The sequence below is a fragment of the Meriones unguiculatus genome, chromosome 3 (assembly GCF_030254825.1).
Source record: "Meriones unguiculatus strain TT.TT164.6M chromosome 3, Bangor_MerUng_6.1, whole genome shotgun sequence".
Taxonomy (NCBI): Eukaryota; Metazoa; Chordata; class Mammalia; order Rodentia; family Muridae; genus Meriones; species Meriones unguiculatus.
The window spans coordinates 89015604-89159782 of record NC_083351.1 but is presented as its reverse complement, the minus strand read 5'-3'; the positions used below and the strand labels follow the sequence as shown (position 1 = coordinate 89159782).

Genomic DNA, 144179 nt, shown 5'->3' with positions numbered 1-144179 from the left:
GCATAGAACTTATATTACAAATTCAATTTTGAAAAAAAGTTCAGCTCATTTCTCTATTTTCAGTTTTGCAACTTAGTTTACAGTTTTATCTTGGAGAAGAAGAATAATTGAAATATAATTTTCATATGATAAAAGTCACCTTGAGTGTGTGATCAGAACCTCTTAGTACCTTCACAAAGTGTTTGGCATTCTCACTATCTGATTTTCACGTATTTCCACGTGAACAAAGTGCATACTCATCAGGAGTCACTCCATCCCTTCTGCTCTCTGTCCCTGGACACCGTGGATCTGCTTTCTGGTTCTGTGGGTTTATCTGTGCTCAACATTATGTGGAATCATATGCTCCTCTTTCTAGCGTTCATTTCTAGTGTTTCATTTCTAATGCTTAGAATATTGATTTAGTGTTGGGCAAACTTGCTGGACTTGCTCACTACTTCTAATTGTCTTTAATTGGTATATTCTTTAGAATTTTCTACAGAAAAAATTACATTATCTACAAACCTTGATAGTTTTACTTCTCCCTTTATCATCAAGTGGGCTGGAGCGATGGCTCAGTGGTTAAGAGCACTTGCTGCTCTTGCAGACCTCACTTTGGTTCTCAGAACACACATAGAGTGGCTCACAATAATAGCCTGTAATTCTTTCTAGAGATTCATAATTCAACCAAGGACCATGCATGGAGATAACCTAGAACCCCTGCACAGATGTAGCCCATGGCAGTTCAGTGTCCAAGTGGGTTCCATAGTAATGGGAAGAGGGACTGTCTCTGACATAATCTGATTGGCCTGCTCTTTGATCACTTCCCCCTGAGGGGAGAGCAGCCTTACCAGGCCACAGAAGAAGACAATGCAGCCACTCCTGATGAGATCTGATAGACTAAGATCAGAAGGAAGGAGAGGAGGACCTCCCCTATCAATGGACTTGGGGAGGGACTTGGGGAGGGGCATTCGTGAAGAAGGGGGAGGGAAGGTAGGATTAGGAGGGGAGGAGGATGGGGTTTATGGGGGGATACAAAATGAATAAAGTATAATTAGTTAAAAAAAAAGCCTGTAATTCCAGCTCCAGGGGATCAGATGCCCTCTTCTGGCTTCTGTGGGTACATACCCCACCAAACATAAATAAGTCTAGAAAAACAAAATCTGAACAAAGCTTTAAAGGCTGTGTGGTATTCTCTGTATAAATAAATCTTTAGGCTATTTTACATTTCTTTGTCTTTTACAATGAGTTTCCAAGGGCATCTTTGTTCTTAATGTATGATACTTTTTGGATTATTTGCTCAATGTCTTCATTTCTCTCATCTGCTTCTCTGTTTTGCTAACACTTATTTTGCCAGAGCATAAGAATGGGCACGCTATAAAGTTCCCCATTCAGGGCTCTCTGCTACTCAACAGTGATGATCAGATCCCATGGTGGAGAAGCCAGGAGGCACTGCTGTGCTGTCTGCTCCATCACAGCACATGGAACAGAGGTGTTAGTGAAGCAGGCCTGATGGTGGAGCCTGATAAGATCGAGGAGCAGAGTAATGCTCCAAAGCTTCTGCTGAGATTTCCCTTTGAGTTGCTTTGCTTATTGGTCTATTGCTTGTCAAACATAGCACTGGGTTTCATAAAAACAATTCCTTTCAAGCACATAAAGTCTTACATTAATTTACATGCAATAATTATATCATCATATTAAGTAATACTATAGTAATGCCTCTACCTTTCCCTTCTCTTTGTTTTCCTTTCTCTCCCCTCTTCCTAGTCTCCTTTCTTTTTTCACCTTCTTTCTGCCTTCAAGTCATGTGCGTTCATGCGTGCATTCATATGTATGTGTGCGTGTGTTATCTATATAAAGCCTTGGGTCCACATATTAAAGAAACACATAGTACTTGTCTTCTTGAGTCTGGCTTATTAAGCTGAATAAGATGCTCTCTAGTTGCATTCATTTTTCAGAAAATTACATAAATTTATTCTTATTTATGGATGAATAAAGCACCACTGTGTATATATACCACATTTTCTTTTTGCCCATTTATCTGTTGATGTTGACTCCTTTAGGGTTGTATAGCAGATCTGTTCTTAGTTTTGGGGGGAAATGCCCATACTTATTTCTACACTGACTGGATGGCATTATATTCCCATGTGTAGATATATTTCTGTCTTTTTTTAATAAATGAGGAAACTGAAGCCCAAACCCAGAGAGCTGGTTTCAAGAAAGTGTCGGGAAATGGGGATTCTATAGGAAGGAGGAAACTACTCAAAAGGTCCATGAAGCTGCATCCCTTCTCAGTCTGTTAGACCTGAAGAATATCAGATCTACCAATTCACCAACCTCCTGACAAGATCCCAGTGGATCTGTGTGAGTAATGAATTCTGAAGTCTGAGAACCTTTATTCTAAGATTTAAAATCCCCCACCCCATCCGAGCATGGGGGCGGGGCATGGGCATGCCATGGCGTGTGTGTATCAGTCAGAGGAACAGGTGAGTATAAGTCCCACATCATTTAATGAGCTCTGTCTTGTTTATTACTGCAAACGCTGGGCTAACTGACCAGAGGCATTCTGAGGACTCTCTATCTTCACTTTCTGTCTCTTTCTAGGACTGCTAGGATTAATGAGGCATATGCCACCTTGTCTGGACTTAGCATTCAGCATCTTTCTGCAAACTGCGTTCTGGGCATCCAAATTCAAGCTGTCAGGCTTGTACACCAAACTGAGCCAGCTCTCTGGTCCAGGATTTTTTTTTTTTTAAGAGGAAGAATTTTTTAGGATGTTTAAGCCCCGTGCAGCACCTGTAAGCAATGAAAGAGGTTGTTCAACTTAGTCATGTTCTCGAGAGTGGATTGTGAAAACTGGACAAGAGAATAACCATGTCATATTCTTGGAGAGCTAGATGTGGTATCAGAGACCCCAGAGCTTCTTTGTTACATCCCTGCTTCTAAGTGCATCCAGTTCCGATACATGCTGAAGTTCTAAGGAGGAATAAGCTGAGGTGAACAGGAATCCTGTAAGTTGAATATAGCCTCAACTCTATTTCTACTTTGGTGGAAAAACCCTCCTGAAAAAGCACAGTAACCACAAAGATCAAACAGTGGCACATTTGCAAGGTGCCTCTCATCATCCTTCCTGTGCTCCTTATAGGAATGCATATATACATGTTTTTTTTTTTTGTGATGAAGTTCTCAGAAAAGAACCCTCAGTGATGTGGGTGAATAAAAGATATTAGCAAGTGATGGAGCCACTCACTGGTCAGGCATAACTCTTCAGCCTCTAAGCCTTGTGCTGTCCCATGCCTCTGACATTATTATGGGTTGGCAGTCAGCATCCATTTCTCCCTCTAGCTAGATGTTTCATGCCCCTTCATCTGTCTCTTTTTCCACACTTTGCTAGTGTAGCTAGAATTCTGGATGTGATTTGTGTTCTGGTGAGTTGATGCAATCCTAGTGTTTGAAGGTGGGAGTCAGCACACAACAGCTTTCTGTTCGTCCTGCAAGCTAGGTTAAAAGGGTGGGCTTGATGTGGCTCATCTTAGGAGGGTGGTCAGAAGGCAAGAAAAGATGTGATTTTTTTTCTAGAACTGTTCTAGGATATGAGATGAGTTTCTGAGTGCACAGTCAAGGAACCCTGATTTACATGGGTCAGTTCTGGGTCAGTGTCTTAATTCTACATTTCCTCTATGCTTTAAAATAGCAACAGCGCCTCTATTTTCTGCTGCCAGCCCCCAGCTGTATGTGTGAGGTATAAAGTTACAATGAATGATGAGCCTGCAGCTGCTCTGTGAAGAGCCACCCCATCACTGGGATGCATGTTATGTGGGGCACAGGCATTCTGCACAATATGCTCTTCTCAGGCATTCTGCATAATATGCTCTTCTTAGGGATTTATATTATGCCATTACCTGAGCTTCCTGAAACTGTAGTATTATGAACATCAACATTGTCATACTGGGTTTCAGGGGAGAATGCCGGTTTCTCATTCAACTGGGAATGAAGGCATTTTCTGAAAGAGCAACTCCCGACTCAAATGGAAAGGACAAATTTAATTTTTCTTTTTCTTTTTAATATTTGTATGTAATGTCCCTCCTCTCTTTCTTCCTTCTTTTTCTTGTCTTTTGAGACAGGATCTCATGTGTTCTAGGCTGGCCTTGAACTACTTTGAACTCCTGATCTCCTGGCTCTACTTTCTGAGTGTTCAGATTACTATGTGTGCTACCACGCCTAGTTTTATGCAGAGATGGGGACTGAACCCAGGGCTTTGTGTGTACCAGACAAGCACTCTACCAACTGACCTACAACTCCAGCCTCCGTATGTAACGTTTCTAATGCTGATGGTATTCTGACATCACCAAGAAGTTACCTTGTATCTTTTGCCCAGCTCAGAGGGTGCATAGTGTGATTCATATTGATGCTTGCATTAGGGTTTAAAATGAACAACATTTAGAGAAAATTTACAAAAGTCTTGTGCATTCAACAACCATGAGAGTTACTAGCACCAGCTGCTGTTTACTGGGTGTTTTCTGAGCCATCATAACGATTCTAAATACATTATCTCACATGAGCCATTATATCAAGTCTTGGCAGGAAGGTAGGTTTCCATCCTGCAAATGATGAAACTGAAGTCTGGTGAAAAACATCTTGCCCTCTATCACACTGCTAGTAAGTGACAAAGTGTGCACTTGAACAGAGACATTTCTGGCTCTGAAGCTTATGTATATTTTTCCTTTGTTTCCCCAAATAGAACCTTCAGAATTTTGTGCAGCTTCAAGATATAAATTCTAGGATATCTGAAGGATTCTAAAGGGACGGCTCTGAAAAGTGACTTCATTTCTTTCCCTTGTGAAAATCCTGGAGTTATGTATGGAAGCATATTTCCTTAGTATGTTCAAGGTCCTAGGTTCAATTTTCAGTACTGGAAACAAGCACAATAAAGTCACAGAAAGTTCTAAGAAAAGAGACTGGTGGTGGTCCTTCTGCAAATGTGATTTGGCAAAAATAGGGCAGGGCATGGTCCTTAGAGCTTCTTCCTCTTGCTGTTGGACTGTTCTGGGTGTCCTCACTTTTGGTATAATGTAGGAGGAAGAACTTCCTGTTGAGTCTTACCCCCCACCCAGAGGAGATTCACTAGGAATCCTGGGGAAAAGTGTTGCTTTGCTTGCCTCCTGGTAGCTTATTTCTCTTGCTGGGTTAAAGCAGCAAAACAGAGCCTCTCTGTTTCTGCTCAGAGGTTTCTTCCTGTGTGCCATAAAGAGTGTGAGGAGGGGCAAACTCTCTGGACTTTAGAGTCTAGACCTTGGCAACTAAGGGCTGAACACCTTGGGGCTGTGCTTAATTTTCAGTGTTGCCCAAGTACCCAAGCTGGGTACAAACGTCATGGAGGTGTCAAGGGCCCCAGGTCACTTAAGGGTTGCATCAGCTGATATTTGCACGAATTTCTGACAGCAGCAGCTGTTTTCCCAAGTGCAGACTGGAGTCCCCAAAGGGAACAAGGGTTCCACATGCCTCACTTGGACATGAACCTTTGCTCCTAAGCAAACACAGTGTATTTCACAGGCAGAAATACATGGGCTCAGCTTGGTTTGCCTCATCTTAGTTGACCTTTCTCCTGTAACTTCTAAGCTTGTTTTTAATAAATGTTTAACTTCTTGATTAATGTCAGTTATTTCTGAGGGTAATTTTTCACAGCTCAGATAACGTCTTCTGAATGCTTGCTGATCTGTGGGTATCTGGAAACTGTAAACACTTCAGATTGCTCTATCTTCCTTATTGTGTGGAAATAAAATTCAGCCTTTCTTCTTTCTGCCATCTGCATAATTGCTAGTATTTGACGATGCTTGCTTCTCTCTTTCGTTGCCTTTGGGGAAAGAATCACTTGCTCAACCTTCTCAAAATTACTATTTTTCTGGTTTGTTATCTCTCATTTGCGGAAGACCGTCATATAATTAATGTTTGTATTTTGATGTTTATCATTGGATTGCCTTTTCTTTGGCAATTCACCTGCTTTCAATTTTCTTCCTTCCCATTTGCTTATCCCAGGGAGGAACTTCTTGCCTGCCTCTTTACTCCATTTGCTTTTAAAAACACTTTGTGGTTCTTTGGAAGGAGAAAATGTTATCTGATGCCACAAAATCAGAACCGTCTTCTTTGTCATTTTGCCTGAGCATCTTGGGTCCATTTCAACCATTCTCTCTTCTTGGGTATTGGACTTGGTGGCGCCATGTAATCCTGTAATGGAGCCACATTTAAGAGCCAGATGAATTCCTCAGAGAACTATTTCTCTCTAACAGTCCCATTACCAGTGTTTATCAACATGTGAGTGACACAGCAAAGCTACTGGAAGGTCATCTGTGAGCACAGAGGACATCAGGATGAGATGCTTCCCAGCATACTGACCTCCAGTGTTTCCTTCCCCACCTGCTGGACCACAAACTTCTTACTTCCTATCAGTTATTTATATCTGGCTCCTTCTTGCCAGATTGCCTGTTGTTATAACAGCAGATGTCATTATATGGCTTGTGACAGGACTCTGGTTATTAATACATATCATTTTGGAATCACAAATTGAAGAATGCTATGTATGCCACTGCACATCTTGATTTTTTTTTCCCTGTCGAGTCTTTAAATTCAAGATTATCTCAGTGTCCTTTTTTTTCTTTAATTTTTGAGACATGGTCTCTTTACATAGCCATGGCTGCCCTGGAACTCACTTTGTAGACCAGGCTGGTCTCAAATTCACAGAAATCTGCCTGCCTCTGGGTCCTAAGTGCTGAAATCAAAGGTGTGCGCCACCATGCCCATCCATCTTCATGTCTTTTAAAAGCTTTACTCCACAGAACCCAGTATGTTAGTATTTTCACTCAGTGATTGCATTTCCATGTATAGATTTCTATATGATTGTGATATTGTGTTGATGCTGTGTATATGATTGGAAGCCAGAGGACAGCCTCCAATATTGTTTTTCATGCTCTGTCTAGCTTTTGGGACTCAGGGTAACAGAGTGCTCCACTGGCCTGCTGTTCACCAGTTAGGTTAGGGTGGCTGGCCAGTGAACCCCAGGGATCGGCTCATTTCTGTTTCCCTAACACTGTCATCCTGCCCAGCATTGTTAGAGGGTTCTAGGCTCTAACTCATGCTTGTTTGATAAGCACTTTACAGAAAAAACATTTCTCCATTACTGAATCAATGTGGTTCTTTACGTTCGGTATGTGAGCCTAGCCTTTAAAGGCTGTGCCATCTCATCAGCCCTCAACATAATTTCTAAGATAAATGATTTCCTATCATAGGACCTGAGTCTGTGTCAGTTTCTGCCTTTGGTTTCCTACAGAATAACAGATGATACTTAGTGCTCAAGGATCTTCTAGTTACCTAGTATTGGTGGGTGTGACCTGAATGATCAGCTTGAGCAGCAGGTTTGCATTTAATGAGGTAGTTCTGAGCATACTACACACCACAGGTGGTTTTTGTTCTCTGTATCTCTCTCTCTCTTTTTTTTTTATTTTTGCTTGCTTGTTCTTGTATAATCTTTTTATGGAAATTGGAGTTGATTTCAAACCTTTCATCACAGTGTGGTTGGTGTTCTTGTCACACAGGAAGATGAGAACCAGTTTCAGGACAGCTTTGGTGTATAATCTGGGTTTTATCTCTCTTGTGAGTATAGGGTGGCCTCCTTGAGGTCGGTAGTGAGACTAGTCTTTATCATCAGACCTCACTAACCCCATACTTATAACACCATAGTAACATTTTAAAATGGCGATTTCATAGTACAAGATAACATTCTGAAGAGGGAGAGATGAATGGGAAGTTACCATGGCTGACTTCCCTGATTTTGCAGATTGACATTTCACAAGAAAGGAAAGAGCCTCCGTGGTATCACAGTATTCTAATACGTCAGAGACCATAACCTTTGGGGTGTCATTTACTTTGGATGCCTTTACTTCTCATTTATAATGCTCTGACATCATCTTGTAAATAGAACCTAATTGACGCCCCTGAGTGTGGCACATAGGGCTCTCTGCCAGACTCTGCTGAGCGTTGGAGGTGTTGGCTTCAGTTCTCTAGTGAAATTCACAAAGTGAAATTGCCCTTTCTTCACAAGTGGGTGGTGTTTGGCCACAGCATGTTTATCATGCTGTACAACTGACTTGAATTTTAGAACATAATTACCACAAAGAAACCCTGTGCCCACCAGAGGTTTATCCCCATCAGTCTGATCTCAATCTTTTGGTATTTAGTTGTTCTGGATTTCCACAGTGAATGTGGGGTCCACAATTCACTGCTGTGCCATTCTACAATCACTGCTTAGTATGCTTGCCAGAGCTCACAACTGGCTTTGGCTGTGTTACCTTGATCCAACTAATCATGGCCATGGTTGGAGGAGGTCAGAATTACGGGACCTTTCATGGGAGGTCTGTCACTATGTGATTCCCCTAGAAAGGAAAGCAAATATGATATTCGTGAAACACTAGAAAATAATGTGCTTGTGTGTTCATGTGTGTCTCTGTGTGCATGCCCATGGAGAAAGCAATATCAGTTGTCTGCCTACCTTAATCATCCTCCAACAATTTATTGGTTTTTGAGCCAGGGTTTCTCACTGAGTTTGGCTAGGCTGGCTGGCCAGGTTGTTGCAGATATCCTCCTGTCTCCATCACCCCAGGAGTGATTACATTTGTGTGCTGCCATGCTGGAGAGAAATCAGACATCTAGGAGCCCAAGAAATGAGAAAATAATGCAAACCCTGGGGAGGAGAGTTTTGCAGTTAAAGAATTTCCCAAATGACTGGGCTGAGTTGCCCAAACCTTCTGTCCAGTGATGTAAATGCATACATTAGATTTCCTGGTTTTGGATTCACTTCACTGCAAAAAGTGTGTGCTAGGAATCTATGCTTTTAGAATATACTTCTCTGATGATTTTCATGTGTACCAGAATTGAGAGATAAAAGAAAAACACCCTTTAGGAATTCTTGTAAGGGAAGAAAGAACTGAAGCAGTAGAGTAGATCCTTCCTCTTTTCTATTTAGGAAGTTTCTGCTGGCTTTCCAGGCTGCCAGAGGCAGTTAATATAGATGAGGAATTACATTCCCTCGAGATATTCTGTAATTGTGATGGTAGCCAGGTGTGGTCCTTAAATCCTAAGGGCTTTGGAAACAGAAGCAGGTGGATATCTGTGAGTTCTAGGCTGACCTGGTCTAAAAAGTGAATTCCAGGACAGCCAGAGCTACTTAGTGAGACCCTTTCTTGAAACAACCACCACCACCACCACCAAATAATAATAATAATAACAATAACAATAATAATAGTGATGGTGATAACAGTACCAGGAACCTAGTCTTAATATAATTAAAAGATAATTGGGTGCAAAGCAAAGGATAAAGTCATATTGGGGAAGGCACCCAAATTTTAATTAAGATTAAAGAAAAAAAATGATGTGATATTTATGTTTCCAGCCAGCATGGTCTGGATTCACCTTTCCACCTGAGATGCCGAAAGGAGGCTACAGAATAATGAGGAGGCTAGATACAAGACCAGTGTAGAGATATGTCTGGGTGTGGCCATGCACACCTATAATCTTAGTGCTCAGGAGGATAAGGCAGGAGGTTAGCTGTGGATTTGGGACTGGACTTAGGGAGTACCATCTTAGCCAAGGCTGCAAAGCAAGGGCCCATAGTTATTCTACCTATTGGCAATGAGTAATCAGAGACTAAAATTTATTTTGTTTGAGGAAGGGTCTCACTGTGTCGCTGAGGCCAGTTTGGATTTACTCTGTAGTTCAGCTGGCTTTAAATTCTTGATCCCTCTACCTTACTTAGCCCAGCAAATGATGGACTGAAAGTTTTAATACCATGCTCAACAGCAAAAAAAGTATGAAATACTGATGGATAAGCATGGGAAAGATGCATGCAATTAAAAACATAAAAACATTAATAGGAGAAACAAAGAAACACCTCAGTTAATTCAGACTTGACATTCCATTATTCACAGTCAGTCAAAATTCTTGCTGAATATTGTTGGAATTAACAGAATCTAAAATTGATACAAACAAAAGAACTTAATTAGTTTTCATATATATATATATATATATATATATATATATATATATATTTTTTTTTTTTTTTTTTTTTTTCCTGAGACAGAGTTCTCTGAATAACAATAGCCCTGACTGTCCTGGAACTCACTTTGTAGACCAGGTTGGCCTTGAACAGATCTGCCTGCCTCTGCCTTCTGAGCACTGGGATAAAGATGTGGGATACTACACATTTATTTTTTGTTACATGGATCATTATTCACCTGTTTTTTATTTAAAACTTTTATTAATTATACATTATTCACTTTGTATCCCCCCTGTAGCTCCCTCTCTCCTCCAAATCCTTCTCTTCCTCTTCCTTTACAACGCATGCCCCTCCCCAAGTTCACTTGGGGAGGTCCATAGGGGAGGTCTTCTTTTCCTTCCTTCTGGTCATAGTCTGTTAGGTCTCATCAGGAGTGGCTGCATTGTCTTCTGTGGCCTGGTAAGGCTGCTCCCACCTCAGGGGAAGGTGATTAAAGAGCAGGCCAATCAGTTCATGTCAGACACAGTCCCTGTTCCTATTACTAGTACACTTGGATACTGAACTGCCACGGGCTACCTCTGTGCAGGGGTCCTAGGTTATCTCCATGCATGGTACTTGATTGGAATATCAGTCTCAGGAAAGATCCTTGTGCTCAGATTTTTGGTTCTGTTGCTCTCCTTGTGGAGCTCCTGTCCTCTCCAGATATTACTGTTTTACACTTCTTTCATAAGATTCCCTGTACTATGCCCAAAGGTTGGCCATAAGTCTCAGCGTCTGCTTTGGTAGTCTGCAGGGTAGAGTCTTTCAGAGGCTCTCTGTGGCAGGCTCTTAACATGTTCCCTCTTTTTTCTTTCTTCTGATGTCCATCTCCTTACCTTTCCAGATGGGGATTGAGCATTTTAGCCAGAGTTCTCCCTCTTGATTAGTATCTTTAGGTGTACAGTTTTTAGTAGGTTTATCCTATATGTCTATATGAGTGAGTATATACCATGTGTGTCTTTCTGTTTCTGGGATAGCTCACTCAGGATGATCTTTTCCAGTTCCCACCATTTACCTGCAAATTTCATGATCTCCTTGTTTTTACTGCTGAGTAATATTCCATTGTTTAGATGTACCACAATTTCTGTATCCATTCCTCAGTTGAGGGGCATCTGCATTGTTTCCAGGTTCTGGCTATTACAAATAAGGCTGCTACAAACATGGTTGAGCAATTGTCCTTATTGTGTACTTGAGCCTCTTTTGGGTATATGCCTAGGAGTGGTATGGCTGGATCTTGAGGAAGCGCTATTCCTAGTTGTCTGAGAAAGGGCCAGATTGATTTCCAGAGTGGTTGTACAAGTTTACAATCCCACCAGTAGTGGAGGAGGGTTCTGCTTTCTCCACAACCTCTCCAGCTTGTGTTGTCACTTGAGTTTTTGATCTTGGACATTCTGATGGGTGTAAGGTGAAATCTCAGGGTTGTTTTGATTTGCATTTCCCTGATGGCTAATGACGTTGAGCATCTCTTTTTTTTTTTTTTGTCTTAAAGGGGGAACTGTAGAGAGCTGCGGAATGCTATGCCCTAAAGATGGAGCTGGTTTCCGCCTTCCACCTTCCTGATAGTGAGTGCTCTCTGTCACGAACAATTCCACATTTGGCTAAGGCTGAGGATCTGGCTTGCTTCCGTGTATGTGGACCTATCTGCATTGCCCACGTGGCACGCTGGGGTTGGCTACCCAGAGGCTATTTAAGCTGTGGGCTGGCTTTCCCCAGGGTCAGATGATTGTTCAAGGTTCCTGAATAAACTGCATTGAAAAAATAATAATAATAAAAATATTTATTATTTATACTTTATTCACTTTGTATACCCCCCCTGTGGTTCCCTCCCTCCTCCTGGCCCAATAACTCCCTTCCTCCCGCCTCTGCATGCATGCCCTTCCCCAAGTCCACTGATAGGGGAGGTCTTATTTTCCTTCCTTCTGATCCTAGTCAATTAGGTCTCATCAGGAGTGGCTGCATTGTCTTCTTCTGTGGCCCGGTAAGGCAGCTCCCACTTCAGGAGGAGGTGATTAAAGAGCAGGCCAATCAGTTCATGTCAGAGACAGTCCCTGTTCCCATTACTATGGAACCCACTTGGATACTGAACTGCCATGGACTACATCTGTGCAGAGGTCCTAGGTTATCTCCATGCATGGTCCTTGGTTGGAGTATCAGTCTCAGAAAAGACCCCTGTGCTCAGATTTTTGGTTCTGTTGCTCTCCTTGTGGAGTTCCTGTCCTCTCCAGATTTTACTGTTTCACACTTCTTTCATAAGATTCCCTGCACTCTGCCCAAAGGTTGCCCATAGGTCTCAGCATCTGCTTTGATAGTGTGCAGGGCAGAGCTTTTCAGAGGTCCTCTGTGTCAGGCTCCTGACTTGTTCCCTATTTTCTCCTTCTTCTGATGTCCATCCTCTTTGCCTTTCGGGATGGGGATTGAGCATTTTAGCCAGAGTTCTCCCTCTTGATTAGTATCTTTAGGTGTACAGATTTTAGTAGGTTTATCTTATATTATATGTCTATATGAGTGAGTATATATTGTGTGCACCTTTCTGTTTCTGGGATAGCTCACTCAGGATGATCTTTTCCAGATCCCACCATTTACCTGAAAATTTCATGATTTCCTTGTTTTTGATTGCTGAGTAATATTCCATTGTTTAGATGTACCACAATTTCTGTATCCATTCCTCTGTTGTGGGACATCTGGGTTGTTTCCAGGTTCTGGCTATTACAAATAAAGCTGCTACAAACATGGTTGAGCAAATGTCCTTATTGTGTACTTGAGCCTCTTTTGGGTATATGCCTAGGAATGGTATAGCTGGGTCTTGAGGAAGCGCTATTCCTAGTTGTCTGAGGAAGCACCAATTGATTTCCAAAGTGGTTGTACAAGTTTACATTCCCACCAGCAGTGGAGGAGGGTTCTACTTTCTCCACAACCTCTCCAGCATGTGTTGTCACTTGAGTTTTTAATCTTGGCCATTCTGATGGCTGTAAGGTGAAGTCTCAGGGTTGTTTTGATTTGCGTTTCCCTGATGGCTAATGACGCTGAGCATTTCTTTAAGTGTTTCTCTGCCATTTGATATTCCTCTATCGAGAATTCTCTGTTTAGCTCTGTTCCCCATTTTTTAATTGGACTACTTGATTTGTTGCTTTTTAACTTCTTTAGTTCTTTATATATACTGGATATTAGCCCTCTGTCAGATACAGGGTTCGTGAAGATCCTTTCCCAATCTGTAGGTAGTCATTTTATTCTGATGAGAGAGTGTCCTTTGCTTTACAGAAGCTTTTCAGTTTTATGAGGTCCCATTTATTGATTGTTGCTCTTAGAGCCTGTGCTATTGGTGTTCTGTTCAGGAAGTTGTCTCCTGTGCAAATGAGTTTCAGGCTTTTCCCCACTTTTTCTTCTAACAGGTTTAGTGTGTCTGGTTTTATATTGAGGTCTTTGATCTACTTGGACTTCAGTTTTGTGCAGGAGGATAAGTATGGATCTATTTGCATTTTTCTACATGTAGACATCCAGTTAGACCAGCTCCATTTCTTGAAGATGCTATCTCTTTTTCATTGTATGGTTTGAAAATCTTTGTCAAAGATCAGGTGTCCATAAGTGTGTGGGTTTATTTCAGGGTCTTCTATTTGGTTCATTTGATCCGCCCACCAGTCGGTTTCTATGCCAGTACCATGCAGTTTTTATAACTGTTGTTTTATTGTATAGCTTGAGATCAGGGAAGGCGAAACCTCCAGAAGATCTTTTATTGTAGAGGATTGTTTTGGCAATTGTGGGTTTCTTGTGATTTCATATGAAGTTGAGAATATTTCTTTCTATGTCTGTAAAGAATTGTGTTGGTGTTTTGATGGGAACTGCATTGAATCTGTAGATTGCTTTTGGTAAGATGGCCATTTTTACTATGTTAATCTTGCCAACCCATGGGCATGGGAGATATTTCCATCTTTTGATATCTTCTTCTACTTCTTTCTTCACAAACTTAAAATTTTTTTCATACAAGTCTTTGACTTGCTTGGTTAGGGTCACACCAAGGTATATTGTTTCATTTGTGGCTATTGTGAAGGGTGTTGTTTCCTTAATTTCTTTCTTAGCTCTTTTGTCTTTTGTATACAGGAAGGCTACTGATTTTTTTTAGTTAATTTTGTATTCAGCTTCTTTGCTGAAGGTGTTTATCAGCTGTAGGAGCTCTCTGCTAGAATTTTTGGGGTCATTCAGGTATACTATCATATCATCTGCAAATAGTGATACTTTGACTTCTTCCTTTCCAATTTTTATCCTCTTGATCTCCTTTAATTGTCTCATTGCTCTAGCTAGGACATCCAGAACTATGTTGAGGAGATATGGAGAGAGTGAGCAGCCTTGCCTTGTTCTTTATTAGAGTGGGATTAATTTAAGTTTCTCTCCGTTTAGTTTGATGTTGGCTATAGCCTTGCTATATATTGTCTTTACTTTGTTCAGGTATGTGCCTTGTATCCCTGATCTCTCCAATACTTTAAACATAAATGAATGTTGGATTTTGTCAAATGCTTTTTCAGCATCCAAGGAGATTGTCATGTGTTTTTTTTTTCTTTCAGTTTGTTTATATGGTGGATCACATTGATAGATTTATGTATATTGAACCACCCCCACATACCTGGGATGAAGCCTACTTGGTCATAATGGGTGATACTTTTGATGTGTTCTTTGATTCAGTTTGCAAGTATTTTATTGAATATTTTTGAATCAGTGTTCATAAGGGAGATTGGCTTGAAATTCTCTTTCTTTGTTGGGTCTTTGTCAGGTTTAGGTACCAAGGTGACTGTGGCTTCATAGAATGAATTTGGTAGGGGTTCCTTCTGTTTCTATTTTGTGGAATAGTTTTAGGAGTATTGGTATTAGCTCTTCTTTGACGGTCTGGTAGAATTCTGCATTGAAACCATCTGGCCCTGGGCTTTTTTTGCATGGGAAACTTTTAATAAGGACTATTTAATTGATCTACCTGGTCTTGATTCAGCTTTGGTAAGTGGAATTGATCAAGAAAATTGTCCATTTCATTTAGATTTTCAAATTTTGTAGCATATAGGCTTTTGAAGTAAGACCTAATGATTGTTTGGATTTCCTCAGTGTCTGTCGTTATATTCCCCTTTTCATTTCTGATTTTGTTGAATTGGATAGTGTCTATCTGCCTTTTTGTTAGTTTGGCTAAGGGTTTGTCGATCTTGTTGATTTTCTCAAAGAACCAGCTCTTGGTTTCATTGATTCTTTGAATTGTTTTATTTGTTTCTAATTTATTGATTTCAGCCCTGAGTTTGATTATTTCTGTCTGTCTACTCCATGTTGGTGTGTCTTCTTCTTTTTTTTTTCCCTAGGACTTTTAGGTGAGCCATTAAGTTGCTTGCATGAGATGTTTTGAATTTCTTCTTGCAAGCACTTAGTGCTATGAACTTTCCTCTTACCATTGCTTTCATCGTGTCCCATAAGTTTGGGTATGTTGTACCTTCATTTTCATTGAGTTCTAGGGAGACTTCAATTTCTTTATTTCTTCCCTGACCTAGCTCTCATTGAGTAAAATGTTGTTGAGTTTCCATGTTTGTGTAGGTTCTTTGTTATTTCTGTTGTCATTGAGCTCCAGCTTTAGTCCATGGTGGTCAGATAGGATACATCGGATTGTTTCAAACTTTTTGTATCTGTTGAGACTTGTTTTGTGACCAACCATATGGTCTGTTTTGGGGAAGGTTCCATGAGGTGCTGAGAAGAAGGTAAACTCTTTTGTATTTGGGTGAAAGGTTCTGTAGATGTCTGTTAGGTCCATTTGATTCATGACTTCTGTTAGAGTCATTGTTTCTCTGCTTAATTTCTGGTTTGTTGACCTGTCCTTTGTTGAGAGTGGGGTGTTGAAGTCTCACACTATTAATGTGTGGGGATCTATGTGTGGTTTCAGTTTTATTAATGTTTCTTTTACAAATGTGGGTGCTCTTGTATTTGGGGCATAGATGTGGTGTCTTCGTGGTGGAGTTTTCTTTGATGAGTATGAAATGCCCTTCCCCAACTCTTTTGATTAATTGTGGTTGAAAATCTATTTTATTAGATATTAGAATGGCTACTCCTGCTTGCTTCTTGGGTCCATTTGCTTAGAAAAGCATCTTCCAGCCCTTTACTCTCAGGTAATGTCTATCTTTGTGACTTAGGTGTGTTTCTTGTAAGCAACAGATTGTTGGGTCTTGTTTATGTACCCATTCTGTTTGTCTGTGACTTTTTATTGGAGAGTTGAGTTCATTGATGTTGAGAGAGATTAATGACCACTGGCAGTTAGATGCTTTGATTTTGCTGTTGGCTATGGTAGTATGGTTGTGTGCTTGGCTACTTTTGGTTTTGCTGTAATGATGTTATATGTTTCCTGAATATAGTTAGTTTTCCTGGGTTGTATTTTTCCTTCTAGTGTCTTCTGTAATGCTTGTTTTGTTTGTAGGTATTGTTTGAATTTTTTTTTTGTCATTGAATATCTTGCTTTCTCCATTTATGATGACTGAGAATTTTGCTGGATATATTAGCCTGGGCTGACATCTGTGTTCTCTTAGGGTCTGCATTATATCTGTCCAGGCCCTTTCATAGTCTCCTTGCTTTCATAGTCTCTGCTGAGAAGTCAGGTGTGTTTCTGATGGGTTTGCCATTATATGTTACTTGGGCCTTTTTCCCTTGCAGCTCTTAGTATTTTTTTCTTTGTTCTGTATTCTTACTGTTTTGATTATTATGTGACAGGAGGATTTATGTGACAGGAGGACAGGTCCAATTTATTAGGTGATCTGTAAACCTCTTGTATTCTAATAGGCCTCTCCTTTAAGTTGGGAAAATTTTCTTCTATGATTTTGTGGAAGATATTTTCTGGGCCTTGGAGCAGGGAATCTTCTTTTTCCTCTTTTCCTATTATTCTTAGGTTTTGTCTTTTCATATTGTCTTGGATTTCTTGGATGGTCTCTGTCAGGAATTTTTTAGATTTAACATTTTCTTTGAGGGATACATAGATTTCTTCCATTGTATCTTCTACACCTGAGATTCTTTCTTCCATCTCTTGTCGTCTATTGGTTATGCTTACCTCTGTAGTTGCTCTTTTCTTCCCTAAATTCTTCCTCTCCATGATTTCCTCCTTTTGTGTTTTCTTTAATTTTTCCAATTCTGTCTTCTGATCTTGAGTTGTTTTGTTTATTTCTTTCACCTGTCTGATTGTATTTTCTTGTTTTACTTTTAGTTACTTCAACAGTTTGTTTGAACATTCCTCTGTTTCTTTTATTTCTTTCAGTAATTTAATTATTTCTTCTCTGAAAGCCACAATCTGTTTGGCTACATCTTCCTGTATTTCTTCACAGATGGCCATAATCTCTTTGTTTCTATCTTCATGCATTTCTCTATGGATGGCCATAATCTGTTTGTCTTTAACTTCCTCCATTTCTTTAAGTATGGCCATAATCTGTTTAATTTTATCTTCCTCTAATTCTTTATGTATTTTGTTTCCTATATTATCCTCTTCATAAGCATAGATAATCTTCTTGAATTTCAATTATGCTGGGGTTTCCACGGCTGCTTGCCCCTGGGTGGCTGGGTCCTGGAGATGCTATATTGCTCTTTCTTATGTTGGTTGAGCTTTTATGCTGACCTCTACCCATTGGGCTATTTTAGGTGTTGGCTGTTAGTTTCTGGTGCTTCCTGGAATCTTGGGGTAGGGCGAATCTTGGCAGGAAGATGATTTTTCCTGAAGGAGGCCTCCTCCTCAGCTTTTTGGGTATGGTCACTGAATGGCCAGTGTTTCTCAGGAATTGCCACTGCTCATCTCAGGCATATGATGAGGGGGGCTTTTTTTCCTCTTACCCATAGGAGTCCTGCTGCTGGGTTTCTCAATCTGAATTTAGTGAGCTGCTGCTGTTGTTACACTGTTTTCAGGCACAGCCCTCTTGAAGAACCTGCTGATTCCCTAGCTGTGGGGTTTTCTCCCAACAGGGAAACTCAGTCCCTGGGGCCCACAATTCTCTCTGGGAAGGTGAGGGAAGTGCACAGCAAGTCTCTGGGCCAGAGGCTAAGTGCTCCACTCTGGGCCTGCATCTGAAGGCTCTGTTCTGGGCCGGAGACTGTGCATCCCAGTCTGGGATGATGGCTGGCGACCCCACTCTGGTCCAGAGGCTGTGCACTCCTCGCTAGGCAGGCAACTAAGGGCCCTGCTCTGGGTCGGAAGTTGAGCACCTCAGTCTGGGCCTGAGGTTGTGTGTCCCGATCTGGGATGGTTGCTGGGGGAGCAGCTCTGGGAGGGAGGCTATGTGCTCTGAAATAGGCCAGCAGCTGTGCACCCGCTGGTCCCCAGGACCTTTTCTAGGGATTGACTAGGTGACCTGAGGTCGGTCCCAATTGATTTCCACATGGTAGGATTTCCTCTCACCTGGCAATCACAAACACTGGTGTTTTAAGTCCCAGAGTTCAGTCTCTTGGTCACTGTGCCGACACTGCTGTTGTCCTGCTCCTCAGACATAGTGTTCTCCTGGTGCCACCATCTTGAATCTCTCCCTAATAACTTTTTAAAAGAACAACATTTTAAGACCAAAAATACCTGATATCAAGGTTTATTTTAAAGCTGCAATAATCAAAACACATAGTGTTGATATAAAGACAGATACACAGGTCAATTGAATAGAGTAGAAAATCCAGAAACAGATCCACAATATTAGAAAAGTGATTCTGAAAAGGGTGCAAGGGTGATTCAATCACTAAAGGATGGTGTTGCAGCAACTTCATACGCATATGCAAAGAGATGCCCTGTGTCCATGTGTTGATATCCCGTATCCAATGCCAGGTGAATAACAGACCAAAACCTTTTAAGAAAGGTGAGTTAAAACTTGGTGGTCTTGGGTTAAATGAGGAAGGTTTTTTTGTTTGTTTGCTTGCTTTTTTTCTTTTCTTTTTCTTTTTCTTTTTTTTCTTTTTTTGGTCTAATGCCAAAATATAGTCTGTAAAAGAAAAAAAATGATAAATCAGATCTTGTTAAAAATTGAGAAAAGAGTAGAAAGACAAATCAAGAAGAAACATATAGTTAATTACAATGTGATATACATGCTCTGTACATAGTTGTATTGCTTATCTATACATGCAAGTACATGCAGTGTTTCTCTTGAATATTTCTAATCCACGGTTGGTTAGATTCATAGCTGTAGAGCCCACAGATACAGAAGGCAGTGGTGTTTGATACATTTGTATGCAGAATATGTTTTTTTAAACTTAATAATGAAACAGCCACTCTAATTAAAAATAATAAATAAAATACTGGGATGGATGCTTATTGAGAAAGACACGTGTCTGGCCAATTAGCACATGAAAATGTGCTCAACATCACTAGCATTATTGGAAATGCAAATTAAGATCACAATGAGATACCAGTACATTTCCATTACAAGGACAGTTAAGAGCACTTAATGCTCTTGCAGAAGACCTGAGTTCAATTCCCAGCACCTAGAATGGGGGCTCACAGTCACCTATAATTCCAGTTCCAGGGAATATGATGTCTTTGGGCTCTACATTACCAGCACACACACACACACACACACACACACACACACACACACACACACACACTTAAAATAAAATACATCTTAATACAAAGAGGATTTAAATTATTAAATACACTGTCCCTCCTGTTACTTCTGTAGCACCTGGGATAATAATTCTAGAGTAGAAAACCATGACAGAGAAGTCTTTGGAGCTGGTGGGCCACAGGCCCTCCACCAGGAATCCAGTCACCTCCAGTGCCTGCAGAGGCAACAGACATGCCAAAGGGTGGCTCTCTCTGAGTGTAGATCACAATTAAAGCTACAATAACCCCAAATGAACAAAGTCTCCCCAGCTAATACATGGCTGCTAATTTAATCTAATTAGCCTCTGAATGGGAGCCTCAGCCTGCCTCAGAGACAGAATGTGAGTGGAAATTGCTAAGTAATTGCAAACTGGGGTCTTTTTGCACAAATAATTGTTCTTGTTCTTTGATTATTTGCTCAACTGGATCATTGGCTCATTACTATTAAGGCCAATGGGACTTTGATGTGCTGCTCTTTGAAGCACATAAATAAAGCATCTTACAAGATAGTCAGGAATGGAATGACAGTCCCTCAATCCAATTTGTTTTTGGAAAGTTGTTGATGTTCTTGGCTTCTGAGAATCTTCAAGTGTATTTCATAAGCAAATAAACAGTGCTCTTTGCTAATTGAAAATACCTGCCTGTTTTCTACTGTTCTGTTTAGTTACAGCCATTTCAAATTACCTGCAGGATCTTGATTATGGCCTAGAAACCATTGTACTGAGCCAGCTGTGGTATGTTTAAATAGTTACGATTTTGAGAGATGAACCTGGTCTGTTTAAGCAGAGCTCTGGTGTGTGCAGTGTGCACTCCAATTTGCTTCTCATCATTGTGTGATATGGATTAGACTTCTCTGAGAGATGGGCAGAGATTTGGTGAGAAAACCAAGACTCTTCCTGCTGCTATGACTTTGGCTTCATTTATTCTTCTTGGGTTATAAGTGCTATCCCCAGATTCACTATGAGAACTGGAAATGATCACTGAGTGTAAACATTTCATAAAACATGTATCATTTGCTAATGCTTTTATTTCTCTATCTGTGATGCAAAGAAATTCAGCTAGGGGACGTGAGTATTTCCTGTCATCATTTCCTATAACCACAATGACGAAAAGCCCTACAGACCACCTACTTTAAAGTAAGACCAATGTGTTTGTTCAAGGTTTTGGAGACAAAGAGTGAAATCAAAGGATAGGCCAGTATTTTTTTTCCCCACTGATGGCTCCCAGGAAGAAATGTGTCTTGCCCCCTCCAGCTTCTGGTAGCTCCACATGGCTTATGCTTTCACTGTGGTAGAAACTCTTGTCTGTAATTGACTGTGTGGAGAAACATGTAGAAAACTGGCACAAGGCACTCCTGGATATGTCTGTGGGGTGGTTTCAGAGATGACTATCATATAGGTCAGCAGACTGAATGAACAAGGCATCTAAGAGGGCATGGTATTGTGCAGTAGTCTGAGGGGCCCCTTGGAAGGAACAAAAAGGTGAAGAAGGGAAGAGCTGGTACATAGACTCCTAAGTGGTCTTTAATAAATTGATTAAAAATGCAGTATTTTTATTAATTCATTGAGAATTTCACGAACACACAATATATTTTGATCCTATCCATCTACCTATTCTTACTCCTAACTCTTGTTCAATCTTCCCCCTTCCACCACTTCCTCTCAACTTTGTGTTCCTTTTTTTAAATTGTAATACACCAAGTCCATTTTGAGTTATCATGGTTGTGGAACCATCCATGGGAGCACTGTCAACCTACCAGGGACCACAACCTTAAAGAAAAGTAACTCTCCCTTTCCCCAAAGCCCTCAGCTGTCAGTAGTTTCTTGGCTAGGATGTTGACTGGCTTGATGGTGCACAGGCAACCATAACTGTTGTGAGTTCATCAGTCCTGTTAAGTCCAGAGGATACTGTTTTGCTGGGTTCCTATCCAACCTCTGGTGCTTACAATCTTCCCACCCTTTCCTTGATGATTTCTAAACCTCTAGAGTCAGAAGTGTGATAGAGATGTTCCATTTATGGTTGAATACTCCGTAGATACTTATTCTCTGTATTTTGACCAGTTGTGTCTGTCTGCTTTAACTGCTACCTACTGCACAAAATACAATTGAAGGAAAAATAGAGTATATCAAGTTGTTTTCTACAGTCAGAGACCCTGAGTTAAGGGCCTTTGGATTTTCCGTTCAACTGGCAGATGTCTATTATTTAAAAAAAAAACAAAAAACAAAAAACAAAGCAAAATACAGTTGAGAATACAAAGAGGAAGATGTTAGAAACCATGCCAACTACAGACAATAACAGCTCCTTATACTTCCAGGGAACTTTCCATTGAGATCAGTGGTGCTCTGTAACAGTCACTCAAACCATGTCAGCCTGGGGATGTTTTTAGAGACTGTGCCAATGAGGAAGTATAAGGATGTGGTGTGTCATTGGAAAAGGGCCTGGGGCAGATATTGCAGGGTCATCAGAGCCATGTTCATCAGATTTAATCCAGGATGAAATGGGCATCAGGTGATCTTGTCTGTTTTCATGTGATCTCTTTCATAATATAGGACTTTATCTATAGTATGGGTCATTAAAGTGACTGATTCCATATGAGCTCTATGTTAACTCTAGGTTGTGGACTAGTGGGTGAGACAACATCTCATTTCTCCCTTCTGCTGATGGGTGATGGTTGGCTGGGTGATGTCCCTGACAGGGCTTCTCTGTATTTCCATAGATCACTTCTGCTGTTGTTTTTGCTCCAGCAAGAGAGACTCAGAACATACATTCTGAGCATGTGAATAGGAAAGGAATCTTAACTGCACAGATTTATGTTCCCGGTCTTCCTGATATGTGGACAGTGAGCTGAAACTTTTGGAGGACTGTGAAGGGAACAGCCTAGACTTTGGTCACTGTGGCGTTCAGGAATATGCTCTTGGAACTGGTGCTCATTGTCTTTATTTGCACTTCCAAGTATATTCCCCACCTCTTCTCCATATGCTGTAGGCCTGGGATTTGATATTTAGGATAGTGTCAAGGGTTCTCTTGATCTCAGGATATCAGTTGGGTTTGTTTGTTGTACAACCTCAGAGAAATGAGGAGTTGGGGGATGGGCACATTTTTCTGGTACTTCAGGATTACAGGAGCTAGCAGATTCCCTCTGCCTACTTTTCTGCTGCTGCCAGGAGCACTTTTGACCTTGGCTTCTTTGTGTATGGATTCTGGTGAAATTTAGGCCTACAGTAGCAATGACATTGTGCACAGGTGTGATAGCACTGGGGTAAGATAATATACACCATGTTTCTACCTATCCATAGCTTTGTTAAAGGTTTTTTTTGTTGAATTCTCCTGAAACCATCTTAAATTCAGTATGCTTGTTCTTTTTCATGTAGACTCTGACTCATGAATTCTTGAATGTACAAAAATTAAAAAACAATGCTATCACATGGGTTATTCAGAATGTAGCAGAGTAATGATGGCAGCTATATGGTAGTAGCTCAAGATGTATCTTTTTTTCCCCCTATCTTTTAACCAGGTTTTTTTTTTTTAATTTCAGTATATTTACTTTACATCCCAAGGGTGCTCCCCCTCCTCTCCTCCCAGTCCTCTCCTTTTCCTCCTTCTCTCTTCCTCTCTCCCTTTTCCCCCAGAAAAGGGGAGCCCTCCCCTTTCCCCTCTTCATATCAACCTGCCCCAGCATACAAAGTCACATCAGGACTGAGCATATCCTCATTCCCTGAGGCCAGAGAGGCAGCCATGCAGGGGGAAGTGACACAAAAGTGGGCAATGGAGTTCATGTTAGAAACAGCTACACACTTCCCCTCTCCACTTGCCAGGTGCCCCATATGAAGACCAAGCCGCCCGTCGGCCACATATATGCAGGGGCCTAGGTGCATGCTTTTTGGTTGATGTCTCAGTCTCTGTAAGCTCTAATAAGTCTGGGTTAGTTGTATCTTTTGGTCTTCTTGTGAGGTTCCTGTCCCTTCCAGTTCTTTCCATGTTTCCCCCAACACTTCCACAGGACCCCTGGAGCTCTGCCCCATGCTTGGCTGCCAAGTCCCAGCATCTGTCTAGAGCCACTGCTTGCTGGAGCCTCCCAGACGACTGTCAAGTTAGGCTCCTGTTGGCAAGCATAGCAGAGCATCATTAATAGTGTTAGGGGCTGGCTGTCTACCATGGGGTGGGTCTCAGGTTAGGCCAATTATTGGTTGGACATTCCCTCAATCTTTGTTCTCTCTTTATCCCTGCACTTCTTGTAGAGAGGATAATTTTTGGATCAAAGGTTTTGTCCATGGGTTGTTGTTTCCCTTCTTCCACTAATCCTGCCTGGCTAGGAGATGGTCACTTCAGTCTGCATGTTATCCCCCCACCCCCCATTAGGAGTCTCATCTAGAGTCACACCCATATCCTCCCAGAAGCCTATCCTGTTGCAAGTCTCCATCTTGACAAAGATATGTTCTCCCTCAGTTTCACTTCTTGTTCCCAGCCCTCTCACCTCCCACCCCCATTCTCCCTACATCTGATCCCACTCTTGTTTGCCTCCCCATTCCAACTCCTGTCCAGTTCCCTCTCTTCATTCACTTCTACTGTCTATTCTATTTCCCCTTCTGAATGACATCGGGCACCCTCATTTGGGCCCTCCTTGTTACTTAGCTTCTTTGGGTCTGTGGATTGTAGTATGGTTATCCTGTACTGTAGGTCTAATATTGCTTATATTATGAATACATAAAACGTGCATCTTTTCTAGTTCCATCTATTCAAGTGGTGCTTGATTCAATACAATTTAATCCTTCCAATATATGCCAATCTGCACTGTTTATAAGGTTTAGAGCCAGCCAGGTGAAAAAGATGTTCTAGTGCCTTGAACATGGTCCATAGTACCCACAACAACAGCTTAATTTCTCTTTTTTTCTTACAGTCAAACATCACTTGACAAATATTTATTAGGGCTTACTAAATTTTGGGTGACAAGCTACTATTACTTGGGGATGAAACACTGAACAAAATATATATGCCCCTGATTTTGAAGTATAAGCAGGCTCCTGGGAAGGGGAGATGTTAGTGATATTCTTTCATACTCATCTTAGAGTGTGCTCAACAAACCAAAGGAAGGGTTTCAGGTGAACATTTGTTTCCACAGGACACAATACTTGCCCTGGACCAGGGTCAGGAGCTACTCTGGTGAGAAGGTAATGCTAGATGAAATAGAAGGAGGAGTAAGGATGAGCCAGACAGAGACTCATGCACCAAGTCCATATGACAAAGCCCTCTAGAAGGAAGTGGCTGGAGTAGAGAGAGGCGGCACATGAAGGTCATTTGGCAACCACACTGAGCCATATGGCAAAGGCTCGCAGCCAGGGATGACATTTTGATCTGAACTTAAACCAAGGCTAATCTTGATGGCGCCCATTTGTAATCATAGAATTTGGGGTGGGGGTTGATGCTTGATGTTTGGTATTTGAGTCCAGACTGAGTGCCACAGTGAACTCTGTACAAACAAACAACAAATAAACAAACAATACATTAAATAAATCTATCAGGAGGATACTTCATGGTGGTTTTAAGGATTGAAGGTACCACTAGATGGTAACAAAGAATGGGTTGGAGGATGAGGGGGTGTATATGTAAATACCATAGGCTTTGGCCTTAATCTGGGTGAAAGAAGACAGCCTGAGATGAACTGGTACCAGAGAACATGAGGAGACCTGGAACAATATGAAGGACACTAATAAACAGAATGAACAGGAACAATGGGAGTTGATTGGATGTGGAGGATGAAGGATTGAAGTATTTTACAAGGTCCTATGCTGTTGGTTATTGATGAGAGCATCAGGCTAGAAGTGAGGTATCCAGTGATGGTTTAGTTTGGTGTGCAGTGGGTGAAGAAGATCAAATACAAGTTTTAGTTGAATGTGCCCTGTGAGACATCTAGATCTAACATATCAAGAAGCAATTAGATCTGGGGCTCTGTAGCTCTGAGGATAGGGTTGAGATGATGGTGGGAAGAATTAGCAGAAAACGCTTTGTCATTAATGTTCTAAGCCAGGCCTGATAGGCTGACTGTGGAGAGAGTCTGTGAAGAATTCTGGGGGTGGGCGGTGCAAGGCAAACTAGGAGGGTGGGTGGCAAAGATACCAAGAGAATGTTGCAAGTGAAGGAAGCAGTCAACAATGTCTAGAGTTCTTGAGAAGCCAAGAAGAGAACTGAAAAATAACTGCTCGATTTAGCAACATGGAAGTCCTCAGTGACCCTGGCAGGAGAAACTTCAATGATACATGGTAACCAGAGTTAACTTGGAGTCATGCTAGAGAGAGAAAACAATGAATTTATCTTTGTTGATATCACTTTCTTAGTGGATTTGATGATAAATGACAGCTGAGGAAGAGGAAAGAGGCAGAGGGATGGATGCATTGTTGGGCACCCCTCTTTTGTTTTTCTAAGATTGATTTTTATTATTTTCAATTGTACTCACATGTGTGTGTTTGTTTTTGTGTGTGTGTGTGTGTGTGTGTGTGTGTGCGCGCGATAAGTTCACATGAGTCTAGGTATAGGAGGAGGCCAGAATTGGGTATTGGATTTCTTGGAGCTGGAGTTTACAGGCAGTTGTGAGTCACCTGATGTGGGCACTGGGAACTGAACTCCAGTCCTCTGCAAGAGCAGTGCATGTTCTTAACTGCTGAGACCCTCTTTTCTTTTTCATTTTCTTTTTTCCTGAACAGGGTTTCAAGTAGCCCAGGCTGTCCTAAAAATCATTTTGTACCTGAGGATAACCTGGAACATTCTGGTCTTCCTGCCTCTGTCTCCTGTGTGTTGGAATTCCACAATGCTGCCTAAGGGATGGAGCCTAGTGCTTCATGCAGATTAGGCACTCCACCAACTGAGCTGCATCCCAACTCTGGTTTTTCTAAAATGTGAGGTATTTAAACATATTTGACTGTTTATGAAACAAAACCAGCTGAGAAGAAGTAGCTCAGTATCCCAGGAGGAGTCTGGTTAGACACCACAACGGATTTCAGGGAGGAAGCAAGCAACCTCCTTCTTTCTTTCTTTCTTTCTTTCTTTCTTAGATGAAAAGCATATAGAATTTATGCTTTATAGTATATTATGTATACTATAGTATATATGCTTTATAGTAAATTATAGTATATAATTTAATAACATAAATTATATACAATGAAATTGTAAATAAAATTTAATTTAAAAATGGATAGGCATTAAGAAGATTGGTCAAATAGAAAGGGAAAATTGTAAAAATACCATAACATGGAAGATGGTGGTGGCTAGTGTGCAGCTTAGCTAAAAGGCAGAGGACCTGCAATGAAGAAATTGGTGAGTGAAGGGGCTGATCAACCTAGAACAGTTATCTAGACTTCCAAGGAGAAAGAGACTAACCGTGAACTGAGTCCATCATAGAATCAGGTCACAGCAGAGCAGACTCCTCCGGGAGGAGACACCCCGGGAGGTGATCCCCAGGCACTTCCCCACACCCAACACCCTACTCCCTCTTTGGAGGAGGCAGGAGGCGTCCAGCAGAATCTGCCACAGACCACACTGTTTTTACTCCAGCCCCAGAGATAGCTGCAGCTTCCACTAAACAAACAAACAAACAAACAAACAAAAAACAAAACAAAACAAAACAACAACAAAACCCCGAGATTCAGGGCTGAGAAAACTCAATCCTTTCGGGCACTTCCCTGAGAACGAGAATGCCACCATAACCCTGCCCCAGTGGAGCGGAAGGATAGAGAGGTGCACAGTGGCTTCATAGCGCCCGGACCCCAGTGCTGCCAGCTGTTCCTGGCAAACAAACTTCAGCTCAGGATCTGGGATTGTGGTCATTCAACATGTCCCGAGACTCTCCCGGGTCCAGCACAATAAGGTCTAGCACCAAGTCCTAGCACCTGCAGCCCCCAGCCCCTGGCAGAGAAACCCCAGCTCAGGACTGGGACTGAGAAGTCCCAACCCCTCCTGGCACTCCCCTGAGAGCGCCACCATAAGCTTGCCCTAGCAGAGGGGAAGGTCAGAGGGGAAGGACAGAGAGGTGGCCTGCCACAGGTCACAGCACCCCTCTCCAGCTCACCCAGCAGCCCCTGGCAGAGAAACCCGAGTGCTGGATCTGAGAACACTCAACCCTACCTGGTACTCTCCCGGAACCGGCCAACATAGCAGCTAGTGCCAGGCTGCTTCTGGCAGAGAGATCTGGGCCCGGGATCTGGAATTGAGGACACTCAACCCAACTCTTTCTCACCCTACCCCAAGACCAGCCAACATAACCTTTCCCTGGTGGAGGGGAAGGTCAGGGATGCTGCACACAGGGCAGGTGGACACAGAGTCCTGCTGCCACAGTGCCACAGAGCTGACTGTTAGCCTACCCACGCATTTGCCCCAGCAAGACCAAATCGGAGAGTAGAGAGCAAGGGGAACCCCTGTGCATTCCAACTGGTCCTGAAAGGGAGTGAGTGAGCCTTCTAGGGAGAGTTTGCCCCAGACCCAGGGCCTCTCTAAGCAAGCAACCAGACTAGATCCCTGCCACCCACACTCCTAGTGTGGGCATCATAGGGATTCTTGGGATAGCGACCCCAACGCTGAAGCCTCTGCCTTGTGGGTCCACCAGTATAATCCAGGCAAACAATCCCTGGATCCCAGACAGAGCTGCATACTAGTTTGGCCTGTAGGCCACTGCAATAGTCAGAGAATCTGCGCATGCCCACTAAAAGCTCATGCGAATAGCGCCAGAGTCACATTCTTTACTTAGGTAAAACTGAAACCACAACGCACACTCCCAAACCAGTGAACCTCTCTCATCTTCCTGAAAAAACAGTCCAGAAAACAGAAAGAGATGATCTTAGCCTGAACTACAAACTCTAGGAGCAAACAGTGAGTAAATAACAAGATGGTTAGAGGCAGATGTAAGAACACACCCAACAAAAATCAGGACATAATGACCTCACCAGCATCCCCACAAACCAATGGACACTTCAATTCACTAGATACACAAGAAAACGACTTCAAAGCTATGTTTTTCAGCTATTAGAGGCCCATAAAGATGAAATGAACAAAGCCCTCAGAGAAATAGCCAAAGAAATCGAGATGAACAAAGAGGAAATAAATAAAGAGCTCAGAGAAATGACCATGAAAATTGAGGCAAACAAAGAGGAAATGAACAAAGCTCTCAAAGAAATGTCCACACAAATGAAGGCAAATAAAGAAGAAATAAACAAAGCTCTCATAGAAATACAGGCAAATACAGCCAAAGAAGTAGAGGCACAATTAGTGATATATAGAGAGGAAACAGACAAAAAAAATAGAAGCCATCATTGAAAAGCAGGACTCCACATTCAAACAGATGAAGGAAATGGTGCAAGACATGAAAACAGAATTAGAACCAATAAAGAACACACAAATAGAGAAAAACCTGGAGCTGGAGAACATAGAGAAAAGATCAGGAACTACAAAGGTAAGCATCACCAACAGAATACAAGAGATGGAAAAAAGAATCTCAGGAGCTGAAGATACACTTGCAGAAATTGACACATCTCTCAAAGAAAAAATAAAATCAGAAAAGTTCCAAACACAAAACATCCAAGAAATCAAGGACACCATGAAAAGACAAAATCTAAGAATAATAGGAGTAGAAGAAAAAGAAGACATCAGGCTCAAAGATCCGGAAAATATTTTCAAGAAAATTATGGAAGGAAATTTTCCTAACTTAAAGAAAGAGATGTCCATAAACATACAAGAGGCCTACAGAACACCAAATAGACTAGACCAGAAAAGAAATTCTTCATATCACATCATAGTCAAAACACTGAACATGCAGAACAAAGAAAAAAAAATTAAAAGCAGCAAGGGAAAAAGGCCAAGTAACATATGAAGATAGACTTATCAGAATCACACCAGATTTCTCAACAGAAACTATGAAAGCCAGAAGGGCCTGGACAGAAATCATGCAGTCCTTAAGGGACCACAGATGCCACCCAGACTACTATACCCGGTAAAACTTTCAATCAACATAGACGGAGAATTCAAAATATTCCATGACAAAACCAAATTTAAACAATATCTACATAGTAACCCAGCTCTACAGAAGTTACTAGAAGGGAAACTCCAACCAAAAGAAAACAACTATATCTAAGGAAACACAGGAAATAGATAACTACACAACAAAAAACCCAAAAGAATACAAGCAATGAAACTCAGCAACACCACCAACCCCACATCAAAAGAAAGTAACAATTGTTGGTCACTAGTATCAATCAACATCAATGGACTCAACTCCCCAATAAAAAGATACAGACTAACAGAATGGTTGGGAAACAGGATCCAACATTTGTTGCATCCAAGAAACACACCTATGTAACAAAGATAAACACTACCTCAGAGTAAAGGGCTGGAAAAATGTTTTTCAAGCAAATGGTTCCAGAAAACAAGCTGGAGTAGCCATCCTGATATCTAATAAAATAGACTTTCAACCAAAGTTAATCAAAAAAGATAAGGAGGGCCACTATATTCTCATCAAAGGAAAAATCCACCAAGAGGACATCACACCAAATACAAGAGCACCTACATTCGTAAATGAAACATTATTAAAGCTTAAATCACACATTGATCCTAATACCTTAATAGTGGGAGACATCAACACCCCACTCTCAGCAAGGGACAGATCAACTAGACAGAAAACAAATAGGGAAATAAAAGCACTTACAGAGTGCCTAAATCAAATGGGCCTAATAGACATCTACAGATCTTTTCACCCAAACTCAAAAGAGTACACATTCTTTTCAGCACTGCATGGAATCTTCTCCAAAATAGACAATATAGTTGGTCACAAAGCAAGCCTCAACAGATACAAAAAGACTGAAATAATCCCTTGTATTCTATCTGACCACCATGGACTAAAGCTGGACCTCAACAACGATGGAAATAACAAAAAGCCCACACGCACATGGAAACTGAATAACTGCTACTCAATGACAACTGGGTTAAGAAAGAAAGAAATTAAAGACTTCCTAGAATTCAATGAAAATGAAGGCACCACATACCCAAATTTATGGGACACTGTCATAATTGGTTATTAATATTTACTATTGGTTTATCTTCTAGTAAATCTTGCTGTTAATCTTAAACAGCTGTATAACCAAATCATCACATAGAGACTAGGTTTTTAGTTAACCTAGAACACAATGCTGGGCAATATTTACTCCCTCCTAAACTTCCAAGCCCTCAGTTTCTTAACATTTAGATTTTCCACATTATACTTGCTTTTTGTGAAATCTTAGGTCTGGTTCATGCTCCATGTCCTCCAAGATCTCTCCTCCAGCTCTGCTCTCCTAGCTCTCCTCTTGCCCCTTCTCCTCCTTCTCCTCCCACTCCTCTCCTGCCTTCTGGCTCCTCCCCTCTTTCCTGTCCTCTGGCTCCTCCCAGCTCAACATTGTGTCCAGTTGCTTTATTTTGTTCCTGTTTACACAAGAGTTGAGACAGGATGCTTAGAATGAGTATCACAATGCAATATCCGGATTGAAATCAGAGAGTTGGGGGGTGGGGTGGGGGAGAAATCAGTATTTGAATGAACAAGGGTAAGGGTGTATACATTAAAAAAAAAACCCATTTTACCAAAAGGACACATTGAAAGCAGTGCTCAGAGGAAAATTTATAGCACTAAGTGCCTTTAAGAAGAAATTTGTAACATCACATACAAGCACCTTAATGCCCCAACTGAAAACACTAGAAAAAAAAAGCAGATATACCCAAGAGGAGCAGAAGGCTGGAAATAATCAAACTTAGGGCTGAAATCAATCAATTAGAAACAAATAAAACTAGTCAAAGAATCAATGAAACAAAATGCTGGTTCTTTGAGAAAATCAACAAGATAGACAAACCCTAGCCAAACTAACTAAAAAGCAGAGAGAATCTATCCAAATCAGCAAAATCAGAAACGAAAAGGGTGACATAACTACAGACACTGAGGAAATCCAAACAATCATTAGGTCATACTACAAAAGCCTATATGCCACAAAATTTGAAAATCTAAATGAAATGGACAATTTTCTTGTTAGAGTCCATCTTCCAACATTAAGTCAAGATCAGGTAGAAAGACTGAATAGCCCTATATCCCCCAAAGAAATTGAAGCAGTCATTAACAGTCTCCTCTCCAAAAAAAGCCCTGGGCCACATGGTTTCAGCGCAGAATTCTACAAGACCTTCAAAGAAGTGCTAACACCAATTCTCCTCAAACTATTCCACAAAATAGAAACAGAAAGGACATTACCAAACTCATTCTCATTACTCAACAGTCACCCTGATACCTAAACCACACAAAGACCCAACAAAAAAGAGAACTTCAGACCTATCTCTCTTATGAACATTGACGCAAAAATACTCAATAAAATACTTGCAAACTGAATCCAAGAACACATCAAAGATATCATCCACCATGACCAAGTAGGCTTCATCCCAGACATGCCAGGGTGGTTCAACATACGGAAATCCATCAATGTAATCCACCACATAAACAAACTGAAGGAGAAAAACCACATGATCATCTCCTTAGATGCCGAAAAAGCATTTGACAAAGTCCAACACCCATTCATGTTTAAAGTCTTGGAGAGATCAGGGAAACAAGGCACATACTTAAACACAGTAAAGTCAATATGCAGTAAGCCTATAGCCAACATCAAACTCAATGGAGAGAACAACTTAAATCAATCCCACTGAAATCAGGGACAAGACAAGGCTGCCCACTCTCTCCATATCTCTTCAACATAGTACTTGAAGTGCTAGCCAGAGCAATAATACAACTAAAGGAGATCAAGGGGATACAAATCGAAAAGGAAGAGATCAAAGTGTCACTATTCGCAGATGGTATGATAGTATACATGAGCGACCCCAAAAATTCAACCAGAGAACTCCTTCAGCTGATAAACACCTTCAGCAAAGTGGCAGGATACAAAACCAACTCAAAAAAAAATCAGAAGCCCTCCTGTATACCAAACACAAAAGGGTTGAGAAAGAAATTAGGGAAACAACATCCTTCACAATAGCCATTAATCACATAAAGTACCTTGGGGTGACACTAACCAAGCAAGTGAAAGACCTGTTTGAGAAAAACTTCAAGTCTCTGAAGAAATTGAGGAAGATATCAGAAGATGGAAAGATCTCCCATGCTCATGGATTGGCAGGATTAACATTGTGAAAATAGCCATCCTGCCAAAAGCAATCTACAGATTCAATGAAATTCCCATCAAAATACTAACTGAATTCTTTACAGACCTTGAAAAAAAGATCCCCAGCTTCATATGGAGAAACAAAAAACCCAGAATCTCCAAAACAATCCTGTACAACAACAGATCATCTGGAGGTATCTCCATCCCCGATCTCAAGCTGTACTACAGAGCAATAGTAATAAAAACTGCATGGTATTGGCACAGAAACAGAAAGGAGGATCAGTGGAACCAAATAGAAGACCCAGAAATAAACCCACACACCTATGAATACTTGATTTTTGACAAAGAAGCCAAAAACCTACAATGGAAAAAAGACAGCATCTTCAACAAATGGTGCTGGACCAACTAGATGTCTACATGCAGAAAAATGATCTATTTGATCCATATTTATCACTCTGCACAAAACTAAAGTCCAAGTGGATCAAAGACCTCAGCATAAAACCAGATACTCTAAATCTGTTAGAAGAAAAAGTGGGGAACAGCCTAGAACTCATTGGCACAGGAGACAACTTCCTGAACAGAACTCCAACAGCACAGGCTCTAAGAGCAACAATCAATAAATGAGACCTCACGAAACTGAAAAGCTTCTGTAGAGCAAAGGACACTCTCATCAGAACAAAACGACTACCTACAGATTGGGAAAGGATCTTCACCAACCCTGTATCTGACAGAGGGCTAATATCCAGTATATATAAAGAACTAAAGAAGTTAAAAAGCAACAAATCAAGTAATCCAATTAAAAAATGGGGAACAGAGCTAAACAGAGAATTCTCTGCAGAGGAATATCAAATGGCAGAGAAACACTTAAAGAAATGCTCATTAGCCATCAGGGAAATGCAAATCAAAATGACCCTGAGATTTCACCTTACACCCATCAGAATGGCTAAGATAAAAAACTCAAGAGACAACACATGCTGGAGAGGTTGTGGAGAAAGGGGAACCCTCCTCCATTGCTGGTGGGAATGTAAACTGGTACAACCACCTTGGAAGTCTATCTGGCACTTTCTCAGACAATTACGACTAGTGCTTCCTCAAGACCCAGCTATACCACTGCTAGGTATATACCCAAAATTTGCTCAAGTACACAACAAGGACATTTCCTCAACCATATTTATAGTAGCTTTATTTGTAATAGCCAGAACCTGGAAACAACCCAGATGTCCATCAACGAAGGAATGGATACAGAAATTGTGGTATTTTTACACAATGGAATACTACTCAACAATCAAAAAGAGGAAATCATGAAATTTGCAGGCAAATGGCGGGATTGAGAAAAGATCATTCTGAGTGAAGTATCCCAGAAGGATAAAGACAAACATGGTATATACTAGCTTATACAGACCTATAAGATATGATAAACATAATGACATCTATACACCTAAAACAGATAATCAAGAAAGCTGACACGGGGTAAGATGATCATTCCTCATTTAGAAAGACAAATGGGATGTGCATTGAACGTATGACAGGAGTCTACCACAGAAGGCATCTGAGAGACTCTACCTAGCAGTGTTTCAAAGCAGATACTAAGACTCATAACCAAACCTTTGGCAGAGTACAGGGAATCATATGAAAGAAGGGGAGTTAGTAAGATGTGAAAAGGGTAGGAGCTCCACAAGGACCAAATATATCTGGGCACAGGGTCTTTTCTGAGACTGACACTAAACCAAGGACCATGTATGGATATAACCTATAACCTCTGCTTGGATGTAGCCTGTGGTAGCTCAGTATCCAATTTGTTTCCCATAGTAAGGGGAATAAGGATTATTTCTAACAGGAACTCAATGACAGGCTCTTTGACCTCCCCATCCCCCAAGGGAGGAGCAGTCCTGTTAGGCCACAGAGGAGGACTTTGCAGCCAGTCCTGAAGACACCTGAGAAAAGAGGGTCAGATGAAAGGGAAGGAGATCCTCCCCTATCAGTGGACTTGGAAAGGGGCAGGGAGGAGATGAGGGAGGAAGGGTGGGATTGGGAGGGAATGAGGGAGCGGGATACAGCTGGGATACAGAGTTAACAAAATGTAACTGATAAGAAAAATAAAAAAAAATTTAAAAAGTTTGCAATTTACGAAGACAATAAAAAAAAGATTTGTAAATACTTCAAAGAAATGTGAACTTTAATATTCTTACTGTTGCATGCTATTGATTGCATTATAGTTGGAATATTGATGTTTGAAATAACCATTGATATATTTTTGGGAAATCAATAAAATTTATCTCTAGAAAAAAAATACCATAACATAAATGAAAGGAGTCTTTTATATAAACATACAGAAAGTTTTTCATATGAAAGTATGATTGAAATAACTTTACATCCAGAAATGGCTCAGCTTTTAAAGCCTAGGCTCACAATCAAAAATATAAGCAGACTGTTTCTCCAGCTCAGAGGCTGGAGAGACAGAGAGCGCCAAAGACATATATGCAGACAAAACACTCATCCACACAAAAAAATAAATGAAACAAAAAACCTCAGAGGTAGAGGATAGCAAAAAAGGAAGGAAAGGGTTGGACAGAGGCAATGGAGTTAGACATAAGGAGAAAGTCATCCAAGGAAAACGTGGGAAGTTCCTATCTGAGATTCTTGGTGTGTGTGTGTGTGTGTGTGTGTGTGTGTGTGTGTGTGTGTGTGTGTGATTGAGGATATGAGTGGGTATAAGGGGTCAACATCTGGTGTCTCCAATACTCCCCACCATAGTTTTGAGGCAGATTCTCTGATTCTCTTATGTGGGTCTCATGAGTTCGCCTGTCAGATGAAATAAACCCTCTCATTTCCAAGCTGCTTCTGGTCAGTGTTTTATACTGCAACAGGGGAGCAAACCAGGATAGTTGTCCAAAACTCAAACCCACAGAGCCACACACAAATGTGTAGGTAACAGCAAGCTATATCTCAGTATGAAGAGGCTCCTGAAATTACTTCTGGGTGGTTCAGAATGCCCAGGCTTCTTCCTTTGGTTGTTGTTCTTTGTTTCTCTTACTTTAAAGAATTAAAAAAAATTAGTTTCACAGTGGTTATATTAATTAGAAACAACAACATGGAACTTGGGCAGAACAGAAGAAGTCCTTACATGTCTGAAACTCTGGTTTGAAAAAGTCCCATTGTCTACTAGTGAAGAGGAAGGGGACATGGGAAATTAGAGGAGACAGTGGAGGTGAATTGATCAAAGGTGTCTGCATATATGACAATGTCACCTTGAAGCCCATTATGCTGTGCAATTAAAATGTACTATATAAAAAGTTCCATTGTTTGCTGGTCACAAGAGCCTCTAGTGAGACCCGTGTGGGTGAGTTGCATCCTGTTCTGAGAACCAGCTGAGATGAGCTGTAGGATACCCAACAGGCCCTTCTTTCCTTGGAACTTACACCTTGAGAAGAGGACAGAAAAGTCTTGGAAACATCCAGAGTCTGAGGCAGCAGTAGTCTCCAGAAGTGGAGAGGTAGGCCTCCTGAGACTTGCCAGGGTTTCTCCCAGCACTGGGGAAGGCCAAGGTAGAGGAATCTGGACTCTGAGATCCTGGAGGCCAGACAGACAAAGCACATGCCCTCAAGTCAGCACGTCTGAGTGTCAACGTCTACCCCTCTTAGCTGGGAGAGCAAGAGAAAGCTACTGAATTTCTCTAAGCCACAGGTTCCTTATTTGTGGAAGGGAAATAAATTCTGATTGCATTTAATCACAGGGCCAGGGTAGGACAGAATGGGAGGATTAGTCTGGGAGAGCCCTAGCTGGACATAGTAAGCACTCAAGAAATATGAACAATGATTACATAACTCCTTATTTTAAAGACTGCAGAACTCGGCCCAAAGAAATGAACTGTATCCCTAAGGTGGTCCGGTTCGTAGGAGAGCCAGGCCTGGGCCTGCACGCTGTTTCCCTTTCCCGTTGATGATAAAGAAGCAATGTGTTAGTGACAGAAAACAAAACCAAATTCTGGGCTCTAGTCCCAACTTTCCCACTGTCTGATGCTAAACATAAGAGGAAATCTATTTATTCATGTGTTCATTTAGTGAGATAGGACTGAATCTACAGTTGCATGAATGCATGCATGCTACATAAGCACTCTACCACTTATCCTTGCACCCCTGGCCAGAGACACCTGTTTAAACTTCAGATTTCTGTATTGTGTTATGGGAAAACTCAGGTTTTTACAGGATCTGAGATGAAAGGCTGTGAGGCTGCGTGTGTGAACCTAGCAAGTGACATTTCTCTGCTGCCTGCTTTCTAAATTTCCTTGTGCCTTCTAAGTCAGACTTTCAGAGCCATCATGTGGAAAAAGGCCACAGACAATCCTTCAGCCCTTTAGTGAAGTGCTCATGGCCTAAAAAGATGGCTCAGTGTGAAAAGAAGCCTCCCATCAGCCTGACAACTTGAGCTGATCCCTGGATACTTTAAGGTTGAAGGAGAGAACTGACTCCCAAAATTGTCTGCTGACCTCCACATATATGTCATGGCACATATATCAGTTTACATAATAAGTAAACTAAACTAAAAAAAAATAACCATGATACTCTGTACTAACCTTTGGTTCAAGGTCTTGGGAGAGTTGGGAAAACTCAACAGGTACAGGCTCATAGTCCTAGAGAATATAAGAGGTGCATGTGGAACCCTGAGTGGAGTAGCTGGAGCCTGGGAGAGATTGGAAATTTAGGCTGATATGTGTAGAGGGTTCCAGCTGGGATCAAGGAGAAGCTAAGTTGCTGAAGCAGTCTGGCAGTGCCTGTGGCTGTACCTGCTACTTCATGGGAAGAGAATAGCTGAGAGTATGAAGAGCAGAGGACAGCCACAAGATACAGGTTGCCAGGCTTCTCTGTTGGTGATGACAGTGGGTACTGCAGGTACCACCTGGTTATTCAAGGGAAACAACATCTTCTTCCATAGCTTCTGGGACTGCTGGGATAGACAGTGCTGGGAGGTAGATGGCAGAGACTGTCACCCCTCCCAGGGCAGCCTACAGAGGATGACAGGTGACCCTGGTGTGTAGTCTCTTGACCTCTCACTGAAGCCACCATAGAGGGGTCATCTTAGCCTCAGGGATCTCTGAAGTCTTTGTTGAACTCAGTATTGCTAGTGTAATGTGACTCAGCATCCTCCATGCCATCCTGCTGTGACCGTCAGACTGTTCAATATTGTCTCCAGGGATGAGAGGGTAATTTCTTAGGAAAAGGAGTCATTGGATCACAGAGTGTGGTGTGTGGGGGAAGAAGAAGAATTGGAGAAAAAGAAGATGGTACTAGAGGGCATACCAAGAGACACTGGGTCCAGAGAGCATGATGTTGGAGGGGGTGCCAAGAGACAGTGGGTCCAGGGCAGGGCAGGGAGCTTCAAGCTCTCACCAGATGAAGATTAGTTAAGATTGACAAGTAGTTTGATAACAATCTTTGTACATTGAACAGAGGACTCAAATAGGCTAGATGAAAGGAATACTGGTAGGTCTCCCAGCTTCAGCTCTTGACCTTCTCGGACTGTTCCCACATCGGTTAGAATAAAGCAAATCATGTCACTTTGTAGCTTTAAATCCTCCAAAGATTAGAGCCCACAAGTATCTTGCTGTGCCGCATGAGATCTGTCATAGATTTCTCCCTTCTCTCCCTTTTTTCTCCCCTGGTGTATGTGTGCCTGTTTGGGTACACATGTGAGATCATAGGTCAACCTTGGGTGTTGTTCCTTGGGCATTGGCCACCTCATTTTGAGAGATGGCCTCTGATAAGCTTGGTGCTGGCTCATTGCACTAGCCTGGCTGGTTAACCAGTCCCACAGCTCTGTCTTCACTGGCTCCTCCCCCACATCCTTCAGCTTTTGCTTTTCCAGTGAGCTTTTCCCTGACCCCTCAGTTTACTCTTCCTAGTATTCTCTATTTGTCTTTCTTTTTTTATGTTCCACTATGCCAAAGTAGCTCCTGTAGCATACTGGTCCACCGTTTCTTTTTGTTATCTGTTAAACTCTACACTCAAGGAGTTTGTCTTCTGCAGGCTCTGGCCTCAAAGAAAACAGGTATTCAGGTGCACAAGTACCTACTCAGTAATTGTTCTATGAATCAGCCTCTGTATGGGCTTGTAACAGAGGAGAAATGGGTCAGAATGCTGGCGTGGAGGTGCCTGATCTCAGGAGAATAGTTTTTGTGTCTGCAGTAGTTTTCTCGGCAGAACAGACTTGTTGGAAACTGTTCTCAACAGTTCTCCAACTCTAGAAACTTCAAGGAGGCAACAATTAAGAATTCAGAGTGGATGAGGATGGAAGGAGAATCCACTTCCAGGGAGGTGTGTCAGAAGAGACAGCTGACAGGGTGGAGGGAGGTGATGGGGGAGCAGTGGGTAGGAACTGAAACCTTGGGCTCCATGGTGGCTTTCCTTGACCAGCTGTGTGGCACTGAACTAGTTGCTCAACCTCCCTGAATTTGCTTTGCATTTTAAGGAAGGAAAAGTCCACCACGCCTTCCGCTCTGGCAAGTTGTTGCAGGGACGGAAGGAGACCGTCCTTCAGGTAGCCCAGAGGCAAGCTGCACAGAGCAGCAGAAGAGGAAGTGGCGGAGACAGCGTGGCATGTAGGGGAGAGTGCATGGAATGGAGGGAGGGAGAGGCTAGGAGGATCTCTGGCTCGCGGGCAGAAGGGTTGGCCCTGGCGGTTGGGTGGAGGAAGGGAGCAAGGAGGTATTTCCTGGGACAGGGGGCGGAGACTAGACGATCAGAGGCACCCCCAGTACTCAAGTTCTTTGAGCTTCTGCAGACACTCGGCAGCCTTCAGTCCTCCTGCTGTGATCACCACCTGCGTTCCCCACCTGCCTTCACCTGCAGCCAGCACCTGCGCCCAGCAATGACGGAGAAGGCGCCCTTCGACACGGATATCGTCACCCTGACCCGCTTCGTCCTGGAGGAGGGCAGGAAGGCTAAGGGCACTGGCGAGATGACCCAGCTGCTGAACTCGCTCTGCACCGCGGTCAAAGCCATCTCGTCCGCGGTGCGCAAGGCGGGCATCGCACAGCTGTGAGTTAGGCTTCAGGCCAGTGTCCTGTCTCTTAGAATGCCTTGGGGGCTACCTCTCTGGAACCCTGCTGGTAGCCTTCAGTCTGACACCTGAGAGTGCAGTCTCTTGCCCTGGTGCACACAAACTCTCATTCCCCTTTCTCCTGGTGATGGAACTGTCCCCCTCGGCGGGCTGTCTCCCAGGTGCACAACTGCCCTGGTCTCTTCTCAAGAACTCTGCTTGTCGCTCTCCCAGCTTCATGGTAAAAGTAGATGACTTACCAGCTGCCCACCTGGGCCTCAGAGAGAAAGTGCTAACACCCACACCTTCCTCCCCATTTCTCTTTTAACCTCCATTATTCTCTTTGGAATTGCAGTCCCAAGTTCAGTTTCTAATCCAGTATCATCTTTAACTAGGCAGGTCTGGCTAAGACTATCTCAGTCTGGGAGCAAGCAGGTTTCCAGGGAAGCAGGCTGGGCACACAGTACCGTGGGTGGTCCCTCTTTCTGGGGCTAGCTGCAGATTCACCATGTGAGAATCAAAACCTATTTGCATTAATGCCGCAAGTAGATCTTGCCCAATTGGTGAAGAGCTCAAAAACAGGGCAGAAGTTGTAGACTGCTTTTAATAGAACCATGGAGATATATCTCCTTCCCCGGAACCATCTGGGGGTCTTGTTAGGCAGACCCTTCTTTGGGGACAATAAAGAGTCTGAGACCCTGCCTTTCCAGTTCTCTTGTGGCAGATGATGATGGTGATGCTGTTTATTATTTAGTTTTTGAGATGGGGTCTCACTGTCTTGGAACTCACTATGTGTAGGCCAGGCTAACCTTGAACTCATAGAAATACAGACACCACCAAACCTAGCCTGGTATGTGATTTTAATGCTCTGATCTTCAGTTTGTACTATAGGTTGGAGAAAATGAAGAAATATGGAGTCTCAGAGCACCTTGTTTTTGTAAACTACACCCCCCCCTTTTTTTACTTTGTTCTGGTCTGAGCACATGTTTGCTATCTAACTGGTCTCCACACAGCTTTCTTAATATTTCTCATACTTAGGAACAATGTGGAAATGATATGCGAGGCTTGTAGCTAATTTGAACATAAAGTCCTTTGATATGCAGTTTTAAGTACTCTTCCAACAATGTGGCCTGGTTTATTTATCTGTTGTGATGCATTTATTTCTGGAAACTCTGATCCTACTGTGTGGCTTGGTTGACATGATTCTTAAGAATGCAGCATTTGCTTTCGGATGCCAAGTAATGCCAGGCCTTGCTAGAGTAATAGGAAAAGGTATGTTAGAGGCAGCGACTCCTTCACAGTTCTGTTCTTGATGCTAAGGAAACTTTCAGCCAAAAAAAAAACAAAAAAACCAAAAAAAAACCAAAAAAAAAAAAAAAACAAAAAACAAACAAACAAAACAAGGTAAAGTCTCACTTAAAATTAAATTTACAGCTTACCGATTTAATTCTCTGAGGACCTGGAGGCTTTGTGAGAGAAAGCAATTGGCATTTCTTTTAAAAGTTGTCATTTTTTTAAAATGCACCTGTACTTGTCACAACCCTAGAGGGACTTAGAAACCCCAAATCTGCCTTGAGATGTCAACCTTCTTAACTAACCTCAGATAATGGAAGTTAAGTGGAAGGTGCTAATTCAGAAGAGAATGTGTATAATAGACTAGATGGTCAGGGCACCAGTTTTAAAAATGTTATCACATATTCATTAAGGAGCTGCACCCATTGATAAACACCAAGACATTCAAAAGATAGGAAGGAAAAGGAGACCCCTGCCCTACATTCATGCAAAATCCCTGGAGTACCCACTGCTAATTTTTCTTGGTTATTTTCTCAGACACTTTTTATGCTCGTGTAAATGTCCATATGAACATACATTTATATATTCCTATGTAACTAGCAAATAAAATGGGACTAAATGTATGTTTTTCTCCAGTTCTATAATGAACAGTCTCTGACCAGTGACATCTACTGCCTTCTTTTAACCTGTGGCATGGTGTTTCCCTGAGCAGATACCTCATGAGTGATGGAATCCTTCTGTAGTTTTGGGGCATGTAAGTCCTTACTATGGTCATTACAGTAGTAGAATAGGTGTTGATGCTGGCTATGTGCATAACTGAGGGAAAGAAGTTGGATTCTTGTGGGACAGGAAGCATGTGATGACTATTTACATAGTACATGCAGTCATACCACTAGCAGCCAGATATGATCTCCAGACAGCACTTTAAATTATGCTCCTTTGGGCTTTGATGTGTTTGATGAAGACGAACCAGTGTACCTGTAAAGAGCTTATTAAGGCTCTTGGCCCTGCCACTTGGCCCTGGAAGAGCATTCACCCAGAGGAATGAGATGGTTGCAAATCTGCAAGAACCCCACCAAAACAGGTTTCATCCTGATGTCTCACAAGGAATCAGCAGAGATGTAATTATGGCTCATGCTGGTCCTCTGTCTCAGTCAACCTCTATGCTGCTACTGTAGCCATTTTTATTGCTCCTAATGATATGATATGATAGGTTATGATAGGATATGCTGTCTTGAGGCATCAGCTCATATAGCCCAGATCAGGTTCTGGGGAAGGGAAGGCTAGAAGTGTGGGATTGGAATAGAAGGCATAGAAAATGGGTGGAAAAGATGGAGTAAGCAGAGCTATAGTAGCAGAGAGGACAGGGGAAGGCCCTGGTAAATGTGAAATGTGGATTGGATTCTAAAGGCAATGAGGGGTATCCTCAAAGAGCTTGTTCTAACAGATGAGAGTAGGATCATGCTGCCAAAAACCAAAGCAACACAAAACTCCAAATGGAATTCCAATGAGAAGTAGACTTGAAGCTGAAGAATAGTTTGGGGCGGGCGTGGGGTGGGTGGATGAGTGTGTGTGTGTGTGACATTTTGGAAGCTTTGGCTTAGGCTGTTGTAGAAACACAGAGTTATAGTCTGGGAGCATCTAGGCCACTGAAATTGGCACATTTGCATTGAGGCAGAGAGGAAGAGGAAGAGAACATTAGGTCTGGGTTTAGAAAAGCAGGCGCATGTCGAACCCAAGAGCCCATTTCAGAGAGAAAAAGCTTGGCTTAAATTTCTGGGGCTGTCATTTAAATTAGGTGGTGGTATGGGTGGATGGGTGATGAAACACCTTTGAGAGCCTCGGTTTCCTCTCTTATAAGAGGAAAGTTCTTCAACCTCAGAGGGTTGGGTGAAGATGGAGGGACTTACTAATCACATACAAATGCCATCTTTGCTTTCCTGGAGACTTTTGTTTATTTCTTTTGCAAACTGTTTTCTTTGTGCTTTGCTTTCATTCTGTTTTGCTTTGATTCTGTTATATCAGCTAAAATACAGTCCAGGCTATAACATCTAGAAAAGGTGTATGTATGTGTGGGGGTAGGGCCAAACCTTTGCTGTTGTTTCTCAGAGGTTGTCTGTCTGCCTTGTTTGTTGAGACAGGGTTCACTTACTGGTTAGGCTAGGCAAGCTGCCCAGTGAGCCCCTGGGATCTGCCTGTCTCTGCCTCCCCTGTATTGAGATTACAATTGTGTCCTAACATGATCTGCTTTTTAAAACATGGGTTTTAGGGACTGACTTCAGAAACTTTGCTCATGTGGCTCTCTAGTTCCCCAGAAACATTCTGTTTATTTATTTATTGAAACATTTCTTTTTTATAGATGAAATCTTCTTCATCGTTTGACACAAGAAAACAATAAAGAAATTCAGTCTGAAGTTTGGAATGGTGGGTCAGCTAATGTGTCCTTATGCTTGTCTTCACATTTGCAGAAATTATTGCACAAAACTGCTGAGAACAATAGCAGATTCCCATGTTGTTTCTTGGTTTATCTGCACTATATGACATGAGTGCACTGCAAATCTCATTCCAGGGCAAAGTCAGAGCTGGCCCTATACCCTGACATCTGTCCATCTCCAACCTGTGTGAGCAAAAGCCAGGGTTAGGTTTGTGTCCCTGGAAGAGGTTGGTTGGCACCTCTTCCGTGTGTTCCTGAAGTAATCGTTGGATTTTTCCCAATGAGTAAATGGTTGGTGATTTGACACTGGATCAATCACTAGGAGGGTGGAGGTGGGGTTACCTAGGACTTTAGTGATAAGGCTCAAACTATAATCTTCCTTCCTTTGTACATGGTGGGGTGTTCTGGAAACCAGAGTGGGCCTCTTGCATACTGCCAAAGATGCTGCCATTCATGGCTCTGGTGTGGATGCTGGAAGGAGGGAAACAGCCTACCTATCAGAAAGTCAAGGATGTCATACAGGGCTTCTCCATCCTGTGGCAGTCCTGGTTCCAGTCCTGAGGATCAGAAGTTCAAGGTCACTCTGGGATACTTAGCAAGCCTAGGCTACATAAGACACACTCCCCCAATTTCACCTGGGCTTCTCTCAGCCATGGTCAAAGAAGCTTCTTTTGGCAGCAGTTGGTGGAGAGATGCATAACTGGGCAAACTGCTGAGAGGAAGAGCATCTGTATTCTCCTACCACCCAGGCTTGGGGTAAAAGCCAGAAGATGGGGAGGGGTGCTGTGTAGAGCTATCTCCTGGACATGACTTAGCTATTGAAACAATGAACCCACAGCTGCTATGGTTCCCTCCACAAGACTCACACAGGATCCATCAAAATTCCAGCACAGATCTCTTCCCCTGCCCCTTACAGAGGAGTTTTTGGCCATGGATATCTGTTAGAGAAGAGAGACTTGTTATATTTGGAGAATGTAGGACTGTAGAATTCCCCTGACCTAGTGGATGCCCCACACTCATGGCCATGTGGGCACAGCACTAACAACTAGACTAGAGGATAATAATAAAAAAAAGACATGAAGTCAGAAGGAGTGTGTGGGGACTGTCGAAGAGCTGATGGGCGTAAATATAGCCATATTTTGTTGTATACATGCAAGAGAACCTCAAAAAGTAAAGAAAAAAATCAAAAATCAAAGTGGTTAAAGGCTTTCCTTCTCCTGTGAACATCTTAAATCTGCCTATAAAATGCCAGAGGCTTCATACCCAAGGAGCAGCTCCTGGCATGCTAGAAATCACATGGAAACTTTTCATAAAGTACTTAATACTTCAAATTTCCAAATATTTAAACATATTGAGAAAATTAACTGACACTCTAAGGAATTACGTTTTTATTAATTAAAGTAGTTTTTATATCTTTAAGATTTTCAGTAAAATTTTGAGTTGACAATAAAAATAAAAGATGAGATATACAAAGCAATTCTCAGTGCTAGTTTTAGTGTGTGGATTCCAGAAGGAGCACGTTGTGTTTCAGGAAGTCTAACAGCAGAAGGTCAAGGGCTCAACTCTTGACCACACACTTTCTTCACTCTAACTTCCTGAGCTGAAAGCCAGCTAATTTAAATAGAATGGAAGTGAAGTCACAGTACCTCAAAGGAGCTATTTTTTTTCTTCGTGCCATTTACTTGTGCTGACAGTCCTGTGTTTAACATCTTAGAAATGGCAACAAACACCTGCTTAGTGAATGCTCTGGGGATCTGTTTACAACAACCTTGGCTTCCATTTAAGGGAGTCAGACATGCCAAGGTACATATCTGTAGACCAGTAGTGTCACACTCCCAGTTTCTGGCTGTTTGTAAGGATGAGCTTAGCCAGAGAATGTGGACTAATGGACAGGGATCACATACTTGGTAGGAGGAACATAGACACTCTGAACCCAGGTTTTCCTGCTGCTGACTTCTTTCTAAGGACCCATCTTGCCTTTTAGCATGGATGTGCTAATGTTGACAAAACTAGGGGTGGGGTAGAATGGTAATACTTTTGAAATGTCTGTCTATACATGGGCATTACTTAGAGCTTTTGACCCTTATCAACTCAATGTCTGCTCTCCCTATTCACCATGAAGCTGATTGTCTGAATTCCCATGTTATAGTTGTAGAACAAGAGGCCAGAGGAGTCAAGTGACTTGCACAGGGCTCCTAAGCATGTAGTGGAGCTGGGATTTGAAATCTTGGTTGTCTAGAGTTCCAGCTGGTGGCTTTGGCTGTCACTTTCTGTGTTCTTCTGACAATCTGGTGGGAGGAAAAAGCCACTGTCCTTACCTGCACAAGTTTGTGCGAAAGGTACTCTTTTTACCATCTTATTTATTGTGTCTGTGTCTGTGTGTGAATGCGTGCTCACTGATCCATCTCCCCTGCCCAGGAGGCACACTTTGATTGTGGGGTATGCTCATGTATAGTAGCTTTGTAGTGGATGAGGGTCAGATGGCAGAGTTAGGAAGGGAAGTATTACTTATACCCCCGAGTTTAGAGTTCTTGGAACCCTGTATCCCTTTCTGAATTCATTCATTCAAAATGTGTTTATTGAGCACTTGCTGCACATTGGTTTTTCTCCTGCAGTTAAGGATCTGAGTCGAAAGAAATACTCTTTTGTTTAGGAGCAAGCACTGTATATTCTCATGTGTGCCCCTTCTGTGTAAGGTCAGTTCCTTTAGCAAGTACCCTCAGTTTCCTTGTACCTCTGAACTCCAGCTCTAGCATCAGACCTCACCATAAACAAAGGAGGCTGCCACGTTCCCAGGAAGAGGCCTGGGTAGAGAGAGTGATTCTCAGGCTGGCCCAGCCAATCAAGACACAACACAGAGATTTCGAAATAGATAAGTCACTGTGTCATATTGGTCATTTTTCTAGTTTTGGGAGTCTTAACTCTGACTGAGATGTGTGCAAATGTTCTGGTTCTTGAACTCAGAGGCTTCTGTATGCTAAAGCTCTCTACATCTGAGCACAACCCCAGGCCTTGTCTAAATGCCAGCTATAATCCACACAGGTCTGAGAGCACTATAATGAGCTTGGCACCCCTGGCTCAGGGTTCCAGGTCCTAGTTTGCAGGCAGGTTGGCTGTAGCTGGGTTGGGCATTCAAGTTCTACTGCCCACATTAGTGGCCAGTGGTGCTCAGGCCTGGACAGGCACCCCTCTCCTCTGCTTTTTGCCCACTGCTCCCCAAGGGGGCCCTCAAACCATTTCCCCTTTCATACCTACCATGTTTACAGTTCTCCTTTGAGATCCAACAAAAGAGAGCTGGGGTGCAGCTTGAGATGTTGCCTTTCTTTCCTGAAGTAACACCCATTAGGACAAGCTTCCTGGGGAGCAGAGCCTAGGTCCCATAGAAGCAACTGCTACTCACTTCAGTTCCACTGGGGGCCGCAGAAAGGGCTGACCCTAGACAAATGTGCCTTGCTGGGGTCTCTGTGCTCCTGTGTCTCTCATTGGTAGCAGGGTCCAGCTGGCCCCAGGCAAAGTTTCTGTGGTCAGGAAAACTCCATTTCCACCTTGTTCTGGTCCCAGAGAACCAAAAGCGAGCCAGGTGGTGTGTGAGGGGCTTCATTCCTCCAATGGCAATTGAAGCCATCCCCCCTGCTCACAAATGCTGCTGTGGAAGCTCCCCCTGCGAGTCCTCCTGAAGTCTGCCTGAAGCTTTGGTTAAGAGAACACAGCCAATCCCTTCTCCAAGTCCTGGTTCAGTGGGTCCAACAGAGGCTCACGAGCCATGCATGTTGTTGCTTCCATTGGCAGGCTTCACCACTTTCCACAGGATATGGAGTGGAGAACCCTGCCACTCCATCCTTTCAGGTTTTAAGGAAGAATGGCCTGCAGCCTGTAAAGGTGGGTGGTTTCTAGAGAATAGGATGAAAGTGTGTAGATCTGGAGTTGTGTAGAGAATATGCACTCCATGTGTGTGATGGCTAATTTTCATTTTCAGCCCAACTGGATCTAGAATTGTAGGTTACTGGTGAGGCACATTTCAGAGTGTGTGGGTTACCTGGGGTGGGATATAGTTGGCTCTATCCTGTGGGCCAGGGCCTGAGTGGACTAAAAAGAAAGCCAGCTAAGTGCTCTCCTGCTCTCTGCTACCTTGACCTGAAGTGCAGAGCCACACGCTCCACACTGCTCAGTCCTGTGGAGTGTTATTTGGACTGCAAGACTCTCATCACAGGCTGGCAGCAAGCCTCCATGACCCTTGGCTTCCTGCATGCTGACTTCTCTGTGACCCCAGGGTAAAACCCTCTTAAGATCTTGGAGCCAGTGTAAACTATGAGCTTGACCTATCATGCCACTCTACTGTCAACACTGTAACATTTCATAGCCCAGGGCAAGATGTAGGTCTCATGTTATTTACATTTGGTCAAACGTTGAGGCTGAAAGCTCAGGAAAATCAGCTGAATGCATCTTTACTGCATCTCATGAACCAAGTACTTCCTGGATCCTGGATCATGGGAAAAAGAACTCAAAAGTTTTACAGATGTTTACATAGCACATAGCTCTTTTCTTCTGGAGAAGCAGAAAACCAGATTATCTCCTTGCAGCTGCTTATGTACCTTTGCTTCGCAGTCATTGTGGACCTGTTCAGGCTTCTTTAGGGATTTTGGGTATCTTCTCATTCTTAAAACAAAAAGAAAAACAAAAACAAAAACAAACAATAATAACAACTCCCTCCCAAACAATGAAGAAATCAACTACTCTAAGTTTCATGCAGTTTGAAGACTGGCATTGAGTGCTTTCCTAACCCTGTAGATTAATTACCCACTCTGCTACTAGACATCAGTCCCTCTCTCACAACTGCACTTATTTGGTAATAGCCATTTTCTTGTTTGGCTCTCCTCACTGCAATATTAAGCTCCCCAAGGCCTGGGGCCTGGTCTGCCTTGTTCAGCAATGTTACCCTAGCATAGTAGGTCCCCATGGAATTATCTGTAGGTTTTAGGAAGGCTTAGACTTTTACATAAAAGGCACTGGGGTAAACAGGTAGGACTAAGGCCCATGGGAAGGAGGTCCATCCTTCCCACAAACTCCCCTTGCTGTGGAGTAAGCTTCAAGGGAGCATGAGCCCTGCCAGGAGCCTAGTTCCAGATGCTGGTTGTGTTGAGAAGTGCTGAGACTTTTAAGGGTTGGGGCCCAGTAAGAGGTGGCAAGCCGCCCCCTCCCCTTCACACTGGCTTCTTTGGTCTCACCTGTGATTTCTTCCTCTTCCAGGGACTCTAGCCATGGGTGTCATCCATGAATAAGATAGACAAAAGGGTTCTTGTCAAAACTGGCACTGTGTTTATAACCTTCCATCTCTGTCATTGGGAGCTCAGTACTGCTTCAGGTTCTTCACATGGTTGTGTTGTGACAAACAATGGTGCCTGTCTGGAATACCCCAATACTCTGCCTGGGGCTCTCTGCTCCCACTTCTCAGGTTTCCCAGAACTGTTCTCATTAACCTGTATCCCTGAGGTACCAAGGACTGTGAGGAGCACCACCTCTTCCCCCCCCTCTCGTGTGTGTGTGTGTGTGTGTGTGTGTGTGTGAGTGTGAGTGAGTGTGCGCGCGTGTGTGCGTGTGTTCTCATGGCAGCCTCATATGGGTGATGCCATTCCCTCTGTGCACATGCAAGAAGAGAGGGACTCACAGAGCTGAGGTTTGCACAGGGGCCTATGGTTGGTGTCTTTCCTGCTTCTGCTTGAAGGTACTGTTTCCCATCTGAATCAACAGTGGCCATGAGGGTGGCAACCTCAAGCTAGAGGGAGAAAAACTGTCACTGTGGGGCCAGCGAAGACTAAGTGCTAGGGGTGGTAATTTCCAGCATGTGTCTAAACACTCCCTTTCACCAGTGTGAGCTTCACAGTTGAGTTCAGAAAGATAGTGTAGGAAGAGGCCCAAAGCCAGAGACAGGCTGCCAGTATATGGGCTGCTTGGGCTTAGCAAAGCAGGAGTGGCAAGGCAGACGAGAACAGCTGGAGGGGCTAGACGCTGTTTTCTAGTCTAGAAGGGAGAGACAGCGACTGTGGTTGACGATGACAAATGGACCAACCAGGCATTTTGTTGGTCATTTCTAGAGTGGCCTGTGCTTTGCCCAGACATACAGAAGCAATTTAGGTTTGGGGGAAGAGGATATGTTTTCAACAGTTGAAGCAAGGGGCTGGGGCAGTAGCATAGTTGGGTGAGTGCTTGTGTATCATGTACAAAGTCCTGGATTTTTTATAGTTTGGGTGTGGAGATAGAAGCAGGAGGATCAGAAGTTCAAGACTATGTTCTGTTATATGGGGAGTTCAAGGCCACTTGGCCTACAAAAGACCTTGTCTAAAAGAGAAAACAAAAACAAAAACACAACAGGTGAATCAATCAGACATGGAAGCAATGACAACCAGTTTCTAGGAAACACAATAGAAATCTCAAGGTACCCTGTGCCCCTACACTTCCAACTCTGTGGCTGAACCTTCACATCTACTCTGTGTTCTGTGCCTCCTTCCTGTATCTCCAGCCTGTATGGTCCACACCTTGCCTCCCACCCCCACCAATTCAAACAAGCCAGGCTGCATTTTGGATGAAGTTCTTAGGGTTCTGGGAATTCTGCAATGATTGACATGCAGATAGCACACAAAGAAAGAACTGAAGCTTCTCAGTCTTTCCACACTGGGGGACTGACTCTACCCAGAGACTGAAGATCATTAAGAGAAGTTGGGAGTTAGAGGGGACAGCTCACTGCCAACCACTCTGCCCATCTGTGTGAAGTCCACCGGCATTGGCATCTGATCTTCGCCTCTGTAAATATGAACTGTGAGGCCAGTTACTGGTCTTTTTTTTTTTTTTTCAGGATCATTTCTGTTATGAAGCCCCAGTGTTCTCTGGGTTACCTCCTACACCGGCTCACTCCAACTCAAGCATTCTTGTTTGTTTTCAACTGATGCATTAAACTTCCACATGTGGGGACAAACTTTGGTTTGTGCACAGAATAACATAAAAATCCTATCTCGTTCGTATAAAGCACAGACATAGTACTAAACACATACTGTGGAAACAGGGCAGTGCTCTGTTGATGTTATTAATATGTGCATTTCATGGCAGAGTGAGGAAGATTGTTTAAAAAGGCTTAGTAGGGACGATATAATGGAAAAAAATTGGGAAACATGAATCTGACCAGCAGCATATGTGTGCTCAGGACTGGAACTGAGTCTTCCGATCAGTGTCCCTGCTCCCCCCTGACAGCCCCTCCAGGCAAGGCCACCTTTCCTGCTTTGTCTTTCTGGAATCAGGCATACCTGGCATGTCTGCTTTCCTTCCTTCCAGGTCCATTTGTGGTGGTGAAGTTCAGGTAGCCTTCGGTTATTTTCTGTGGCTTTCTTCCCTCTAGCTATGGCATCGCTGGTTCAACCAATGTGACTGGAGATCAAGTGAAGAAGCTCGACATCCTGTCCAATGACCTGGTTATCAATATGCTGAAGTCGTCCTATTCTACCTGTGTTCTTGTGTCTGAAGAAGACACCAATGCCATTATAGTAGAGCCTGAGAAGAGGGTAGGTCTATCTTTACATTGCTAAAGGCTAGCATATAGCCATTTTTCTTTGTGGCTAGATTTCCAAGCTAGATTCCTAGGGATTACCAAGATCCCTTCTGTTCTGCCTTCCTACCATGACAAATCTCTCCTCTGAACTTGGTTCCAGAGGCTCTGTGGATCCTGCTCTTCCCATCTCTCCAGGCTATGTCTCCATTCCTAAGTGGTTGCTGCTGTGTTTAGGTGTGTCAAAGCCTGCCTTTTGCTCATTGGCTCTTCATTATGACTAGTCTCTAGCCTTCATGTTAGACCCACTGCCAAGCACCTGCCTCCACTTTCCATCCCTGGGTTCTCTGAAGATCTGATTACTTTGTGAGGGCAGAGAACAGGTGTGGTCACCAGCATCCAGCGCCACACCAGCATGCTGGAGGGCTCAATGACAAACTGCTGGGGAAAAGTTTAGCCCCGCAGGGAGGCCCAGGAATTTGGAGCATGGCATGTTACCAAACAGAGTTTATTTGGCTCCTGTAAGACAATGGCAACTAGTAAAACAAATCTGAGATTAGAAGCAGTTATACTTATTTTCTTTCCCTGATCAAGGTGAATTGGGAGCATAGAAGAGTAGAACTGGGGAAGAAAATCAGATTAAAGATTCTGGTTATGTTGACTTTAGTAAGGGGTAGGAGCCAGCCCAGAGTGACCTGTTCTACAGCCCTTCTAAGACACCACTACATGCCACAGGATCTTCTCTGCAGCATTGGCCAGTTCTCCAGCATGCCCCACCCCTGCTGTGACACACTCTCACAGTGGCTGCTGTCTCATTTTTCAGTCTGCAGTTTCATGCATCCATGGAGATGAACTGTTGAGAACAGACAGTCAGGGAGTCCCCTGAATGTGGGGAGAACATTAAACACCTGCTCCATATCTAAAGAAGCCAAATTGAAGATGGAAAATTTCCAGTAATGAGTTTGTAGACTGGCTCCTCTGAAAAACTTCTCCAATTTGTTGAACTTACAAAACTTAATGGTGCAAATGTTAAAAGTGTGGCCTTGCACATTCTCATCGTAGCGTCACTGACAGAGCTTGGAAAAACTTGTTCAATGTGCTCTGAAGATATGGAGCTTTGCTTCTACCACACAGAGGACCATTTCTTTTAAGAGTGGTATCAGGGATATTGTTGAGAAATTTGTGTACAACAAAATTGTGCACAATTTTGAGTGGCCTCTATCAAAGGTGGGTGACAAACATCTTACAGATCTAAGTGATAGGAATGTCTTCCCATCCTCTGGGGCATTATTTCTTTGCCTTTAAGATAAAAAGAAACAAATGATTAATTTTGTTTCTCTTTTTTTCTTTGGCTGCCAGGACACTCTGAAACCAAATATGATTCGGTTATTTCAGTGATGTAGAAAAGTAATGATTTAATTAGCTGTTTTCTACTACTTCTCTATGTCTATTCTAAATGATATTTTCTCTGCCTAGTGATTTACTTGTCTGTCTATTCCTCCATTTCTCATACCTCCCAATAGAGTGTAAATAAATAAGACTGTATTAAATTTTGTTTTCTTTGCCTAGGGCAAATATATTGTCTGTTTTGATCCCCTTGATGGCTCATCCAACATCGATTGCCTTGTTTCCATCGGAACAATTTTTGGCATATACAAAAAGGTAAAGCAGAGTGTACAAGGTCCCTGGTTTTGACCAGAAAGTAATGTGGAGTGTAAAGCTGTGGGGCTCGAAGAGATTCATTGTAAGGTGTCATGGCCCTGCATCTACTGTGCAAAAAAGGCCTGCAAACCCGCTAAGATATGAAATAAGTAGTGAAACGCTGGTAGAAAGAGAGGCCATTTCACCCTTTCAACCATATCCCACTCTTACAAAGAAGCTGAGATTTTAAAAGATGACAAAGCAAATATAGTCATACCTTTCCCAAACCAGCCCAACCTGCCTCACTGTTTTCTTCTTTAACTCAAAAGCTTTTAAAGAAGTTCTTTTTAATCAATATTGGAAACAGAACCAAACAAATCTCACATAAGAGATTCACCTCTCTCTAGTCTGGTAACTGGCAGCATCTGAAAAGATTATCTGGTTCCTATAACTACAAATGGAACTTTAAAAGGAATGGTTACTTGCTCTTGTAAGGAAAAGGCCTTACAGAAACAAACTAACAAAACAAAACAATTTTTTTTTTCTTTTTCTCAACAACCCCAGCCTCTGGTATCCTCCATCCCCTCTTAGGTTCTGTGAAACCAGCTTTACAATGTCCTCTAACTCTGGGTTATGGGGGAAAATCTCAGCAGCATCTAGCCTGTCCCCTAATGACTTCAGAGAGATGCCGCAAACTGTATCTCTGAGAATTTCTTTGATGTGGGAATAACTGACTGCACTGCTCTGTGAGTGTGTTTCATTTGAGAGAAGCTCACAGAATTGATTTCCCCATGAGATGCTCGGCCCTGTAGCCCTGTGCTAATTTGAGATTAAATAGAGATGGAAAAGGCAGGTGAAAGACACTGGTGCCTATAATCAGGTTAATTAGTGGAGCTGTTGAGAAAGTGCATTGCTTTTTGGAAGTGATAATAGACACATGAGGGAATATCAAATTAGGAAGATGTTAAGGGCATGTTGATTGGAAAGAAAGAACCTGATGCAGGAAGCTGAGGGTCTTTCAGGAAAGCTACTGTTGTGTGGAAGAAAGCAATCCCCAGGAGGCCAGGTACTGGCGTTAGAACAGTGGTTCTCAACCTGTGGGTTGTGACCCCTTATGGGTCTCCTATCAGATATTTATATATGAATCATAATAGTACCAAAATTATGGTTATGAATAGCAGCAAAGGTAATTTTATAGTTGGGGGTCACTACAGCATGAGGAACTGTGTTAAAAGATCATGGCATTGGGAAGGTTGAGTACCATTGCATTAGAGGAATACCCTGCTGAACAGGATAAAAAGGACTGCAGAACAAAATGAAAACATGTTTTGTCTTCTCTTTTGCTTTAGAAAACTTCCAGTGAGCCTTCTGAGGCATATGCTCTGCAGCCAGGCCGGGACCTGGTGGCAGCTGGCTATGCACTCTATGGCAGTGCCACCATGTTGGTCCTTGCCATAGAGAGTGGTGTCAACTGCTTCATGCTGGATCCGGTGAGACATTAACTGGCAGCTTTAAGCTTGTACATGGTGTGTGTGTGTGTGTGTGTGTGTGTGCCATCCAACATGGGTTCTGAGAACTGATCCCAAGTCCTCTGGAAGACAAGCAAGTGCTGAACCATCTGTCCATGGATGGTTTTTTCCCTCCTTTTTCATTTTTCTTTAAAAACAAAACAAAATAAACAACAACAACAATAAAAAAAACCATACACACAAGGTACAAAACACACAATAGTATCTTCTGTGAGAGGTCAGTTCTCTCTTGGGAGATCTCTTGGGGGATGTGGCAAACTGCTGTAAGTCAGAACATGGCCTCCACCTTTGACCTGTGCATGCTTAACAAAACTGCACTTTCCCCTCTCTGGGAGCATGGGTACTTAGTTAATAAACAGACAGGAGAGGAGGGTGACAGCACAGGCAGAAATCTCTGCATGAGGCCCAGGAGAAAATAGGGCAGGCTGAGAGCAAAGTTTAATCTGAGAGAAGGGTACAGCTTCTGAAAACAGTGATTTTTGCCCACATGCCATCTGTTCAGATTGTCCAGTTCCCTGGATGAGCTCCTAGTTAGTACCCTCTCTTTTACTTCTGAGTTGACAGACATATAGGAAAAAAATTCAGTCTCTTGACTGCATGTAGATTTCAGGCTTGGGAAGGGTGGGCTTATGGGTACTGGGGAACCTCTTTCCCTCCTCCCTCCCCAGATCCAGATATTTCTGGATCAGCTCAGCAGCTGGAATGCTCCCTTGCTGACTGCCAGGGCTCCATTTAATTTAAACTCTTTTGCTTACTCCTTTTGGCCTGATGGAGGCAAGGTTACCCCTGGGAAAGGACACTTCCTTGTGTCTCCCTTGAAGGACAAGCTGATGGCTGAAACAAGCTGGTAGCTACAAGTGGGTAGGCTTCAGCTTTTTCTTTTCTTTTCTTTCTTTCTTTCTTTCTTTCTTTCTTTCTTTCTTTCTTTCTTTCTTTCTTTCTTTCTTTCTTTCTTTCCAGCCCTCATAATGGGATTTTTTTAATTAATTACATTTTATTCACTTTGTAGCCCCTCACAAGGCCTTCCATCCTCCCCTCCTGATCCCACCCTCCCTTCCCCTTCACGCATACCCTTTCCGAAGTCCACTGATAGGGAGGTCCTCCTCTCCTTCCTTCTGATCTTAGTCTATCAGATCTCATCAGGAGTGGCTGCATTGTCATCTTCTGTGGCCTGGTAAGGCTGCTCCCCCCTCAGGGGGAGGTGATCAAAGAGCAGGCCAATCAGATTATGTCAGAGGCAGTCCCTGTTCCCATTACTATGGAACCCACTTGGACACTAAACTGCCATGGGCTATATCTGTTCAGGGGTTCTAGGTTATCTCCATGCATGGTACTTGGTTGGAGTATGAGTCTCTGGGAGGGATTCAGCTTTTAATGAACATTTATAGCTCCTGTCTCCATATGTGAGAGACACTGGGTGCTCAGACTGGGTACCAAGAGGGCTGCCTAGTGAGCATGGCTGCCTGAGCTCTGCAGGCAGCTCTAGTTGCCTGCTGTGAGATACTCTTTTCCAGATGTTTCAGGTGGAGATACTTATTTTGTCTTCCTGACTATACAAAAACATTCCTATAAGTTTATGGCCCCAGTTTTTAGAAATAGAAACCAAAAAGCACAAAAGTGAAAAAGAAACTAGAAACTCACTCCCAGTGATGCATCCTGGGGCTTTGGGCAATTCCTTCTTCTCCCCACCCCTGCCTAGCCTCACCATCCCTCTGTATCTTCAGGAAGGAGTCTTAGTCTCACATTTATTTAATTATTGTTAGCATTCTCTTGGTGTTCTATTTTACATACTTTATCCCTGTGTCTTAATGTTTTTTTTTTTTTTTTCATTTTTGACAACTTCACACATGTATATAATGGATTTTGGTCAGTTTCATCATCTAAGTTCTTTCTCTTTACTCTCTTCCATTGAAACTTTTCTTCCTAGCCAGTCCTCTATTACTTGCATATTTCCTTGTGTGTGTGTGTGTGTGTGTGTGTGTGTGTGTGTGTGTGTGTCTGAGACTGAGTTTAAATAGGCATGGGCAGGGACTGTTTATAGAGGCATGAGCAACCCATCAATGACCATGACAATAAAAAAAATGGCCTTCTTCTTAGGAACATTAACTGACAGTGGTCTTTCATGAAGGGTGGGGCCTCATGAGTCCATCTACCATCTATGATATTGGAGGCAGAGGCCCCGGTTGACTTAAGGTCCCAACTCTCTTGCCTCAACCTCTATAGTATTGGATTACAATTGTGCTCTCCCATATCTGGCCTTGTAAGTTTTATTTCTTGTTTTGTTTTGCACACTTAAACTCTGTATCACTCTGTTGACATTGGACTCTCTTACTCCTTCCATTCTTATTGCCACTGGACCTTTGTAATGATCGTGCACACAGATAAGGTGTGGTCACAGGCCATGCTTTGCTCATGCCTCAGGGAGCTTTCTGATCACCTGTCTACCTTTCTTCCTTATTTCAAAGGCCATTGGAGAATTCATCCTGGTGGACAGAGATGTGAAGATTAAGAAGAAAGGTAACATCTACAGCATTAATGAGGGCTATGCCAAGGACTTTGACCCTGCCATCACTGAGTATATCCAGAGGAAAAAGTTTCCTCCAGTGAGTGAGTAGGAGGTGGGACTGCTATGATGTTAGCTTTGGGCAGAGTGTTCTTGAGAGCAAAAGGGACACTTATCATTGAGAAGGGCCTAGACTTCATCTGGGACTCACTCTTGCTTTATGAGAAAAATCCACTGATGTGAATTATCCTGGAGATGAAAGGAGAGAGAGGTGAACCATTGAGCCTAGGGGCTAGGGGTGGGATGCTTTCACAGAGACATCAAAATCAATGTTATTCAGTTTTTATCTCCCAGAATAACAATATCTGGGCAATAAAGTCAAATAGCTTTACTTATTATCTCCTTTACAACAACAAAACATTCCTCTTTCTGGGCCTCCTGTCACCCAAGCACCTACTACTTGAGATCTGTTCTTTCAGGTCTATGCTTTGATGGATTTCTGTCTGTTGTATCAAGATGGTCAGTGTCAGGCGGGGGAGATGGCTCAGTGGGTAAACTGCTTGGTGCAAGTTTGGGGACAAGAGATTGGTCTGCCAGGATCAGCTTACAGGAGGCCTGCTGTAATATCAGTGTGGGAGGCAGAGATGGGATCTCCTGAGCAAGCAGTAAATGAAGTCCACCAAAACAGCAAGCTCTGGGGTTATGTGAAAACCCTGTCTCAGTCTCCAAGGTGGAGAGTGATGGAGGAAGACACCAGACATCAACCTTTGGCTTCCACATGCATACACATTCCCACAAACCCATGCACATGCAAACATGCATACATACCTGCATGCACACCACACACACACACACACACACACTGGACAGTGTCACTTTAGTATCTCACTGCAGAGGTTACTAGTTGGTGAATGTGAAGATGATGACTAGCTCATTGGCCAGAGGCTCCATAGGGGTGCCTGATTTTGCCTTATCATTGCTGTTTTTTTCTGAGGATGAATCCCACATGGCATCCAGGATCCTCAAAGCAGGCCTCAGGATTTCTCTGTAGCATAGTTTTCTCTCCTTTCCCAAGCAAAACCCCTGTACACACGCATGCCAGCAGGCCCTGTGGCAACAGCACTACTTCTATGCTGTTACACCCTTGCTTGTTCAAGGTATTTTTCCACAGAACAGATAACTGTACCTGCCCAGTTCTTTAGCTTGACAAAATTCTTGTCTATCTCCAGGTTAAAATTTCATATTGCCTATACCAACCCCACAGCTGGAACCAACCACACTCTCCTTGGGGCTATTGCCAGAATGTGACCTGCTGGGAGATATACAGAAGGCCATGTCCCCAAAGCTTTCCTTCTCTGGAATGGGATTTTCCTTTCATGTCTTAGCTTAGCTCTAAGCGAGCATTTTATAAGATACTTGGTAAATGACTGTGGAACAGAATAAGTATCTGGGACATCAAGAGAACACCTTTTATCTTCCACAACCCTAATTTTTTGCTGTTCTTAACATTGTAGGATAATTCAGCTCCCTATGGTGCCCGGTATGTGGGGTCCATGGTGGCTGATGTTCACCGCACTCTGGTATATGGAGGGATCTTTATATACCCTGCCAACAAAAGAAGCCCCAGTGGAAAGGTATGTAATACCCCCAAGGAAGTAGGTAAGAAGCAGTGGGCTTTATTTCCAGCCTGCAGGACTTGACTTCATTTAAAAGAAGGGTCACAGAGCTGATGAACTCTCCTGTGGTTGCTAAAAGTCGGTGACATAGTCTCTTGATTTGAGGCAAGGCTCAGACTGTATCAACTAAATGTGAAAACGTCCCACGGGGGCCCTTCTAAAGCTATGGCATAAGAGAATTAATGGAGCTCCAGCAGGAGACTAAAAGTGCTCAGAGTTTCCATGGGGCACCGGTTTGGGCTTAGACAGAATAGTTCCATTCATAGAGAAAAATGAAATAGTCCTATCTCATTACCAAGAGAGCAAATAAAATATGCATTGCTGAGAGAGGTCTGCTTTGATGGCTCCCAAAATGTGTAAAATAGATGTAGCTAATGAGGTTGGCATTTGTTACTTGGAAAGTGATATCTGACGAGGGACAAGGCTGTGGGGAAATCCAGAGCTTCCAGGTGGATTTTTTCTACTGACTGCTGGCTATATTATGGCCCAGTTCCCAGTAAGTCACAAGGCTGGTGTGACTTCTAGTGCTGGCTAGGGGAGATTCTTTGCTTCTTCATGCAAGGTGACAAAACACTTCCTTTTCAGATATTCTGTCCTCTTCCCCACCTTTGTGTGTGTGTGATAGTTTCACATGGCCCAGGAGAGTTTTGCACTTTCTACGTCACCAAGGGTGCCTTTGAACTCCTGATCCTCCTCCCTCCACCTCTCAAAGGCTGGGTGGTGTGAACCATCATGCTAGGTTTTACACAGTAATAAGGATCAAATTCAGGGCTTTGTGTTTGCCAGACAAGCACTCTTAGCAACTGACCTACACCTTCAGTACCTCTTGTTTATATGAAGGAGCAGTACCCTTAGAATGTCAGGGGTTGAGACTGATGGGTCTGTTCATGGCTCGTGGTGTCTGCTTCCCAGAAAGAATTTTTCTTTCTTCTTAGCATACCTGTCTTGCTGTTTCAGTACAGAAGAATACAGCCAGCTTGCTTTATTGTACTTTCTTCAAGTGACTCACTTCTTTTTCTTTGATAGAAATATGGAGGTGCCACCTCCTTTTTCAGGTTTTCAAGTCTGGCCCTGATTCCCAGGTGGAAACAGAGTTAGGAAACACTAGCACAGTCAGTCTGCTCCACAGGCAACTGCATGAAAATGTATGCAATAAAAAATTAATATTCAAATGCAAGCACCAAGATATATGGCAGACCCCCCCCCAGCTCTGAAGCCTTAGGAGCTTTTCCAGAGGAATGTACAGGGCTTTAGATAATAGCACACTGTTTGGAGTAGCCAGTCTGCCTTCCAGATGTCTGCAGCCAGACACCACCCTGGATTTTTAAAAATGCTTTTAGAACAGACTGAGCCAGTCCAGCACATATGGAATCACTCATTAAGTCCGGTCTTCGGCTGTAAAGGGTTGGGACCTGTTAGTGCTGCAAAAATGTCATTCTGTCCCAAAACCAGGTGGTCTGCCTCATGTTTGTGTCAGGTGCCTGGTTAGCTCTGGTTCCATGAATGGTTTTATTCAACCAAATAGCTAATGATTTTTGTCTCAGATGCATTCTGAGACACAAGGGAATGTTCCTAATTCAGAAGGAAAGAGGAGAGGGAGGGGGAGAAAGGGAAAAGGGAGGGAGGAGGGAGAGAGGATGAGTTACCATGGAAACTCTCAGTAGCTCTGCAGAGCTTTACAATAGAACAAACTCCCTAACCCCCAATGGTAACACCTTCTGCCTGAAGACCTTGGTCTCTGGTCTTGTTTTTTTTTTTTTTTTTTTTTTTCCAGCTAAGGCTGCTGTATGAGTGTAATCCCATGGCTTTTATCATGGAGAAGGCAGGCGGAGTTGCCACCACAGGGAAGGAAGCCATATTAGACATTATTCCCACTGACATCCACCAGAGGGCACCAGTCATCATGGGGTCCCCTGATGATGTGCAAGAGCTCCTGGAGATCTACAAGGAGCACGAAGGCAAATGAAGGCCGGCCTCACCTGTGGCTCAAAGTAGAGCCTTTCATCTGGACCTGTGACTCACGTGGCACTACTCTGTTCCTAGACAGCAAACCTAACAGTGTGGATAGTTTCACAGTTCGATGCTTTGCAATGCCCAAGACTGCTTTATCCACATGTTGTAACACCACTACAACAGGTACTACATCTGTTAAGCAGGTGAAGGAGAAATAAATGCCATCTTCCTTTATACATTTTTTTCAGTGCTTTGTATCACTACAGCATTAGACAACTCATTCCCTCTCCATAGAGCAGCATGATTGGAATGCTGTATGGAATGTTGGGTCTATCTTATCCATGATGAAATGGGGAACTAAGGGTTGATGAAAGCTGCTGGAGGTCTCCAGCCAGTGAGTGGCAGGTAGGGCTGTGAAATGAACTCCAGCATCCTGGTCACTTCTCAGGTCATAAATGAGTTCATGCCACTTCTCATATGTGCAGTCCCGTTCAGCTTTGTTAGCCAGCATCTGGCTCCTCAGCCTCCTGCAGGCATCTATAACAATCCAAGGCACAATGACAGTTTATGTTACTAGTCAATGGTGCTTTTTTATATAAAAAATGGCATCAAATAACAAAGCCATATCATCTCTAGGGAAGGTCTAGTTGTCATTATGAAAATGATTGACCATAAAAAACTATTTTTCTTTTTTTATTTCAATGTATTTACTTTACATCCCGAGGGTGACTCCTACTCCTCCATCCTCTCCTGTCTGCCCCCTTTCTTTCTCCATTTCCCCCAGAAAAGGTGAGGCCCTCCTCCCCTCATATCAACCTTCTCCAGCATATCAAGTCACATCAGGACTGAGCATATCCTCATCCCGTGAGGCCAGGCAAGGCATCTCTACCAGGGGGAAGTGATCCAAAAGCAGGCAATAGAGTCCATTAGAAACAGTGCCTCCTCCACTCAACAGGTACTGCATATGGAGACTGAGCTGCCCATCGGCTACATGTCTGCAGAGGGCTTAGGTCCAGGTCATGTATACTCCTTAGTTGATATTTAAGAACTAAATTTAAGGAAACATACTGTGTGCCCAGTGAGTACATTTTGAGTCAGGCAGTATCCCTAAGAGGACCTGCCACAGCTGGTCCTATGCAGAGAATGTAGTAAGAAGTATACCAGTTTGGCACACAGTTTATTCTGGAAACAGTTCACCCTTTTCTGGGTCAGAAGTTCAAGATCATGGTAAGTTATTGCAGGTGTTAGGAACCCTGTATCCTTGTGAGCTTCCTGTGTGTGTGTGTGTGTGTGTGTGTGTGTATTTAAAATGTTCTTTTTTTCACTTTTGAATGGAACACTTCCCTGGTTTCATGTTCTTTCAACAGGAAACTTGGTTCAGTCCCAAGCCTTGGATTTTGCTTTTGTTTGTTGACCAGACTGAAATCTTAGCATGTCTCTGATTTCAGTTATGGTTGGTCCTCTCAGGAAAAACCCTTACTCAAAAATTACCTTTCCTGTGTGTGTGTGTGTGTGTGTGTGTGTGTGTGTGTGTAATGTGCATGGGCACTCAGGTATGTGCACATGTGGAGAATGAAAAAAACAACTTTAGATGTTGTTTCTTGGGTGCCATCTACTTTTTAATTTTTTATTTCATGTTTTAATAATGGATTCTGGGGCTTGAGCTCAGGTTCCCTGCTTCCAAGGCAAGTGCTTGACTGACTGAGTCATCTCCTCATCCTCCATTTGTTTTTCAGCCTTCTTAGAGCACTGAAGGGGTGCAATGTCAGGAAACTTATATCCCAATGCTTTGACAAAACCAAGTGAAGCAACAATATTCCCTTTCTCTGTTTTGTCTGTGTGTCCTGTCCATTGTCTTTTGATTATTGAGATGTAGGTTCAGTTAGTGGAATGTTTTCAAGAACTCTTATTTGTATTCTCTGAGTACATCCAAGTTCTTCTCTGTATGTAGCCCTGAGCCAGGGACAGGATCCAGAGCAATAACAGCAAATAGCAGTTCTCCTCTGATCAGTCTTAGATTCATCCTTGGAGGTTTTTGGATGACTTCCTTGAACACACACTACCACTAAAAATGCACGGAGACTTAGTTTCTACCAAATGATCCTGCCCTGAAGCAGGCGACCCTTCTATTTTCAAACATAGCACCTCCTTTGCAAAGACCCTTTGAAACCTCCTCTTACACAGCAGGCTGCCAGGCCTCTTTGCCAACTTTTTCAGTATCAGTGGAAGTAGAAATTATCAAGAAGCTCTATTTTCCACCCCTCCATCTCGGGCTGCTTTTTGAGTTTTCATAGCTATGCCTCCCACTTTCCAACTTAAATCTCATAGCAAACCAGCATAAGGTGTATCCACTGTGTATGCAAGAGGACATCCTTCCCATGTGACTGGAAGCCATTCCTGCACTGGCTTTGCCAGCAAGGGCTGGTTACACATAGCATATAACACTGGACATTGGATGGAACAGGTCAGGCAGGATGGAGATTCTCAAAGCTCTTGGAGTAACTGCAGCCTGATCTTCAGCCTCAGGTTTGGGAACCATTTCAAGATGCCTGTAATTGGTTTTCATGGTATCCTTTCAAAGACATGTTCACATTCCAATCTCTGGGATCAGCCAATGTGATCCCTTACCTTATTTAGGTAAATAGTCACTGCAGGTGTGATGAAGATGAAGATTTTGAGATGAGCTTATCCTATACATCCTATACCCCATGGGAGGGCCCTAAATGTAGCAAGTGTTTTTATATTACATGGGAGAAGGACATGTACATTAGTCAGGGTTCTCAAAGGAGCGAAACTGACAGAATGGGCACACACACACACACACACACACACACACACACCCCACACACTCGAGGGATTTACTGGAGGGGCTTACAGGCTGCGGTCTGAGTAGTTCAACATTGGCTGTCTGTCTACAAGACTGGATGCCTTAGCAGTCTCCATCTGGTGCTGGAACCCCAGGGAGGTCTGAGAGGGCTGCCAGTCTGTGTTGGAATCCCTAAGAAGTATGTTCTAACACCAGAACACCAGCAAAGAAATGGCTCAGCAGGATTGATGAACCTGCCAATGAGAGTGAAAGCAAGCAGGCAAACAGCAAAATCTTTCCTTCTTCCATGTCCTTCTGGTTGCCACCAGAAGTGTGGTTCAGATACTGGGTGGGTCTTTTGACCACAGCTGATCTAGATTTAAGGTAGGCCTCCCACCTACGATCCAACCAAGAAAAAAATCTCTTGCAGATGTGCGCAGATGCTTGGGGTTTAGTTAACTCCAAATGTAGTCGACAAGTGTGATCAGCTACCTTATATGATAATATGACAGTGGAGGCAGAGACCAAAGTGATATCACAAGCCATGGCAGCCAAAGATTGCACCAGAAGTAATCTTTGTCGGAGCACTCCTCCTCCACACAGCCATCCTGTTGAGAGGGTGTCTCTTCATAGGGATGCCACTTTTAGTTTCCATGAAGTGTTGAAGTGAAGAAGGGTCCCTGTGACTCCACACATAGTGGTGGGAGAGTGGAGGTAGCTATGAACTGGAAGAAGAAGAAAAGGGGCATGTTAAAACAATGTGTCATGTCACCTGTTGTGGGACATGGCATGGATGTGGAGAAGCTATCACACACCTCATCTTCCCAGACATCCTTGAAGCTTCCTTTGACTGTAGGTGCGTGCCACCTGGCTCATAGATTAGCAGGTACCCCAAAGGCGCTACATGCAGGGGTGCTGGACTTTATGTGATGAAATTGTGTTGGCATCACATGACAGGATTAGGTAAAGCACCTTTGCCAACAGGAAGGGTCCTCAGACAACATTCCAGAACATTTCTAGATCTGGGTTTTCGGGTGGATCCAGGGTCCATTTGTACCTGATGCACTCAGGCTTGTCAGTATCTCTCACGGGACACAACTAGGTCACCAGTAGCCCTGTCACTAATGTGTCAGCAGTCCTGAAATACCTGTGAGGGGCAGCTGTCACTCATCCTCTGGACTGTCACCGTGTCCACTCTATCAGTCTCCACTCTGTTGTGCTTCCCCAAAGAACTTTGGCATTTGCAGAAAAGGTCAGCAGCTGCCATCTCAGGCCACTTTGGCAACTTGAACATCTACCCTTTAAATGCAGCTTTGTGGATAGGCCAGAACTTGACATTTAGCATTTTTGTTTTTTACACAGGGTCTCTCACTGAACCCAAGAACCCAAATCTTACTGATTTGACTTGACTGGCTGGCCAGCAAGGCTGCCACTTCTGTCTCTTCCCCAGAGCTGAAATCACAGATGGACTCCAGTATGTCTTGTTTTTAACGTGGGTACTGGGGAATCTAAACTCAGATCCCTGGCTTGTGTGGTGAGCACTTCACCAATTAATCCCTCCAGCCTATGAATGGGGGCTCTCAAACCTTTGACTACCTGAATGGATGTTACAGCCATGGCAAAACCATGGCTTTTTTTTTTTTTTTTTTTTTTTTAGAGAAAAACTAAAACAAATACATGTACAAATTGCTCTGAGGGTTTTTGTGTTTTTCTTTTTCTTTTGGTTTTTTAAGATAGGGTTTCTCTGTGTAACCTTGGCTGTCCTGGACTTGCTTTGCAGACCAGGCTGGCCTCAAATTCTGCCTCTGCCTCCTCAAGTGCTGGGATTACAGGTATGCACCACTGTGACCAGCTTCTCTGAGTTTTCTATGACTTGTAGCTAAAGAAATTTTGCTGATTGATTTATTTGATATAGAGTCTTGATATGTTGGCCAGAGTTGGCAGACTGCTGATTCAGCTCTCCAAATTGGTGGGGATATTTGAAATCATTTCTACGTACACTTACAATTCTAGGCACACTGAAGAGCTGGAAGAGTACAAGTTTCTAAGACACTGACCTTGATGCCAGGCCCATCTATGGATTTTTAATCCTTACAACCACCCCACCAGTAGTTATATGAATTTATGAAGAAACCAAGGCTTTAAGAGTTTAGTAATGCTCCCAAATTATCCACATAGCAGTAGCCATCTTGGGACCCAGAGCCTGGCCTGTCTGTAGTCAGAGAAAGTGATGTTATCACTGAATTGGAACATCACTAGCTCTAAGTGCAGTTAACTCTAGAACACTTTACGAAAAATGGTTTTAAAAAAATAATGTTTTTTTTCTTCACAAATTATTCATTATATATGCTGACTGAAGCTCCCTCTCTCAACTCTCCCCAGTCCCACCCTTCCTCCCCTTTTCCCTACCCCTTTCCCCTAGTCCACTGAAAGGGGGAGGTGTTCTAACCTGCCATCTGCCCATAGCTTGTTAAATTCATCAGGACTGCTTGGATCCTCTTTCTCCTTGGCTTGGCAAGGCTGCATCACCAGTGATGAAAGAACAGTCAACTGAGTTCATGATAGAGGCAGCCCCTGCTCTCCTCCCTCGGAGATCCACATGGAGACTGAGCTGCTAATTGGCCACATCTGAGCATGGGGTCTAGGTCCTCTCCATGCATGGTCCTTCATTGGTGCATCAGTCTCTGCAGGACCCTCTGGGCTCAGATCCTTTAGCTTTGTTGGTCTCCTTGTGGTGGTTTTTTATTAGATTATTTTGTGTGTATGATTGTTCTGCCTGCATGTATGAATGTACACTACTTACATGCTTGGTGCCCTTGGAGGTCAGAATAGGGCATTGGGTATTCTAGAACTGGAGTTACAGATGTTTGTGAGCCACCAAACTGGGTGCTGGGACCAAACCCCATATCCTCTGCGAGAGCAGCCAGTGCCTTTAACAACATAGGCATCTCTTCAGCCCTGTTGTTCTTATTCAAATAGAGAAATTTAAAAGAAAAGAAAAGAAAAGAATCCAGAGAAACCGATAAATCAACCCTGGGGTTTGACACTTTGCTAGGAATGTAATTAAACGTCCAGATTTGGGTACTTCCCAGGGACACTCCTCTAGTCACACACACATATCAGAAATAAGCCTGAAAGAACTACCACAGTTGTTCTGGGATTGTCATCAGTTAGCTCTGTGACCGATGCCCCAGATAAGGTACCTGCCAGTCTGCCATCTGAGAGTAGTACCATGCAGAATGAGGCTCAGTAGGAGCTACTGCAGAGAACCTTCTTGTGTCTAATAAAAGGATTTTGTGTGTCATTTTTATTAGCTGGTCTTTTCTCCTCTCACTCATGGCCAAGTGTGGCTTCTCAGGATCTTCAAAAATAAAATATAAAAATAAAACTTGGAGCTTAAGTAGAGAATGAGGCCAGCCCTTTTCTGCGGTGTCGTTCTATTTACAGCAACTGCCACCATCAGGGAAGTTTCCTTGAGGGCTTGTCCAGCTATCTGAGTCATGTGGGCTGGGGCCCTTTCCCTTTGTGCGCTGGCACAGTCAGTGCATGTATTTCTTCAGTGTGCAGGCTGTGAGGCTGCTGCCCAGAGAGGGCAAGGATTCCTGCAAGGAAAAAAGAAGGCTTTGAGGTCTCACCTGCCACAATGACAGACAGAAGCCCTTTTGAGACAGACATGCTCACATTGACTCGCTATGTTATGGAAAAGGGGCGACAGGCCAAAGGAACTGGGGAGCTCACACAGCTGCTCAACTCCATGCTGACTGCTATCAAAGCCATCTCCTCTGCTGTGCGCAAGGCCGGCCTGGCCAACCTGTGAGTCCTGGAGAGTGTGCGCAGGCACAGTTGCCTAGGGCCCAGGCCCAGTCCTGGTGTGGGTGTGGGGTGTGGTAGCCACAGGTGCTTGTGTAAAAACTGGGTCCAAATTAATTTGTTTTAATGCTGCATTTAAATTCCTCATGTCTGCTTTGAGATAGCAGCCTTTGGCATGTTGTGCCAGGAAAGGGGAAAAATGCTTAGCCACAAGCTGTAGAGGAAAAGAGTGATTACCCTTTATCACCCATTGTCATGGCAACACAGAAGTAGCCTGTTGCCTCAAAACCAATATTGAATTCTCATTACTTATGTTTGCACAGGCAGATTCTTCCCGGAACTTTTAAATGTGCTTTATTGCCCTTTTCCTGTACAAGTGTTCCTGTTCCCGATGGGCTGGGGCAGGTGGGGCAGAGCACTTTCGCTTGGTTCTCTTTTGCAGAATGAGGCCACATTCACGCTGGAGTTGCTGGTGACCACAGCCAGAACCCCGGTTTTAAGCCATGATGAAAAGAAATTACCTCATTTGGAATTCCACTTTGTAGTATTTCCAGTGAAGGCCATCTCAGAAGTTGAAGAGATATACATGTTTTTAAGGGTGGGGTGGGAAAAACCCCCAAAGAAGAGCCAACAAAGTCCACCTATTTAAATTGTTTATTCTTTAAAAAATTTTAATAATTTTTTTATTTATTACAGTTTATTCACTTTGTATCCTAACTGTAGACCCCACCCTCATCATCTCCCAATCCTTCCCTCTCTTCCTCCCTCCCTCCCTCTCCCTCCCTCCCTTCCTACCTCCCTCCCCCCCCAATCTTCTCCCATCCCCTCCCCCCAGTCTACTAATAGGGGAGGTCCTCCTCCCCTTCCATCTGACCCTAGCCTATCAGGTCTCATCAGAACTGTCTTTCATAGTCTTCCTCTGTGGCCCACCCCCACCCCCATCAGGGGGAGAAGATCAAAGAGCCAGCTTATGCTTAACAACATGGTGCCTTTGATCCCTGACTGCAGCAGCATTAATGTCATAAATGCAACCACACAGCCATGGCAGAGCTTATTGTATAAGTGTTTGAGAACTAGCAGTGGAATCCAAGTTAAAGGTGCTTGTCTATTTATCCTGCCTGTGGATTCCCTTAACTGCATTTATTACTTCATTTGTCAGGAACAGTCAAGTGCTGCCTTTAAGAACATGCTTCCAAAATGTGAGGTGACTGCATGTGTGACAATCACCCAGGGAACATTAGATATCATCTTTGCTCTCCTGTGTTGTGGTGCTGCTATAATTAGGGCCGGTTTCCTGTGACCACTCAGTTTTCGCCCACACTTTTACCCTCCTCTGCAAAGGCCTCTTGGCTCCACACCCATTGTCTTGGCAGGCCTCTTATATATCTGCTGCAATGTGCTTCCCAGTGGTTCAGCGTCTGACCAAGGAGTTTAGGGCTAAATAGTTAAATTTAACTGGCTTTTTTTTGACCTTGTGGCTGTGGACAATGGTTTGTTTATTCTTGCTCAGACCTCCATGTTTGTAAATAGGAGAGGTACTGATGGCTTTAACTCAAAGGGTTGCTGTAAGGTGTTAGTAAGTTTTTGTGATGACAGTTCTGATAGCCAGGCCCTGTGATAAATACTCAAGCAATGCCCCACTGTTAGCTACCGTGGGTCCAAGACTATACCAGGAGAAATTTAAAGGCTGGCCTAAGTGGTTATTGCCCACTTGGAGGCACACCTGGCCTTGGAAATGGTATCAGATTGGGTCCTAGGTCCCTGGCGTGCTCTTCACAGAGGAAAACTCCACTCCTACCCTTCACACAGAGAGCAACCAAGGCAGGTGAGACAAAGACTGCAGATGTTCCATGCAGCTATGTCTGGCCTTTTGGCATTGTGACAGGACACTGTGGTTTTCAGATAATTTGACCTGCATTCATAGCTATCCTGGGATGCACGGGGCTTGTAGGCTGCAGGCTAGATATGTCTGCCCAGCTCTTCATGTCCCAGCAGCAACTGCCTCAATACTCAATACTACATATGAGGCTATGACCCCAATGCAAAACAACCCAATTTTATTGTCCTTATTGTTGTTTGCTGTCATGCTGCTGCTTTGAACTAAGGGGAAAGAGCCATTGAGGTCATGCTGCTAGGGTTGTTTTCCAAAGCTCGTCATACCATACATCAAATTATGGATAGGGGTGAAGTGGGAGGGGAGGCTTTCATTTCAGGAGGAGAAGGAATGCTTTGCCATGGGTTTGGGTCCATCAGTTGCTCTCAGCTTGAGCCTCCTGTTCACATCACCCAAGGATTTTTTCAGAGAGAAGAGGGTAAATGGCTTTTTTTCCCCCATAGCACAGCAAACATTTATTGTGCAGTGACTATGGGTTGCAGATTGTAAGATGTGGCTCTGGTCCTCAGTGAGCAGCTGGTGCAAAAGGAAGCCTTGCACAAGCAGTCGGTGCACCACCATGAGGGCACCACAGGGTGTGGTACTGTAGAGAAGGGACATGGAGGGCTTGGGATACTTAAAAGGTGAGCAGTGAGCATCACACTTTGGGGATGGCAGGAGGAGAGGTAAGGAGAGAAACGGCTACCTGGGGGCCAGTCTATGCTAGGGGAGTTGGAGCAACCCTGGCAGAACTTGAATCCCACTGCAAGTGGACACCCTGAGGCTGATCTTAGGAGGAGGGTCTGAGATGCCACCATGCCTGACGCTCATGTAAGAACCTAGCTCTGGGTATGGCTTAGATCTTCTGTCGCTGCGATAAACACCATGATCAAAAGCAATTGGAGGAGGAAAGTGTTTACTTCGTCATATGCTATGCAGTCTGTCATGAAGGGAAGTCAGAGCAGGAACTCAAGGCAGGAACTGAAGCACAGGCTCCTGTAGAGATGTCTGAAGCTGAAGCTATGGCCCTTTTTTCTTTGTTGTCCTTGGATATCACAGTGCTTCTGACATTAGGGGGTCTCCCATCTTCTCTATCTGCCAATGCCAAGCAGGAATCTGCATTTTAGTGATGCTGAATCTGGGTCAACCTCCTTGGAAGGCCATGGAAATATGACAGTGTCCTCAAAGTGTAAGGAAGGAATGTTGAGGGCTTTGAGTCAGATCATACCCCCTAGACAGTTATAATTTGGAGATGGCAGAGGCATGGAAGAAAGGTAAGTGTACTGTTGGTTTGGGCTCTGAACTTTTTTTTTTTCCTGTAGTTAAGGCTTCTTCAGAGACTTAATCCACCCTGTCTTCTTAGGTATGGGATTGCGGGAAGCGTGAATGTGACAGGAGATGAGGTAAAGAAACTGGACGTGCTATCCAATTCCCTGGTCATCAACATGCTTCAGTCTTCCTACAGCACCTGTGTCCTAGTCTCTGAAGAGAATAAAGAGGCCATAATCACAGCCAAGGAGAGAAGGGTGCGTCCAGGGCGGGCAGTAGTGCTCCATATCACCAGTAGATGGTGATACTGGGCCGAGAGAATGGTTATCTTGCTTAGTCTTTTTCTGGGATTTTTGTTGTTGTTTTGTTTTCTACTTTGAGATGTTTGTAGGTGTTTTGTTTTCACTTTTGAAATAAAGGGTTTCTCAGCTCTTTAGTTGGAAATCTTATGTGGGCTTTATGTCCTTTGGGGTAGATATCACCTATTGCATCACTAAACAGGCAGTGGCATCATTTTTGATCTTGGACTTGTGAGACCAGAGAAAAGGAGGGTCTACTTGGCCAAGTCTTCTTTTTGACAAGAGCTGTACAATGCACTGTCTGATTAAGTTCCTCACTATTTCTTATCTATGGCTTTCACTACACGTGTCCAGAAGAGGGCTTCGATTTCTTGGAGGGGGTTGATTTTCCCAAATAGATTAGCCTAACAAATAGACTAATTCAAAGAACATAATCCTGTGCCCATGGCAGAGTTTCCTAGTGCATGAGAGGGTTTGCATTCCCCAAATTCACGACTATTTATTAAAGACTGAAGTTTGCTAGTGGCCCAAAACGCAGTCAATGTTCAGTCACAATATTGTCCTGGTTAATTTCTCTTGACCCAAACTAGAGTCTCCTGGGAAGTGGGAGTCACAATTAAGTACCTCCATCAGACTGGCCTGAAAGCAGGTCTGTGGGCATTTTCTTTTTCTTTTTTTAAATTTTTCTTTATTAATTACACTTTACTCACTTTGTATCCCCCCTGTGGTTCCCTCCCTCCTCCCATCCCAATCCCTCCCTTCCTCCACCCTCTGCATGCATGCCCCTCCCCAAGTCCACTGATGGGGAGGTCTTCTTTTCCTTCCTTCTGATCCCAGTCAATTAGGTGTCATCATGAGTGGCTGCATTGTCTTCTTCTGCGGCCTGGTAATGCTGCTTCCCTCCCCAGGGGGAAGTAATTAAAGAGCAGGCCAATCAGTTCATGTCAGAGACAGTCCCTGTTCCTATTACAATGGAACCCATTTGGATACTGAACTGCCATGGGCTACATCTGTGCAGGGGTCTTAGGTTATCTCCATGCATAGTGCTTGGTTGGAATATCAGTCTCAGGAAAGACCCCTGTGCTCAGGTTTTCTTGGTTCTGTTGCTCTCCTTATGGAGTTCCTGTCCTCTCCAGATCTTACTATTTCCCACTTCTTTCCTAAGATTCCCTGCACTCTGCCCAAAGGTTGTGTGGGCATTTTCTTAATGTGTGAATGATGTGAGAGGTCCAACCTACAGTGGTATGTGCCATGTCTGGGAAAGTGATCCTCGAGTGTATAAGAAAGCAGGCTGAGCAAGCCACGAGGACTGCAAACCAGTAAGGGGCAGGACTTCGAGCCTCTTCTTCAGTTCCTGCCTTGGGAATGGACTGTGATCTTGGAAGTGAAAGTTAAAATAAAATCTTTTCCATCAAAGCTGGTTTTGACCAGAGTGTTTTATCATAGCAAGAGAGAAATAAAAATAAAAACAAAAACAAACAAATAAAAAAGAAGAACAACAATGAAAACCAAGCATCATGATGCATGCTGAGCTACTGGTCCTTGTCACACACATTGGGAATCGGGGATGGAGGCTATTTCTTTGTAATTGGCAGAAAGACTGAAAAGATAAGTTAAAGCCCTTTATACCTCTCTGACGAAAACCCATGCCCTCTGCTAGGAAACTGAACTATCTGCCTGCCTAGCATTCTTCTGCCCAATTCTCTCTGTGCCTGCTTTTCTTAATCCAAGCCATGTGCATCATCAGATGTTAGCTTTGCTTGTTTTCTGTCCACTCCCCTGCTTAGTTATCCAGACCGCACTTGCCCATACCTTATGTGCATGTTTGCCTGTGTGTTGTGTTTCTGGGTTTGAATATTGGTCCCACAACCTGAGCCTTGCAACAAGTGATTCCTAATATATTTTCCAGCACATAACAGGTCATAACATGTACCTGTTGAGGTATGTTCATATGCAATGGCTTTAGGGGGGTGCAAAAATGGAAGGACAAAGAAAAAAAAAAGGACCATGAGTCTAAATCTCTCATTGGTACAGACATCAGTAACATGCATCTCACATAGAACAGTTGTGCCAATAGGTAGCTATGCTGACTTGGTGTTTGTCTCTCTGTGATGTAGGGGAAGTATGTGGTTTGCTTTGACCCACTGGACGGATCTTCAAACATTGACTGTCTGGCCTCTATTGGAACTATATTTGCTATCTACAGAAAGGTGAGTAGACAGGCAGGTATCTTTCCATACAGTTCCTAGACTGAAAGCTGAGCCTGAAGGCCTATCTTTTCTTCACTCCCTAGATAAAGCGCTATAAGCAACTCCAGAAAGACCTCTCCCTCCCCCTCTGCCTTGGGCTCTTCACTGGGATTCTCCATCTCCCTTCCTTCTACATTCCCTGGGAGAGTAAAATGGCAAGACTCCCTTGGGACCCTGTTCTCATTGCCTGGATGGAACACAGATATGAGGCGCTGCACATATTGAACATCCCTTCACCCAAAATGCTGAGGACCAAAAGTATTGTGATTTCTGATTTTGAAATATTTGCAAATACATAGTGAGTTGTCTTAGGGATGAACACAAAACCCCTCTGTGTTGCTTATACACCTTGTACTTGTCACCTTCTGCACATAACATTATGCAATATATGTTTTAGTGCACCTGCAGTTTGACTCTAGCCCACAACACATGGCCCTATATTGGTACTTTAAAAGTTTCAGATCTTAGAGGATTTTATTTATTTATCTTTTAATCAGGGTCTAGCTGGCCATGAACTTTCAATATTCCTGCCTTATGCTCTGGATGCTGGGGCTGCAGGCATGGCAACAGTAGAGATACTCAACTTGCAGTAGGCTCTAAGCATACATTCTCTACTTCCTAGGGAGACTTAACACTTACTGTTAGTTTTCTGTTGCTGATGTGTAATTTATCACCCTCTTAGAGGCGTAAAACACCCATTGATTATCTGTTCACTAAATCAGAGAAGGCTTGGAGCATCTATTGATTATTTGTTTACTAAATCAGAGGTGGCAGCTTTATTTGCTTAAGTCAAATAAACCAGCTAATCTAGTATCTAGAAGCTGGGGTGAGGAGTGGGGAGAATTTTCTCCTGGGTGAGCACAGTTAATTCAAGCATAGGACGATGGTAGAATTCAGTTCATTTTGTAGTAGGTTGGACGTATTTTTCTCTTTGTTAAAAGTCCTTTTCAATTTCTATAAGCTGCCTGTATTCTTTGGCTGTGACTTCTTCAGTTGTCAAGGTTCAGAAAGGTTCCATGGTTTTCTCTCAGACTCTCTGAGACATTCCCTCCTTGCCATTGCCTCATTCTCCTGATTCTAGCCATTGAAAACTAAATGAGTTTATAAGTTTTCATTTGATGAGACTGGACTAATATTATCAGGATAATCCAGGGTCATCTCCCTGTTTTAAATCCCCAACCCTACACAAAATTCTCTTTGCTTAGTAATACAATGTTCAGAATCTGGGGGATAATGTAACTTTGGGGCCATTCTGTCTGCTCTACAAACTTAACAAGAGGGGAAACCTTAAGGCTTTGTCTGGGACCATCCAGCATGATCATAAATTCAATACCAGGCTTCACAGTCCAGACACCATTTGTCTGTACTCAAGTAATGGACTCTCCACATGTGTCTTGCTGGTGTTCCTTCAAAATCACACACTCCCTAAGGGGCAGGAGACAACCACAGAAGACAAGATGAGAGTTGATAACATTTCAGTGTTGAGTGGCAGTGAGATGAAGAAGTGAAGGGGCTTTGTTTCTAAGAAAAAAGTTTGAGATACAGTTTGAAGAAAGGCACCCACTTGAATATTTATGTGGCTTTCCATATTGTTTTATTGGACATGGATCTTTTCTGCACCCCACTTCTGGTGCTTTTCTATTGCTGTGACAAAACACTGCCCAGATGCAACTAGAGAGAAAAGGGTTCATTTCATGTTACATTTTACAGTCCATCATTAAGGGAAGTAAGTAGGAACTCAAGGCAGGACCCTGGAGATAGGAAACAAAGTATAGAGCATATAGTTGCCCTGGCCTGCGGGGCTTCAACGGGGTTCCTAAGGTGGAGAGATTGGAAGAAATGGGGGGAAAAGGAACAAGAGATGCAAGAAATGAAAGCCAAGTCTGTTTATCTGATCAAGGCTTTCCTTTATTAGAAATTTTTATCCAACTTATATAGGGAGAAGGCAGGAAACGGGAAAGGTTAATCTACTGCTGCAGAAAATAGGAAGAGTGCTTCCATGGGTTAACTATTGTACCTGCAAGATACCATAAAGATGTTCTCTTAAGATACCTTACGGATGCTCTAACAAAAAATGTCCTCACAATCTATCATCCATGATTTAGGGTCTAGATAACTCTTTCACTACATAGCTTTAGGTCTCCACTAAATGACCTTTGCTCTCTGCTTGGCTTTGGCTTCAGTAACTACCTTTGTCTCCACTAGATAGCTTTGACTTTGGCTTCCGTAGATAGCCTTGGCTCACTAATTGACTTTGGCTTCTGTAGATACTTTTGTCTTCACTAGATAGCTTTGGCTTTGGCTTCCGTAGATAGCTTTGGCTCCCAGCATATAGTAATGCTGCTTATTGGCTTACTACCCTAGCTTGCTCTGCTATATTCCTTATACAACTCAAGCTCACCTGCCAAGCACAGTGGGCTGGGTCTTCCTCCAACAATTATGAGTCAAGAAAATACCCCATAGAATGCCGCCTACAAGCCAATGTGATGGAGGCACTTCTTTAACTAAGGTTCTTTCTTTCCAAATGTGTTGAATTGATAACCACTACATCTGGGCTACTCTTCACCTCACTCCCAGGAGGTGGACAGAGATGACACTGTAACCCTTTTACTGAGGAATAGTAGAAGAACAGAGAAAGAGTTAAATCAGCTTACCTCACTGAGTCAGTAATGACAGGATGGCAATTGAGATGGGTTCTTCGACTCCATCATTGCAGCTGTTAACATTTGATAGCCAACTGTGGTGGAAGCAAAGGTTTATTATTATCCATGGCATATAACCATCATGTTTGAATTTACATGGACGTGGACACAGGAATTTTGCCTTAAATTTTAAATAAAGCACAGGAACTGATAGCCAGTCCAAACAACCATAGGTCTTCTCTGGTAATATTTCTAAAGAAAATGTAGACTTCAAACACACTAATGAAGGTGTGCTAGGGCTGCAAAGAAGACATGTTTGATTATACCATCAGGTATCTGGAACACCAAACCATAAAGTCAGTATTCTGAGGCTGGGGCCAAAGTCAGTAAGTAAAGTGTGTTAGTTGTGAGCATGAAGACCTGAGTGTAACCCCATGAACCCACTTAAAAATGTTAGGTGTGGTGGGATGCACTTGAAATCCTACTGCTGGTGTGGTGGAGACAGGCAGATGCCTAAGGCTTGCTGGCCAATCAGTGTAGCCTAATTGGTGAACTCCAGGCCAATGAGAACTCCCTTGAGAGATTTCTCTCAAGGGAGGTGAACAGTGTTCCTGAGGATAAACCCGAGATTGTCCTCTGGCCTGTACACACACACACACACACACACACACACACACACACACTTCATTACCACTCATGCACATGCATACATGTGAACAAATGCTGAGGAAGAAATATTCATGGCTTCCGAGTTTCTATGAACCAAAATATTTCAGTTCCACATGATGTTGTGTGGGCTTTTTAGTTACTGAAGCTCCAGACTCTCCATTTGTAACATGGAGATAATAGTACTATCTACCTTCTAAGGCTGCTGAGTAGAGACCATTGCAGTGGGGTAGGGACATGGCCTGTAGCATTTACAAAGAGGGTGGCTTGAGCATCTTATAGTGCTCTTTACAGGATCCAAGAACAGATAGTCTCAGAGAGACACAAGAACAGTCTTTGCTCTGGCTCTCAGTCTGAGCTGTTCACGAGCCAGCAACTCATTTCCTATGCATGCATTTTCTGCAGCCCAGAATTGCCCAAGTCAGCCCCATTTTGTCCCCTGTGCAGTGACCTCAACCACTGACATGAAGAATTTTTCAAAATATCTAGTTTAATCATGAGATGGCTATGTTATTTTTTCATCATAATGACCAAATTCCTGATAGACCACTTCACAGGGAGGAAGGCTTTACGTTGGCTCCTGGTTTCAGAGGGTTCCATCCCTGGTTGCTTGGTTTCATGCACTTGAACAGACAACATCATGGTGGGAGTGTATGCTGGAGGAGATTCTTCATCTAACAGAGGGCAGAGAGGGGCACGATAAAGTCATCAAGATAACCCCAGTGAGCTTCTTTCTCTGTGCCTCTCTTCTGATAATGTTTATAAGGAAAACGTAGACTGCAAACACACTACTGAAGATGGGCTGTGGATTCAGGTCCTACATTGTAAGGTTTCCAGACTGTCCCCAAACAGTTCCATGAGCTGAGGACCAAGCCTTTACTTAACACATGAGCCTTTGGGGCTAAGGACACTTCATACCCAAATCATATGAGTATGTGGAGGTGGAAGAGGAAAATCTTAGTTTCCCTTTTCAGGACAAGGTTTGAATATGCTTACTGGCCGAGATGTATGAAAGCAGCTTTGATCAGGTGAAGCAGGGAAGGGCTACAGGCCTTTTGAAAATTCTCACTCAGAGGATGGGCCCCTTTCGGAACCTCTGAGGAGCAGCCTCTGGTGAAGAGCTCTTACAAGGCACAACACACAATGTATTTCTTCATATTTTCTACAGACCACAGAAGATGAGCCTTCTGAGAAGGATGCCCTGCAGCCTGGCAGTAATATTGTGGCTGCGGGTTATGCCCTCTATGGCAGTGCAACCCTGGTGGCCCTTTCTACGGGGCAAGGAGTGGATCTCTTCATGCTGGATCCAGTAAGTGCTGAATACATGACATTTGTTCATGGGGACTCCAGGGGCTTTTGTGTTTGAATTTTTTTCCCTAAGATAATTTCCTAGTCATTTTGAATACTTGTTTTTGGAGTTAGAGAACTGTATTATGAAAAATATAAAGGACTTCATGTAAGGTTTTGTATAAGTAAATTTATTTTAACAGACAAACAAAACCATAAAATTGTTCTTATCCAGTGGGTCTCCTGTACTGTCCTGGATGTTTACATCATGTTAAATATATTTTCCAGACATTTATTATGTCTTTTTGGTGAAAACATTCAACCTACTTTTGCATAGCTTCTGGAGAAGAGTTTTTTTTTTTTTTTTTTTTACTTTCAGTTTTGTGGTTTACAGTCTAATGAGAGGTGACAACCCCAGACCAATTTCCAGATGGGACCATAGATCCTTTGAGAAGCCCCATTCCTAAGCTTCTGTGAGATAATGGGCTCTGCATCCTGTCCACCCAGTGCACCTCTGTGATGACCAAACAGTCGAAGTATGGCCAGTATGAATGAAAAAAAAGGAGTTTTGCATTATTTAGAATATTAATTAAAATATTACCACATGACTAGTGGTTTTCCTTGTGGGTAGCAAGGGCCTGGTAAATTTTTCCTCGTGTGCAAGATGCAGTAGAGATAGTAATGGGTGGAAAATGGCTCCTTCCAGTAGTGTGTTATCCTTCACAGTGTTCATGGGGACAGGATGCCTGGCTATAGAAAAGAAAGAGGCATGGTCTCTGGACAGATGAAAGCTGTGACAGCATAGTCCTGACCAAAGGAAGAAACAGCTGGGTAAAAGAGGAGTTTTGAGAAGGCTAAGCTTTTGTGGGGTGTGCAGATTAAAAGAGAGAAAAATCAAAAGTATTTCCCAAATTATAGAATTTCTTCTTTAAATCCTGAGAGATTCACTTATCAGTTGCTTTGTTGAAGATGCTGAGCTCTCATAAAAATCCCAAATTATACGAAACTGAAAAGTTTCTGTAAAGCAAAGGACACTGTTGTCAGAACAAAACAACATCCTATGGATTGGAAAAGGATCTTCATCAGCCCTAAATCTGACAGAGAACTAATATCCAGAATATATAAAGAACTAAAGATATTAAAAAGCAACAAATCAAGCAACCCAATTAAAAAATGGGGTATAGAGCTAAACAGAGAATTCTTTGTAGAGGAATATCAAATGGCAGAAAAACACTTGAAATGCTTAATATCCTTACTCATCAGGGAAATGCGAATCAAAATGACCCTGAGACTTCACCTTATACCCATCAGAATGGCTAATATCAAAAACTCAAGTGACAACACATGCTGGAGAGGGTATATAGAAAGGGGAACTATCCTCCATTGTTGGTGGGAATGTAAACTTGTACAACCACTATGGAAATCAATCTGGTGCTTTCTCAGACAATTCAGAATAGTGCTACCTCAAGATCCAGCTATATCATCACTTCTAGGCATATATCCAAAAGTTGCTCAAGTATACAACAAGGACATTTGCTCAACCATGTTCTTAGCAGCCTTATTTGTAGTAGCTAGAACCTGGAAACCACCCAGAAACCACCATCAATGGAGGAATGGATACAGAAATTGTGGTACATTTACACAATGGAATACTACTCAGCAATTAAAAACAAGGAAATCATGAACTTTGGAGGCAAATGGTGGGAACTAGAAATATCATCCTGAGTGAGGTATCCCAGAAGAAGAAAGACACACATGGTATATACTCACTTATAAGTGGATATTAGACATAATATAGGATAATCATACTAAAATCTGTACACCTAAAGAAGCTAATCAAGAAGGAGGGCTCTTTGTCCTCAACTTCATTCAGAAATATAAATGGGATAGACATTGGAAGAAGGTGAAAATAAGGAACAAGATAAGAGCCTACCACAGAGGGCCTCTGAAAGACTTTACCCAGCAGGGTATTAAAGCAGATGCTGAGACTCATAGCCAAACTTTGGGTAGAGTGCAGGGAATCTTATGAAAGAAGGGGGAGATTGAAAGACCTGGAAGGGTCCAGAACGCCACAAAGAGAATAACAAAACCAAAAAAATTTGGGCCTAGGGGTCTTTTCTGAGACTGATACTCTAACCAAGGATCATTCATGGAGATGACCTGGACCCCCTGCAGATAGGTAGCCAGTGGCAGCTCAATCTCCAACTGGGCTCCCTAATAAGGGGAACAGGGGCTGTCTCTGACATGAACTCAGTGGCTGGCTCTTTGATCACCTCCTCCAAAGGGGTGAGCAGCCTAACTAGGCCACAGAGAAAGACAATGCAGACAGTCCTGATGAGACCTTTTAGGATAGGGTCAGATGGAAGGGGAGGAGGTCCTCAGCTATCAGTGGACTTGGGAATGGGCTTGGGAGGAGATGAGAGAGGAAGAAGGGTGGGATTGGGAGGGAACGAGGGTAGGGCTACAGCTGGGATACAAAATGAATAAATTGTAGTAACTAAAAATTATATTGAAAGTATTTATTAAATGTAGTAAGTAAATTTTATTGCTAGTGAAGACTACATGAAATGAGGATTGTCATTTCCAATTAGTACGTATCTCATAAAGACTATAGCTTCTTTGTAGAATGTTACTGGAATCTTTAGTAATCTAATTCTTTTGCTTACTTTAAAAACGTATGTGCTGAGAAAAAAGTTCTATAAATAAATAGATGTGACTTGAAAAAAAATCCCAAATTATGATCAAAGACTTCTTCAGAGACTCCAGTATTCACTTTACTGGTGAACAACACTTTATTTTAATTCAGGTTTGCAAATATTTATTGAACACCTTCAACACTTGAAAGAACAATTCTAGATAGCTGTGGTAAAGGCTCTCAGACGAAAATCCCAGAGCCAACCAACAGGGCAAGCTGTATGGTGTGGACATACAGTGACTTTTCAGATATAAATGCTCTTCATTATTAATCCTCCAGACCCAGCTCCCTTCTTGAATCAGTTTGCCAACATTCTGGTTTCTTCTTCTTTATGAAGAAAGTCCTGAGAAATTCTGTGGTTCACAAACATGAACTTTGGGTAAAATCCTTTTGAAAATTGTTCCATTACTCCAGACAACAGTTAGACAGCACCAGTTAAATGGTGGAGAGTCTCCCATTCTAAGCACTTTCCACCCACGCCTGTCAGAGCAGCCCTTTGAGGGACCCTCCATCATTTTTGTTTGTTCCAGTTTTCTGATGAGGCAGGCAAGGCACAATGATTGAATGGTTGACAGTAAGGAACTTGTTCCTGTTAGTGACAGGCTGGATCCTGAGCAGCCTGCCTGTCACTATTGACAGATGCCTTCTATAACAGCCAGAAGAGGTCTGGAGGCCACAGGGCACACAGAGGTAACTCCAGACCAGGCCCTGACAGCTGGGACGGAGGTCAGCGTGAGAGCTTGTCCCTGTGTCTAAAAGAGATATAGACCATAAAATAATCTACCTGGATCTTCTTTTGGGTGTCACACTGCTAGAAATAACATTTGCACAAAGAGAAGCTTTTGCACTGTTTTGGATGGGAACTTCACACTAAAGGAGACTTGGTGGGTCCTAAGGAGGAGTCCCCTGGAGAGTGACCAACAGCTTCTGCAGCAAAGCTTGCAGGAGAGTGTTCTCTGGTGTGTTGGCCAGATCTTGCTGGATACAAGGGTTTGCAGGCTTTACCTGATTACCTGATTTTGTTGGATCATATCTTTTGTTCAGGAACTATAGGTTAGTTAACAATGCTTGCTAACTAAAATCTCAACTGAGTGAACACACCCCAAACCTCAAAGCATTTATTTGTAAGTGGGAGATAAATCCATACAACTGTACACACACATGAATACATACATATATTAACAAACAGGTGCACACATAACATGAACACTCTTATACACAGGTTCACAAACATACACGTATGCACACACATATATGTGCACCCACACAAACATACAGGAACACACACATGCACAGAAGTGCTTACATAGGTATGCGTATACACACAGGTGTGTACACACTCATATAGAAAGACACACAGATGTGCACACCAAAATATACATACACTTGAATATACAGGTGTGCACACACATGAACAACCCTCACACACATACAAACACACACACAAACTCATGAATACATGAGGTATGCATACACATGAACACCCCTCACATATACCACACATACACAAACATGAACACACACACAAAGGAGTTGAATTAAACATCTGGCTGTCACAAAATAAAGATGCCCACAGTGACTGATTGATGTCAGTAGCCAAAGACTACTAGGGGCACACTTTATTTATAATAAAAAGAAATTGGGTTTCTTTGGCAAGGGGGTAGAATTGTGAAAGGGAGCTGGGTGGGCTTGTTAAAGTGCTTGGTGATTCTCTGAGAGATTTGAGGAAGAAGAGGTCATTTCTGGATGAGATGTTATCTAGATGTGGGTAAAAGCCAGGATTGGGTGTCTTCATCTAGCATCTTGAAGGCAGGAAGGTTAAGGAGCACACAGACTCACTGGGAAGCATCTTTCACTCTTCTTTGGCAGGAGAGAAGAGTGGGTAGATATTTCTGTAGTTGCTGAGTTTCCTAATCTCTGTCCTGCGTCAGGCATGATTGTCATAGCCTTGTCTATGTGTTTGGGGAGTAAAGCTGATATTCCTTGGGCAGCTTCTAAACTGGCCGCTGGCTTTGAGCCCTTACCTTAGGTCCTCATCTTCTTGGAGCTGCCTCCAGGCCCTGAAACAGACAGTAATGTTTAGGTCAATGCCTGTTCCATCAGTCCTTAGCAGAACTGAGTGGAGAGTTGCTTGAGGGATGCTTTGCAGGAACTCCGGGACATTGGACACAAGTTTATTAATGACTATGAGGGTTCTTTTAGTTTTGCCAATTATCTCCTTTTGTGGAGTGAACCCAGTAATGCATTGGAGGCATTTCTTCTTTTCTCCAGGTAGAAGTAAACAGAATGGCTTTCAAGACAGAATCACTAACATAAAATAGCTGGACCACAGGTTGATGGTTAAGCTGTTTCTCTCTTTTATCTGTGTAGCTTCTTTCTCTCATTGTTGGTGCCCTGAAGATACTAACCTGGGGAAGAGACCCTGAGGATTAGTTCAGCAAGGTTGCTTAGAAATGACATTGAAAACCTGAGGTAAAGGAAATAGATCTTTACCTCTTTCCTTTGATTCGTATAATTTCTTATTCCATTACTGCTTAGGCCCCTCTGAAGATGGCATATCATTTTCTTCTTCCTATCACTTATAAAAACACCACATGGCAGGTTCCAGATAACCCTGGGAAAGGCCTGGGTCCTTCCAGCAGGCTGCTATCTTCTAAGGTCTTCTGGCTCTTTTGCGGTGTGCTTCAGACTTCTGTTTCCTAGCATGGCTCATCTTCCTGAAGTGTCCTATCTCTCCAGGCACTTGGAGAATTTGTGCTGGTGGAAAAAGATATCCGGATTAAGAAGAAAGGGAAAATTTTTAGCCTTAATGAGGGCTATGCCAAGTATTTTGATGCTGCCACTGCAGAGTATGTACAGAAAAAGAAATTCCCTGAGGTAAGTGAAGACAGCCTGGGCTGGCATCAGGGAGAAGGCTGTCTCAGAGGCTATGGTGTGAATGACTCCTTTGTTTCTTTTTCTTTTTACATTTTAATTTTTATTGATTACAATTTATTCACTTTGTATCTCTCCTGTAGCTCCTTCCCTCCTCCCCTGCAAATCCCACCATCCTTCCCCCTTCTCCACCCATGCCCCTTCCCCAGTCCACTGTTTTTTTTTAAAGGGGTGGATGCCACTGTTTACAACTCTCGTCTTCATGGGTTTGATGGACTCTGCTCTTCTTCATAACTGATCCATCTTCTTTGAACCTAAAAGTTACATATTAAAATGAATACCCCCAATTAAGTACCTCTAGGAATTTGTAAGAAGCCACATTTTCAGAATTCATAACTTTAGCAAGAAGCACTCTCAGGTTATCTGTTTGTTAAGCTGAAATCTATAGATTCTGAAGACCTGCTTACCTCTGCTTTAAGATAGCATATGGTCACATCTGAGAGTCCAGTTTGCAAGCTGTCATATCAAGGTCTTGCAGTTAACTGTGGGCAATCCTTTGTTATCATTATTGTTTGTGATGCTGGGGCTCCAACTCAGGTTCTTGCAAATAGTCTGCAAAAGCACTGAGAGGCTGAGCTGTACCCCCCACAGCTCCCCACAGTATAGAGGGGAATGGTGAGAAAAATGTCCACCTGCTTGACACACACAATCTCTCTCTCCTCTCTGTGTTTACAGAGGTGTGTGTGTGTGTGTGTGTGTGTGTGTGTGTGTGTTTAGACTAGGAGATACCTTGGACACCATTCCCTGAGCTAGTTAACAGTCTAGAGCTTGTTAAGTAGGCCAGGATGGCTGGCCATTAAGCCCCAGGAATCTATGCATCTTCACCTCCCCAGCACCAGGATTACAAACATGTATCCCTATACCCCACTTTTATGTGGGGTTTGGGCATTGAATGTCTGTTCTTTAATAATTTCTTTAGTTCTTTAATAATTCTTTAAATGGTTATTTTTATTTTATGTTTATGGATGTTTTATCTGCATGTGTGTCTGTTTATCACTTGCATGCCTTGGGCCAATGGAGGACAAAAAAGGATATTGGATCTCCTGGAACTGGAGTTGCAGACAGTTGTGAGTTGCCATCTGGGTGCTAAGAATGAAATCCGGGTCCTCTGAAAGAGCTGCTAGATGGCTCTTAATAATTGATCCATCTCTCCAGTCTTGGGAATGCAGAAGCCATGCCAATTTGGCCTCTAACCCTGGTGCTGGTGCACACTAGCTGCTAAATCTGGTGGTTCTGATCTCTTCCCTTTTGCCCTTTAGGATGGCAGTGCTCCTTATGGGGCCAGGTATGTGGGTTCCATGGTGGCTGATGTGCATCGCACCCTGGTCTATGGAGGAATCTTCATGTACCCAGCCAACCAGAAGAGTCCTAATGGCAAGGTAACTTCCTGTGTCCACTGACTGCCATGATAGTCAGTGAGCTACTGGGATTTGACTGCTCCAGATATGCTATATGGCTACTGAGCTGCTTCTGAGCATGTGTGTCCTTCAGAGCACAGAGGAAAAGAAATAAGATCTGTTCCTTTTAGTGAGATTTGAAGCAGGTTTGGGGAAGAAAAGGCTGATATGATTATGATGGGCAAGTCTTACAGGCCCTCTCCTCCTCTGGCCTCATACCCATTGTTTGCACCAGCCATGTGCTCATCGCTCACTTTCTCTGTAGTCACAGGCTCATCTCTCACTTTCTCTGTAGTCACAGGCTCATCTCTCACTTTCTCTGTAGCCACAGGCTCATCTCTCACTGTTTCTAGACTCATTGGCTCATATCTCTCTCACTTTTGTAGGCTGTGTCTGATTTTTATCAGAACTATCTTACCTGGGACCATTAACCCCAGTGAATCAATCTGCTTCCCAGAAAAAAAAAGTGGTTTGTAAGCATGGTCTTTAAACCTGTTTCTGGGAGGTTTGTATGCGTCCTGAACTACACACAAGAATTTAGAATAAAACCTATTCAGATCCCCTTCTGTGTCTCTAAAACAGTTTCCAGAAGAGCCAGTGACAACTTTATGAGACAATATTGAAAACAGCATTGTCAAGTGACAACTTAGTGATCTAAAAAATTCTTCTATCATGACAAAAATTGCCCGCAGAAATGTATCTGAATTTTGATCAGCCACAGAAGTCCTAGGCAGAACTTCATGCCAAAGAAGCCATGTATTATGTGTCATACAAGTTGAATGTATTAGTCATTTCTCTTTTTAAATGTTTAGCTCACATTTACTGACTCACTGACCTCATGACATGGAGAGGTCTGCAATTGAGTGAGATTGTACAAAAGATGTAAAGCTCTTGGATAAACTCACATTTGCTACCCGCTGAATTCCAGCAGACAGACCACAGACACATTTATTAGAATGACTGTAAATGAGCCCCAAAATGTCCACATGTAATTACATAACATGTCCTAAACACAGGCAGCTCCATGTAGAGAGATGCGCTCATGCATTGCGACCAATATTCATATGGAAGACATCCTCAGTTCCTGATCTGCACATTTTAGCTTTGTGACCCCATCACTGTATGTATGAGCATGTAATGTGCACACATATATCCTTGTCTTGTGTGCTTGACACATGTGGCTGTGGTAAACCGTACATGTCCCCACTGAAAAAGGAGACCATACGGGCTGAAAGTCAAAGCACCATGAAGTCTTTTCGATGAAGGTCAGTGTGTGCAGCAGAGGTATCTGAGTCCTCACCCAAAAGTGCATCATGTGCTAATGTTGAGCTTTTAAAATGTATCTGAATTGATAAACTAGTTATATTCCAACTTACAGTCCAATAGCCAAATTCTTTCTGTTCGCAAGACCCCAAGACAAAGAAAGGGAGGAACACATAAGGTAAAGATCTGCCTGGCTGAGCTGTCAGGACAGAGTGGCTGTCAGTGTCTCTCTTGAGGATGATCGGGAAAAGATTAACTCCCAAGTGTGGCCCCATGTGTGAGGTCTTCTCTAAGGTGCCTGACACTGTGAGGGTCTCTGGTAAAGGCATCTTAAGTGTTTGGCTGACATGTTGGTCACTCCCCCTGGAGTATGAACCTGCTGTGTCTTCAATGTCTTAGACTGAAGACAGTTTGTTCATGTCCTTGAGACAGCAACAGCAGCAGCAGCAGTAATGATAAAGAAATAAAAGCAGAAAACAAACAAATGGAAAACCAAGCAGGTCACATAGGCATACATGTCACCACACAGGCAGTTGTGTTGCTTCAGCTTCACTCAGTCAGTGGTGCCTCCTGAGAGGTTACTAGCACATGGCACCCAGAGGTGGGTACCAGCCCATGCCTCAGGCACTTGTAGGCTGGACAGCTCAGGAGTCACGCAGACAGCTCAGCAGTTCACATTGCTCTTAGTATTTAGGGGTGTGCCTTGGGTTGTCTGGCCACTTGAAAAATGCATATGCGTGTCCCCATTTTTCTACAGCTCCGGCTTCTATACGAATGCAATCCTGTGGCCTATATCATCGAGCAGGCAGGAGGCATGGCAACCACAGGCACTCAGCCTGTCCTGGATGTGAAGCCTGAGAGTATTCACCAGCGGGTCCCCCTCATTCTGGGGTCCCCAGAGGATGTGCAAGAATATCTTTCCTGTGTGCAGAGAAACCAGGCAGGCAGGTAGTGAGCCTGAACTCACGAGACCACTTCTCTTTGGCTTGTGCTTTGTTGTATGAAGAATTAGATGAACAGTCAATGGAGATGGGGGAAAGGTAAACAAGTCAAGTTTGCCATTCACTTTCAGAGCAGCGTCCTGCTGCTAAGTGAAGGTTTTGAAGCCAGAGGTAAAGATATGGTCAAAGAGCTAAAATAAAAACACGAGTGTGAAGAGGTTTTTTCTTTTTTTTTTAATTTTTTTATTTTTTTACTATTAATTACACTTTATTCATTTTGTATTCCCCCATAAGCCCCTCCCTCCTCCCCTCCCAACCCCACCCTTCCTCCCCCTTCCTCATGCATGCCCCTCCCCAAGTCTACTAATAGGGGAGGTCCTGTGAAGAGTTCTTTTCATGGGTCTTCTGACAACAAAGTAAGTGGTGAAAGGGGACTGTGACTGCCATTCCTCTAACTCACCGACAGCAGCTACCCATCCTCCCAGGGAAAAGGCACATGATCAGAGAAGGAATGTAGGAAGTTTTAACATAGGTTCTTCCTCTGCCTACAAACATAAAGCATGCACATCCATATGCATATGCTGATTATTTTGGACAGGTTTTGAGTTAGGAATCTCATGCTATGAAATATTGAGCTCCTCACTGAGCACTTTTCAGTCTGTGAGTAGGATGGCAACCACCTAGAAGATGTGGTTACCTTTCAGCAAAGCCAGGTACAACATGGAGTTCATGATTAAACTGAATGCTTACAGTTTTCAATATTTGCATCTTCATTTTTTAGGAAATATTTTAAGAGACCCTAGGGCAGTGGTTCTCAGCTTTCCTAATGCTGTGACCCTTTAATACAGTTCCTCAGGTCCCCCAACCAAAAAAATTGTTTAGTTGCTACTTCACAACTGTAATTTTGTTATGGTTATGAACTGTAATGTAAATATCTGATAGGCAGGATATCTGATATGTGACTCCTGTGAAAGGGTTGTTTGAACCCCAAAGTGGTTGTGACCCACAGGTAGAGAACTACTGCTCTAGAGTCTAACAAAAATGAATTAGTCAAATGGCTACTGCAGCTACTGCACCCTTGCTCAAATTGTGTCAAGACTAAACAAGCATATGTCTCTAAATTCTCAATTTGTTTGAATGAAAGTTGCTATGTATGTGCATGAACTTGGGATATATACATATATGTGTATATACATATATCTTAATGAACACTTACATTCGTAAAGTATTTGCAAGTACAGAACACCACATAAATATACACATTTTAAAATTTTTTGGCCATTGTGATTTAGTGTTTTTTAGACCATGATAGGTAAAATCCTGGGAAGAAAACACACCTGGGGTGGAATTCTGACTTATTAACTAGGAGAGCTGTGTTCTCTTTCTCCTAGAACTCACTCTGTCTTCAAGACGAACACTATGTTTGACCACAAAAAAGTCACCATCACTAGACGGAAACAGAAAAGCCAACTTAATTTTGTTTTATTTTTAAGGATCTAAATTTTTATGTCTTTTTAAAAGTGAAAATTCAGAACTTTTTTCTAGTAGTAAAGTAGCAGTTGTGTTTAGTGAGTAAACATCACAGATTCATACCACAACATGGACCTTCAAAGACTCAGCTGTCATTAATTCCCCACAGAAGACAGGCTGGTCTGTGAAGAAGAGAGCACTCCACACCACATGCCCCAGTGTGCTCTTTCTTGTTTCCTGTCGAGCAGCTCCTCCAAATGTACCAAGCATTTGAAGCAATTACACAGTGGTTGTTCTGGTCTTTGGCCGTGTTATGTTGCCATTCATGCCCCAGTCTTCACACTAGCTGGAAGAGCACATCCTCCATTCAATAGAAAGAACACACAGCCTTGCCTCAGTCCTCTCATTTAAATGCTGAGCTGGAGGCCATACTCAGCAAACAGATTCAGAAAAGGCAGAGGGTCAAATCCTGGATACCAATGGTTATTTCACAGAGGATATGAAAACCACTGCAGAGTGAGAACAGAGTGTCTCCCACCCACATGCGGCTCAGAACTAGAAATGCAGTGATGTGAATTCCATTAAAAACTGCAAACCAGGACAGAATCTTAATGTTTTGATCAGACACTGATAGTCTGGGATAAATCTTCTACCAGCAACAAAAGTCCCTTTGGAATTGGAAGCATAAAGATTTTTGGCAGTATATACCTATTCTTGACCAGTCAGTATTTCTTTGTCATTATACTCTGTGTCTTCAAAGCCATAGCTGACCACCAGAACAGGGTGGTCCTGATCCTTACTGCTGCACTTTGCAGCGTAATAGATGCCTAGGAAATAACACCAAAGCTGGGATGAGAGGCTCTAAGCACCTCACAGTGACCTGTTGGCTTCAACAATGAAGAAAGTATTTTGGAAGAGTTTATTGACATGATATAAATTCCAGATAAGACTTAAAAGCCAGAAGGAGGGGCAAGATGGCGGCGCCCGGAGGACTCTCATTCTGAGCAGCAGCACAGCAGGATCAGCACAGTGACCAGCAATCAGAACTCTCGGCCATAAAACACAGTCATTGTGTTTCCCAGGTGAGAGGATACCCCACGGTGGGGGATTCAATCAGCTTTTAACTCACCTGGCTAAACCGCGGAAGAGATCCCAGTTCCACCAGATGCTTGGCTGCCGGCCGCCAGCCCCAGCCCCAGCCCAGAGCCACAAGCCAGTGTCTCTGGTCACGGTCCCTGACTGAACCTTGTGCACCACACTATCAGAGACTGGAATTTTCAGTCGAGAGATAACCCCAGGGTACAGGAAACGATTGGGACTGGCCTTAGGTCACCCAGACATCCCCTGGAAAAGACTCGGGTTCCACAGGCACCCCAGGAGCCAGCCCGGAGCCAGAGCCAGGGACCCAGGTTCCGGCACAGAGCCCTGCCTGCCTGCGCGCCTGATTCGCCGCCGGAGATAGAAACGGCGGGTCTGATCTCAGAGCACTCAGCTCACCCCCAACCTGAAAAGGTCCCCGGAAAATTACCCAGCTTAGGGAGGCACTCAGGCTCCCAAAAGCCGCAAAGGCAGACACAGGCAGTTTCTGCGCACCAGACAGCTGGCAGAGACTGAGCCGTCATCACACAGCTGTGCTCCAGGCACAGGCAGTTTCTGCGGCCAGCCAGCTGGCGGACACTGAGCAGTGTGCACCAGGGCAAAAAAAGACACTGGGAGTCCATGTCTCCAGAGAATCCACGGGAAAGGAAGGAAACTGTACTGACCTAAATCACCCAATCCTTCCCTAGAAAAAGTCTAGCAGTCTAGTGGGGCCAAGGCGCCAGCACTCAGCTGTGCTCCAGACACAGGCACAAACAGTTGAGGCGCGCCTGATGTCCAACTGGGTCACAGCAGCTGATCATTAAATTTACAACAAGAAACCCAGAAACAGGGCAGCTGCCCTCAGGACTTCCCTGGGTGAGAGGAGAACCCTCTCGACTAACAAAGACCACAGTTACCACTCAGGTCTATATCCCTGAGGTGAGCAACTCCTGAAAAAACACCAGCCATCCAGGGACTATACCCAAAAAGCTGAGAGGACATCCTTCAGGAAAAACCAGCTTTCTGCAAAGGGGATTTTCTCCACCACAGGATCCCCAGGAACCACCAGAAAATAACCCCAAACACCTAAGATAACACAATGGGTAGAGGCCAGCCTAAAAGCTCAAGCAACAAAAGACAGAGCAATATGGCATCTCCAGAACCCAGTTACCCAGGGGCAAGTAGCCCTGGACACCCCAGCATAACTGAAATCCAAGAAGATGACCTAACAAGTATGCTCATGAAGATGATAACAGAGGAAACAAATAAGATTCGTAAAGACATAGAGGAAGATAAACTCAAACAGAATATTGCCATCCGTAAAGAAATAGAGGAAGCTGCAGCCAAACAGTTTATGGCCTTTAGAAAGGAAATGCTTAAAACACTGAATGAAATGATAGAAACAGAGTTGAAGGAACTAAAAGAAAAACAGGAAAGTACAATCAGACAGGTGAAGGAAGTAAACAAACAACTCAAGACCTGAAGATAGAATTGGAAAAATTAAAGAAAACACAAATGGAAGAAATAATGGAAAGGAAGAATCTAGGGAAGAAAACAGGAACTACAGAGGTAAGCATAACCAACAGACTACAAGAGATGGAAGAAAGAATCTCAGGTATAGAAGATACAATGGAAGAAATCGATGTATCTGTCAAAGAAAATGTTAAATCCGAAAAATTCCTGACACAGACCGTCCAAGAAATGCAAGACAATATGAAAAGACAAAACCTAAGAATAATAGGTATAGAGGAAAAAGAAGACTCCCTTCTCCAAGGCCCAGAAAATATTTTCAACAAAATCATTGAAGAAAATTTCCCCAAGCTAAAGGAGAGGCCAATTAGAATACATGAGGCCTACAGAACACCCAACAAATTTGACCAGAAAAGAAAATCCTCCCGCCACATAATAATCAAAACAGTAAGTATACAAAACAAAGAAAAAATCCTAAAAGCTGCAAGGGAAAATGGCCAAGTAACATATAATGGCAAACCCATTAGAATCACACCTGACTTTTCAACAGAGACTATGAAAGCCAGAAGGACCTGGACAGATATCATGCAGACCCTAAGAGAACACAGATGTCAGCCCAGGCTACTATACCCCGCAAAACTCTCAGTCCTTATAGATGGAGAAAACAAGATATTCAATGACAAAAACAAATTTCAACAATACCTACAAACAAATCCAGCATTACAGAAGACACTGGAAGGGAAAATACAACCCAGGAAAACTAGCTACATTCAAGAAAACACAGGAAATAAATAACCTCACTTCAGTAAAACAAAAAGCAACCAAGCACACAACCTGATGACCACAGCCAACATCAAAATCAAGAGATCTAACAGCCACTGGTCATTAATCTCTCTCAACATCAATGGACTCAACTCTCCAATAAAAAGACACAGATTAACAGAATGGATACGTAAACAAAACCCAGCAATCTGTTGCATACAAGAAACACACCTAAGACACAAAGATAGACATTACCTGACGGTAAAGGGTTGGAAGAGGACTTTCCAAGCAAATGGACACAAGAAGCAAGCAGGAGTAGCCATTCTAATATCTGATAAAATAGACTTTCAACCAAAATTAATCAAAAGAGATGGGGAAGGACACTTCATACTCATCAAGGGAAAATTCCACCAGGAAGACATCACAATCCTGAACATCTATGCCCCAAATACAAGGGCACCCACATTTGTGAAAGAAACATTGATAAAATTTAAAGCACATATAGATCCCCACACATTAGTAGTGGGAGACTTCAACACCCCACTCTCAACAAAGGACAGGTCAACAAAACAGAAATTAAACAAAGAAACAATGTCTCTGGCAGAGGTCATGAATCAAATGGACCTAACAGACATTTACAGAACTTTACACCCAAATACAAAAGAATTTACCTTCTTCTCAGCACCTCATGGAACCTTCTCCAAAATAGACCATATAGTGGGTCACAAAGCAGGTCTCAACAGATAGAAGAAGATTGAAATAATCCCATGTATCTTGTCTGATCACCATGGAATAAAGCTGGACCTCAACAATAACAGAAATAACAAAAAGCCTACACACACATGGAAACTGAACAACTTGTTACTAAATGAAGGCTGGGTCAGGGAAGAAATAAAGAAAGAAATTAAAGTCTTTCTAGAAATCAATGAAAATGAAGACACAACATACCCGAACTTGTGGGACACAATGAAAGCAGTGCTAAGAGGAAAGTTCATAGCACTAAGTGCCTTCAAGAAGAAATTCGAGACAGCTCATTCAAGCACCCTAATGGCTCACTTAAAAACCCTAGAAAAAGAAGAAGAAGACACACCAAGAAGGAGTAGACGGCTGGAAATAATCAAACTCAGGGCTGAAATCAATCAATTGGAAACAAATAAAACAATTCAAAGAATCAATGAAACAAAGAGCTGGTTCTTTGAGAAAATCAACAAGATCAACAAACACTTAGCCAGGCTAACTAAAAGGCAGAGAGACACCACCCAAATCAAGAAAATCAGAAATGAAAAGGGGGATATAACTACAGACACTGAGGAAATCCAAACAATCATTAGGACTTACTTCAAAAGTCTATATGCCACAAAATTTGCAAATCTAAATGAAATGGACAATTTTCTTGATCGATTTGACTTACCAAAGCTGAAACAGGACCAGGTAAATCAACTAAATAGTCCTATATCCCCCAAAGAAATAGAAGCGGTCATCAAAAGTCTCCCATCCAAAAAAAGCCCAGGACCAGATGGCTTCAGTGCAGAATTCTACCAGACCTTCAAAGAAGAGCTAACACCAATTCTCTTCAAACTATTCCACAAAATAGAAACAGAAGGAATATTACCAAATTCATTCTATGAAGCCACAGTCACCTTGGTACCTAAACCTCACAAAGACTCAACAAAGAAAGAGAATTTCCGGCCAATCTCCCTTATGAACATTGATGCAAAAATACTTAATAAAATACTTGCAAATCGAATCCAAGAACACATCAAAGATATTATCCACTATGACCAAGTAGGCTTCATCCCAGGTATGCAGGAGTGGTTCAATATAGGGAAATCCATCAATGTGATCCACCATATTAACAAACTGAAAGAAAAAAAACCACATGATAATCTCCCTAGATGCTGAAAAAGCATTTGACAAAATCCAACATCCATTCATGTTTAAAGTATTGGAGAGATCCGGGATACAAGGCACATATCTAAACATAGTAAAGGCGATATACAGCAAGCCTATAGCCAACATCAAACTGAACAGAGAGAAACTTAAAGCAATCCCACTGAAATCAGGGACAAGACAAGGCTGCCCACTATCTCCATATCTCTTCAACATAGTGCTGGAAGTCCTTGCTAGAGCAATAAGACAGTTGAAGGAGATCAAGGGGATACAAATTGGAAAGGAAGAAGTCAAATTATCACTATTTGCAGATGATATGATAGTATACGTGAGGGACCCCAAAAACTCTACCAGGGAACTCCTACAGCTGATAAACACCTTCAGCAAAGTGGCTGGATACAAAATTAACTCAAAAAAATCAGTAGCCCTCCTGTATACAAAAGACAAAAGGGCTGAGAAAGAAATTAGGGAAACAACACCCTTCACAATAGCCACAAATGACATAAGGTACCTCGAAGTAACCCTAACCAAGGAAGTCAAAGACTTGTATGAAAAAAATTTCAAATCGCTGAAGAAAGAATTAGAAGAAGATATGAGAAGATGGAAAGATCTCCCATGCTCATGGCTTGGCAAGATTAACATATTAAAAATGGCCATCTTACCAAAAGCAATCTACAGATTCAATGCAATGCCCATCAAATTACCAACACAATTCTTTACAGACCTGGAAAGAAAAATTCTCAACTTCATCTGGAATAACAAGAAACCCAGAATTGCTAAAACAATCCTCTACAATAAAAGATCTTCCGGAGGTATCTCCATCCCTGATCTTAAGTTGTACTATAGAGCAACAGTTTTAAAAACTGCATGGTACTGGCATAGAAACAGAATGGTGGATCAATGAAACCGAACAGAGGACCCAGAAATAAACCCACATACTTATGGACACCTGATCTTTGACAAAGACGCCAAAACCATACAATGGAAAAAAGATAGCATTTTCAACAAATGGTGCTGGTCTAACTGGATGTCTACATGTAGAAAAATGAAAATAGATCTAAACTTGTCACCCTGTACAAAACTGAAGTCCAAGTGGATCAAAGACCTCAACATAAAACCAGACACATTAAATCGGCTTGAAAAAAAGTGGGAAATACCCTAGAACTCATTGGTACAGGGGAAAACTTCCTGAACAGAACACCAACAGCACAGGCTCTAAGAGATACAGTCAATAAATGGGACCTCATGAAACTGAAAAGCTTCTATAAAGCAAAGGACACCATCATCAAAACAAAGCGACCACCTACAGATTGGGAAAGAATCTTCACCAACCCTTTAGCTGACAGAGGACTCATACCCAGTATATATAAAGAACTAAAGAGGCTGAAAAGCAGCAAACCAAGTAATCCACTTAAAAAATGGGGAACAGAGCTAAACTGAGAATTCTCTGGAGAGGAATACCGAATGGCAGAGAAGCACTTAAAGAAATGCTCAACCTCACTAGCCATTAGGGAAATGCAAATCAAAACAACCCTGAGATTTCACCTTACACCCATGAGAATGGCCAAGATCAAAAACTCAAGTGACAACACATGCTGGAGAGGTTGTGGAGAAAGGGGAACCCTTCTCCACTGCTGGTGGGAATGTACACTTGTACAACCACTCTGGAAATCAATCTGGCGCTTTCTCAGACAACTAGGAATAGCGCTTCCTCAAGATCCAGCCATACCACTCCTGGGCATATATCCAAAAGAGGCTCAAGTACACAAAAAGGACATTTGCTCAACCATGTTTGTAGCAGCTTTATTTGTAATAGCCAGAAGCTGGAAACAACCCAGATGCCCCTCAACTGAAGAATGGATGCAGAAATTGTGGTACATCTACACAATGGAATATTACTCAGCAATGAAAAATAAGGAAATCATGAAATTTGCAGGTAAATGGTGGGATCTGGAAAGGATCATCCTGAGTGAGTTGTTCCAGAAGCAAAAGTACACACATGGTATATACTCACTCATATAGACATACAACATAGGACAAACCCACTAAAACCTGTGCATCTAAAGAAACTAAGCAAGAGAGAGGACCCTAACTACAATGTCCAATCCCCATCTGGAAAGGCAAAGAGGATGGACATCAGAAGAAGAAGAAAACAGGAAACAACCTAGGAACCTACCACAGAGGGCCTCTGAAAGCCTCTGCCCTTCAGACTATCAAAGCAGATGCTGAGCCTGATGGCCAACTGTTGGGCAGAGTGAATGGAATTTTAGATAAGAACTGGGAAATAGTAAGAGTTGGAGAGGACAGGGTCTCCACAAGGAGAGCAACAGAACAAGAAAATTTGAACACAGGGAACTTCCCAGAGACTCATACTCCAACCAAGGACTGTTCATGGAGATAATCCAGAACCCCTGCACAGATGTACCCCAGGGCAGTTCAGAGTCCAATTGGGTTACATAGTAATGTGAAGAGGGACTGCCTCTGACATAATCTGATTGGCCTGCTCTTTGATCACCTCCCTCTCGGGGGGAGCAGTCTTACCAGGCCATAGTAGAGGACAATGCAGCCACTTTTTATGTGAACTGACAGACTAAGATCAGAAAGGAGAGGAGAACCTCCCCTATTAGTGGACTTGGGGAGTGGCATGCATGCAGAGGGAGGAGGGAGGGTGGGAGTGGGAGGGGAGGAGGGAGGGGCTTATGGGGGGATGCAGAATGAATAAATTGTAATTGATGAAAAATTTAAAAAAAAGGGAAAAATAATTTAAGAACCTTAAATGACTTTCAAAAGTGGAGGAAAATATGGAGTTAGTCAATTGGCATGGAGCACGTCTCGCCCCTGGGGGCAATGGTCTCCTGAACCTACTCAGACCTCGGACACCACCACTGCTAGTTCTAGAACTGACACAGGATGTTCCAACGAGGGGGTTAAGGCTTCTCATAATATTTCCTATAAGCCCACACCTGTTTTTCTATATCCCCCATTTTTATTCATTATTAGCCAGATAGAGCCAAGTAATTGTGGTAATGATACTTGCTTTTTTGCCCAGTGCTGGAATGCTAGTAAATTTAGGTATGCCCTGGTTACTGGCATGCCTCACTGGGTGCCTGTGCCCGTTGATGCCCCTCACGCTATGACTCTCTTCAGACAGAAAAGGGATCTTGGAACTACAGCCACCATTGTTACTGCCATCTCATTGGCGGCTGTTGGAGCTACCACTGGGGCATTAGCCATGAGTCATACTGGGCAGACTGCTCAGACCCTGAATAATCATTTAGCCAATGTAGCTCATGCCTTAGTTGTACATAAAGGAATTAATGCTCAACTAAAAGGAAGCTTGATGGTGTTCAATCAGAGGATTGACCTTGTGCAGGAGCAAATTGATACCCTATGGCAAATCGCTCAAGTTGGCTGTCAATGAAAATATGCTGGACTTTGAGTCACTAGCATATAACATGAGAATTTTTCCTGTGCTGCAAATCTGTCTAAATAATTGTCGAGCTATATTTTAGGTAATTGGACTGGAGAATTCGATACTACGATGGAGCAGCTGAGAGTGGCCATTGTCACAGTAAATTCTACCAGAGTGGACACAGGACTAGCCACAGGATTATCATCATGGATTGCTGCAACCATGAATCATCTGAAGGAATGGGCGGGCATGGGAGCGTTAGCAGGCCTTCTGGTGTTGGTCTCCTTGGTTTGCCTGTGGTATATATGCAAGATTAGAGTCTTATAACAGTGTGATGTAGCCATGATCATTCAGGCCTTTACAGCCATTGAAGCAGGACATTCTCCCCAAGCATGGTTGGCTACCATAAAAAGCTAAAATGTTACGCTCAGGATGCGAGGCTAAGCACTGCACTCAGGGTCATCCGCTTTGGACCCAGAGAAGAGCATGTCTGATTGCATGCGGGTTGATGCCCCAGGTCCCGCCTCTGAGAAAAAGGTATCGGACGGGTCTGATGCTCTTTGGGTGGATGACACCTAAATGAACATCTGTACAAAGTCCCAATTCATTTCTAATATCAGAGATCAGACCTCTACTCTTGCCTGATGCGTCTAAAACAAAAAGGGGGAACTGTAGAGAGCTGCGGAATGCTATGCCTTAAAGATGGAGCTGGTTTCCGCCTTCCACCTTCCCGATGGTGAGTGCTCTCTGTCACGAACAACTCCACATTTGGCTAAGGCCGAGGATCTGGCTTGCTTCCATGTATGTGGACCTATCTGCATTGCCCCCGTGGCACGCCTGGGTTGGCTACCCAGAGGCTATTTAAGCTGTGGGCTGGCTTTCCCCAGGGTCAGAAGATTGTTCAAGGTTCCTGAATAAACTGCATTGAAAAAAAAAAAGAAAGTATTTATATCCCTAGCATAATTCACAGCACATTTACATTTAATGGTTGCTACTTGAATTAAAGTAGTTAGTATGAGGTAGACTCATTAGTGTAATTCTTCAGTAATTGCTTATATTGCAATGCAAAGGGCTGAAACCTTAGAGAGAATTTAATGTTACATTTTACTGATTATCTTCTGATGAGTTAACTATTTTATCACTTTTATTTACATGGCTATTCCTCTGAGATGAGAAGTATAGTGTGGTATAAAGGCAGATATTACAGACATGTTTATATCAAGTCCTTGGGGCTGCTTATGAGGAAATGTAAAAGCCAGCCTAGGCTTTTATACATCTGCATTATTAACGTTCCTGGTTGGATAATTCTTTGTTGTGGAATTGCTCTGTGGAGTGTTTAGTTCCATTTATGTCTTTTGCTCAGGGATACCTTTACTCCTTTTGCTTCTAGTTGAGGAACCAAATTACCACATTTGTACCGGTTTCTTGTGCTCTTAGTTTTATTTCTTGTTTGTTTATCTGAGGTTTCCTGTGTCTCAGTTTCTGTAACTGTTAAAAGGACATTGGCAATTAAAAAAAAAGACTTAAAAGCCAGGTCCGTTGTTATCAATACTGCTTCCACAGCAGTGGTTTCTCAGTCTTCCCAATGTTCTATTACAGTGATTCTCAACCTTCCTAATACGATGACCCTTTAATACAGTTCCTCAGGTTGTGGTGAGCCCCAATCATAAAATTATTTTCATTGCTACTTCATAACTGTAATTTTGCTACTGTTATGAATTGTAATGTGATATGAAAGATGTCTGATCTGTGACATCTGTGAGTTGTTTGACAAGACCCACAGGTTGAGAACCACTGTGTTAGAAATTTTCACAAAAACTGCAGAAAGACAAATTAACATAGCTGTTTTTTGCAAGACATTTTTCTATGTGCATTTAAAACTGTTCTTTAAAACCTTGTATTTCAAGCCAGGTGTGGTGGCACATTCCTGACTCAGAGTCAGAGTCAGAGTCAGAGAGGCAGAGTATACACCTCAGAAGGGTCCTGGAAAAAGGAACAAAGGGGACTAATCTATGTGGTTATTAAAATGCTGTTTCCACAGATTTTACATTAGAAAATAAAATAATACATGTCTCATTCCACTAAGAAAGAGAAGCCCACCTTATAAACTGCCACTTGACTGTTCCTAGGACAAGAACTGACCACCACGGTAAAAAGTGGTCTGTACACCCTTGCCCTGTCCCATTCCTTGAACCAGCACAGAGAAGAGACATCTGCCCAGGCAAGGACTGTCAAACAGACTCTGCTTACAAGTCCTCTTGCAGCAGGGTCAGGAATCTGTCTGTGGACCTTATCTTTGCTGGATAGAAGCTTTCCTCATTGGTACTAAGAGTGCTAGAGAAGTGGCAACAGCTTTCCTGGTAAAAAAAAAAATTCTCCCATTTGTTACAGAACAAAAATGGGACTATCATTTATGTAAGTTACCCAGTGTAGATTGATGGTCCTGGGAAAAGTACTTAACTGTTTAAAGGCCACAGTCCTCATCCAATATCAAAAGGACTATAAAACCATTACAAATATTGAAGCTGGGAAACCTTAGAAAAATTACTAGAGCTGTAACCCACCAGCCCACAAGAATCAGAACATCTGCAAATTCTATAAATAAGCATAGACCTATAAATAAGTGCAGATTACACTTATTTGTTACAAAACAAGTTGTTGCAAAGCAAGCACTGCCTTATTCTAGATCTGGTCTTATACTGTGGCTGGTCAAATGACCCAGTGTGTAACAAACCTAGAGCAATTCCAAAAATTCCTACATGAAATGGAAGCAAGGTTATACTTAGACACAGAAATGGGGCTCAATCATTATGGGCCCAGGATACTGGGTCCTTATTAAAACCAGAAAGGAAGAACCATGGACAAATTGGATCCTGGATAGAAAGAATTCTTTGAAGAGCATCCAGAGTTTCTACCAGTGTTATTATAGTCTACATTTCCACAAGGACACTGAAAAGACCAGAGCTGAATTGTCCCCCATTCTCTTCATTCCTATTCTCCCTCCCTCCCTCTTAATTTTTTAGTGTCTGATTCATTTCTCAGTGAAGAGTATCACTGAATTTATTTCAGGCTAGCAAAAATTCTGGTGTTGAGAATAGGCTAGCTCTTTGGAGTTTTTGGTCAGTGAAGTCTCCCAGATCTGCACGTATTAGAGGCTATTGCCAATACTATTAGTTGCCTTCCAGATGTTGGAGGTAAGACTCTGTTGCTGAAGACATATACTTGAGTCATAGTACATGGAGAAGTCAAGCTTGTGCTCACCTGGAAGCTTCACTCCCACTAGATAGCTTCCATAGTGCTGCAAGATGTTATGTACACTGTGGTAGAAGAAAAGTAGCCATCAGTTTTTTCCATCTGTGAACCTGTGAGCTACAATAATGACTGGTCTGGCAAGACATGCCCACTACTGTAATAGTGGTAGAACATTATGGTAGTAACCAACCACTTTCAGATTGTATTTAACATGAATCCCACACCTGGCACCATTGAGTTGCCAAGAATATGTTACTAGATAGGCTTTTGGGGGAGAACCTACTACTATTATTCTGTTAAACAGACATAGTGTTAAACTGACTCCTAATGAATGTCTGTTATAATCTAGAGTAGTTCATCTCTCAACTCTCATAATAGGAGCTTTTATTTCTGGTAGATTATGATTAACACAGATACCCATAACTGGTCAACATGTAGAAAAAAGAGACTTCAGAAATGCTCAGTGTCAGATAGAGGATATATATCACACTACCACTTCCTAAGGATCAAGAATGTTTGCCAAGGAGGAGGCATACAGATCATAAAAATCAGTATTTTCCAGACACAGCTTCATATAAGAACTCAGGAGAGGTCGTGACAATATGCAAAAGACTTGTACAAGCTCAAGCAAATTGTACAAATCTTAGTATAGAGAGGAAAGTGAGCATCAGTAGACCCGTTTCTAAGTTGAGAAGCTATTGACAATTATGGTGGGAAAGGTAGAGTCAACTTTCTTTGAGAATATAGACCCTTGTAGGTTGACAAGTAAAGCTACTCATCTGGCTGAATGTCAGGTATCATGTGATCCATGACCGAAAAGCCGGTCCCCTTCCTTCCTCTGACTTGGTCCACAAATTCAGATCTCCTCAATCCACTTAGACAACAGGCACCCCACCCTTCCAGGACAGGATGGGATTAGGTCTCAGTATGAACCTGAAGTTGCAGAACCTTGAGACCCCATCTAGACATCAGTACAGCCAACCAAAAGGGCTGACTAGCTGGAGACTTAAGATTTAAAGCCTGAGTGATCTTACCCATTCTCAAGGTTTTGATTTTCATTTCCCTGATGAAATGCTGAGCATTTCTTTAAATACTTCTCAGCCATTAGATTCATCCTTTGAGAATTCTTGGTTTAGCTCTGTACCCATTTTTATTTGGATTATTTGGTTTGTTGGTGTTTAATTTCTTGAGTTCTTTATATATTTTGGATGCCAGTCCTCTGTCAGATGTAGGATTGGTGAAGATGTTTTCTCAATTCTGTAGGTTGCTTTTTTTTTTTTTTTCTGATAGTGTCCTTTGCATTACAGGAGCTTTTCAGTTTCATGAGGTCCCATTTATTAATTGTAGATCTTAGAGCCTGAGCTGTTGGTGTTCTGTTCAAGGAAGTTATCTCCTGTGCCAATGAGTTCAAAGCTATTCCCCACTTTCTCTTCTATTATATTTAGTGTATCTGGTTTTATGTTGAGGTCTTTGACCTACTTGGACCTGAGTTTTGTGTAGTGTGATAAATACAGATCTATTTGTATTCTTCTACATGCAGACATCCAGTTAAATCAGTACCATTCATTGAAGATGCTTTCTTTTCTTCCATTATATGGTTTTGGATTCTTTGTAAAAAATCAGGTGTGTGGGTTTATTTCTGGGTCTTCAATTTGATTTTATTGATCAACCTTTCTGAAATACCATGTGTTTTTTATTGCTATTGCTCTGTCATGCAGCTTGAACTGAGTGAATTGGTGATAACTCCAAATGTTCTTTTATTGTTTAGGATTATTTTAGTTATCCTAGATCTTTTATTTTATTTTTTCTAATGAAGAAGATGCTTGCTCTTTCAGGGTCTGTAAAAAACTGTGTTGGAATTTTGATGGGAATTGCACTGAATCTGTAAATTGCATTTGGTAAGATGGCCACTATTACTATGTTAATCCTACCAATCCATGAGCATGGGAGATCTTTCTATTTTCTAAAATTATCTTCAGTGGTTTTCTTAAAAGAATTGAAGTTCTTGTCATACAGGTCTTTCACTTGCTTGTTTAGAGTTACACCAAGTTAGTTTATATTATTTGGGGTGAAAGGTGTTTTTTTTTTTCTCTAATTTCTTTCATTGCTCATTTATCACTTATATAAAGGAGGGCTACTGATTTTTTTGACATAATTTTGTATGCAGCCTCTCTAGAGATGGTGTTTATCAGCTGTAGGAGTTCCCTGGTATAATTTTGGGGTTCATTTATGTATACTATCATATCATTTATGAATAACAATAATTTGACTTCTTTCCAATTATTTTTTGAGACAGGGTTTTTTTGTGTAGCCTTGCCTGTCCTGGACTCCTTTGTAGACTAGGCTTGCCTTGAACTCACAGAGATCCACATGCCTCTGTCCCTATGAGTGCTGAAATCACAGGCGTGTGCCACCATGCCCAGCTTCCTTTCCAATTTGTATTCTCTTGATCTTCTTGTCTTATTGCTCTAGCTAGGACTTCAAATAACATGTTGAATTGATACATAAAGAGTAGGAAGCCTTATCTTGTCCCTGATTTTAGTGGAATTGCTTTAAGTTTTTCTACATTTAATTTGATGTTGGCCATTGGCTTGCTGTATATTGTTCACTGTGTTGAAGTATGAACCTTGTATTCCTGATCTCTCCAAGATTTTTTACATGATTTTTTAGATTTTGTCAAAGATTTTCAGCATCTAATAAAATGATCATGTTTTTTCCCTCCTTTAATTTGTTTATATAGTGGATTCCATTGATTGATTTTCATATATTGAACCATCCCTGCATCCCTGGGATAAAGCCTACTTACTCATGGTGGGTAATGTTCCTGATGTGTCCTTGGATTCAGTTTGTGAGTATTTTATTGAGAATTTTTGAGATTGGTATGAAATTCTCTTTCTTTGTTGACCATTTGTGTGGTTTAGGTATCAAGAGACTGTGGCCTCATACAATGAGTTTGGTAATGTTTCTTGTTTCTATTTTGTGGAATAATTTGAGGAGTATTAGTGTCAGATCTTCTTTGAAAATTGGTAGAATTTTGCATTGAAGCCACCTGGCCCTGGGCTTTTCTTGGGGAGTGGGGTGGAGTAGGGGTCTTTTAATGACTGTATTTTTTTTAGAGGTTGAACAGGATTTTGAAGTAAAACCTAATGAATCTTAATATTTCCTTTTGTGTCTGTTGTAGTGTCCCCATTTTCATTACTAATTTTGTTAATTTGGATATTGTCTCTCTGCCTTTTAATTAGTTTGCTAAGGGTTTGTCTATCTTGTTGATTTTCTAAAAAAAAAAAAGCTCTTGGTTTTGTTGATTCTTTTGATTTTCTCTTTGTTTCCAATGTATTGATTTCAGCCCTGGGATTATTTCTTACCATCTACTCCTCTTGGATGTGTTTGCTTCTTTTTGCTTTAGAGATTTCAGGTGTGCTTTTAAACTGCTAGTATGAGTGCTCTTCAATTTTGTTTTGAAGGAAGGCACTTAATGCTATGAACTTTCCTGTTAGCACAAGTTTAGGTATGTTGTGCCTTTATTTCCATTGTTTTAGAAAGCCTTTAATTTCTTATTTTATCCCTGACTCAATGGGCATTAAGTAGAGAATTGCTCACTTTCCATGAGCTTTTACACTTTCTGAAGTCCAGCTTTTCTGCTCGGTGGTCTGATAAAATACAAGGAGTCATTTCGATTTTTTTTGTATCTGTTGAGACCTGCTTTGTGACCAACTATGCTGTCAATTTTGGAGAAGGTTCCATGAGATGTTGAGAAGAAATCACATTCTTTTGTGCTTAGGCACAATATTCTGTACATATCTGTTATGTCCTTTTGAGTCATAAGTTTAGTTAGTTTTATTGTTTCTCTGTTTAGTTTCTATTTCAATGACATGTCCATTGGTGAGTGAGGGATGTTGACATTTCCTACTGTTAATGTGTGGTGTTCCATGTGTGATTTAAGCTTTTGGAATGTTTCTTTTTTCAATGTGGTTGCCCTTGTGTTTGAAGCATAGAGTTCAGAATTGAGAGTTATCTTGGTGGATTTTTTCTTCTTTGATGAGTACATTTCCTATCATTGTTGATTAATTTTGGGTGAAAATCTATATGATTAGATATTAGGATGGCTACTCCTACTTGCTTTTTGGGTCCATTTGCTTGGAAAACCTTTCCCAGACCTTTAATCAGAGGTAATGTCCATCTTTGTGGTTGTTTCTTGTATGCAGCAGAATGATGGATTTTGTTTTCACATTCATTCTTTTGGCATGTGTCTTTTTATTGGGAAATTGAGTCCATTGATGTTGAGAGATATTAATGACTAATGATTGTTATTTCTTGTTATTTTGATGTTGGTGTTATGTGTTGGTGTGTGCTTCCTGTCTTTTGTTTTGGCTGCTGTGGAATTAATTTATTTCCTGTATGTAGTTAACCTTCTTGGGCTGGAGTTTTCCTTCTAGTATTTTCTGTAGGGCTCTATTTGTGGATATTGTTTAAATTTTGCTTTGTCTTGGAATATCTCTTTTTCTCCAACTATGGTGATTGAGAGTTTTGCTGGGTACTGTAGTTTTGGTATCTGTGGTCTCCTAGAGGCTACAAGACATCTGTTCAGGTCCTTCTAGCTTTTAGTGTCTATGTTGAGGAGCGAGCCCAGTGTGATTCTGATGTCTACCTTTGTAAGTTACTTGGCCTTTTCCCTTTGCAGCTTTTAATATTTTCTTTGTTCTGTAATTTAGTGTTTTATTACTATTAGTTTTGTTTTGTTCTTTTTGAGACAGGGTTTTTCTGTGTAGCTCTGGGTGTCCTGGAACTCTTTCTGTAGACCAGGCTCGCCTCGAACTCAGAAAAATTTGTCTGCCTCTGCCTCCCAAGTGCAGGGATTAAAGGTGTGTACCACCAATGCATGGCTAGTGATTTGATTATTACACAGTGGGAGGATTTTCTTTTCCAGTCCAATCTAATTGGTGTTCTATAAGCTTTTCATATGTTTATAGGCATCTCTTTAGTTTTGGAACATTTTCCTCTATAATTTTGTTGAAAATGTTTTTTGTTCTTTGGAGCTGAGACTCTTCACTTCCTTTGATTCCTATTATTATTATTAGGTTAGGACTTTTCCTAGTGCCCCCAATTTCCTGGATGTTTTGTGGCATTAATTTTTTTTGATTTAACATTTTCTTTGATTGATTTATCAATTTCTTCTATCCCTGAGATTCTCTGTTCTATCTCCTGTATTCTATTGGTAATACTTGCACATGCTGTTCCTGTTGTCTTCCCTAGGTTTGCAATCTCCAAGATTCCTTCAATTTATGTTTACTTTATTACTTCTACTTCCACTTTCAGGTCTTGAGCAGTCCTATTCATTTCCTTTGACTGTTTAATTGTGTTTTCCTATATTTCTTTAAGGGATTTATTTATCTTCTCCTTAAAGATCTTTACAGTCTTTATAGGATTGGATTTAAGGTCACTTTCTTGTACTTTAGCTGTGTCCTGATATCCAGGGCTTGCTGGGCTCTGAAGGTGCCATATTGCCCTGATTGTTATTGTTTATGTTCTTCTACTGGCCTTTAGCCTCTGGTTGTTCTGGATGACCTTGATGTAGCAGGTATGGGGAAGGGGGCCTAACCTGGATACTCCTAGAGTAGGATGTCTTCAGTGGGTAGCCTTGTGCTGGATGTTTCTGGTAAAGCAGATCTGGTGCAGTGGCTCTACAATGGAGCTGGATGATCCTGGAGCTCTGCTCTTCTACTTGAAAATCAGGCTAAGGGACTAGGACTGTATGCAGCTCACGTTTTCTGGCAATGGCCCAGGTTGACCAGACAGGAAGAGTATGTGGCCTGGTGATGCAGGGTATGGTATCTAATCTGGATGTTCTTGAAGCTAGGCAACTCTGATGTACCTGGGATCCTGCAGGCCTCCTCAGAAATGTGGACTCTGGGGCACTGGGACTGCATGCAGTCTGACTGTGCCTCAGGTGTACCCAGTGTGGAGCAGGATGGGGTGGGGTTGTCCAACCTGGATATTTTTGGAGCCAGGCAGGTCTGGCTCTTCCTGGATCCTACAGGTAACCTCAGAAATGCTGGTGATGGGGCTCAGAAGAGAATGTGCTGCTCACTTCTGCAGCTGTGGTCCTGGGAGGGGTCTGGTAGTGTGGGGTTGTGGTATCTAACCTGGATGTTCTTGAAGCCAGGAAAGCCTGAATGTACCTGGGACCTTGCAGACCTACTATGGAATATGGCCTATGAGGCTTCAGTATTCTTCTTGAGTACATTCATAAAGTTTCCCTATAGTTTTCATTCTTTCCTGGATTGAGAGATAACTGTGGTAGGCAAAGGTTTTACCACAATGCTTACATTCACAGGTTTTTTTTTTTTCCAATACGAATACTTTCTTGATGACTATGGAAATGTTCAAAGGGCTCACCATACTAAATAAATTTATAGGGTTTCTCTCCAATGTGTTAGTTTTTGTATTTGGAGACTATTGTGTTGTAAAAATGCTTTTATTATATTGATTACATTCGTAGGGTGTCTCTCCTACATGAATTCTTTCATGCATTTGAGGATAACTGCAATGTGCAAAGGCTTTACCATGCTGATTACATTCATGTTGGACTGCCTTAACTTTATGTGTAAATGTAGGCCCCTCTGCCCCCTGTTGAGACCTACTTTAGTTTTTTAGCATTATTGCAACTCCTCTGTTGCCTGCTTTCATCTTTAGTATAACAGAAGCCATTTTTTTTTTGTAATATCCATTTTGATCATAAGATGAAATTAAGTCCAAGTTCTTAGGCTCTGCTTGCCTGGGAACTTGGTAGCCTCTTAATTATAATTCAATACTTGTTGAGTATTCTGCTTGAATTAATGTATGTTCTATATAAACAAACTCACAATACCCTGCTATGTTTCTTTCTTTCAAAATGAGGAGAAACTAGAATGCTTCCAGGATTCCTGGACCTTAAATCCCAGCCAATCAGCTTAAAATGCTTTGTCTAGCTACCGAGGCACAATGCAGCTGGAATAGAATTGATTCTTGCTTGGATAGGTACAATGTACCTGGGAAAATTAATTCTTCCTGTTTGGTTATGGTTCTTTCACTTTAAAAACTCACTCCAAGAACAGCTCAGCATCACAGTTTCGTTCTTGAGTCCAGACTGTGTCCCTGAGTGGTCAGTCTTTGTTCAATAAACTTCCATCATTCTGAGCCTGGTGTATGAGTAGCCACTGTGGGACATTCTCAAACCTCAACAATAGGGCTTCTCTCCAGTATGTGTTGATATATTTAGAGACTACTGTGACACGAAAAGGCTTCACTACATTGATTTACACGTAGCATGATATTTGCTCAAACTGTGAAGTCCCAAGATTGTATAATAGAAAAAACTGTCTTTAGTTGTGGTGTGTCTCAGCCCTAGCAAACACCTTAAACCAGAAAGCTTTCTTTTTATTGTGAACAATAATTGTGTGGCTCAGCCCTAGCACATACCTGTTTTTCCTTTTATTTATTATAATTTATTCACTTTGTATCCCAGATGTGGCCCCCTCCCTCCCTTTTTTCTTCTTATGCCTCTCCCCCAGTCCACTGATAGGGAGGCCCCTTCCATCTGACCTTTGCCAATCAGGTATCATTAGGACTGGCTGCAATGTCTTCCTCTGTGGCCTGATAAAGCTGCCCCCCTTTCAGGGAGAGGTGATCAAAGAGCCAGCCACTGAGTTCATGTCAGTGACAGCCCCTGTTCCCATTACTAGGGAACCCACTTGGATAATGAGCTGCCATGGGCTACATCTGTGCAGGGGTTCTATGTTATCTTCACATACGGTTCTAGGTTGGAATATCAGTCTCAGAAAAGACCCCTGAGCTTTTCATTTTCTGTGAATAAGATTAAATTAAATCAACCACAGGTCAAGAGGTGAAGCAAGTAATCAGATGACAGGGGATGACCATTAAACACACACACACACACACACACACACACACACACACACACACTGGCTCCTGAGTCTTTATTGGTAAAATCGAACACTTAGAATTTTTGTATTTTAAAACAATTACATTTGTAGGGTTTCTCTCAAGTATTCTTTTATGTATTTGGAGACTACTGTGGCTTCACTATATTGAATACCTTTATAGTTTTACTCCAATATGTTGCAGGATATTTGATCACATTGTGACCTCAGAGAGTGAGAACTGGAAAAAAAATCTGTGGTATGGCTCAGCCTTTGACACTAAAGCTTTTTGTTTACTGTAAAAAAAATATGTGGTGTGACTCAGCCCTAACACACATCTTTACTCAGGGAACAAAATAAAATCAATCATAGGTCAAGAGGTGATTCAAGTAACCAATCTGAATAAATAGAAAGGATGGACATTGAATTAGAGGGTATTTAAGACAAACAGCATGGAGAAGAAAGGGCTTTTTTATTCTCGGGTGTGAGTAGAGTAGAAAGTCACCAGCGGCTTTCTCTGACTCTTTGAGCTCTCAGGTTTTCAATGACTCTTTATTGGTAAAACTGAATGACTAGGATTTAGTTTTATAAAAACAGACTACTTTTTTTGGAAAAGGCTTTATTATTGTTTAATGTTAGTCATAGATGGCACAGTAGACAGTGAAGCTCACCATGATGCTAAACCTTAATTTTCAAAAGGAGCAGAGGGGTTCAGTCTTCTTGGAAAAGACTCTCACCCAGTTAGCTCACTCCAGTTACTTTATCCAAACATTATAGAAGGTTAATTGGGGCTGGGAATGGTTCCAACTACCAAAGTTACCTGTCTGCCTCTGAGAAGAGACACACCACACAAATTTCAATCTCTTTTGATTGTGGCAAAGAACTTCAGGTTTGTAAGGAATGTCTTAGGTCACTACAGCTGCAAGCTCCCATGTAGCAGCAAAGTGCAGATTCTCCACAGAAAAAAAATATCTTCAATGTTCAATCTCAAAACAGTTTCTCAGCCTCTACCTATTAATCCAAACACAGCAAAGGTTTTGCTAAAATATTTTTCTCAAAGCCAGAAACATGAATTTCAATTAGTGAAGCTATGAATTTCACTTAGAGCCAGCCACAAAAGGCTACACTTTACATATCATTACATTTTTATCACATTAATTTGTAATTGTACGGTTTCTCTACAGAATGGATTCTTTCATGCCTTTGAAGTTGACTGTGATGTGCAAAGGCTTTCCCACATTGATTACATTCAAAAGGTTTCTCTCCAGTATGTGTTCTTTTATGTATTAGGAGATAAATCTGACGTGTAAAGGCTTTAACACATTGATCACACTCATAGGGTTTCTCTCCAGTGTGTGTTCTTTTATGTATTAGGAGATTACCCTGTCCTGAAAAGGCTTTATTACATTGATTACATTTATAGGGTTTCTCTCCAGTGTGTGTTCTTTTATGTATATGGAGACTACTCTGACATGCAAAGGATTTCCCACATTGATTACATTCATAGGGTTTCACTGCAGTATGCGTTCTTTCATGCCTTTGAAGATGACTGAGACGTGCAAAGGCTTTACCACATTGATTACATTCATAGGGCTTCTCTCCAGTATGAATTCTTTCATGACACTGAAGATGACTCAGACGTGCAAACGCTTTCCCACATTGATCACATTCATAGGGTTTCTCTCCAGTATGTTTTCTTTTATGTATTTGGAGACTACTGTGACATGCAAAGTCTTTACCACATTGATCACATTCATGGAGTTTCTCTCCAGTATGTTTTCTTTTATGTATTTGCAGACTAAAGTGAGATGTAAAGGCTTTTCCACATTGGTTACACTCATAGGGTTTCTCTCCAGTATGTCTTCTTGTATGTATTTGGAGATTACTATGACATGCAAAAGCTTTAGTACATTGATTACATTCATAGGGTTTCTCTCCAGTATGAATTCTTTCATGATTTTGAAGATGACTGTGGCGTGCAAAAGCTTTCCCACATTGTTTACATTCATAGGGCTTCTCTCCAGTATGAATTCTCTCATGACATTGAAGATGACTGAGACGTGCAAAGGCTTTCCCACACTGATTACATTCATAAGGTTTCTCTCCAGTATGAGTTCTTTCATGACACTGAAGATTACTGTGACTTGCAAAAGCTTTACCACACTGACTGCATTCATAAGGTTTCTCTCCAGTATGTGTTCTTTTATGCACTTGAAGACTACTATGTTGTGAAAAGGCTTTACCACATTGAATGCATTTATAGGGCTTCTCTCCACTATGAATTCTTTCATGCTTTTGGAGACTACTATACAATGAAAAGGCTTTCCCACATTGATTACATTCATAGGGTTTTTCTCCAGTATGAGTTCTTTCATGACACTGAAGATGACTGTGACGTGCAAAGGCTTTCCCACACTGATTACATTCATAAGTTTTCTCTCCAGTATATGTTTTTTTATTCATTTGGAGATGATGGTATTGTGAAAAGGCTTTATCATATTGATTACATTTGTAGGGTTTCTTGTTAGTATGACTTCTTTCATGCCTGTAAAGATAATTAGAACATGTGAAAGCTTTATAACATTTATTACACTGAGGAATCTTTTATCTGTATGAATTAATTTTACAATTTGGTCTAATTGTAAAGAGGAATCAGATATTAAGGTTTTAACATTTAGTTTACTTTCTGAGTGTTCCCCTTCATTATAGGCTTTTTTTTTTCATCTTTGAAGATACATGTGATAGCAACAGCATTTATTACATGGCTCACAGTTATAGCATCATTTTTGTATATGAGGTGATTCACATACTTGAAGAGAACTAGAAGAATTTAGAGCTTTATGATACCAAATGCATTCATAAATATTCCAACAGAGTGGGTCATACTACATTTGAAAAGTGAACCAGAACAGAAGTATTTCCATATTCCTAGTACTCAGAGGGATTTTCTGAAGTGTGAGGTTGTGGACATATTACCAATGAAGTTGGAAAACCAATTAACTGTAAACTTGCACCACATTCAAACAGTCTACCCTAACCATGAATTATCACACATCTTCTAATTGCTCTGGGAGAGACAGAGGTACATTGCTTTTTTCATCACTTATGCATACATGGCTTGTATCCATTGTGACATATGATAAATCAATGAAAGGAAGAATAACAAATCACATTGCAGTCACACAGTTTGACCTTTGCATCTCATAGACGTGGTATAAGCATTAAGGTTTCTCTACAACAATCTTCTTGACTTCTATAAACTGCCCTTCTCATGAAATTTAGCAATATTCATACAAGTACATGAGTATCACCAACTTTACTATGGACAATGGGCTTATTAGAAGGTTTTGGACATATACATATCACCTTTTCAGTGTGTACACCTTTTGCAATATCTGAATGATACAAGACTAAGTGGATTGGCAGATCTACAGTGTAGCTCTAATGGTGCTTTGATTCAAATGGTGATATCTGTAAAGGCATTGTTACCATATCTTCTGTCTTAAAGGAAAACCTTGCAAACACAAATCAGATACTTGACATTGAGGTGCATGGTTTTGTATAATCAATAATCATCAATACACTTAAAGCTGTGCTTATTTACACTGTTGTTTTTCCTTAAAACTTCCAGGATACACTAAAATTTCTTCAGAGGCATATTTGTATCAGCTTGCACATGAAAATTACCTTCCATGTCTTCTAGAACTTTGACAATGTTCTTCAATATTGTTGTCTTCCCAATTATAGCCTAAAATATAGTACCAGAAAACATACAATATATTATTGAAAATTATTGTAAAATTTAAGTTTCTTTATTCACCTCATTCCTCCTTTTCCTCAATTGACATTCCAGAATATTACTAACAAAGAAATAGGTTTGTCCCCTCATTGTACAAAGTAAAAATGTTCACAGTCTTACTTATAGCAATGAGGTTCCTGTAGGTCTCCAGCATCACTTCTTTGTAGAGACTCTTCTGGCAAGGATCCAGCAAAGCCCACTCTTCTGGAGTGAAGTTCACATGCACATCATCAAAGGTCACTCTATCCTAGAGTATCACAAACATTTATACAACAGAAAGCATGATAGGGACAACATTGGAGATGCATACTTCATTGACAATACAATTCATACAGTTCTGGTTTTTCCCCAGTTGTTACCTGACAAAGAAGTTATGACAAAATTACAAAGTCATTTTAAAAGGAAACTTAATAATGAGGTTCACCCCTTTCACTACTGTGCCCTTTTAATAGGATATAGCCTTGCAAGAGAAACACTAATTCACAAACAAAAAGAAAGAGATACACAAACAGATCAATAGTACTGAACACACATCAGAGAAACTTTATGAACAACTACGAACTACAGAAAACAATGAGCAAGCTGGGTATAATGGTTGATAACCTTAATCCTTGACTGTGGAAGACAGAGGGCCAAGTATCTCATTGAATAGGATGCCAACCTAGTCTATGCAATGAGTTCTCAGCCAGAGGTACATATTAAGACCCTGTCTTGCCTGCAAGTATCAATCAAACCAAAAAGACAGATAGAACTCAGAAGTTTTTACTTAAGTTCCTAAAAAGAATTATACATTCACTCTACTTTTGTTTTCATCATCCAGAATCCTGGGGTACCCCAACTTAAACTGTAACATTAATAAGATCTTACTAAAATTGAATGAATGTAAAACAGTTAAAAATTGACAGATGAAAATATTAGCAATATAAGTGTTGATCATAAATGAACAACAAAGGACAGGAGAGATGGTTCAGCAGTGAAGAGCTCTTGCTGGTTCTGCAAAGTGGGCTCAATTGCAAGTAATTAAATGGGTCACACTTATCTATTGTTCCTAGTTAAGGAGTTCTGAGGCCATCTTTTGACTACGGTGAGGACCAGGTACATGGTAGTCAGAAGGTACATATTCATGCACACAGACAAAATACTCATAGTCATTACAACGTAAATTCAAAACAAACACAACAGGTAGGAAGGATGTTACTTACCTGAAATAAAAAAAAAACATCAGTATTGATGTCATGAATACATGCCATTCTAGGAAACAGAATGATAATCTGCCAAATTTCAAAATTCAAAATGTGGGTGAAACTCAGCACAACATATGTTCGACATGTGGAAAAAAAACCCCTACATTAAAGGCTCATCAGCCAATAATATAAAAACAAAACGAAATAAAACAAAACAAAGCCAGTCATGTTAGCCCACATTTAATTCCAGCATTCTCGAGCCACAGTCTAGTGTATCTTTAAGTTCGAGGCATGCCTAGTCTACGAGCTTCCACTGAGGACAGCCAGGGCTATACAGAGAAACTTTGTCTTTAAAACAAAAACAAAATTGAAACATACAAATACCATGGCATTGAAGAACAATTGCTTCTATTGTATTTTATATGATTTAGTCTTTAATGGTAAAGGTATGACAACATGAGAAGGAAGCTGAATGATCAATTTAAACCATAACACAATAGACATGAATAACAGGAAATGGGCTGAGTCTATAGACACTCAAATCCCATCCCCAATGAGGAATTACATTTAGAAAGGCTTCTCCTACAAAAGCTTCCATAAGCTCCCCAAAGAAAGTCACCAAAGTTGGACAAGTATTCAAAGACATCATCTTATCTGGGAAATTTTTGATTCAATAAACTACACTTTGATCCTGGTTGCTATAGCCTCATGGTCATCCAGGATGAAAATACATTTAGTCTAACATCAATGATCCTTAAAGTTTACAACAGTCCCTACACTGTTAAAATATTCAAAGTTTCTTTTGATATTCAAAGCAATCTCTGGATTACAGTATCTTTTAAAGTCAGACAACAAGTGATGTCTTTCCAATGTACAATGGCACAGAATATCCCTTCCCATTCCAAAAGAGATGAATGGGTACAGAGTGAGGGAAGATTGGACCAAGGCAGGAAACTTAGCAGGGAAAACACTAAATCTCTGTAGCTCTCTGTCTCAGGCACATGGGGTTTCAGTTTCAAAGGGCTTAGATGGCCCTGCAACTTCTCATACATCTTTCAGTTTGGTCACTGCAGCTCCCTATAGGCAGCTCACCATGGCGCATGTTTCATAGCTTGGGTATCTCATCATCTTGTGGTCTCAAAATGCTACTGAGGCTTCATCCTCATAGCTTCATGCAGTGGAGTCTCAGTCCCTAATCGAGTCTCTGACTCTGCCAAACACAGGTGGATGGATCAGTGCTAATGTGAAACCATAGACTAAGAATCCATGACCTTAAATTTTTCATCTTTCTTGTTTCCAGCATAACATGTGTGATCCTGCCAAGTTTGGTTTCTAAGTTGGGATGGATCATCCATGCTTGGATGTTGTAGGAGACGATTAATATTTATTAGTGGTTTATCTTCTAGTAACACTGCTGCTAATCTTAAAAAGCTGTATAACCAAATCACGACACAGAGACTGGGTTATTAGTTAACCTAGAACACAATGCTGGGCAATATTTACTCCCTCCTAAACCTCCAAGCCCTCAGTTTCCTAACACTTAGATTTCCCACTAAATCTAATCTTTTTGTGAAATCTTAGGTCTGATTCATGCTACAAGTCCTCCAAGCTCTCTCCTCCCTCTCTGCTCTCCTCGTGCTCTCTTCTCCTCACACTCCTCCTTCTCCCACCCTTTCCTGTTCTCTAGCTCCTCCCCTATTTCCTGTTCTCTAGCTCCTCCCCTATTTCCTGTTCTCTAGCTCCTCCCCTCTTTCCTGTCCTCTGGCTCCTCCCATTGGACAACACTGTCTCTAGTTGCTTTATTTGTGTCCTGTTTACACAAGAGTTGAGACAGGATGCTTATAGCGAGTATCACAATGCAATATCCAGATTGAAACCAGAGAGTTGGGGGTGGGGAAATCAGCATTTGAATTAACAAGGGTAAGGCATATACATTTTAAAAGAACATTATACCAACACTTGGACCACAGTTGCAGAAAGTTTTGTATGAAGTTGCTTCCTGGGATCCACTTTGCTTCCATTAATTGAAGGCTTAGCAGTAGGGTGGTTCCCATTTGAGCACCTTGTTGGGCTTCAAATCCAGAGGAAGAATTTTCTCTTTTTTAATTTTATTTTATTAATTACACTTTTTCATTTTATATCCCCCATAAGCCCCTCCCTCCTATCCTTCCGATCCCACCCTCCCTCCCCTTTCTGTATGCATGCCACTCCCAAGTCCACTGATAGGGGAGGTTCTCCTCCCCTTTTTGATCTTAGTCTATCTCTTCACATCAAAAGTGGCTGCACTGTCCTCTACTGTGGCCTGGTAAGGCTGCTCCCCCCTCAGGGGGAGGTGATCAAAGAGCAGGCCAATCAGATTATGTCAGAGGCAGTTCCTCTTCCCATTACTATGTAACCCGCATGGATACTGAACTGCCATGGGCTACATCTGTGCAGAGGTTCTAGGTTATCTCCATGAATAGTCCTTGGTTGGAGTATGAGTCTCTGGGAAATTCCCTGTGTTCAAATTTCTTTGTTCTGTTGCTCTCCTTGTGAGGTTCCATCCTCTCCAGCTCTTAATATTTCCCACTTCTTACATAAAATTCCATTCACTCTGCCCAACAGTTGACCATCAGGCTCAGCATCTGTGTTGATAGTCTGCAGGGCAGAGGCTTTCAGAGGCCCTCTGTGGTAGGTTCCTAGTTTGTTTCCTGTTTTCTTCTTCTGGCTTTCAGAAGCCCTCTGCAGCATGTTCCTAGCTTGTTTCCTATTTTCTTCTTCTTCTGATGTCCATCCTCTTTGCCTTTCCGGATGGGGATTGGACATTTTAGTTAGGGTCCTCTCTCTTGCTTATTTTCTTTAGATGCACAGGTTTTAGTGGGTTTGTCCTATGTTGTATGTCTATATGAGTGAGTATATACCCTGTGTGTCTTTTTGCTTCTGGAACAACTCACTCAGGATGATCCTTTCCAGGACCCACCATTTACCTGCAAATTTCATGATTTCCTTATTTTTCATTGCTGAGTAATATTCCATTGTATAGATGTACCACAGTTTCTGCATCCATTCTTCAGTTGAGGGGCATCTGGGCTGTTTCCAGCTTCTGGCTATTACAAATAAAGCTGCTACAAACATGGTTGAGCAAATGTCCTTTTTGTGTACTTGAGCCTCTTTTGGATATATGCCCAGGAGTGGTATGGCTGGATCTTGGGGAAGCGCTAATCCTAGTGGTCTGAGAAAGCGCCAGATTGATTTCCAGAGTGGTTGTACAAGTTTACATTCCCACCAGCAGTGGAGGAGGGTTCCTCTTTCTCCACAACCTCTCCAGCATGTGTTGTCACTTGAGTTTTTGATCTTAGCCATTCTCATGGGTGTAAGGTGAAATCTCAGGGTTGTTTTGATTTGCATTTCCCTAATGGCTAATGAGGTTGAGCATTTCTTTAAGTGCTTCTCTGCCATTTGGTATTCCTCTACAGAGAATTCTCTGTTTAGCTCTGTTCCCCATTTTTTCATTGGATTACTTGGTTTGCTGCTTTTCAGCTTGTTTAGTTCTTTATATATACTGCATATGAGTCCTCTATCAGATAAAGGATTGGTGAAGATTCTTTCCCAAACTGTAGGCGGTCGCTTTGTTTTGATGACGGTGTACTTTGCTTTGCAGAAGTTTTTCCGCTTCATGAGGTCCCAGTTATTGATTGTTGCTCTTAGAGCCTGTGCTGTTGGTGTTCTGTTCAGGAAGTTTTCTCCTGTACCAATGAGTTCTAGGGTATTCCCCACTTTTTTTTTTCTAGCCGATTTAATGTGTCTGTTTTTATGTTGAGGTCTTTGATCCACTTGGACTTCAGTTTTGTGCAGGGTGATAAGTATGCATCTATTTGCATTTTTCTACATGTAGACATCCAGTTGGACCAGCACCATTTGTTAAAGATGCTATCTTTTTTCCATTGAATGGTTTTGGGTCTTTGTCAAAGATCAGTTGTCCATAAGTGTGTGGGTTTATTTCTGGGTCCTCTGTTTGGTTCCATTGATCCACCATTCTGTTTCTATGTCAGTACCATGCAGTTTTTAAAACTGTTGCTCTATAGTACAAGATGTCTACATGTAGAAAAATGAAAATAGATCCATACTTGTCACCCTGCACAAAACTGAAGTCCAAGTGGATCAAAGACCTCAACATAAAACCAGACACATTAAATCGGCTTGAAAAAAAAGTGGGAAATACCCTAGAACTCATTGGTACAGGGGAAAACTTCCTGAACAGAACACCAACAGCACAGGCTCTAAGAGCAACAGTCAATAAATGGGACCTCATGACACTGAAAAGCTTCTGTAAAGCAAAGGACACCGTCATCAAAACAAAGTGACCACCTACAGATTGGGAAAGAATCTTCACCAACCCTTTAGCTGACAGAGGACTCATATCCAGTATATATAAAGAACTAAAGAAGCCGAAGAGCAGCAAACCAAGTAATCCACTTAAAAAATGGGGAACAGAGCTAAACAGAGAATTCTCTGTAGAGGAATACCAAATGGCAGAGAAGCACTTAAAGAAATGCTCAACCTCACTAGCCATTAGGGAAATGCAAATCAAAACAACCCTGAGATTTTACCTTACACCCATGAGAATGGCCAAGATCAAAAACTCAAGTGACAACACATGCTGGAGAGGTTGTGGAAAAAGGGGAACCCTTCTCCACTGCTGGTGGGAATGTAAACTTGTACAACCACTCTGGAAATCAATCTGGCGCTTTCTCAGACAACTGGGAATAGCGCTTCCTCAAGATCCAGCCATACCACTCCTGGGCATATATCCAAAAGAGGCTCAAGTACACAAAAAGGACATTTGCTCAACCATGTTTGTAGCAGCTTTATTTGTAATAGCCAGAAGCTGGAGACAGCCCAGATGCCCCTCAACTGAAGAATGGATGCAGAAACTGTGGTACATCTATACAATGGAATATTACTCAGCAATGAAAAATAAGGAAATCATGAAATTTGCAGGTAAATGGTGGGATCTGGAAAGGATCATCCTGAGTGAGTTGTTCCAGAAGCAAAAAGACACACAGGGTATATACTCACTCATATAGACATACAACATAGGACAAACCCACTAAAACCTGTGCATCTAAAGAAAATAAGCAAGAGAGAGGACCCTAACTAAAATGTCCAATCCCCATCCGGAAAGGCAAAGAGGATGGACATCAGAAGAAGAAGAAAACAGGAAACAACCTAGGAACCTACCACAGAGGGCCTCTGAAAGCCTCTGCCCTTCAGACTATCAAAGCAGATGCTGAGTCTGATGGGCAACTGTTGGGCAGGTGAACGGAATTTTAGGTAAGAACTGGGAAATAGTAAGAGCTGGAGAGGACAAGGTCTCCACAAGGAGAGCAACAGAACAAGAAAATTTGAACGCAGGGAACTTCCCAGAGACTCATACTCCAACCAAGGAATATTCATGGAGATAACCCAGAACCCCTGCACAGATGTAGCCCAGGGCAGTTCAGAGTCCAATTGGGTTACATAGTAATGTGAAGAGGGACTGCCTCTGACATAATCTGATTGGCCTGCTCTTTGATCACCTCCCTCTGGGGGGGGGAGCAGACTTACCAGGCCATAGTAGAGGACAATGCAGCCACTTTTGATGTGAACTGACAGACTATGATCAGAAAGGAGAGGAGAACCTCCCCTATTAGTGGAGGAGGGAGGGTGGGACTGGGAGGGGAGGAGGGAGGGGCTTATGGGGGGGATGCAGAATGAATAAAGTGTAATTGATGAAAAATTTAAATAAAAAGGGGAAAAAAAAGATCAGGGATGGAGATACTTCCAGAAGATCTTTTATTGTAGAGGATTGTTTTAGCAATTCTGGGTTTCTTGTGATTCCATATGAAGTTGAGAATTTTTCTTTCCAGGTCTGTAAAGAATTGTGTTGGTAATTTGATAGAAATTCCATTGAATCTGTAGATTGCTTTTGGTAAGATGGCCATTTTTACTATGTTAATTCTGCCAAGCCATGAGCATGGGAGATCTTTCCATCTTCTGATATCTTCTTCTATTTCTTTCTTCAGAGACTTAAAATTTTTTTCATACAAGTCTTTGACTTCCTTGGTTAGGGTTACTCCGAGGTACCTTATGTCATTTGTGGCTATTGTGAAAGGTGTTGTTTCCCTAATTTTTTTCTCATCCCTTTTGTCTTTTGTATACAGAAGGGCTACTGATTTTTTTGAGTTAATTTTGTATCCGGTCACTTTGCTGAAGGTGTTTGTTTATCAGCTGTAGGAGTTCCCTGGTAGAGTTTTTGGGGTCCCTCACGTATACTATCATATCATCTGCAAATAGTGATAATCTGACTTCTTCCTTTCCAATTTGTATCCCCTTGATCTCCTTCAACTGTCTTATTGCTCTAGCAAGGACTTCCAGAACTATGTTGAAGAGATATGGAGAGAGTGGGCAGCCTTGTCTTGTTCCTTGAAGAATCTTCTCTTTAATGATGCTGATCTCTCTGAATTTCAATTCATGCCTTTGTTTCAGCCATTGACTGCCATCTGAAACTACCTAATGCTGTGTTTCTCTATAAACCATAGACTTTGCATTTATTTCTGCCCCAACTGTTGATTTTTTACACTGTAGTCCTGAATGAGTCACCAATAATAACCATTCAACAGATTCATTATTCCATCTATGAAATCACCGCATTATATTTTTTTAATTTTGCCTTACTCAGTTTCTCAGGGAATAGGCAGAATGAGAAAGATTTTGGGCTACAATATCACACAATTGACCTCTAGCTTAATTTTTCAGGGAGTCTATCTTCCACTGAAATCCTATGACCATGACTACTTCTGTCTGCATTACTCTCCACACCCCAATATTCCAGGTCCTATTAGGACAGTTGATTAAGGTGTGTCCAGCTTTTTATGTTTTTTGCCAATATAAAGTCCTGATATTTTCAACATTCCTCCAATAGACAACATTCCCAGATTTTATCCAGTAGGAAAATTACTTTTTGCATACCAGTTTGTTTTTGTTGTTCTAATTTGCTTCTCTGCTGTTGTGACTAAATTCTCAAACCAAAAGTGTCTCAAGTAATGAACAGGTTTAGTTAGCTGGTTCTGTCAGACCACATTCCATCATTTTGGGAGCTTATGAGAGAAACTGAAGCTAGAAAATAAAGGCAAAAACCACGGGCAAACCTTCTTTTCTGGCTTTCTCTCTTGCTTGGGAGGCTTCCTGCATGAACTGATATCAAGTTATATTGAATAGTCCTGTCAGCTTTGAAGAAACACATCCACAGAGCAATTAAAGGCTATAATCAAGGACAGAGCAGTTTCAGTAGATAAAACAAAGTCCAGGCACTTGGGGCAGGTGGAGACCTGCAGTTTTCTGTCAGCCAATGCACCAGTGGCTAGCAGATACCACTAAGAAGACAGCTAAAGGCTCACATCACGCAGGATCACCCCTTCCTGGCCAGATGGTAATGATGGTATGCTTAGCCCTTCAAAGCTTGATCTGTGTAGCAGAGAAGGAAGGGGGAAGAGCCAAGCAAGGCACAGCTCAGGAAGCAGAGGCCAAGTGCAAATCCAAAAAGACAACAACAAAAATATTCAAACGCAGTCAAGCTTCTAGTCAGGTAAAAATTGTTTTAAAATCATACTTTTATGCAAACAAATATATAAATAAATAAGCAAACTGAACAGAGATGGTCAAAAATAATTGTTTAAATAACAAAATAAGTCTCCATAAAGAGACTTAGATTAAAAATAAATTAATAAATATTTTCCATATTAAAAAATGGAAAATCCTGTAAAGGAGAACATTTGGACCCATATAGGTTTGTTTTTGACTGACAACATATAAATATGTATATGTTCAGTAATAAGCGTGATTTTATATATCATTTTTTAGAAAGATCAAACTAAAACAGACTTGTAGAAAGAGAAGACTGAAAGATATATTGCTGGATTGGATAACATAGAACAGAAAGTAGAAACAAAATAGTTTCATAAAATAATGAAAGAAATATTATAAAAAAGTTTTGTAGACATCCATTAGGCTCATTTGATTCATGTCCTCTATTAGCTTATTTCTGTATTTAGCTTCTGTCTCAACGATCTGTCCATTGGTAACAGTGGGGTGTTGATGTCTCCCACTATTATTGTGTTGGGATTAATTAATGGGATTAATTAATGTCTGATTTAAGCATTAATAATGTTTCTTTTAAGAATGCAGGTACCCTTGTATTTGGGGCATAGATATTCAGGACTGTAATGTACTCTTGGAGTTTTCCTTTGATGAGAATGAAGTGTCCTTCCCCATATCTTTTGATTAATTTTGGTTGAAAGTCCATTTTACTAGATATTAGAATGGCTACTCCAACTTGCTTTTTAGGTTTATTTGCTTGGAAATCCTTTTTCCAGCCCTTTTCTCTGAGGTAGTGTCTATCTTTGTTGCTAAGGTGTTTTTTGAATGCAGCAGAATGCTGGATCCTGTTTCTGCAACCATTCTGTTAGCCTATGTCTTTTTACTGGAGGGTTGAATACATTAATGTTGCTAGATATTAGTGACAAATGATTGTTAGTTCCTTTTATTGTGGAGTTGGTGGTGATAGTGTTTGTTTTCTTTTGGTTTTGGTGTTGTGAAGTTATCTATATTCTTTGTTTTCTTGGGTGTAGTTGACCTTGTTCAGTTGGAGTTTTCCTTCCTAATCTTTCGTAGGGCTGGGCTGGTGCATAGATATTGTTTAAATTTGGTGTTGTCATGAAATACCTTGTTTTCTCCTTCTCTGGTGATTGAGGTCTCTTAGTGTATGCATGACATCTGCCCAGGCCCTTTTGGCTTTCTTAGTCTCTGTTGAGAAGTCAGATGTGATTCTGATAGTTCGATTTTTATATGTTACTTAGCCTTTTTCCCTTGCTGCTTTTAATATCTTTTCTTTGTTCTGTGGATTTAGTGTTTTTATTATTATGTGGTGGGAGGAATTTCTTTTCTGGTTTAATCTATTTGGTGTTCTATAAGCTTCTTGTATGTTTAAGGGCATCTCTCTCTCTCTCTTGGTTGGGGAAATTTTCTTCTATGATTTTTTTTTGAAAATATTTTCTGGACCTTGGAATGTATTATTCTTAGGTTTCATGTTTTCATGGTGTCCTTGATTTCTTGGATGTTTTGTGTCAGGAATTTTTCCATTTAATATTTTGAGAGATGTATCAATTTCTTCAATTCTGTCTTCAATGTCTAAGATTCTCTTCTCCATCTCTTATATCTCTTATATCTTGTATCTCTTGTATCCATCTCTGTTGGTGATATTTACCTCTGTGGTTCCTGATCTCTTTTCTAAGTTTTCCATCTCCAGAGTTTTCTCAGTTTGCCTTTTCTTTATTGAGTCTAATTCCGTTTTCAGGTCTTGAGAAGTTTTATTTTTTTTCTTCACCTGTTTGTCTTAATGTCCTCCTATTTGTTTGGTTGTATTTTCCTGAAATTTTTGACAGTTTATTAATTTCCTCTTTATATGTCTCTAATAACTGCATAAACATAGATTTAAGATCATTTTCCCGTGTTTCAGCTGCATTAGAACATACATTATTTTGGGGGGGATTCTGTTGGGGCTACCACGTCCTCATTTTTGTTAAGTGTGTTTTCATACTGGCCTTTAGCCACCTGGCTATCCCTAGTCTTGACTATTCTGGGAACCTGCATCAAAGAACGGACCTGTCATCTCTGGAGTCTGGAGTTGTCGTCAGGATAATGGGAGAGATACGCAGAAACATGAATGGGTGCCTGTGTTTTGGTTGTAGTCATGATGGAGTGTGTGATTCAGAAAGCAGGGTGCAGGCACAGGTGCTTTGAAGGGCAGGGATATGGATCTCTTGAAGGGCAGGGGCACAGGTGTGGGTGCCTTCAACAGCAGAGCATGCACACCTCAGAAGGCAGCTGCCACAGTGGGCATCCATGTTAGGTAGCAGTCGTAGAGAATCTGGTACCTCAGAAGGCAGCTGAGCTGCGACTTACAGGCCAACCAGACACTGTGCTCCTGGGACTCAGACTCATCTGGGTTCTTCCCTCTTGGACCATGGATTCCATATGACTTTATAGTCCAACTGGTTTCCACAGAGGCACCAGTAGAACCATGGTTTGGAGGTTGGGATGCTATCCCAGGAATCCAGATGCTGCGATTGGGAAGATGGGAAAGATCCGATGTCTGATTGCTGGAACCGAGGGTCCCTGGAACTGGTGGCCTGTACTCACTCAAGTATGCGGAAAGGGCAGGGGACTCACATTTGTGACTCCTTGACTCAGGAGATGGCCACAAGGGGCATAGATCTGATTGTCCCAACTCCTTGGGTTTCCCTTCCAATTTGGAAAGCAACAAAGTGAGTATTTTGGATTCAGCTGCCTGTTTATTCACCAGTTTCATAATCTCTTATCTTCTGTCCTTTACATATGGTACACACTGCTCACCACCATCTTGGAAAACTCCCCTCCCCATGCAACCCTAGCTTTAACAGTAAATAGCTAGAAACAAACAATGTTTTCCTTTCAGATTTACTATAGATAGATAATGATTAAACACTATGTAAACAGTATGTAGACAGATAGATGATCTTCAAAAACCTCAGAGACCTATAGAATATGGCCTTTAAAGATTTTTTTTAAAATTATTTTAAGGCTTTTTTTTTGGCAATGAGACATGTCAGCTCTTGGTAGCACCTCATTAAACTTGAAAGATGATGAGCATCAAGGAACATCCATTAGGAGATGGTTTCAAATCTGGCAAGCCAGCCACCAGGCAAAGAATGACTTACTCACTACAGACAAAATGCTGTCTAAAATGGGCATAAAACCTGGATATATGTGAAGTCAATTGCCAAGCTCTACCAAGACAGGATAAACACTTACTTTATAGTTTGTCTAAAACCTGGATATATGTGAAGTCAATTGCCAAGCTCTACCAAGACAGGATAAACACTTACTTTATAGTTCTTGCTTCACAAATATGTCTGTCATATAAACTGGGCCAGAAAGCTCAAGATTGATGCTCCAACATTATAGAGAAAATTTGGGTGGCCATCCAGGCAACCAGCCATCTGTCACCTCTTAATACTGAAAGCTGCTTGCCTCCACTTCCTACCTACTTAGGTAACATTTATTTACTTCTCAAGATTCTGCTAGGGGTGAAAACAAGATAGTACTAGTCTTATAATTAAATTAAGTTGTTTAGGTATAAGAAGCATATTTTTAGATTGGTAATACAAGCTATAATAAAAAATTATTTAGGTACAGAACTCTAAAATCATCCAGACAGGATAGATGATAGAATACTTTCTCTAAAGTTGTAAAATGCATATGGACTGGACATTGTGAATGTAAATCTTATCTAATATTATTCATAATTGCTATTATTGTATATTAATGTATTATTGAAAGAAAAGTTTTTTTTATTGGATTAAAAAGGGGAACAGTAGAAGGGATACCTTGTGTATTGTATGGATGTAGCCACCAGTCAATAATGAATCTTAGCTTAGGCAGGAAATAGGAGGAAGACAATCCAGGGGGCAGAGATTATCCTGTGAAAGAGCCAGGTGTGTGAGATTCAGCCAACAAGATGTGAGGAAGACAAACACAGCCAACCAGCCATATGACAGAATGTAGATTAATATAATGGGTTATCTTAAGTTATGAGACAGTCAGAGAAGGGCCTAGCTATATGGCCTATGTATCTGAAGGACGGAAGGAAAAACCACCTACAACATTCAACCATGATCAGTACTGAGCCAGATGATACTATAATTATGGATATTATATTTATTGTTAAACTGGCAACTGGGGACTCTCCATAAAGTTAAAAAAAAAAAAGTCCACCAACATTTGCCTGTTGGCTTCTATTGCAAAAGCTTTCATATGGAAAGCGAATAATTTTTTTATTTTTGAGAAACAAATCTGGATATTTTATGAGGCATGGAGAACCTTATACTCTGTCATTGCCAACCACCCTGTGGTCATAAGGGTGTCCCTTATGATGATGGATCTGATCCATTCAAAGGTAGAGTTCTTCACAGGCTTAGCCATGGAAAGAAAAGTATTGCATTGGAACTGGTATTGATCTGATTCCTTCTTGACCAGTATGTGGTAGCAAAGGAGTCTGTGGCTTCTCACATGGAAGAAATAGCTCAATAATTGCCTATAGGCCCCATGTCTAAACTACCCACCCCTCCCCCAAAAGAGACACCTATTGGACTGGGACCAACAGAATGGTCAGAATTTGGCTAACACATGGTTTACTGACGGCTCATCAACCACTGATGGAACCAAAACTAACAGAAAACAGCCAGTGCTGAGGAAGAAACCACAAAATCAGTTCAGCACTATTGGCTATAAGACAAACAACTAGGAGAACAAAAGGAAAATCTTTCTCTTCTCAAATTCATAGTGCATGTGCAATGGTATAGCTATATGGTCATCAAAATGGAAAAGACTAAGTGGAAGATAAACGGTAAAAATATTTGGTCATACCATAAATAGAAATGGTAAAACCTAACAAAATAGCAAAGACATCAAATTGTATGTAGTTCATACAGGCAAGACAGATAAAATGTCTGAAAATAATGAATGAACAAATTTTTAATTAAGACTAGAATAATAATATCTGCCAGAGAACAAATTCAGAATAAATCAGCAAGAATATACACTACACATTTGAACAACTTGAAAGTTCACCCCAACACTTAAAAAATTAGGGGAAATGGAGAACCAAATTAAAACAGGACAACCTTTTGAGAATAACTATTAAAGGTATTCCATAGCCAGAAGTGGGTTATACCTTTAATCCCAGCATTTGAGAGGAAAACGCCTTTAATCTCAACACTAGAAAGGGAGAGGCAGGCACATAGAAATTACAGTAATTTAAATATAAAATCCACTTGTGAAAGGCAGGCTGAAATTCAAAATGAATGTACTTTGTGATCTAAAACTAATACACTTAAACCTTGAATTTATATAAAGAAACACAGGAATATAGGTATATTTATGCACACATTCTAATGTATATTTAGTTTCAAATTTTCAAAAGAAAGATATAACCTGCCAAAAAAAGGAAACCTCCCTCCTCTAGTGTCAACAATGTTTAAAAGTCCCAAGTTCAAAGTCGAAAGTTCAAAGACTCTTCTGAAATTCATGCAAAATCTCAACTTTAATCCCCTATAAAATCAAAATACAAAAAGATCACATACTTCCAATATCATAGTGAGGAAACACTGGACCAAAGCAAGACCAAACACTGGGGAAACTATAAACTCTGCATCGCCATGTCTGATGTCCAATTCCTTTCGGCTTTGTTGACTGCAACACAATTCTTTCTCTTGGGCTGGTTCCACTCCCTGTTAGCAGCTTTCTTTCCTTCTCAGTTATCCCACAGCTCTGGCATCTCTAACATCTTGGGATCTCCAAGGCAACTTCAAGTTCATGGCTTCTTGTTCCAATGTCTGGGATATACACATGATCAGAGCTCCTCCAAAGGGCTTGGGTCACTTCTCCAGCTCAGCCCTCTGAAGCACTCTAACCTCTGGCTGACACCACTCCACTACTGATGCTGCTCTTGATGGTCATCCCATGGTACTGGCACATCCAATACGCTGGGGTCTTCTGCTGCAACTAGGCTGCACTTTCACCAACAGGCTCTCATAGGCTCTCTTCATGGTTCCAATCCTCAACATCTTTGCATGACCCCTTCAGTCCTGTCCCAGTCAATTGCCACTGAGGCTGCACCTTCACCAATAGACCTTCCTGATCTCTTAACAGTGCCAAGCCTCAGCTACTCTTCATGACCCATCCATGCCTTCAGGACAACACCGCCTGGGTGATTCTTAAACATTACCAAGTCTGGCTGCCAGCATGATGTCTATCTCTGGAATCAGCTTCTTTGTGCTCTCAGAAAATAATTTCCAGAAGATTTCCCCTTAGTGATGGTGTTCTATTCTTTTGTTTTTTTTTTTTCACCAACAGCACTGTGCAGTTTATTAACCATTCAAGTACAGTAGCATCTGGTGAGATTGGGACAGAATCGGGATGGCAAAGTAAACAGAGTCAGCATCTAACAGGTTGGAAGAAGCCACTACATACTTTTCACAAACGTCTTCCACAGTCAATACAGCAAGCCATTAACCCAGCACACCCAGGGTGCTGAAGTGGAAAAGATGCAACGAGAAAAAGAGCTACGTTAGAAAGACCAACACTTTAAAAAAGAGTAAAACACTTTCAGTTTCTCCCCTTGAGCCCCTGGAACATCTCACGGTCTGATCTACCTATACAGTCCTACATCAGCTTCTAGAATATTTGTCAGGAGGGAAAAAGTAAATGACACTGGCCAGTAGAGTCTTTGGATATTTAGGACGGGGTCGGGGAGAAAATCAGTTCTCGGAACAAATTAGTCGGCCTCGGTCTCATCCGCAGGATCTTTGGATTCTTTGTTCTTCCGTACCTCTTCAATATGTTTGTCCTTCTCTCACAAACGCTCCAGCTTGGCAGCCATTTGCGCCTCCCGGTTCTCTTTGTTGGCCTCCATTTTGTGGGTCAGTTTCTCCTCTGCCATTTTGCTGAAGTTGTTGTTCTCCTCGATAGCTTTTTGGAGCACTTCTTTTTCAAGCTCCCGCTTCTCAGCAAGCTGCTTCAAGACTTCCGCTTCATGAGACTTGCATCTTTCTTCTGCAGCTTCTAATTTCTTCTGAATTTCCTCCAGGGAAAGATCCTTCTTCTTTGGGGGGGAAAGGGGGAAGTCGGGGACAGATTCTTTTGACCGAGGGCTGAGAATCAGCTCAAAAGCCTGACCTGAAGCACGCTTCTCCAGCTCTTTCACCTGAATATCAGAGGACGCCATGATGGATAGAAGACGAGACTGGCTGTGCCGCTACACAATCCACCGGTACGCAGAGCCCTGCTCGCTCCCAGCCGCCTGGCCACACTCCGGTGTTCTATTCTTAATCACTGAAAATTTCTTAGCTCCAGCATCAACTGTCCCAGTAACCACTTCTATTCTTGACTCTAAAGCCAAAGCCATGGCGCCGAAGCTGTCAAGTTTTGCTGCTCTCTGGGGCTAAAACAGGGGACCCTTGTTCTGTTGGATCTTACTCAGAGATCTGATTGCCTGTATCTCCTGTGATTAAAAGTCTTTACCACTATGCCTGGAACTACAATTTTCTTTAATTAATTTTCACAAGATCTTTATAAGCATCGGTACTATGCCTCAAGATCTCAATCAAAAACTGTGTGGCCCATTTCTGGATTGTAGTTCATCCCAGATATACTCAAGTGTCCAACCAAGCAAAATTCATCCCTTGTCAACTTGACACACAATCATCTCCTCATGTCCAAATGAAAACAATAACCAGTTCATAATAATGCCTAATATGATATAACTATCTCTGGCACAACTGTAAATGCATAAACAATAAGCTTAGGTGGATGGGGTCTTACACTTAGGTCACCACTCCTTCAATTCCACTTGTTATCTCTGAAAAGAGGAGTTAAGCTCTATTCTACTCCTGGTGCTCCCTTTCTCCTTGAAACATACATTTTCTATTTTTCCTTAATTAGCTTGTTTCTTTTCATCAAAGTGCTCTTCGTAAGAGCAAAGAGTAATAACCACACAACAGAATATATACTAGGCCATTTTGAGATTTCTTTTGCAAATTCAGTAAATCTAAGTCTCTTGACTTTAGTCTCAGGCAGAATCATTGAACAAGGGCAAAAGCAGACACATTCTTCAACAAAATATCACAAAACAGTCTCTAGGCCACATACTAACATTCTTTTCCTCATTAAGCCCCACTTAAAGCATCCTACTGCTTTCCAAATCCAAAATTCCAAAATCCACATTCCTCCAAACAAAAACATGGTCAGGATTATCAGAGCAATAGCCCACTCTGTTGGTATAATTTTTTTTTAATGTATATATCTTACCCTTGTTCAGTCAAATACTGATTTCTCCCCACCCCCTAACCCCCAACTCTCTGGTTTCAATCCAGATATTGCACTGTGATACTCATTCTCGACTCTTGTTTAAACAGGATAAAATAAAGCAACTAGACACAGTGTTGAGCAGGGAGGAGCCAGAGGACAGAAAAGAGGGGAGGAGCCAGAAGGCAAGAGATGAGTGGGAAGAGAAGGGAAGAGGAGAGCTAGGAGAGCAGAGCTGGAGGAGATCTTAGAGGACATGGAGCATGAACCACACCTAAGATTTCACAAAAAGAAAGTATAATGTGGGAAATCTAAATGTTAGGAAACTGAGGGCTTGAAGGTTTAGGAGGGAGTAAATATTGCCCAGCATTGTGTTCTAGGTTAACTAAAAACCCAGTCTTTGTGTGGTGATTTGGTTATACAGCTGTTTAAGTTTAACAGCAAGCATTGCTAGAAGATAAACCAATAGTAAATATTAATAACCATATACAACACCATTCCCTGGTATCAACTTCTGTCTTAGGGTTTCATTGCTGTGAAGGGACAACATGGCCAAGGCAACTCTTATAAAGTAAAACATTTAATTGGGGCTTGAGTACAGTTTCAGAGGTTCAGTCCATTATCATGGTGAAAAGCATGTCAGCACTCAGGAAGACTTGGTTCTGGAAGAGCCAAGAGTTTTACATCTTAATCGACTGTATCTGGGAGGACACTGTCTTCTGGAGGCAGCCAGAAAGAGGCTCTCATCTGCACTGGACAAAGGTTGAGCATATAAATGAGATCTCAAAGGCCCCCTCCACAGTGACATACTTCCTGTATCAAGGCTACACTTCCTCTGTTGGTATAATGCTCTTTTAAAATGTATACACCTTACTCTTGTTCATTCAAATGCTGATTTCTCCCCCCTACTCTTTGGTTTCAATCCAGATATTGCATTGTGATACTCATTCTAAGCATCCTGTCTCAACTCTTGTGTAAACAGGATAAAATAAAGCAACTAGACACAATGTTGAGCAGGGTGGAGCCAGAGGACAGGAAAGGTGTGGGAGGAGAAGGTGAGGGAAGAGAGCTAGGAGAGAGCTGAAGGAGAGATCTTGGAACAGTGTGGAGAGATGGACTGGACCTAATATATCACTAAAAGCAAGTATAATGTGGGAAATCTAAATGTTAGGAAACTATGAGGGCTTGGAGGTTTAGGATGGAGTAACTATTGCCCAGCATTGTGTTTTGGTTAACTAAATAAACCTAGTCTCTGTGTGGTGATTCGGTTATAGAGCTGTTTAGGACTAACAACAGCATTACCAGAAGACATATCAATAGTAAATATTAATCTCCAACTACAACAAATGGTGCCCAACTAATCTAAGTATCCACACCCTTTAAATCATACTTAAACATAATTTGGAGGGGGGAATAAGCTCCCAGTGATAAAATCCAAACTTAAAACCTAAAAACTCCCAGGTCAGTTACTGTCTCTTTAAGAGAGACTCTTAAATCAGCCCAGGAGCAAAAGAGTGCCTCCTGTGGGCAGACCTGAGACTTCCATACCAAAACTGGCTGCTGCTGCAGTTTAACTGAGGGGTAAACAAGATGGCCCTTTTATACTATGGCTGGCTCAACTGGCTCAGCTCCACAGCCACGTCAGGAAAGAAAGAAACTGGAGGCAGACAAACCTCTAGACAGAGTTTGGCCTAAACTGCATCTAAAATAAAAAAAAAATTGCCATGGCAGAGGGTGTTTTAATCCCTTTTGGCTTCATTTTGGCTGTCCTATTCATGGATCTGGTTGCAATATGTTTAATGGTGTTGGTTCTTCTCCATGCCTTATCCAAGAAAGTTCAAGGAGAAAATGGGGAAAAAGCCAAGGATTGGAATACTAAGTTACAGACAAGAAAAAGTGCACTCTTCCTAATAATTAGATTAATAACGGCTAAAATTCAAAGCTCTCTGGCTGTAAGATATTTGTCAGCTCCTTCTGGTAAGGGTCCACCAATCTACTGAAATATCTAAAATAACCAACTTAGCTTTGTTTGTTACAGCGTAAATTGGCACAACTGACCCCAAACTTAAAATTTTCTTGTCTCTGTTTGATTTTCATTTAAACGCTTTGAGTTACATCAATGTTAATTTGAGAAAAAAAATTTAAACAAGTTGGTGAAGACACATGCCTTTCTTCCCAACACAGGAAGAAACAGGCAGATCTCTGATTTCTGGATCAAGCTTATTTACATAATAAAAGCCAGGATTGCAACCTCTGCTGTTTAGCCATTTACAGAGATAGTCTAAAATTCAAAATGACAAAAATTTCCTTAAGGTTACCATGTAAATTCTTCTTTCTTAATAATAGATGTTATATCCTTACTGGTCTAAAGGTTGGATTCATATCATTTTTAGGTTTATGTAATGTGAGATAATGTCACACTGCTCTGAAAACTGCCTTATCCTTTTAAATGTGAGATATTTTCACAGGAGAAAATGCTGGTCATGCCTGAGTAAAAAAGACACAAGCGGCTTAAAGATGGCAAAGTACGCCAACCTAGTTTAGTTCTAAAAACTCAAAAATTATATTCATGTTTAAAAAATAAAACTGTCCATCCCATATTAAAAAGGGGGTAGGTAAGCCAAAGAATAGCCAAAGCCAATGTAAAAATCCAAGTATAAGATGCCTAGGATATATTTAAATGCTAAGGGTAAGAGAGTTTATATGCTAATGCTAAGAGAGTTTATATAAATGCTAAAGATAAGAGGGGGTTTAAATAAAGTTTGGCTATAAAGGCATAACTGCCCATTCTGTATAAATAAGGGGCAAGCAAAAAAAAAAAAAATAGCCACAAACAATGTAAAACCCAGGTGCAAGATGCCTAGGGTATGCTTATCAATGTAAAAAAAGCCCAGTTACAAGATGCCTAAGGTATGCTTAAATGCTAAAGGTAAGAGGAAATTTATATAAAGTTTGGCTACAAAGGCATAACTGCCCATTGTAAATAAACAAGGGAATAGGACAAATGGCTATAACATATATAAAAATGTAGGGCTAAACCTCAAAACAGGTACAAGATACCTATGGTATACTTATTGCTCAAGGCAACCAGCTTGTCTCTCTAATGGGAGGCTTCTCTAGGGAAATATGTAGCAATTTGGCCTAATACAACAGGCACACAAGAGCCCAAAAAGATATTTTAATCTATCCAACCTTGTTTTGATGATAATGATTGTATGTTCAATAATAATGGTAACTTATATTGCTAATCCCTTTACATGAGAACAACTCTAAAACTGACTGAGACATAAAATAAAAATATGTCTCCAGCCAAAACTTCAACAATACTTGACCAATAAATCCTTGGCTATAATGTCCTCAAAATGTATTATGCTAACCTTTTAATTGATATAGATAATTAGTTTCATCCTGCACATCTCATACATTTATAATTTTAGAACTCTATAATGCTTGTGAGAAATATGTTTGCAGAACAAAAGAAATGGACACCAGAGATGTTGGATCAAACCCAACAGAATCATTCTTCAGCATGCTAAGACAATTGACACATCTGTTCCAGCATCTTGCATGTTCCAGCATTCTGCTTGTTCCTGCCTCAACTGCTTCAATTGCTGTTTCTCATCAAAGCCTGCTCCCAAAAGAACTGTGAAGAAAGCTACTAATCTTAATTGGTCCATTTTAGACTGTTCCAAAGAGGAATTTTAGTAAGCCTAAAATTTCTCAACTTTCAAAGACTGGACCACAACTATTATTGCTTGCTTCATTAACCATTTTTCCCAATTTTATTTGGGCCCCCTACAGGATTTCTCCATTTCCAAAATGTCAGCTAGAAGAAATACGTGAGAATGGCATCCAATTTTCCTTAAAGGGGGTTGGGTATGTTTATTTTTGGTTGGTTGTTTGTTATTGCTACGAAATTTTATTGTCATTGGGAGATGTTTATTATTTATGGTCTTATTCAAAGTGAAACAAGGAATATACAGGGACATCTTATAGGAATAGAAAAAAGGTAGATTATTTAATCCACTCAATTTAGGGTTTTGTTTGTTATTCTCAAATAAGGTTAATTTTAACTCTGGTACAGGAATTTGCATATTGATGCAAAAATAAGTCTATTTTTAATACATTGGTATAAGCTTTAGTATATTGACAGAAAATCAAGGTTACTTCCAATACTTTTAAACTGCTATTAAAAAGTGGTTAGGATATTAGGTATGCAAGTTAATTGCTAGTTATTCAACTCATAGTCATGTCAGACACTAGTCTAATTTATCACAGGAGTATACATCCTAGGTTTTAACAGATAGATATGATTTTGTAGACAAATTGATAATATAAAGATAGGAAATCTTCAAAAACCTCAGAGACCTACAGAATATGGCATTTTAAAATGATTTTATTATTTTAAAGATTCTTTGACAGTGAGACAAGTCATCTCCTGGCAGCACCCTGCCTACCTGAAAGAAGATAATTTCTGCATCAAAGAACCTCCATATGGAGACGGCTTCATATGTGGCAAACAAGCCACTCGGATAAAGAAAATACCCTCACTTTATGACAGACAAATTCTGCCAAAAATGGGCAAGCTTAAATGCAGGACAAATCGACTGCCGAACTCTGCCAAGACAGGGTAAGCAAGTCCTAAATAGTTCCTGCTTCACATATACATCTGTCAAATATTCTGAGCCAGAAGGCTGAAGATGATGCTCCAACGTTACAGAGAGTTATGGGTGAATGTTCAGGCAGCAAACTGTTTCTGTCAATTTTTATTTTTGAAAACTGCTAATATCACTTCCTATTTACTCTAATAACTAATTTTGTTCCTTCTCAAGTCTCTGATGGGGTTGAAGACCAAATAGTCATAGTGACACAATTTAAGCTTAAGTTCCTTAGTTAAGAAATCTTTTCATTAGGAAATACCAATAAGGATAAAAGTTAATTTAGGTATAGAACTTTTAACTTGTCATGATAAATAGGATGATCAGATACTTTCTCCTGTTGCTAAATACACATGGACTAGACATTGCACATGTAGATTTTACCTAACAGTTTTCATAATTTCATAATTATTATTGTATTGAAAGAAAAGAAGCCTTTTATTGGACTTAAAGGGGAAAATGTTAGTATAATGTTCTTTTAAAATGTATACACCTTACTCTTGTTCATTCAAATGCTGATTTCTCCCCCTTACTCTCTGGTTTCAATCCAGATATTGCATTGTGATACTCATTCTAAGCATCCTGTCTCAACTCTTGTGTAAACTGGACAAAATAAAGCAACTAGACACAATGTTGAGCAGGGAGGAGCCAGAGGACAGGAAAGAGGGGAGGAGCCAGAGGGCAGGAAAGAAGTGGGAGGAGAAGAAGTGGGGTGAGAGAGGAGAGCTAGGAGAGAGCTGGAGGAGAGATCTTGGAACAGTGTGGAGAGATGGACTAGACCTAATATATCACTAAAAGCAAGTATAATGTGGGAAATCTAAATGTTAGGAAACTATGAGGGCTTGGAGGTTTAGGATGCAGTAACTATTACCCAGCATTGTGTTTTGGTTAACTAAATAAACCCAGACTCTATGTGGTGATTCGGTTATAGAGCTGTTTAGGACTAACAACAGCATTACAAGAAGATATATCAAAAGTAAATATTAATCACCACCTACAACACTTCTTCCAAAAAGGCCACATCTCTGAAAGTACCAATGCCCATGGGACACACATATTCAAATCACCACATACTGGCCATCCACACAAAAACTGTCAGAGAAATACTAGATCTACCTAACGTTAAAACAAAACAAAACAAAACAACAACAACAACAAAAAAACCAAACAAATGAGGCTGATATTTACAGAACATTCCACTCAAGCTCAAAATATACACCTTTTTCTTAGCACCTCATGGATCTTTCTCCAAGATGCACCAAACACAAAGCAAGACTAAACAGATAGAACAAAAGTAAAATAACCTCCTGTATCCTATCAAACCACTACGGATTAAAGCTCCTTATCATCAATAATAGAAAGAACAGAGAGCTTACAAACTCATGGAAACTGAACAATTCTACTGAAAAAAAAATGGGTCAAGACAGTAATAAAAATAAATAAAAATATTCTAGAATTCAATGAAAACAAATACACAGCAAACACAAACTGATGGAACACAGTAAAAGTGGTGATAAGAGGACAGTTCATAGCACTAAGTGCTTATATTAAAAAAAATTGAAGAGATCTCATACTAGCAAGTCACCAGCACACCTGAAAGCTCTAGAACAAAAAAAGTAAGCACACCCAAAAAGAGGAGATGCAAGAAACAATCCAAGTTAAATAAATAAAATTTAAAAAGAACAAGAATCAATGAAACACAGGGTTGATTCTTTCACAAAAAAAAAATCAACAAAATAGACAAACCCTTATCCAAATCAACTAAAGGACAGAGAAAATATCCAAATTAATAAAAATCAGAAGTGAAACAGGGAACATAACAACAGATAAGGGGAAATCCGGAGAATTAGAAGGACACATTTTAAAAATCTATAGTCCATTAAATTAAAAAATCTAAGAACACATCAAAAAGCTCACCAACAATGATCAAACAGGCTTCATCCCTGAGATGGATGGTTCAACAAACAAAAATCAGTAAATGTAATCCACAATATAAATAAACTGACAGAAATAAACCACAGCATCATCTAAATAGACACCAAACAAGCCTTCTTCAAAATCCAAGACCACTTCATGATAAAAGTCTTGGTGATAGATATTAAGGATACAAGGCTCATACCTAAACATTATAAAGGACCTTTACAGCAATTCTATAATCAATATCAAATTAAATGCAGAGAAACTCAAAGTAATTCCACTAGAATCAGGACAAGATAAGGCTTTCCACTCTCCATATCTATTCAACATAGTAGTTGAAGTTCCAGCTAGAGCAATAAGACAAATAAAGAAGATCAAGTGAAAGGAAGAAGCCAAAGTATTCAAATAGGCAAATGATATGATAGTATATATAAGGGACCCCAAAAATTCTACTGCCAGACTCCTACATTTGATAAATACTTTCAGGAAATTGGCTAGGATACAAGCAAAATCAGTAGCCCTCCTATATAAAAATACCAATATTGCAGACACTAACATCAACAATTAATTAATGGGACTTCATGAAACGGAAAAGCTTCTGTAAGGCAAAAAACACAGCCAATCAGACACAGAGACAGCCTAAGGAGTGGGAAAAGATTTTCACTAACTCCACAATAGATAGAGGCCTAATATATATGAACTCTAGAAACTAGATGTTCAAAAAACAAAAAAGTCAATTAAAAAATGGGATACATCTTAGCCAGAGTCACCCTTCTTGATTAGTTTCTTTAGGTATACAGATTTTAGTATGTTTATCCTCTATTATATATCTAATATCCACTTATGAGTAAGTATATACCCTGTGTGTCTTTCTGCTTCTGGGATACCTCACTCAGGATGATCTTTTCTAGTTCCCACTATTTGCCTGCAGATTTCATGATTTCTTTTCTTTTTTTTTTATTGCTGAGTAATATTCCATTGTGTAAATATACTACAAATTCTGTGTCCATTCCTCAACTGAGGGATTGTTTCCAGCTTCTGAATATTACAAATAAAGGTGCTACAAACATGGTTGAGCAAATGTTCTTGTTGTATATTTGAGCATCTTTTAGATATACGCCTAGGAGTGGTATAGCTGGATCTTGAGGAAGCGCTATTCTTAATTGTTTGAGAAAGTGCCAAATTGATTTACAAAGTGGTTGTACAAGTTTACATTCCCACCAGCAGTGGAGTAGGGTTCCCCTTTCTGGCTAAGATGCTCAATCCCCATTCAGAAAGGCAAAGAGGATGGACATCAGAATAGGGATAAAACAGGGAACAGGACAGGAACCTACCACAGAGGGCTCTACCCTGCAGGGTATCATAGCAGATACTAAGACTTATAGCCAAACTTTGGGCAGAATCCAGGGAATCTTATGAAAGAAGGGGGAGATAGTAAGGACAGCAGCTCCATAAGGAGAGCAACAGAACCAAAACATCTGGGCACAGGACAGGGACAGTCTCTGACATGAACTGATTGGCCTGTTCTTTGATCATCTCCCCCTGGGGGGGAGCAGCCTTACCAGACCACAGAGAAAGACAATACAGCTACTCCTGATGAGACCTGATAGACTAAGATACACTAAGATCAGAAGGACTAAGACTAAGATCAGTGTACTTGGGGAGGAACATGGGTGGAGAAGGGGGAGAGGGTGGGATTAGGAAGGGAGGAGGAAGGGAGCTATGGGGGGGATACAAAGTGAATAAACTGTAATTAACAAAAAATTACAGAGAACTAAAAATAAATAAATAAATAAAGTATGTGGACATAAAAAATGGGGGTACAAATCTAAACAGATTTCTCAACAAAGGAATCTCAAATGACTGAGACACACTTGAAGAAATGTTCAGTATCCTTAATCATCAAGCAAATGCAAATAAAAACTACTTTGAGATTCCATTTAAAAAAGGTCATAATACTAAGATCAAAAATGTAAGTGACAGCTCAGGATGGCAAGGATATGGAATAAGGAGAATATGCTTCCATTGCTTGTGAAAGTACAAACTAATAGAGCCACTATGGAAATAAATATTGTGGTTCCTCAGAAAACTGGGAATTAATCTACATCAAGATCGAGCTATACCATTCTTGGGCATATATCCAAAATATGCTCCATCTTACCATAAGGACACTTGGCTCAACTATGTACATAGTGGCTTTATTCATACTAGCCAGAAACTGGAAACAAAGATGTCCTTCAACTGAAGAATGGATAAAAAAAAATGCAGTACATTTACAAAATGATTACTCAGCTATTAGAGAAAATGATATCATAAAATGTAAGGACAAATGGATTCAACTAGAAAAATCACCTAAGTAAGGTTACCCAGACTCAGAATGACAAATATGGTATGCACTCAATTCTAAGTAGATATTAACTATCAGGTAAATGAAATCAAGCTGCAATCCACAGACACAGAGAGGTTAGGTAAGAAGGGTATGAGGAGGAAGCATGGATCTCCCTGGAAAGGGGCAGAAGAATAGATTAATTAAGAAAAAATAGCATGCATCCAGCTCTGGATAAAAGAGGAGAGAGCCAAGAAGAGATTTTACACTCCACATGCTGTCATCCTTAAGTCTTTTTTAGGGAGAAATGAAAGGAAACAGGAGACTTCTATGAAGTCAGTAGAAACTATCCTACAATGGGACAAACTCAGGAGGAGTCTAACAAAACAATGTCGCACAAGGGGAACACAGGTATCTCAGGGCATTACTAAGAACACACTGGACTTGGGACTGATAACCCACAGCCTCATGTGGTAGGGAGAGCCGAGTTCTCAGACTCTGAAGCTAGCCCTCCCCAAATGCTCCAGCTTCAAACCATTACCAGCTTTCCAAAGCTTATTTCTGGCTTTAGAATAGGACCTCTGCTTTCTGACCAAGACCCCAGGGCCTAAGGAAAAGCTACCAAGACCTAGACCCCAGGCTGTAACTGGCTCTGAAAAGCCTGTTCCTGGGTTTAAGAAGGAGCTATGTCATTCTCCATACATGAGGACTTCAGGAAAAGCCATGCTTGACCTCCTTAACACAACAGTATTTTTCTTTCCAAAAGGTGTCATCAGGTGTCTTGCCCATGTGGCAGAACTGCACTTGTCTCAGTAAGAACACTGGAACTTTAAGGCACACCAGGCCTTGGTGTTGACTGTGACCCTGTAATACCCCCTTGAGCAGCTTGTTAGAGACCTGTTCTTTGATTTGGGGATAGGCCTAGTGGCTGGCTGTAAATTAGGGTTGTTTCCTTTGTTATAGTTTGGAGCCATATTTCTGAATAATCCTGGTGAACAAACATGTGTATCCCAGCAACCTAATCTCTAACAGGCCTGGGTAGCATATGACTAATCTGTGGGGTGACTTAGAGACAGTCCTCCCTCAGATAAATTCTAGTTGGTTGGACTTATTATCTCACTGATAAATCTTTCACATCATCAGTTCTACTCTTTTACATCACAGCTTAATGTTGGAGTGCTATGAGACACATGGCATGCGTTTTAGAACTTCCACAAAATTTAACTCCAGATGGATCTGACACCTAAATGTTAAATGCCAAGAGGAGAACTTCTAGTCGATGCTAGAGATACTAGGCCTTTCCTAGTTTGGTATCCTGTCCAGGATGTTTCTAAACACAAACCCCTACTCCAAATGCTCTGTGCTAGTACAGCTCTCATATTGGATTTAGTCGCCACTGCAGGGTTCACGGAGCAAACAGGACCAAATGGAACGTTGCAGGTGGCCGAATTGAGAAATGGGACCATCCCAAATTAGAAAGAAAAACAACTGGACCTTGAATAAGGGCCAGCTAAAAAGAAAGAGCAAGTCAGGCAATTTAGGGGAGGACTGTCCTTGAAGCTGTAAGCGGCCTGCTACAGAACCGAGAGATGGGAGAAGAGGGGAGGACTGTCCTTGGAGCTGTGAGTTCCCCTCTACAGCCGCCAACGGCATAACTGCTATCTTTTCTGCTAACTAATCAATGTAAAGGCCTGATTTTTTAGGAATAAAAACTCTGTGCTTTGTATGCTCGCGGTCGTCTCCTGCTTTGAAGGGACGACCCCCATCACGATTGGAATAAACTGCCTCTTGCTTTGAGTCACTTTGGGGGAGGGAGCGGTACGGACCCTGCACCGGGAGTGCAGGTTTTGCAGTTGCAAGTGGCCGAATCTGGCCGCTGGTTCCCACCCAGGGCGGGGGAGGCCCCAGCCCACCACCCCGCTCCTTCCGCTCAGCCTCCTGCTCCTCCTCCTTAGGGGCAGTGGCCACCTACTCACCATGTCTCCACTCGGAGCTCGCCAGAGCTCCCCTCACGGCACCCAGCAGTAGCGCTCAGAGCAAAACACACTAATCATCCTAGCCTGCTGAGTAATGGAGCTGAAAGTGAAGCATGAAACCGGAAGAACCCTCCTCCACCAGTGATGGACCTTTCCGTCTGGAGGTTCTGATTGGTCAATGAGTCTTGAGTGACATGAGCACCCTCCTTAGAGTTAAGAGTGTGCTGAAGGGACGCAGCTTAGTTGTTTTTTTACCAAAGCTTCTATTCCAGGGCCAGACTTTTTCCATATCTGCAGAGATTTGAATTTCAGTAGCAATTGCGCCTGTGCTTCAAGAACCTACTTGTCTGCTACTCACTCAGCCCCGGGGAGGAACGACCACGCCAGCTCCCGCTGCTCAGCCGCCTGCTCCTCCCCTTTGTGGGCAGTGACCCTGTCCTCACAGCACAGCAACTTCAGAGCTTACCTCAGCAACCACAGCTTTCATCAGCCTCTCCTTTCTCCTGGAATCTATGTAGATGGATCGTTTGCACAGTCCGTTATTCAGCTTTCATCGAAGTGGACAGTCTGACCCTCAGGTGGAACTACGACTATTAACAATTAAAGAGAGATTTTAGGAAACAAAATAAGAGTTTTGTTCTGTGACTTTACACTGGTGTCAGATAAACTGCAGTTACTTTAAATCTGGTATATATGTGACTTCATGACAACTCTGGGAGAAAATCAGGAAACAGATGACAAACACTATGGAGGAGTATTGTTAGCCAGCACATCTTCCTTAGTGGGAAGATTAAAAAAACAAAACCAACCAAACAAATAAATAAACAAATACCATGGCTGTAAATGTTCTCTAGATGAACAGAACTGATGGAATGAATTTCTTCATGTATCTTGAAAGTGGATATTAAATAAGAATGGTTCACAGGTTGTGGTTTAATGGGCTGTCTACAGTAGTGGTTCAGTCCATGTGGCTGGATGCCTCAGCTAGTCTTCAGTATATACCAGAATTCTGAAGAAGGAGGCTCTAATGCCAGGGGGAAAAATGATCTTTCTAGCCATAGTAGAACAAGCAGAAAAATAGAAAGAGCTACCGTCTTCAGTGCCCTTTTTATATGTAGGCTGCTAACAGAAGCTGTGGCCTAGATTCAAGATGGATCTTATCACCTCAAAAGATCCAGTTTAAAGAAGGGTTTTCCTATTTCAAAAACTATTAACTATGAAAAAAAAATCCCTCACAGTAACCAACTGTTGGGGGTTTTGGTTTGAGGTAGCCAGTCCATTGGCCCTGAGATAGTCATGTGTGTGCAAGTCACGCTGGCTCGCTATTCTTGTTGTTTTTAGCAGACACCTCCTGTTTTGCTTGGTTAAGCCTCCTGTTTTGCTTGGTTAAGCCTCCTCTTCTGCTTGGTTAAGCCTCCTGTTTTGCTTGGTTAAGCCTCCTGTTTTGCTTGGTTAAGCCTCCTGTTTTGCTTGGTTAAGTTTCCTGTTTGGCTTGGTTAAGCCTCCTGTTTGGCTTGGTTAAGCCTCCTGTTTGGCTTGGTTAAGCCTCCTGTTTTACCTAGTTAAGCCTCCTGTTTTGCTTGGTTAAGAGCCTCCTGTTTTGCTTGGATACGTTTACTTGGAAAGTCCTTGTGGTTTACCTATATAAGTGCTTTATTCTGTAATAAAGATGGCGCCTTGATCAGAGCACTGTCTTGGTGTCACTTCTTTGTGTTCTCTGTCTCTTTTAATTCCAGACCCTTGTGCAGGCGGTTACTATTGGTAGTCATGGGTGACTACATTGGTTAATTTAACTAGTATAACTATAGTAATTTCATTACACAAATCAGTTCTTTATTCATATTCTTGTTTGCCTGATCTGTGGACCTGAGAAATGGCCAGTTGAGTCAATTATCTATCATCTGAAATTGATGACATCACTACTCATTTTGAATGTCAACCAGTGCCAAAGCAGGAAAGCTTTCACCCTCCTTTTTGCTTCTCCCTTTAGTGCTGTGACTAGACCTGCTTTAATGTTGGTCAGTGAACTCAGTTCTTACACAGGTCCTTCTTTATTTGAAGTCCCCAATAAAAGCCAGAGAGGTTGGAGGACACTAATGAACTAGTTTAATTTTCCATTTCTCTGACCAGTCAAGGCCCAGCCTGGAAAGTGTTGCTGGACTGTCTACCTGGCACTGTGTAACAGAGGCAGGATTAGGTGTTCAAAGCAATTCTCAATTATGCAGCATAAGGCAAGCCTGGGCTTCAGGAGACATTGTTCTAAACAGAAATAAATGATCAATAGCACTTTTGAAAAAAAGAAAAAATTTCTTAATCACTGGGAAACTAGAAACAAATAAGAAATGAGAATTTAAAGAAAATCAAAGTTAAAAAGTGAAACAAATAATCAACTTTTTTTTTTAGTTTGAAGATTTCCTTTATTTTTAGCAAATGGCAAAATTATATGCATACAAAAGCTATTTTAAGATAAGTGTATGATTTATTATCAATATAAGTTTAATTTGTATACCTGTATTTTATGCCTGGGATTGTATAAAATTTCCCAGACAAAAAGGAGTCATGAGTGAGAAACTTTAAGAAACCCTGCATTAAAACACTCTCAGAGCTTCTCTTTTGCTACTTTTAAAATAGTGGGTCTTACAATTTAGCACAATCCATAATTGGGGATTATGTGCTAGTATGCAAAACATGGGTTACCTAAATGCCCCAACATATGGGATTGCCAATAACTGCTAATGACTGAGGAGTTGGATTTGAGACTGCATATGAATAATCAACTTTTTAAAAAGATAAATATAATTGAAAAAAAAAAGCATAGCTATAGTAACTTTAAAAAGAGCAGGCCATTCCCTGGAAGAAGGAATGACATTAATAAGATACTGTTTGGCATTGTTTCTATATGTAATGTCAGCTGCTGAGACCTGTAACCTGACACACACAGCTACAACATGTGGCCTGTGTCTCAAATTTCTGAGCTGACTTAATTATGTCAAAGAGCATTGCACATATCTCCATAGTACAGTGCCTTAATTGTAAATTCAGTATTTATTGTTTCAAGATAACCTTCACAATAATCTGTCCAGCCTTCATTCACCTGTGAAGAATTAATAGATGCTGAAATATTGCAAAATCACCCTCCCTGCCATCATCACAAACTTTTTCATACCGATAATTCTGGCAGCTGATTGCTTACACTGTTTCCACCTGCTGTGCTCACAATAAACTATTTTTCCTGTTTAAGTCTGAAGGCAGAAACTATGCTCCTCATGCAAATCCTTTACACCTTACCACAATGAACAGTTGACTACATGACTCAAATCAGTAATTTTGAAACTCAGGGGTGGTATAGACCTTTACCTTAAGAATTTAGTTGGTTTAATCAAGAGGACAGCAATGTCATTATCCTGGGGAGCAACAGGGTGGAGTGAAGTCTACCTGATTCAACCTAGGAGACTTCGTCACAGAAACATTTTTTTTTTTCTAAAAGGCTGGAGGTGAGGTAGCCATTCCATTGGACCTGAGATGGTCACGTGCGTGCAAGTCATGCTGGCTCGCTATTCTTGTTGTTTTCAGCAGACACCTCCTGTTTTGCCTGGTTAAGCCTCCTGTTTTGCTTGGTTAAGCCTTCTCTTCTGCTTGGTTAAGCCTCCTGTTTTGCTTGGTTAAGCCTCCTGTTTGGCTTGGTTAAGTTTCCTGTTTTGCTTGGTTAAGCCTCCTGTTTGGCTTGGTTAAGCCTCCTCTTCTGCTTGGTTAAGCCTCCTGTTTGGCTTGGTTAAGCCTCCTGTTTTGCTTGGTTAAGCCTCCTCTTCTGCTTGGTTAAGCCTCCTGTTTTGCTTGGTTAAGCCTCCTGTTTGGCTTGGTTAAGTTTCCTGTTTTGCTTGGTTAAGCCTCCTGTTTTGCTTGGTTAAGCCTCCTGTTTGGCTTGGTTAAGCCTCCTCTTCTGCTTGGTTAAGCCTCCTGTTTGGCTTGGTTAAGCCTCCTGTTTTGCTTGGTTAAGCCTCCTCTTCTGCTTGGTTAAGCCTCCTGTTTTGCTTGGTTAAGCCTCCTGTTTTGCTTGGTTAAGACTCCTGTTTTACCTAGTTAAGCCTCCTGTTTTACCTAGTTAAGCCTCCTGTTTTGCCTGGTTAAGTCTCCTGTTTTACCTAGTTAAGCCTCCTGTTTTACCTAGTTAAGCCTCCTGTTTTGCTTGGTTAAGTTTCCTGTTTTGCTTGGATACGTTTACTTGGAAAGTCCCTTGTGGTTTACCTATATAAGTGGTTTATTCTGTAATAAAGATGGCGCCTTGATCAGAGCACTGTCTTGGTGTCACTTCTTCATGTTCTCTGTATCTTAATTCCCAGACCCTTGTGCAGGCGGTTACTATTGGTGGTCACGGATGACTACATGGAGGTACAGCTGTCCTAGAATTAATATCCATTCCTAGAGAGAAATCACTGCAATCAATTAAGAAATCAATAAAGAAAAATATTTTTAATGATAGCATACATTTAGGTCTGGCTAAAGCTCAGAGTCAGCCTAGAACTTATTTTGCTTTCCATATATGTTGTCATCCTATACTTTTTTTCTTGGTTCAGTCCCCAGGTTATACTTTGAAAATTTTAAATAGGAAATATAGACTGCCTGTCTACCGACTGAGGCAGA

At 41.6% G+C, this 144179-nt stretch overlaps 3 protein-coding genes and 1 pseudogene across 7 annotated transcripts; 2 read left to right on the top strand and 2 right to left on the bottom strand.

Annotated features, from left to right (window-relative positions):
• Positions 1 to 39241: 39241 nt before the first annotated feature.
• On the top strand, positions 39242 to 60605 carry LOC110563520 (fructose-1,6-bisphosphatase 1). Of its 2 annotated transcripts, XM_021660612.2 has the most exons (8): positions 39242 to 39368; positions 39551 to 39807; positions 50923 to 51085; positions 52639 to 52731; positions 54060 to 54200; positions 56705 to 56842; positions 58257 to 58376; positions 60193 to 60605. In XM_021660612.2, the coding sequence occupies exons 2-8, from the start codon at positions 39638 to 39640 to the stop codon at positions 60382 to 60384; spliced, it is 1017 nt and encodes a 338-aa protein (XP_021516287.1). In that variant the 5' UTR covers positions 39242 to 39368; positions 39551 to 39637; the 3' UTR covers positions 60385 to 60605. The 2 variants fall into 2 exon arrangements, with proteins under 2 accessions (XP_021516287.1, XP_021516286.1); XM_021660611.2 differs by lacking the exon at positions 39242 to 39368 and having other exon boundaries at positions 39406 to 39807.
• Positions 60606 to 64877: 4272 nt separating this feature from the next.
• On the top strand, positions 64878 to 86717 carry LOC110563518 (fructose-1,6-bisphosphatase isozyme 2). 3 transcript variants are annotated; one of them, XM_060380310.1, is made up of 8 exons: positions 64883 to 66990; positions 70224 to 70386; positions 72546 to 72638; positions 77154 to 77294; positions 82707 to 82844; positions 83922 to 83968; positions 84161 to 84280; positions 86319 to 86717. In XM_060380310.1, exons 1-8 carry the CDS (start codon positions 66821 to 66823, stop codon positions 86410 to 86412), a joined length of 966 nt encoding a protein of 321 aa, XP_060236293.1. In that variant the 5' UTR covers positions 64883 to 66820; the 3' UTR covers positions 86413 to 86717. The 3 variants fall into 3 exon arrangements, 2 of the variants coding, with proteins under 2 accessions (XP_060236293.1, XP_021516284.1); XM_021660609.2 differs by lacking the exon at positions 83922 to 83968 and having other exon boundaries at positions 64885 to 66990; XR_009590795.1 differs by lacking the exon at positions 86319 to 86717 and having other exon boundaries at positions 64878 to 66990; positions 82707 to 83968; positions 84161 to 84262.
• A 21082-nt stretch (positions 86718 to 107799) lies between these two features.
• On the bottom strand, positions 107800 to 139802 carry LOC110563521 (zinc finger protein 431-like). Of its 2 annotated transcripts, XM_060380309.1 has the most exons (5): positions 139539 to 139802; positions 124185 to 124277; positions 111677 to 111803; positions 111445 to 111505; positions 107800 to 110302 (listed from the first exon to the last, which is right to left on the bottom strand). In XM_060380309.1, the coding sequence occupies exons 3-5, from the start codon at positions 111708 to 111710 to the stop codon at positions 108907 to 108909; spliced, it is 1491 nt and encodes a 496-aa protein (XP_060236292.1). In that variant the 5' UTR covers positions 111711 to 111803; positions 124185 to 124277; positions 139539 to 139802; the 3' UTR covers positions 107800 to 108906. The 2 variants fall into 2 exon arrangements, with proteins under 2 accessions (XP_060236292.1, XP_060236291.1); XM_060380308.1 differs by lacking the exon at positions 124185 to 124277 and having other exon boundaries at positions 139539 to 139796.
• On the bottom strand, positions 126707 to 127689 carry LOC110564507 (stathmin-like; annotated as a pseudogene).
• Positions 139803 to 144179: the final 4377 nt, after the last annotated feature.

Coding starts and splice junctions, on each gene's coding strand:
- LOC110563520 (XM_021660612.2), top strand. CDS start 39,638: ATGACGGAGAAGGCGCCCTTCGACACGGATATCGTCACCCTGACCCGC. Junction 51,086..52,638: donor TAGTAGAGCCTGAGAAGAGG/GTAGGTCTATCT, acceptor TTCTTTGCCTAG/GGCAAATATATTGTCTGTTT. Junction 58,377..60,192: donor AAAGAAGCCCCAGTGGAAAG/GTATGTAATACC, acceptor TTTTTTTTCCAG/CTAAGGCTGCTGTATGAGTG.
- LOC110563518 (XM_021660609.2), top strand. CDS start 66,821: ATGACAGACAGAAGCCCTTTTGAGACAGACATGCTCACATTGACTCGC. Junction 82,845..84,160: donor AGAAAAAGAAATTCCCTGAG/GTAAGTGAAGAC, acceptor TTTGCCCTTTAG/GATGGCAGTGCTCCTTATGG. Junction 84,281..86,318: donor AGAAGAGTCCTAATGGCAAG/GTAACTTCCTGT, acceptor ATTTTTCTACAG/CTCCGGCTTCTATACGAATG.
- LOC110563521 (XM_060380308.1), bottom strand. Junction 111,506..111,676: donor CAGGAACCTCATTGCTATAA/GTAAGACTGTGA, acceptor ACTATATTTTAG/GCTATAATTGGGAAGACAAC. Junction 110,303..111,444: donor AGTTCTAGAAGACATGGAAG/GTAATTTTCATG, acceptor TTATCTTTACAG/GCATGAAAGAAGTCATACTA.